Genomic DNA, 144,179 nt, shown 5'->3' with positions numbered 1-144,179 from the left:
GCTCCCACCTTTGGAAATTAACTATGTCAACCCAATGTCAGGGCATTTCCCAGAATGACACAGGGCTTTCAAAGTGAGTTATCTATTTTCTGAACTACATATCTGGCATCTCAAAGGATTTCTGACCTTTGCTCTGCTTGGCTGGTCAGACTGTATACAATACGCCTCAGAGATGTTAACTGTCTAGTCTGGTTACTTTCAAAAGACTCTTGACAATTGCATAGGTCTAACGTACATTATTTTACAAGGTTACATACAAATTACACACGGGCATACATGATATTTTAAGGGGAAAGTAATAATCAATGATTAGGTGCAATGCATAATCGCCACAGTTTACATATATAAAAAATATTTTGTTTTATTTTTCAGACCTCATTTATCTTCAAACCAAATCTTCTGAATAAACCCAACAAGCAGAACACATAAATAGTTAATTATCTCCAATAGTAAACAGAAAAAAAAATAATTAAGAACAACACAAGGAGTCAAGGGGGGGCGTGGTTTAGCAACCATTCCGAGTGGTCGCACACTTAAGAGGCTCTCCCGCTACCGCCATATTAACCCGATTTTTTCGGGATTACCTGGCCCTCAAAAAAGGGCAGCCACTGAGGGGAAAGATTGGTGCACCTACCACCTACATATTGAGGCTTCGCCGCCATTGATGTGACCGGCGGGACCGCTGCAAGTGAGCCCTCTGTGCCTGTGTGGTGCCGCTGTATTAGCGGAGTTCCGCGGGACCCCTGGAGTCCTATTTATAATAAAAAGGCTCCCCGGGCTAGGCTGGGCTCTGTCAAGCAACCCCCATCTTGTGCACGGCTGCGGGCAGCGATGTGAGGGACGTGGCTGGACCCGTGATTTCGGTGAAGAGGAACAATCCCCCAATCTACAACTGCCTCTGCCTACCTGTGTGGATCCTCTGAATACCAGGAGCACTTTGTCAGAGCAGGGTCTCGTGGCCCGGCGACACCGAAAGTCGCAGACGCTATTACTGCTTTCTTTTCCGGTCTGTCAGCTAGATATCCTCCTGCTGGCTCCAGTAAGCGGCGCTGTCATCTACCCCCTGTGTCGGCAAGCAGCAGTTCTGCCCGGAAATCACTTGAACTCTTCCTTACAGCGAACTGTGAGTACCCTTTCTTTCAAGTGTATCATCTCCACCTGTGTGATTGAACAGGCCAGACGGAACACAAATCCCCAGTGTGAGAACCTGCTGCCACCTAGTGGCCATTCACGCAAATTACACTGCCCTTATATCACATTCTCAACTGTATCATCTGTGATATGCTGGTGTTCTGAGCAATACTTCAATATCCCAGCAGAGAGAAACCCGCTGTAAACCCGCAATGGGTCTCTGAGCCTGAGGGGTCATGACGATTTAAGCAGAATGCTTTAACCATTTGTACGCATATGACCAGAGCCCCTTGCCCCTACCCCTCCAACCCCCTTGTCTCATCGCCCTGATTGGAGAGATCTGAGAGGAACAAGGTATACACAAGAGACAAACAGCAGACTCTAAATTCTGGAAAAAATCTCACATTCAAAATGACCTCTAAAAATAGGAAGCACGCTGGAGAAAACACAGCTTCTATATTCACATCCGCTTCCAAGAAGGTAACGACCTCCTCACCGCCACCTGATCAATCTCGCTCTTCAAGTCCTACCTCTCAACTGGACAGGGGCATGGATCCCGCAGTTCAGGCGGCCATCACTAACCTTGCGCATGACATTAAACTTACTTTCCAGCAAGAACTCAAGAAAGCGATCGTCGAGTTCAAATCAGAAATTGCAGCTCTCGGCACTAGAACTGACACTCTTGAATCAAAAACGGACGATATCTGACGGGCTCAAACGTCCTATGAGCGAGAGCTAGCACTGCTTCGCTCTGAGATGGATGCTGTGAAAGAGAAACAAGAAGACCAAGAGAACAGATCTCTGTGAAATAATCTGAGGATCCGTCATGTACCAGAGTCGGTTGCTAACTCTACCATATCAGACTTCCTCTCCAGCCTCTTCAAACATCTACTCCCAGATATACTAGACAGAGAAACTCGGATGGATCGGGCGCATCGAGCTCTTAGAGCTAAACCAACAGCAGATCAAAGACCGCGAGACATCATTGTTTGCCTGCACTACTATCAAACGAAAAAAAAAATTCTTAATGCAGTTAGGTCCAAAGATACGATCGACTTTCAAGACATGCAACTTCAGATATTTCAAGATCTGGCTCCTTCCACTATCCAAAAACACAGAGATCTACAGCCAGTGACGCGAATACTCCGTCAACACAACTACAGATATAGATGGGGATTTCCATTTCAGCTACAAGTGTTTGCAGGGAACTCTATCCTATATGCCAAATTCTTACCTCAAGAGCAAGAAATCCTTGCTAAACTCAATATTTTTCCAGATCCCACCCCTTCTGCAAAACATAGTAATCCTTCAAGATCTGATTCAGCTCCTCCTCCTGACTGGACAATGGTGGAACGACGGCCTGCAAGATCTCCTGCGGCTCCAGACTGACCGCAAACTTCTGGAGTCTTCTAATAGGATCCATCCTACTCCTTCATTTTGGACTCAGGTTCTCACACCCTGATTACCTAGTTTCCTCCTATATTACAAGAACACTGTTGTCTTTTTTTGTTTAGCCACTGGGCAACCAACAAGGGCACCTAATAACTGATTTACCTTTTGTTACTGGCACCAAGTTATTTACAGTTTACAGATTGTATCCCCTTATGGGACTTAGAACTCAGGGGCATAACAGTATTGTTGGTACCCTGTTTGGCATCATCGGTTAGTAATGTTGTTATTGTTCACAGATTTGAGGTTGTAACATGGGTTGTGCTGTTTGTTTCAACCCCCTCCCCTCTTTTTTGTCGTTTATGTTTTCGTTTCTGTTTCTCCACTTCCCACCCCCTCACCCCCTATACTTTCCAACCCCCCCTCCATTCCCCATTTTAATTTTAATACCATCCCCCCCCTCTGGTCAATTACCCATTCCAATAATGTACTAGCTATGCCAGCCATTTGAGCTGGACAGTCTCTAACGGCCCCTCGTACGGACAACCAACACCGCACTAACTCCAACAACCCCCACAAGCACCCTTACTAGTTTTGCAATGTATTTTTCTTTTTGTGTTATTTATTTGATAGCCCTATTAGGGGCTCTCCTCTCTGAGGGTTATGGCCCATTTAGGCCTCCTGCTCACCTTTCCTCTCCTCTCCCTCTTACCTGTGGCTTCCTTCCCTGCTCCCCCCCCTCTACCGAAATACCAAGTGGATGGATGCCTTTTTCTGCTCTCAAATTATTCATGTAAATTGCTTTTTCTTGCTGATATCATGTAGGATTCACACTATCTACAACACCCATGGCTCTCAAGGTGCTCTCGATTAATGTCAATGGCCTGAATTCACCTACTAAGCGTTCAGTGGTCTTGGGAGCATGCAGGAGAGAGAGAGCCGATATAGTCTTCCTTCAGGAGACCCATCTCACGGGACAGCACACTCGTCTCCAAAGCAAGCTATACACTCAAACGTTTTTCGCCTCTGCGGATTGCAAAAAACGTGGGGTAGCTATTCTAATACACAACAGAGTTCCCTTCCTCCTAACCAAGTCACACTCTGACCCAGAGGGCCGCTACTTGATTCTGATAGGCACACTCAGTTCTGAGCAAGTTACACTTATCTCTCTTTATGCACCGAATCAGGGTCAAAGCTTCTTTTTTCTCAGATGTGCTTAATCGTATTGGGCACCTTGCACAGGGTCATATAATTCTGGCTGGAGATTTTAATACTATTTTAAATCCAACATTAGATAGGTCCTCTGGATCTTCTAGCCAAAAATTCCCCTCCTCTTCTTTGAAAGACTCTCAATCCTTATCAGCTGGCATACGCAACTTAGCACTACATGACACCTGGCGCTTGAAAAACGCTGATGCAAAAGACTTTACACATTACTCTGCCCCACACGGTAGTTACTCCCATATAGACATGATCTTTGTCTCTCATTCCCTCACTCAAACAATATTAGATGCAGGAATCTCCACGCTTACTTGGACAGACCATACATCACTCTTGATTTAATAAAGTTAGCCCCGCGTTCGCGGCGTCTGGACGACTCTCTTTTGTTGGTACAATCAGCCCAACAAGAAATTAAAGACGCAATCAAAGAATATTTTGATCTAAACACTTCAGAGGATATTACCCCGGGCATTTTATGGGAAGTCCATAAGGCTAACATTCGAGGTAGACTGATTAGCAAATCCTCCACAGCCAGAAAATTAGCATTCCAAGAAATAATTTCTCTTGAGACCAAGTTAACCTCCCTCCTTGCCCAGCACAAAGCTCATCCTTTCTCGACATTACAAAAACAAATTTCTGCAGTAAGAGGCCAGCTAAATGCAATTCTTTCTCGTAGAGCAGCTAACACTCTCAAAAAGTTAAATCAGCAATATTACGAAAAGGCTGACAAAGCTGATTCAATGCTCATCAACAAACTTCGGCAGAAAAAATCTCGAGGACAGATTACAAAACTTAAAAAGTCTCCAAACTCGCAGCCTATGTATGACCCAGTGCAAATTGCTCAAGAATTTCACGATTATTACAAAGCACTATATAATCTTCCCGAGACTTCATCCTATGTTGAATCTCTTGACTCAGAAAATACATCTTTTCTATCATCACTCACTCTACCACATCTTTCGGACGCTGATGCCACTTTCTTGAATGCGGGCATCACCCAAATAGAAACGATCTCAGCGATAAAAGCAATGAAATCGTCATCGGCTCCTGGCCCGGACAGATTCACAGCGCAATATTCTAAAAAATTTGCTAGAGACCTTGCCCCACATATGACAGATTTTTTTAACAACATCTTAAAAGGTTCACCTTTTAACGAGGCGACGACCTTGACCACTATCGTTGTTATACCAAAACCAGATAAAGATCCTACCTCCTGTTCCAGTTATAGACCTTATCTTTATTAAACGTGGACCTTAAAATCTATGCCAAAATTTTAGCTACCCGCTTGGACACCCTTCTTCCCTCCCTGATCCACCCAGACCAGGTTGGATTTATACCAGGCCGACAAGCTATAGATAACATCATCATCATCATCATCACTATTTATTTATATAGCGCCACTGATTCCACAGCGCTGTACAGAGAACTCATTCACATCAGTCCCTGCCCCATTGGAGCTTACAGTCTAAATTCCTTAACATACACAGACAGAGAGAGGGAGAGAGAGACTAGGGTCAATTTTTGATAGCTGCCAATTAACCTACTAGTATGTTTTTGGAGTGTGGGAGGAAACCGGAGCACTCGGAGGAAACCCACGCAAACACAGGGAGAACATACAAACTCCACACAGATAAGGCCATGGTCGGGAATTGAACTAATGACCCCAGCGCTGTGAGGCAGAAATGCTAACCACTTCGCCACTGTGCTGTTGACCTCATACATTCTTTCATTCTGGTAAATCACCATCACTAATAATGGCACTTGATGCAGAAAAAGCGTTTGATTGCATCTCTTGGACCTTTATGTCTAGGTTTCTGAGGTTGATGGGTTTTTCTGGTCAGTTTTTAGACGGCCTATTAGCTTTGTATCAGTCCCCTAGAGCAACGGTAGTGGCCAACGGAGTCGCTTCCCCCCATTTTTAATTTCTAATGGGACGCAGCAGGGATGCCCACTCTCGTCTTTAATCTTTGCCCTGTTAATTGAACCATTAGCGGCAAAGATCCGATTTAACAGGGCGATACATGGAGTTAAAACAGGGAAATTCGAACATAAAATATCATTATACGCCGACGAAGTGCTTTTGACTCTCTCGGATCCCACTATTTCTCTCCCCCCCCCTTCTCGCACAGTTATATTTCGGGATACAAAATCAATCCACAAAAAACAGAAACTCTTGATTTCTTTCTCACAGATAGTATGAGATCTTCTCTTACTCAAAAATTCCCCTTTAAATGGCACCAAAAAAAGATAAAATACTTGGGTATTTATATAACTAAACAATATAATCAGCTTTTCCAAGCTAATTACCCAAAACTATTATCCCAAATTAAATCTGACTTAGAAACCTGGAGTAGGAATCTCATTTCCTGGATTGGACGCATCAATTCAGTCAAAATGAACATTTTACCCAGGTTACTATATCTTTTTAAAGCCCTTCCCATACGCATCCCCCCGTATGTATTCAAATTACAACACTACACTTCACAATTTATTTGGGGTAGGAAGGGACCAAGAGTACGGCTTCTTGTTCTACAAATATCGACACGGGGCCGTGGCTTGGGGGTCCACAACTTTAGGAACTATTTTTTGGCAGTGCAACTTGCCCAATGTATTTTGTGGAATTCCTCAGACTTCTCCAGAGTCTGGGTCTCGATTGAAGCTGAGAGCCTGGGTATTTCTTCCGCCTCCTCTCTCCTGTGGCTCCCTCGGACTAAGCGTCCTCGGTCCGCTATTTATCACCCAATTGTTTCGCATTCGCTTTCAATCTGGGACCGAGCAAACACAAAGTTTAATCTCGCCCCAGCTCCTAGTCCAATCATCCCTTTCTTTGACAACCCAGATTTTCCACCAGGTCGTATAGCTTCATCCTTTGAATTTTGGAAAAGGAATGATGTTTATTATCTTAATGATATCACTAAAGACGCTTCTTTTCCCTCATTCGCAGACATAAAAACCAAATTTAATATTCCCAACATCTTTTTTTTTCAATACCTACAACTTAGAAATTTTCACTCCACCACTAAATTAACTTTAAGAATCAGGCCGTTACCTCATTCGAATCACTTTTTCTCCGGCGATCCTCTACAAATGGCCTTATATCTCGATTATATTGGGAACTGAGAGTCCCTAACTTAGACATCCAAGACTCCCATGAGCGAGCCTGGGAGGAGGATTTGGAAGGCCCCTTGGATAGAGAGGATTGGGATGAAATAAAGTCTAACACAGCCTCTAGCTCAATCTGTGTGAAGCTGAAAGAAAACGCCTATAAGCATCCGCTACTACACATCAAACAAAAATGTTCCGCCATATAGTTTCTGCAGCGCTGTGTCAAATTGCCACTAATTGGAAATAGTCCACCGTGCCTACTCTGCAGGCAATTATCAATAGAGTCTGGCACTCATACAAAATGGAGTTTATGACATGCATACTGCGTAATACTTCTAAATCATTTAACAAAATTTGGGCACCGTGGATGTCATTTTTTCAAGTTCAAACTCCTTTTGCCATATGACTCCCCTGCAACACTCCACTTGATATCCTTCCTCGATTCTTTACCGCCACCCCTCCCTTGCCTTCCACTTCTTTCTTTCTTCTTCCTTTCTCCTGCTTTGCCCCTCTTTTTCTTCTATTGGCGGTTTTGCCACACCGCCCCCCTAGTCTATCTGGTTTATCTCTCTCTGACCAACTTCTCTTTTCTCTATTTCCTCTCTCTTCTCTCCCTACAGTTAAAATTTGGTCAATATCATGTCTCTGTTCTGTATGATATACACTGAATGTATAAGTCCTTGAACTTGTTTGGCTTGATTGTTACGGATACTGTATTGGACTGATGCTTGTTTTTGACCTTTTGAAAAATAAAACTTTAAAAAAAACAAAAAAAAACAAGGAGTCAAAGAAGAAAGGAGACACAAACCCCCAAAAAATAAAATTAAGAAACAAGTCCATTTTTATTTACGGCTTAAAGACCACCACATTATACTACCGAAGGGCCTTTAATTTGCACCACACAATACAGTAAACATATTTAACGTCTATGTTGACTTACATTTATATGTAAGATAATTGAGACTAAATACATTTTATCTAAATGAAAGCTAACAGGAAAATTCACACAAGAGATTCTGAATTATATTGACACAAGCACTGGTATAAAATGGAAATCAAAATTTTTACTGAGACATATAAAATTAAATTACGTAGTGCATTCAAAAAATGACCTAAATGCAGTACTCGACAAAGAGATTATTAAATGTAACCTTATGTAACAAAAACAAAATTACAAGACCAGTGGAATAACACTGATATAGTCAGTGTATAATAAAACAGAAATGAAAGTTGCTCAATACAATTCATAGGCAAACTGCAGGTGCTTGAAAGGGTGGGGTTATCTTGAAAGGAACAAATACAGAAACATATCCCTCAGCACACAGCTGTTAACCAGTAACAAAGCTGTTATTTCTATTTGTACATAAAGATACAGAATTCTTTGTTACACACATTTGCAAATGTATGCTAAGCCACCCGTCCCTTCACGGCGCTTCTGCTAATAGGGTGATCTTAACACTAATCAATGAGAGTCCCTATTTTTGGGTCATACATATATGTGTTTTTAAATTGAGAGTTAACTTACCAAGAGGTACTCCAAAAACCTTCAAATGGCAGTATAGCACCAGTCAGTGTATAATGTATACAGGTGGCGGGTTCACCCATTGCAGCCTTAAAACCGTCAATCTGACTCTGGCCATTGTAAGTGACGAGATTCTCACTTGCTGCGTTTTCTCCAGTCGCAATTTATAGCAGAAGTTATGTTTATCTGAATTACTGTAAGTCTCTATTTCATTCAATGTCGCCCTTACAGTAATCAACCTTTTTAAGTCTGTGTAACTATTGTTGGCATTAATGTATTCGGAAAAGTAACTACCACCTGGGATAAGAGGGTTGATTGAGTATAGAAAGGACACTGGAAAGTCTAATGTGAACTGTGTAGAGGATGGTAAGAGGTTACTCTAGGGAAGTTAAGATGATAGTTGTGGATTTTGATAAGTTAGTGAGATGGTGATGGTGAGTGCATGAATTAAAGTTTTTGCGCTGTCTTGAGTGAGAGATGTGAAGTGGGTAATGAACTATAGATTAAGCTGTGATCAAATTGTTAAAAACCTATGTCAGTGCAGTCTCTTTGAAGTGCTGGGAAGGAGAGCCTGGTTGAAATGGGTCCAATAGTTTGTGTGAGGAAAGAAAGAGTGTGAGGCGAGTGCAGGAAATTCTCTCAATAAACTTGGAAGGGCATGGGAGCTGAGAGATGGAACGGTAATTTGAGGAAGAGTCTGGTTCCAAATTTTGTTTTTTCAGCATAGGAGAGATCTCTGCGTACTTGAATAATGGCTGAAAGACAACAATAGAGAGAGAGAGAAAGATTACAGAGTTTAGTTAAGGTTATGATGGGCACAGGAGACAGGGAACTACAGATTTGTGAGGGTATAGGATCAAGAGGACAGGTACTGATGAAGGAAGATAAGAACAGAAGGATACTTTGTTTTGCATGCCTTAATGAATCAGGCCCAAATGTATTGTGCGTTGTTTTAAAACGCACAGAAATCGGGCATACGCACATCCATATTCAACAAGGAGCGGATGTAAAGATACATCTGTTGATGACTATGGTTCTTGGTCCGGTCTGATCTAACAGACATTACACTATAGGATATATCCAATACATAAGTGGAAAATAAAATCAGATAAAAGAACATTATACACTATATGGAAAAAAGTATTTGGGCACACCTGTTAATTATTGAATTGAGGTGTTTCAATCAGACCCGCTGCCAGAGGTGTATAAAATAAAGCACCTAGCAATGCAGTCTCCATTAGCAAACATTTATGATACAAAATGGATTGTTCTGAAAAGCTCAGTGACTTCAAGTGTGGTACTGTGAAGGTATGCCACCTTTGCAATATGACGACTCGTGAAATTTCATCCCTGCTGGATGTTCAACAGTCAACTGTAAGTGATATTATTAGAAATTGGAAGCGTTAAGGAACAACAGCAATTCAGCCATGAAGCAGAAGACCACGTAAAATCACAGAGCAGGAACAACAACTGCTAAGGCTCATGGTGCTTAAAGGTCACCAACGCACTGCTGATTCCATAGCTGAAGAGTTACAAACTTCACTGGCATTAATGTAAGCACAAAAACTGTGTGGTGGGAACTTAATAGAATCGGTTTCCATGGCCAAGCAGCTGCATGCAAGCCTCACATTACCAAGACCAATGCTAACAAGCGTCAGATGGAGTAATATAAAGCACACCAACACTAGACTGTGGAGCAGTGGAAACATGTTCTGTGGAGTGACGAATCACGCTTATCTCTTTGGCAGTCAGATGGGCGTGTCTGGGTATGCCAGGTGCCAGGATAACGTTACCTGCCTGACTGTATTATGTCGACTGTGAAGTTTGGTGGAGGAGGGATAATGGCTATTTTTTCAGGGTTTGGGCTAGGCCCTTTATCTCCAGTGAATGGTAATATTAAGGCTTCAGCATATCAAGTCATTTTGGACAATGCTATGCTTCCAACTTTGTGGTAACAGTTTGGGGAATGCCCTTTTCTATTCCATCATGACTGTGCCCCAGTGCACAAAGCAAGGACTACAAAGACATGGTTTGATAAGTTTGATGTAGAAGAACTTGACTGGCCCACACAGAGCCCTGACTTTCACCCCAACGAATATCTTTGGGATGAACTGGAATGGAGATTGCGAGCCAGGCTTTCTCATACAAAATCAGTGTCTGACCTCATAAATGCTCTAAAGAATGAATGGACACAAATTCCCACATAAACACTCCAACATCTTGTGGAAAGCCTTCCAAGAAGAGTGTAAGCTCTTATCGCTGCAAAAGGGGGACCAACTCCATATTAAAGTATATGTATTTGAATACAATGTCTTTACAGTCCCTATTGGCGTAATGGTCAAGTGTCCGAATACTTTAGCCCAAATAGTGTATGTAGATACAAATAAATATTGTTATGAGACCACAAGTAGTTCATTCACTTAAACGCGGTTTAAAGGCAGACAGGGCTATTATTCTCAATAAGACAGCCTCTATGGCAGAAGCAAACAAGCTATTGTGGAATATAAATTCACACAAAAGAACGCACATAATAACAAAACATTAAAAAGTAAAAAAAAAGTTTTCTTCTACCACAAAATAAAGTTATTTGGATGTTTTGAATATCTACTGTACATAAAATGCATTTTTACAGTTGCTCTTGATTGCATTTACGCTTTACACCTGACCTGGTGCAAGTAATATGACTCTGTTTCTAGGGTTTGGTTACGTTACTGCCAGATCAGGAGAGGAGAATGTAGAAATTGGGGTGAGAAAGTGTTGCAGAGAGGTGGAAAAATTAAGTGAGTTAAGATTTCTGCAGGTATGAGGAGGCTTGGTAGAGTTTGACAGTAGAGTTGTTAAAGTAATGCTAGAGATAGCTTATAGCTGATAAGGTGATGATCCGAGAGAAGAAATGGAGTGTTAAGGAAATCAGAAACTCAGCATAGTCTAGAGAAAACAAGGTTAAGGCACTGGCCATCCTGATGAGTAGAGAAGTCAGTTCACTGGTAGAGGCAGAGGCAGCAATTTAAATAGAGTAGTTTGATGACACATGTCAAATGTGGATTATAAATGAGGATTTATGAAATCACACGGAATGATAGTGGTAATGTCAGAATGAGGGAGACAGGCAGAGATATGTTCAAGAAATTATTTGTGTGCTCCAGGGTGATGACAGATCACAGCAACACAAATATAAAATGACTTGTACATTTGAATAAAATGTGCATAGCTGTGAAATGTGGGGAAAGAAGTATTCCAACTTTACCTCCTTGTCTGTTTCCAAATCTGAAGGTGTGAGTGAAATGAAGGCTGCAGGTGAGCAGTGACTGATTGTGTAAGCCATGTTTCTGTTAAAATGCATAGTGTTGATTACCCTTCTTATGTAACCACCCCTATCTGGTTAACATTCCCCCACACTTACAAACCATCAAAATAAAGACACGGACACCGACTTAAGTTTGGAATAAAAAGGTCACTTTTATTTTTATTATTATTTTTAAATTATTTTATTAATTTTTTTTTTTTTTTATTTTATTTTATTTATTTTATTTCTATCAAAATCTATCAAAAGTTTTTATCAAAAATGTGGACCTATTTTTTATATAGGTGGCGAAGAGCAGGGCAGCCAGCTAAAAACCAACATAAACAATAAGGTGGAAGATCGTCTCCTTTCCACCGACCCAGGTTAAAACCTTATCTATTGGCTGGTACTATAAACTATAAATTAACTCAATACCCTCTGGACTCAAACTAGTTAAGCCCTTTCTAGGCAAAACCTGATACTCCTTACTAGAGCATCAACGAGGCTGATAACGTCGAGGGAACCAAGGCTCATCGCCAACACTTAAGTACCGTATGATTAACAACCATCTGACTGCCATGCTCTCCTACCACAGCCGTGTGCCCTACAGGCCATGCGGCCCGCCACCTAAAGAAAAAACTAACTCCCTCAGCTCCGCAAAAATCCTCTCTACAAACAAAACCGTTTCTTCTGCCGACAGATGAACCCCATCCGCTCTGAAAAGATGTCTCTTGTCTACCGTTAACAAACTTTAATTGCGGGCCATCGGGCATGTATTTGCGCAAGATCCTCTCGAATATTAATGATTAGATCCAGGGATTTACCTCTACCCATGTCATTCCCCCCCAAATGAATCACCACTATATCGGGGGTACCGTGATCTTCTATTTCCTTACCTAATGTGGGAATCAGCGCCGCCCATACCATGCCCCTTTGACCCACCCACCTAATGTCAACTGGGTGCGTGAAACTGGACCACCTATCCGCTATTCTGTGTCTCGCTGCCCAAAAGATAAACAAATGACTCACGACCCATATTCGCGTCCTCTTCACCGCAGAACCTAGAACAAAATATATAGTCTCATCAAATTATACCCATGTTTGATAACAGTAATACTACCAACAAAACAACCGTACTGTAAGCTGTTACTAACTTCCAAAAAAGCCCCTCCATACCAAAGGGGGCCACCCAGTTTACGCGGAGTACCCCGCAACGGAAACAATTTCCTCAGTAGTTTCACATTTATCTCCCTCCATGAGGGCCTTATTCTTCATCATTTAAACTATTTTATTTTAATCTATTTTTATTTTATTTTTCAAATTAATTCTTAAAAACCTGGAAATAGGAAAATTGGTAACCCAAATGAAGGTAAAACCCTCTTAGAACCCTGGAGGCACACACACTAATCAGGCCAAGGAAAAAAAAAGGAGAAAATCCCTTCACGGCCCCGTTCAACACAGCGAGCAGCGTTGCCCTGGGTCACCAAGTGATAGAGAAGAAAAAACAATATGGAAGCGATAGAAAGTACTAAATAACGTGAGGAGATGCAAGTCTGTGTATAAGGGAACCTCTAAAGGCTCATTTGTCCGGCCGGATGTATTTCTTATACGTCTGCGACTTCCATCTCCCTAGCGCTTGAATCTCAGTGACGGATGCACCCCTAACTGCGGCGGCAGTGGCAGCCACTATCCTAAAAGAATGTGTACCATAGTCTCCTGGGTTCAGCCTTATTTCCCCTAGGGCCCGTTTTAACAAGGCGCTAAACTGAAATTTAGTTAATGGGGTATTATCAATATGAATTAACCACAAACCCTCCCCTGGGGGCCCGAAGACTAGCAAATTTATAAGCCAGCATGACCGGGCATATAGATGTTCCCTGTTGCTCCGTGATTGCTAACCAATGCCCTCTGTCTAATTGATCCGTTTTAGACTTAACTATTTTACAGCGTATCACCTTGTAAAATAACATTTTTAAACAGCAAAGCTCCACCTATGTCATTCTTAGACCTGGCCACAAGCTTGCTAACCCTAAGAGCGCCGTGATACGCTACAGAGAAAGCCAAACCAAACAGCAAAGCCTCGTAACCATCCATAGCTAAACTATGCAAGACTTCAATCAACCTGGCTAAAATTTGCGTGTCAATAGGCCGGCGAGTGTCATTCCTTGTTGGCTGAATTCTGGACCAACCCTTCAAAGCCTTAGCTATAAGAAATGACTTTGTGGGATCCTGTGTACCATTTAATCTAGCCATAAATGAAATACCGGCTAACAGGGACCCCATCCTAGCTTTAGAAACCCCCTCGTTATAAAGGTTCCACATAAAGCCCGTAATAGAGGGAATCTGACCTGAATTGTTGCTGTTGACAGCCGCCTGGTAACACAACCAACGCTCCCATGGCCCTTGATAACACTTTCTAGTTGCAGGAGCCAGGGACGCCTCAGCTAGCCACCTTATCCCTATTGGATCATCTGCCAAACACAAGGGGGACACTGTAAGCCGGTTAAACGGGCATGTGGGGCCAGAAATCTAAAACGTTGCCAGTCAAAACGAGAAAGAGCGTCCGCTATCTGGTTATCCACGCCAGGGATGTGGCGTGCGCGAAAACTAATGTCAAACTCTAGACATCTCAAAACCAAGACTCGCAACAAGTTGATCGACGTGCGTGATAAGGCGCTCTGCTTGTTGATAGTCTGGACCACACCTAGGTTGTCACACCAGAACACCACGCTCCTACCGCGCAACCTGCCAGACCACAACTCCAAAGCCACTATTATGGGGAACAACTCTAACATTAACAAGTTCCGAACCAAACCCTCAGACTTTCATAACTGCGGCCATGGCGCGGCACACCACTCCCCTTGAAAAAACGCACCAAAACCTTTTGAGCCTGATGCGTCCAAAGATGTACTAGATACTGAGGGTGCTGGCCATACTCGAATACCGTTTAAAACTGTTAGAAACTGTCTCCATATACACAAATCCTCCCTTATTTCTTCAGACAGCCGTACTTGGGAATGGGGACTACGAAAACCTGACGTCGCTAGTTGTGATTTTCTACAAAATACCCCACCCATAGGTATAACTCGGCAAGCAAAATTGAACTATCCTAACAGAGATTGAACTTTCCGCAAAGAACAAGACGGTGCCGCCATAACTTCTTCTATCACGGACTGTAACTTAACAATTTTATCAGAGGGTAAACGACAACAACCTTCTATTGTGTCAATTTCTATACCTAAAAACGCCAAGCATGTGGCCGGGCCTTCCGTTTTATCTGCAGCTACTGGCACACCCATCACCCGAAATAACGCTTGCGCTGCATACAATGTGTCCTTACAACAAGGGGAATTGGCTGGACCTATAAACAGGAAGTCATCCAGATAATGCGCTATGCAGCGGTGTTCCATCCCTGCCCCGACACACCAGTGGAGGAAGGAACTGAAAACCTCAAAATATGCGCATGAAACTGAACAACCCATTGGCAGGCATCGATCTACATTGTACTCGTTCTGTATTTTAAACCCCATATATTTAAAGGACTCGGGGTGTAACGGGAGGAGGCGGAATGCAGATTCTATGACTAATTTAGCCACCAGCGCTCCCTTGCCGAATACTCTCACTAAGCTCAATGCATCATCAACGGACTGGTACACCACTAAGCTAATTTTAGGGTCGATCGCATCATTAACTGACTTGCCCGCTGGATGAGATAAATGCTGAATCAATCTAAATTTTCCTGGGGTCTTTTTAGGCACTATTCCAACCGGGGAAATGACTAAATCTGGAATAGGTGGGGAAGAAAAGGGGCCCACCATGCGCCCCAGACCTATCTCCTTTCCAACGTTCTCCGCCAGAATGTCAGGGTGTACATACGCGGAACGAAGGTTCCTGGCGGCGGTCCCCGTCACCCACTTTCAATGGGGAGGCGAAAACCTTCCCTAAGGAAAGAGGCCTGGGCCGCATCAGGGTAAAGAGCCAGCCATCTACAAAAGATTGGGAATATAATGGGAGAAACCGCCTTAGACAGCACCCCCCCGCCCCTCCCCGTCCCCTACCGACGCCAGCGGCGCCCATAGGGCAATCTTTGAGGGGATGGCTTCCTCTACAATTGGAGCACGCGTGCCTGTATCGACCCTCTACCGCATGAGGAATTATTAAAGGCAAAGCATCGGTTTTTTGAAGACTGGGGAGCACCTCGTCTCCCCCCGTACGGAAACCTAGTTAACTGCGGAGGGCTGTACCCCATGTGCACCCCTCCCATTTGGGCTCTATTCAACCTCATCCAAATTTCTACATCCTTATAGGCCAGGGGCATATAACGTTGGCCATGCACTTTTTCACAATTTTTTTTTATCATACATCCGCCAGGTCCCTGGACGTTCACGACTATGCATTTCGTTAATCAAATGGAGATATTTCCAGACGTCTATAATTGCTTCTTGTCTCGTTTCCAAACACGACAAGCCGAAAAAAAGCAATACCCGGTTAGCCAGTTAGAAAAGTTTCTGTACGTGTCCTCACCAACTCCCCCTCTTGTGCGTGCAGCTGCCAACTATCTTTCTGTATCTGCTGTTAGCTCAAAGATATCCACATAGTAACCCCGCTTTATCTTATCCCTTACGCTGCGCTTAATTGCTATCATCAACGCTGTGTTCTCACATTTAACTAGCGGGCCTCCTGATTGTGTGGGGGAAGTGGTTTCCAACCGATCCCTATGTTTCCTCTTACTTTCTCCAAAATGATTGTTAAGTATTTTTATTAGCTTGCGCTGACCCTGTCTAGGGGAAGACAAAACTGATTCATCAAAGGTAGTTGAAATGGTTGAACTAGACATGGGTATATTGCATATCGTGGAACACTCATACTCACCGGCTGCTCCCTCCGCCTCCTGACGAACTGCTCCTGCTCCTCCCTCATCCTCCGAACCAATCTGCTGGGCTCCCTGTTGCGTTGCTGCATGCTCTGAAGAAGCGCTGGCCCGCCGTCGTCCGTCGGCCATGCCTTTGAAGACAACTGCTTCTGTGGAGCTGGATGAGAAGACACGTTAGCATGCGGGGGAGAGAGATTGTGCAAAGTTTGAGGCGGGACCCCTGCTGGGGCAACTAAGGAGGGTGCGCCTATGAGATGACCCAAGAAACCAGCGGGTGGAGGGACACCATGACCCCTATCACATTGCCGTTCTGACAGAGGGGGCTGTGGATCCATACCAGAAACACCAGCCGTATTATAAAAGGAGGGTCTAGGATAGGATTGAAGGTACTGACCGGATGGAGAAGGGTAGGGGGCCAACCAATTACTACCTCCCTCTAACATGGGTCTATAACCCCTTGGGGGGTATGGCAGCGACCCAGAGGTGGCCATACTGTCTACTACGGGCCGATTGAGCAACGCCATGGAAAAGGCCAGCTGCCAGCTATGTCTGAGATGCCCTGAGCCCGGCTAACCGGTGTACATGTGGTAGGGGCCTGCTGCTGAGACATTTCCCTATTCCTAGGGGAAAAAATAACCGGGGCTGGACCCAGCAACCCCCTGGCCTGATTGGATGAGAAACCCGTCCCAGCTTGAATAACAGATTCCAATGAGAAAATCAGAGGGGAGGCTCCGGAGGATGGGGTATCCCTGGACTGAGGCAACGGAAGGGAGGGAAGGGAATTAGCCGCCAGTACTCCATGAAGAGCTGGCAAAAGGGGTAACATACCCTGTTGTGTCATGTTTTGTGCCTGTTGTTGGGAGAGATCCAAAGGCTGAAGACTAGATGGAAAGGGGGTAGAACTGCTACCCGCCCCCCCAAAAAAAATTTGTTCAGCCAGCGGGGTCAGAGGGTCCAAAATGACCGGCCCCAACCCCCTGTAACGGGACCCCCGCCCCTGTGCCCTGTCCGAAATGGTAATGTCCCCAGCTAGCCCCGCTTTGGTGACTGGAACCTCCTGCCAACTATGAATGGGAACCACCGGGCATGAAAGGGTTAAACCCGGGGGCCGAGGGTGTCCCACAGCCACAGGAACATGGGAAGGAGATCCCCTGCCCTGGGCTCGCGCTGCCTGCCGGCACCGCCTGACGGCTCCACACACGAGCAGCCTTGCCGCCCGCTTCGGAGCCCTTGCTCTCCTCACGTGACTCGGTTCCACCCCGCGAGGTCCTCTCGCGGCGGCCGAGTCACGTGACTTGCGCCTGACATCGCCATCCCCGCCTAGTGCGCTCGCACCGGATGGACCCGGTGCCTCAGCCTGGACTCGGGAGGGGAAGGGGGGAATAACGGGGGGAGCAGGGTATGGGGAAGGAGCGGCCTCCGCTGCGAGAGGAGGGGGGAACCAGCCAGCCTGGCAGGTATAGACCTGGACTGCCTGGGACGGGGTGAAGCCATGGGAAAAGAAGATAAAGCTGAAAAAGGATAGGGGAAGGTATAACAAACTACTGTGGAAAGGAGGAAAGAGGGCAGAAAACAATCAGAAAAACAAAATATACAAGAAATAAGGGAGTAGAGATACTACGCCTGATGCTGCTAGGTATCCAGATCCAGGAAACAGGAAGATCTCTCCTTCTCCAACTGCTTGATATATCTTTCCACGACACTCCCACCTCCTCACCATTGGCTGATTTCATCACAGACTTAACCCACAATGGTAAGTAACATTATCAGCTCACAACACATGCTTTTAAACTCCCTCGGCTTAATGGCCTCTCTCATACTTTTGCCAGAAGGTAGAGGTTGTTTGTGAGGAATAAGTTGTGTATGGAGTTAAGTCTGTTACATGCAATGTCTGTGCATTTCATAGGACACTTTTAAAGGACTTTGAAAGAGATGGTAGCCAGGTGACATGATTAAAGTTAGCTGAAGTTCTGTAGTGTTCTGAATAAGTTATACGTGTATGAGGGACATGGGGGAAACATAGATTCCCCACCTAACAGAATCAGAAAGAGAGAAAGATAGGAAAGATGATTGTAAGATATATAATTTTTTATGTTCTAGTGGCAGGATGAGGATGTTACATTTAGTGATTCCAAATATGAAAAAAGTTCACAGGTGTTAAATGGGGGGAGGGGGGATATTGTGGAATAGTGAGGGGGCAATAGTGAAGGGGTGTGTGTTGCACGGTGGTTGAAGGTTAATATAGTTATAAAGATAATGCCTTGAAGAATACTAATAAATGCAATTGCAAAGGTATTGGGATTTAAGAATAAAGAGCAAGAAACTGCGGCAAATAAACTTAAGAAATAAGAACGGAATGCTGAATTTAACAAAAAGTATAATAAAATCTGTAGGCTGTGTCTCTAGGCATTAGTTAGTACTCTGGGGTCAAAAGTTAAACTGGTTGAGTACGCCCATCTGATGTAAGTGGGGAGGGGAGATAGTTATAAATAGGATGGGCGGAGAAAAAAATCACTCTCTAGAGTTCCTGGTTTTGGCTGAGTATCCTTGCTCTCCCTTCCTGTATCTTGTGTGTAACTTTTGTGCCTTATATCCTTTCTTTCATTGTCTCTATTTATCCTGTACATTTTGTTCTTCCTTTTCCCTATACTTTCTTTTAAGTTTTCTTTTTTTTTTCTCATAAATGTTTAATAAATGAAAGAAAGATATATCCCTGTGCCCCCTTCCAGCCTCGGACTGGCCCAGCAGGCTACCGGTCAAACCACCGGTAGGCCCGGCCACACCCCCTTTCACAAGTGGGCGGAGCTTACCTGGAGGCCCCTCACGTCGTCTCCGCTGCTCAATTGCGATCGCAGCTGTGATCGCAATTGAAAGATGACTGGCTGTCACTGACAGCCAGTCATCTTTCACATGCGATCGCAGCTGCGATCATGTGACCCGCCCCCTCCCCCTGTCAGCTGATGTTCCCGCGCCGCTGAAGGGAGAAGAGCAGAGAGGCTGCAGAGATCAACTTTTGGGTAAGTAAGTATATTTTAACCAGTTGTTTATATTGTTGCATATTTGTTGGCAGGCTGAACTTTCCAAACATCTTCACTAAGATAGAAGTATAGTATAACATTAGCTTCGCTAGTTGAAAAGGTCCTCGGTGTGTGTGTGTGTAACCAGGAAGGGCTTCTCTTACAGCCTAGGGCTAACTTACGATCCTTAGAAGTAATGTGAAAAATTATAATATATTGCCTGTAGGAGTTGTGTTTGAAGAATATTTAGAAGAGAGTTGATCATTCTACGTTGTGTTAGATGTTTACATCGCCAGATCACTTGGCTGAATGCATTATGGGAGCCCCAGAATCATATTGTCTGTACTTGGATTATATGAGAGAAGTCTGTTCTGTTCACCCTGTAGCATCCCGATTGTTTAATATAGTTTCTGTCCTGTTAGAGTTTTAAACATTGGTGTTCAGAAATGCCTGGAATTCAGTTATTACACCGTTATTGGCAGGACCCATAGTGGATGTTGAATGGGTATGTCATTTTTTGCTAATAGAACTTGAGGTGTCTTTGATTTTCATTGCAGAGTAGATTGTTATGCACCAATTGTCTTAAACTAGCTATGTGACTTTTATAGGGGTTGCATAACTAATGAAATGCAAGAAATAAACTGTGACATTGTTGTGGCAAAATCATAATACTGTTAAGTCCGTGATTGAGTGTGAAATGTCACTGTGTAGGTATTCTAAAACATACGGGCAAATCTAACTGTGATTCTGCGAGGATGAGCGTTTCTGTCGTGGTGACTAGTTACTTTGAAATCACAAGGAGTCTTTTGTTTATAAACTGCACTAAGGTGCTATCTGTCCTTCGTGGACTGACCACTCCCCCTCTTGTGTCTGGTCCTGCCTCTATGATGGCTGACCACACCTCCTTTGGTGGGTCCCTAGTGTTGCATTCCCCGGTGGGCCCTTCATGCCCCAGTCCGACACTGCCCCCTTCATATCTTTCCTTGCCATTTGTATAACACCCCACCCCTACTTTTGCCCGCTCATTTCCCTCATCAGCCCCTCTTGTTTCCTTACCTTATTATCAGCTCACGTGCTTACACTTGTATCCCCTACCCCAGCTTCCACCCACCCTAGTTCCTACCAGTGGAGTCCTCCATTCACCATCCAGGAGGGTGAGTAGCTGGCACTCCCTCCCACCTGTGTGGCCCGACCAAAGGGTTATCCATCCGCCCGGGTCTTGCGTCATTTGATCGGAAGTGATGGCCATCACTTCCGGTCCCTAACTTCTGATGTCAGCAAGTCCCGAGTATAACACAGACTCGGGGTGCACCGGCTGGACACAGGTGCAGACACGTCAAAAGGAGGTCAGGTACGGTGGTTAGGGGGATGGCTCCCCCCTGCCGCAACTCAGGACAATACGTCCTGTGGCACATTTAATACTGGGGGAGTAGCAGTGCCCCCCAGCGAGGTCATGAGACGGACGGGGTGGCTCCCCCTTCTAGGATGGAGTCTAGGCAGAGGCATCACAAGGTAGCTGCGACAAGTGTTTATATCCCACAGCAGCTGAAGATGGGCAAGTCACGGATAAGGGTCCTTTTGGATCAGTCGGCTGTTATGGCTAGGGGGGAGGTGGCAAGGTCATCAGACAGGGAATCGAAGGCCAATCCCTTGGCTGGGGAAAGAGACTTTACCCCCACAGCACAGTCAGGAATCCGCAGGTAGATCCAAAAGCAGGTGACTTTGCAGACGTGGATGATCGATATGCAGGGTCAGTGAGCCGCAGTAGCCGGTCTTCTGCAGGGTTGGTAGTGTAAGGTCGGTTTGTCTATTCCGAGGGTGGTTCTGTTTGTTCAGGTGATATTGATATGTTTGATTTACCAGATGATCGTCCTATTTTGTCTGAATGCTATATTCTAGTATGAAATCTTCTGGATCTGATGCGTGCCTCTGGAAGTGGTGTATGCCAGGCGATTTGTCGCGTGTGAGGACAGCAAAGCACCAAGGCGGGCTGAGTGCTACAGGGGATCCCGACTCACTGGGGATGAAATGGTGTGCTGCGCTAACACAGCAGTATTTCAAGGTGTTCGGGTCTCGATGCGGAATAGGATATACAAAGGCAGTTATATTGACATATTCACTGTGACCAATAAAGCCAAGAAGACTATGACAGGGGTGATGGACCAAGGAGGGTAGCAGTGAGTCAAGTTATAAGACTTACAAAAACTGACTTACAGCAGCATAACTGTGGGTGCTACCTTGAGTTGTGTTCTCGAGAATGGATGGACATGTTGAATTACTTACACATAATCCATGGAATGTACACGTCATCCCGCCCAGGGTGTGGCTAGTCTTTGATGGGGTATTTCGGGAGAAATATGATAGCCATCCCAGTTTAATGCTTGACTAGCGGGATGTGGAGACATGGTTAAAGGTGCCCCTGGATTTCTGGAGTGATGCTTTCCCGGCTGCGATGGGGCACCAGCCGCCTATACGGAGCAGGACTGGCGCAGCCTTTCTCAGTAAGGGCCGTTGTTTTCCTTTAATAGAACCAGTTGCTTACGCTGGCCGGCGTGTAGGTACGCCCACACCTGCTTGCATTACGGGAATGGACTTCCCTCCAAGTCTTGTTACAAGCTCATCAGAGGGGGTGGAGCGGGTAACATGCATGCCCCCAATGCTGCAGAAGGCAGAATCCCATAGAGATCGATACAGTCTTGGGCTTTTGTGGGCTCCCCTTGGACAAGGTTAAGAAGTTACACACATTGATAGCTGAGGTACGGATATCCTCAAGAGTGACGTTGAAGCAGGCCCAATTTATGCTTGCGCTTTTCAACTTCTCTTGCCATGTTATCCCCATGGGACAGGTTTTTTGTAGGAAGCTGGAGCAGTCAACATCAGGATAATCAGGATGCATGCGTCCTCACTGTAGGATCACTCTGTCTGCGGAGATATTAGTTGATTTGGCTGTTTGGAATAGGTTTTTTTGCAAGACTTTAATGGAGTGTGTTTGTGGCCCGTGCCTCAGTGTCCAGTAGGGAGTTGGGGCTATATATGGACACAGTAGGGGCTTATTTAGCTGGGGATTGGTATGCTGCACAGCGGCCCGGTGAGTGGGTGCGGTTCGGCTGGACTGCTAACCTTGTACTGTTGTAGCAGTTTAATTGTTGGTTTCCAGGTTTGCCGGGAAATAAATTGTTTTCTGGTGAAATCACCTGGGAGTGGTGTATGCCATTAATCGGCAGAGTGCGATATCTCCACCAGTGATTACTTTGTTGCAGAGGCTGAAATTGCAGTGCTTGCTATGTGATATTTGCTTTCGGGCATGGCATTTTCCTGGCGTTAATAATGCGCTGGCGGACGCTTTATCCCGGGGCAGTGGGATAGGTTTAGGTTTTTTGTGCCCTGGGCTTTCCTAACGGGTTCCCCGTGTCCCGCTTATGTCTGGCAGATAGTCCAGCCGGCATAGAAGGTCGTGGCTGGTGCATGGTGATGGTTTTCTCCTTATCAGGTATTAGTTTTCTATATTTAAACGAACATTGGTTGCGCTCGGCCTAGATGCCTCTCATTTTGACATTCAGAATACGGGTGGCAACGTCTGCAGCAATTGCAGGTGCTTCTGGACAGGCTATTAATGAGCTGTGCAGATGAAAGCCGATGTTTATAAACGTTATATACGGCATTCTCTACTTTCTTGAGATTTCTTTCTTTGCTTCTTCCTGCTGTGGTGACACAGGGTTTCGGCTGCTTGGTGCCTTTGGAAGCAGGGCGCGAAGGGATTTGTCCAATTTTTTCTCTAAAAAGTGGGCCTGATTGACACTTAGCGCTACAAGATTGTATGGTTTTATCTTCGATTGTGTCTCCTGCTTCCCCTTCTTCTTTCGCCTTGTGAGTATGTACTTTTCTGGAGGATGTTTTGCTGTTGCTGGCTGAATGCAAGGTTCTTCTCTTGCCTTGCTATCTCTTTCTCAATTTCACTTTCTTTTTCTTTTCGTGGGTCTCTGACCAGAGTCCCTTTTTTCTCCCACCGATTGAGTTACTGCTGTTTATGTAGGCTGATCTATGTTGATTTTCTTCCTGCCTTACAGACCATTGGACCCTGCTGAAGATGTGGGTGTTGGTGCACTCTTATGTACATTGGGCTGCTTTGCATAAGGCAGCTAGAGAAACTTCTGCTTTCCCGTGCCTGTAGTGATATCATGGATAGGCCATAGGGGTCTATGATGGCCTGGGTTTAGGGGCTCTTACAGGAGGAGATAGCTCAGGGTTCGTAAAAAGATTAATTCAGTCACTGCACATTTGACCCGCTCTTTAGGTGGTCTGCAGATTGAGAACCTGCACATTAGATTTCAGAACCCCTTTTCTCTATAGGCAGGATGGAGTGCATTTGAGCAATACAGGCATCGCTTTGTTTATAATAGAAGTTTTAATAGAAGAGTTTAGAATAGATTTGATAGGTGTAGGTATGGTGGCGGGCCATGGCTCTTGAGGATCCAGGCGTGGCCGGAAAAAGCAGTAGTCGTGCGCACAGTACGGTAGTGGGCACACTGAACCATCCTCTCTTAGAGCAGTCGATTATAGTCTCGGTCCAAGTACTGCCTTGGTGGGTAGACTTGTGGATGCATTCCTTTAACCCAGAAGGCTTGCGATTTCAGTAGTGCCCAGGACAAATGTCCCGGAACAAGGTATGTGTGTCTGGGGTAAGAGTCCAGAATTTTTGGTGGTTGTCCCTTGGTTGATGCTGGGACTTCCTGGTTGCCTTGCAGAAGTCGTACTCACTGCTCCTTCTCCACCACTATACTTGAACAAAGTTATTCAATTTGCCACACTCAGTTGTTTAAAATATTCTAAGTAGTTAAAGGCTTAGAATAGGTGAAGTAAGAGATATCAGCCATTAAGCATTTTATGCACAGAGAAAAATAAAATAAACAAAAACTACCTAGTTGCAATGTCCAGTGCAGTTAGAGAAGAAGTGCAGAGTCAGGTTGGAGTAGATTATTTCTGGATGTCTTCAGCTGTTGCTCAAATCTTGTTCTGTTGTGTTGTTTAACTGTGTATTTCCTAATACTTTGTGAGAAAATCCACTTAGTATAGAAAACTCCAACACTTCACACCCCCAAAATTTTCCCCTTAGTGGTTCTCGACCAATTGCGTTTTAAGATCTAGGGCTAAATGTATTAAAGTGCGAGTTTGCCAGCGTGTTTAAATCGCGGCAAATCGCGATTTTGACACTCATGTTCAAAATCGCTGGTCATCTCTGGTGATTTTGAGCGATATAAACACTCCCGAGTTTAGCTAACTCTCCTGTGTTTGGCAAACTCTCCTGTGTTGTAACAGTGAGTTGTAAACACATCACTGTTACACTGCCCTGTCATACAGCTGCCAGAGCTCCGGCAGCTGTTAAAATGTTAAAGAACAGATAAAAGTTGAAAAAAAAAAAAGCGTGAGGTCCCCCCGCTATTTATGCTTAACCCTAGTGCTGCCTGACTAGTGCTGGTCCCGTGAAAATCGGGGAAAAATTTTGCGTGGGGTTCCCCCGATTTTCACTTTACCAGCACTAGGCAAACCAGCCAGGGTTGGCGGCACTATAGCAGGGAGACGCAGCAGGGGTCCCCCTGCCATAATGACTAACCAACCCTAGACTGTTCAGCGCTGGGCTGGATTCCCTAGGGAGTGGGGTCTGCTGAAAAAAACGAGCGGGCCCCCACCCCCTAGAATGAACCAGCCCAGTGCTGATAGCACTAGGGCTCTTCCTACCACCCCTGGGCTGTGGGTAGTAGGGTAATACGGCGTAAAGTAGTAAAAAAAACAAACTGACACCAATTTTGTTTGTGGAACTACAAGTCCCAGCCAGCCAGGTTGCCAAAAACAGTGTGGCCATGCTGGTGCTTGTATAACTACAAGCACCAGCATACCCACGGCAGCCAGGGCATGTTGGCACTTGGAGAACCACAAGTGCCAACATGCCCTGACATCCCTGGCTTGCTGGGCCCTGTAGTTCCACAAAGAAAAAAGTTTACAAAGCCACAACACCCTCTTATAAACCACATACATTTATTAAAAATAATAAAACCCACAATAAAGACACTAACCACCCTCTTTTAAACCACAATTATTTATTAAAATAATAAAACCCAAATACTTACCAATGATGCCTTCTTTCTTGCTTCAATGTCACTTATTATTTGTAAATCCATCTTGCCGGCTTGCCCCAGTCCCAGCCATTTGTACCTCCATAAGGGAATCTTTGCCAACAGGAACTCTTCGCCCAGAAGGGGCACATATTTGTACATCCCGACTCTTTAGTGTTGCTTGAAGATAAAAAATAAAAAAAAAACAGGAGCCGCCGCAAACACCTCCTACCTAGTAGGAGGTCCGTTTCGCAATGCTCTTACGCTGTTTGCGTAAGAGCTAACTATTTTCCCACGCTAGTGGGGAAATCACATAATACTGTATCTAGCACTTTCGCAATTAACGTAGCGCATTGCGCATGCGCTACGCTACTTGCGTAACCTGTATTTACTGTATTACAGGTTACGCAAGTAGCGTAGGGCATGCGCAATGCGATTTTGACAGAAGCACAACTCTGGCGATTTTGCATGAAATCTCAGCTTCATACATCGGCGAGTTTCAACTCTCCTGAGAAAATCGCTGGAGTTGCAAACTCGCAGCTTGATACATTTACCCCCTAGTGCTTTCCTCTAAACTAGTCAGGATGTGAAGGTAGAATTTTTAACAAGTCTTTGCCCTTTAGTGGAATCATCCACAATTTACAGATTTTTTTTTTGATCTTTTTAGCAGTTTATTATAAGGAAAATATTCCCTTTTCTCAGTTTCAGAGTTTTATGTTTAATTTGTAAGTATACAATACTAGTCGAGGATCATTTATTACCATCCATTTTTTTATGTTGGTTTTTCTTAGTAATGTTATTGTAATGGATATAAATGCACTATAGATTCTTTTATAATTTATTTATGCTTTGTGACAACTAAAAACGTAATTCTAGGTATTGTTGAGAAAGAGACCAAAAGGCTTGCAGATTGATGATATTGTAATACTATAAGCAGATTTGACTTTGCAACCAAGTAAGTAGACAAACAAAATAGGGAGTATTCCGGAGAAGAAGTATTCCGTATTCTCACTACTCCTAACTTTTTGTATAAGGGGCTTTTTACCCATCTGTAAAGTAAACATATTCACAAGTGGACATTACTCTTTGTTCAGGTTGAGGAAATAACGCTCTATGTAGTTTCACCAAGTATTACAATACCGTTACCAATTGGAAATTGGAGCCTACTACATTAAATTGTTTTTTTGTGTTTGTTACATAAACACCTGATATTTACCTCCAGGGGAAACAGTATACCTTTACTTATGAAGATTTTAACAACAACAGTGTCATGATGAGAGCATAAATCTGATATGCTGAAATAGAATATTGGATGTCAGGACCCAAAATAACTCTTGGCATGAATACCTGATCGTCAATTCAGATAAAGGTGTGACCAAACGAGCCCAGGAGCAGGTAATTGAGTTAAGCAAACCCTGTGTGAAGAGACCAGCTTTAGATATGCAGATCACAGACATCCATTGTATTTGATCATGTATTTCCCTAGCTAATTTACTTCCTTTCAATAGGTAGTGTAAACACAAACTAACTCCTGGGTGTAAATTGGAGAACCATATGCCTAGAGGAGATCCTGGTAGACAGCATGTGAAAGCCTATACAGGTATATAGAAATGTGAACTTGAAAATAAATTAATTCATTTTTCATATTTTGGGAAATCTGGATGCCACTCTGTACTGAGGGGCAAAAAACACACAAGGGTCTTGAAAGATAGATACCCACTACACAGGGAACAGCCATAGGCACATGTATTTCAGGATGAGATTGGATATTGTTGTAATTCCCTTATGTTTGGTATTTAAACGTGCAGGAGATTATGACCGGTTTATTGAGGGGGGTGTTATTTTTCTGAGGTATATCTGTGAAGAATTACCAACAGGTCAAAACTTAGGAATAGTTTGACCAAACCTGAGGTAACACCCAGGGGACATTTCCGCCCTCCCACATTAGCATTCACGCTGCCCCTGTGAATGCCTTCCCATTTGAGTTTGCTTAAAACCCTGTGTCTGGAGGAACAAAGGGTCAGACTTCTGGGGAAATCAAGATACCTTGATAAGCTGTCCAACTTCTCAGCCAAATTCCTCTTGGCCAGATGCAATTAATGTAAGTGCAAATCTGAATGTAATCCTTTTTATTTTAAACTGTTTTTGCTTGTTATGTCAAACTTATTATTTGTTTATTCATTATTTTTCTTTATATCTGAATGCCCTGTACCTTTTGTATATTAAATCTAAAATTTAATAAGTTGCCTCCTTGATACTCTAAAGAATCCATAGCCTGTTTAGCAGAGAGATTGCTAGTCCATGTTACCCTGTGTGTGATTTGTTGATACATTTGATTAACAAGCTGTGTGTGCTTGTATTTACATTTGTGTAACAGTCTGGAGAGGTGAAGAGTTAACCCTGTGTGTGCTGGTGTGAGTCTTGCTAGTTTGTGGAACTAGAAGTCTGTGTGCCAGTGTGAGATAGAATATTGGGGTCCTATTGCCCGTACCCAATAGGTGGTGGCAGAACCTGAAGTGTCCGGGGGTGTGAGAGCGCTGTGTTTGGGGGCGATTCCGTAGGTCTAGAACCCGTGTGAAAGGTGAGAGAGACTGCGGGCTGAAATCGTGTGTGACCTCATACAGCAAACACCCCAACGTCACGGCAGCTGGGAGCGTCGTCGTGACATATTTGACTTTATTCTGGACATTTTTAAAGACTTTAAACTGCATATTGTTGATACCTCTTTCCACTGCCCAGTAAACCTTTCTAACATGTTTAAACTTAATACAGTAATTCATTAAAAAGCAACTTGGACACAGATGTAAGTTTGGCAAGAGCTAGTTCAGTTTAATTATAATAAATTAGTGGTCTAGAAAGCAAAATGTGAGAGAGCTAAAACAATTAAATACTGAACCAAACAAGTGGATGGCTAAATTGCCTTGAATCCACTAAACCAAGGAGCACCTCCCCTACTGCATGACTGGTGATAAATCTGGTGCCAGAGTGACCACACCCCTTCTGGACTCACAATGAGGTGCCTACACAAAGCAGGTCAAGGGGTCCCCCATACAAAATGACCAAGAGCCACCTTTACCTCGAAGGTGGCAGTCACCTGCAGCCAATCAGCGACAGCGCCGTATATATTGTTATGTTCGTATTGTTGCTACCAATAAATATTGCCGATGCAATTAATGTGGTTCCAACGCACAAAGATATTTAAAAGCAAAAGATAGCAGCATTACAGCAAACCATGATGCTGTGTAAGAAAAATAATAACATAATACAGGAAAGCATAACCGAATACATTACGCACGCGCACCCTGAGCCCGGGTCCAGATTCAGTCTTGTAGTCTGCAGTCAAAAAGAGAGCTTAAATACTGTCCCAGGGGCTTGCTCATATACAGTTTGAGTTAACAAAAAACAGTTACAATGTCACAATGTACACAAACATAAACTATGGTCTTTCTTCATTGGTCCAGGGGTCAAGTCAGTCCAGCACAATGCAGATCATAGGTCAGTTCAAATAATTCCTCTCCAAAGGAGGGGACAGCTCACTCCAACAGCTGAGCACATGTTGTGCCTGAGGGAACTGACTTAATCCAGTTTAAACCAACCTATAAACATGTGCTGCCTACAGAATTATAGAGTATCAGTCTTATAATAATCATAACTATGGATCTTTAGGTGTGATCGCTACTTTGTTGACACCGGATTTCATCTGGTAAAATGAGGAATGATATAAGACCAAACACCATACATTTCTTAGGACCTGAACCATAAATACCTTTAATGTAAATTTATCTTTGTATACATAATGTTTAAGTCTTACTAATAAACTGATGTGAGTTTGAACTTTATTAAGTGCATTCTATTTGCAAATGTAAGTGTAAATGTAAGTGTGTTGTTTTCCTGTGCGTTTGCGTTATTAGATGTGACGTACTAATCTTCCACAGTATTAATTGCTGATTGCAATGCTTCCCTGCCAACTGTGCCTTCTCTGTATGAAGGGAGAGGAAAAAGTTAATACCATGAAATAGAATGCAGCAATAATCAAGGTATTAATGCAAGGACAGGAGAGGGGGATTTTGTTAATTCGAAGAGGCAGGTCAACAACCTAAGGAGAGTTTTATATGAAACCCCAGTGACCTCCCCCATGGGTCCCAGTTGCTTTAAGAGGCTTACAGAAAAAATGTAACCCTTAGTAGGTGTCTTGTGTATACATTGCACAACCTTCATGAGCGCTGTATGTATTAGACACTGATTGCAAACAGCCCACCACCAAAAGACCTATGAAAACCCCCTAACTTTCAGTAAATCTGTTCAATGAACAGTCACAAAAATCTTCTTCAGTGAGTTTAACCCCATCTTGCCTGAACAAGGGAGCCAATTAAGTAACATTTAATTATCAATGTCCGAGAGTCTCAATGACAGTGACCATCAGCCCTAATTATTTTAGTTAGATGTCTATTATTTTGGTGACTCCTCATACTGAGGGCATGAATATTATCCACTCATCTGAAAGGTGTACCCAATAATGCTTAAACTAATGACATGGTCCACAGCAATAAAGGGGTGTGCAATTACCATTTCCGCAAAACTTCTTTACAAAAATGCCAGTGGACCCGATCAGTTTGCAGAAATCACCCAGTGCTGGAGTCACTAACCATCCCATCCCATTCCATCCCATCAGAAGATCCTAGGGATATATCTAGGTGCAGATTGGCCACAGGCCTTACCGGGAACATTCCCAGTAGGCAGATGGCCCAACGAGGCCGACTAATGCATCACTGTGCTTTTTTTTGTTTATGTATTATTTTTTTATATATATTTTTTTAGTTATATCCGGCACAGAACGCATGTGGGTGGTGGCGACCAGCGTTTGGGTGATGAGTGGGGGTGGCACCTGAGCAGGGGGGCTGGATGGTGATCAAAGGATCACATCCTATTGCTGAGTCGGAGAGCGCTACGCATCCATCAGTGATGACATCACCACAAGTGCAGATCCTGTATGTCAGCGCAGGGGGGTGGCATGAAGGTTGGACGGCACCTCTGACTTCCTGACTTTTGACTTCCTTCACATGAAGAAAAAGGACATGACATAGAAGGTATGTTAGCTCTGTCTGCCTCTAGCTCCTATCTGAATATCCAGTGTCAGCATAATTAATCACTTGAAAAGTGGAGAAAAAAAAACAATATTGTCACTACACAAACTATTGCAGATACAGATTTACATGCTCTCTCTACCTGCAGACAATAATTGTTGATAGTCCTCTACTTCCTGTACTTCGCTATACAGACCAGTGTTGTCCAACAAGCAGAAACATGTTTTGGTCTCCCACCATCCAATTTCTATAGGCTCAGTGGTGGGCAACAGGTGGCCCTCTGAACCTTCACCTGTGGCCCTCAGGGGAGGTATTTTGCGATCAAAAGGATCCACTGTTGTGCAGTAAATGGAGAGATACAGGCAGCAAATTGTGAGGCTGCCTGTTACTGAGTACACACACTGGACACACTCATACAGGGACAGACAGACTGGGCGCACTCTTACAGGGACAGACAGACTGGACGCACTCATACAGGCACAGACAGACTGGACACACTCATACATAGACAGACACACTCATACAGGGACAGACACATGGGGCGCACATGTACAGGGACAGACATACACATACTGGGACAGACAGGCTGGACACACTCATACAGGCACAGACAGACTGGACACACTCATACATAGACAGACACACTCATACAGGGACAGACACATGGGGCGCACACCAACAGGGACAGAAACACTGAGCACACTTATTCAGGAACATACACTCTGGGAACACATATACAGTCTTTTGATGAAACTGAGGAAGGTAATGATGGGGTTAATGAATATGAATGAAATGAATTGATGATGTGGAGATTAATAATTAAACTGGACGAGGGAGTTAATGATTATAAAGAGGGTAATGATGAAGGTTTTTTTATGATAAGGCTGGACTTAATGATTTTGAGGATGGGTTAATTCATGATCATGATGTGCTCTTTGTATTATATGGGGTCATTAGGATGCTTGGGCTAAGGGTACTGTGAGGCCCTCCCTTGATATATATATATAATAGAGCATAATATAAAGCTGTGAGGCCCCCCACCATGAGGCCACCCCCCGATCGCTTACCTCCTATTCCTGATCCGTTCTTTCTTCACTGTCTGCAGGCTGCAGGCAGCAGGCGTTCTTCCATCACTCCCTGTAGTGCTTCTTGCTGAGGAGATCTCATGAGAGTAAGACTGTGACTCATAGTCTCATTCTCACGTGATATCCTCAGTAAGGAGATTACTACGCACCACAGAAGCACTACAGTGACAGCAAGCAGCTAACAGCATAACATTTGCTGTTAGCTGCCTGCCATTCTCCTTGACAAGCTGACAGTCGGAGTCGGGGGCAGGGAAGCCCCTGACCTGATGAATGCTGGCAGGCCCCCCAGATGTCCGAGGCCCCAGTTAGGCCTCGGGTTAATCCGGCCCTGAATGCTTTGTCTACCTGCATGTTAGCTGTGACAGATGGACTCTGCCTAACATTGCGTATTGCATTTGACTTGCCTAAAAACAGTTGTAACAAGGGCTAATGAAGTGCTAACTCCACCTACTACTTGCCCCATCTACCATTTACTTAGTCTGGTCTACATGAGGCCACCTTCAGAATTTTTTCCAGGGCCACTGATAAGCCCTATGCCCATCATTAGGGAGGAAAGAGCCCACCTAACCATGTCACCACCCTGCACCTTAAGCTGTGCGGCTCTGCACCTAGTTAGTTTAGCAATCAGATGAGTGTTCAATTCCTTAATCATATTTTGAGGACCCGGGCAGAATCTGAAGATCCGTCACCAGTATTAAACTAGGACGTGTTGTTTGCTGTGTATAGAAAATGCAGTGTGTGCATCATACTCACCTGAGACACACACTGTTGGTCCCATTACCAGAGGGTCCTCCTGCTGCCACATGTAGTGCTGAATGAAGTTGTTCTGCAGTCAATGCTCCACTCTTCTTCCCCCATGAGACTCTGAAGTACTAAAGTGGAAAACATGTTAGTACCTGTTAACACATGCTGTGTAAGGTGTTGGAGCCCAATAGCTGGGCAGATGAAGACAGGAAGACCAGGGGCTTGGTGAATGAGGAAACCTGAAAACTAGGTAAAGGGGAAGGGTGGGGGAACTGGCAAAAAGGGCCCCCTCCTCAATAACTGGGGTGGGGAAAGAGGCAGGATGGAAATAGCGGTGGGGGGTACATGATGTAGGGTGGTGGCTTGGTGGCTAGAAGTGAGGAGAGATGTGTTGAGAGAGCAGGGGAGGTGGCAGACAGCAACCTACATTGTGGCTAAATGGGGCATGCATGAAGTAGGGTGAGACCCCCAAAAAGAGCCCCAGGCATGAGGCCAAATGGGGGCATACTCAGATAAAGCTTTATTGGATAATACCCCCAGGTGGGCAGCAAATGGGGAATGCCCAGTAAGGGAGGCAGTGGAGAGATGAGATGTCTCCCTGCCTGAGCTCTTAAAGCAGGGGAGAATGGAGGAAGATAAAAAGGCTGAGAAGAGCGGAGAATGATAAGGAACTCAGGGAGGGGGACAACACCCCCATGTGAGCTGATTATAGGGGAACATGGATGGACATGTGATAGGGGTTAGGAAGGCCTACAGTTCGGAAGCAGAGGGGGGTGAGTAGGGAGAAGGGTGCCAAACCATTCGCACAGCATGCGGCTGTGAGAGAGACAGGCTTGCCAGGCTAGGGGTACTGTTGTGGCTGAAGCCCAAGTCCAGTGAGAGTGGGAACAGGTCATGAGGGAGTGGGGGGGCATACAGAAGGGGGCGGCGGTGCTCCTATCGAGGAGGGCAGATGTCAATACAGAGTGGGTTTAGGGGGACTTAAATGAGAAATGGGGTGGAAGTAGAGGATGAGGTACATAGGCATGGCACTTAGCAGGGAGAACAGAGACAGAAATTAAAAAAAGGGGGAGGGGGGATGTTATGGAAAGAAGGCAGAAAAGTTGAAGAAGGAGAGAGAGGAGAAAAGGCAAAGAACAGGAGAATGATGAAGCAACAGAAGAGGAGAGAGAAAGAGAAGAAACAAATTGATAATAGTTAAAACTAAAAGTGTAGAGACTGATAGTGTGCTTTTATTTCTATTACAGGTCCTCAGGATCTTGTGAGGATGAAGAGACAGAGCTACAACCTGAGGGGAGTTTTACATGAAAACCCAGGAACTTTCCCCATGGATCCTATTGGCTGCAAGGGGCTTATAGAGAAAACGTAACCCTTAGTATGTAAGAGTTTTGTCTTGTCATTATTAACATCAACTATAAACATTTGTTATAATCCATATTGAAAGAATTATTCATTGTGGTTGTTCTCGAGTGACCAAAAGCAAGCTTCTATAAATGCAGAACAACTATTAATTTTGATAACTATAGAATACCTATCTGCACACTCTGTTTACATATTTTACATATTACTTTTATAATGCACATTTCATAGTACTATGTCTGCTCAGATCACAGACTTGAAGGTAATAATGTACAAAGGAAACAAGTGATCATTTATAAAATATAATGTAAGGAAAATACATGCACAAAGAAAAGGATAGGGTGCCCAATAGTGTAGTATTTAGTAGTATATTTCAAAAATCCTTAAGGTGAAATACATATGCATATACGACTGCCAATAAATTCAAGCATATCATCATTCCAGAGTATTCATGGTCACCATAATAGGCTCCGTAATGTGCACACAGAAAAAGCAGAACAAAAACCAGACATAGTGTAATATCCTTTTAACAGGCAAAATAGTGCATACCGTTCCTAATCCAGTGTGTATATGCGTACCAGATAAAAAATAATCAAGAGCTTATCTGTATATGGTCCAATGGTCTGTAAGTAGTCCTATATTTCTTGTGACTGCCAGTGGCTGTATACCTCATACAGGGAAATCAGACCCATATGGCGCAGTGTTTTAAACACACCCCATTTTAATTCACACAAACAAGTGGTAATACACTCACATTATTCAAATAAAATAACAGCTTATCTGAAATGTTGATCTCCTGGATCTATTTTAACCCTGGATAGATTCCACTGGTATCTCCAGTAGCTCCACCACATGCAGCGATAGCATACATGAAATACAACAATATCTCAACTCGTTTAGTCTATTAATATACTAGATTTAATCAGGGGAAAAATATTAGTCCACATTCAATTGCAGCTTTTAATATACTGCGCATTGCCATTTTGTGCATGCACATTCCAGAAATCTCCGCCATTTTGCGCATGCGTCAACCTACAGTGTTGCACATGCGTATTAGGCAAATCTCCGATATAAACTCGAGCAGGCTAGAATCAAAAATGCCTATTGTTGGATGGTCCTTCACTAAGCAAAGTGCAAATGCCTATGTATATCAAAAAGTGCCAATGTAAGTATCAAATTACTCTGCAAGTCGCTTAAATAAACATTTCAAAGATGCCCCAAGTAAATATATTGCACATAATGAAAATCCAGAAACAACTAAGATCATAGCAAATAAATAATCCATATAAAATCTACATGTAATTTTTCTTTTCAATGTAAGGAATAGTGTATTTATTACGATTTGTATTTTAGTAAGAAATTAGGCATATAGTTCATTGTAAAATACAATCAATTTAGAATTTACACTAATTGCAACTGATAGAGTGTGCCATCGATAGACTTGAGTATAGGTACACAGGTAGTTGCTATAATTTAACAATTTGAAGTATTACATGTTTTGTGTAATCAATAAAAAATGTTATGTTCTATGCAATATAAAATGTAATATATATGTATATATATAAATATAAATGCCTAGTGGCGTGTGTGAAAAAAAAAAAAAAAAAGCTGCAGCGCCACCTGCTGGGCAGAGTTATACAATAACCTATATATTTCTTGAAGGAGAAGTGACAGTTGGGAGTGGTTGGTGGTTGCCGGGGGTGACAGTGGGGAGTTTTTAACACCTTAAGTAGCTTGATGAAGGATGTGGCGATGAAGATGAAGGATGAGATGATGGAGAAAAATGATGAGGTGGTGACATGTGGACAAAACCAAGTTAAAAAAGGGCGCTTGCGTCGGGAAGTAACGCTCTTCTCCTGAGGAGGCCTGGGCTAGGCCCAAATGCATGACAAGAACCATTTAAACACCTTAGGTAGCTTGATTTGACTAGAATGCATGAGTATCATGCACAGGTTAACTTGTGTATGTGTATGTGTATGTGTATGTGTATGTATATGTATATGTATATATATATATATATATATATATATATATACTGATCAGCCACAACATTAAAACCACCTGCTTGTGTAGGATCCCCTCATGCCTCCAAAACAGCTCTGACCTGTTGAGGCATGGACTACACAAGTCCTCTGAAGTAGTCTTGTGGTTCCTGGCACCAAAACGTTGGCAACGGTCCTTTAAGATCTGTAAGTTGCGAGGTTGACTCCATGGCTTGAACATGTTTTTCCTGCACATCTCACAGATGCTCGATCAGATTGAGATCTGGGGAAGGCCAAGTCAACACCTTGAAATCTTTGGGCCTGATTCCTTACTGATCTTATCTTGTGCGGAGGTTGTGATGAGTATTTAAAAAACAAACTGGGAGATAAGAAATTCGCAATTTAACAAGGAACGGAAAGATCAAAGACATGCATAACAGAATACACGCATACATAACAGAAACTAAGATGCAACAGATCTTAAGCAGTTAGTTCCACATCTTAAGATCCACTTCTTATTTAAAGATAAGAAGGTGTTATGTAACGACAAATGTTGGAGGTGCAAAGAGTTTATTTACAAATGTTAAAATTCAATCAATCAAGTGTATATTAATGTATAGAATTCTTGTCACCTTATTATTCACATTAACATTTATATAATTAGATTACATTGGACAAATGATTTTAAAGTGTTACTCAATTATATCAACACATCTTTTTAATCACTGACATGAAAAATCGTGTAATGTGTTTGAATTATTGAACTGAGCACATGCGGATACAAATGCATCTAATTCGCTAGCATAAATAAACATGCATATAAATATTATAATTAATATATGCTAAAAAATTGTGTTCTGACCGTTATAAAATGTGTAGCGTACTCTTCCATAATCGATACATAGGTGAATACATACAAACTCCACACAGAGGAAGGGCGAGTCAGGAATCAAACTTATAACTCCATTGTTGGAAGATGGATTGGCTAACCACTAAGGCAACGTTCATTTAGAAAAATAAATACATTCTATAGATTAGAGCAAGAAGCTCAATAATACAGCGTGTGTGCTACAGATGTAAGAGCTAGATAATAGTACTTCAAGAAAAAAAAAACCAACACAGCCACTCTTCCTTATTACCCAAAAATAAATGCCAGTTAAGATCAGCACGGCTACCTTAGTGGTTAGCACTTCTGTCTCACAACACAGGCATCATGAGTTTGAATACCAAACATGTCCTTAGCATCTGTGCGCAGCTTGTGGGCTTGAATCAACACAAGAGGAACTTTGGGCAAGCCAGCAAGTATTTAATTAGCAATGGGTAGAAATAGGATAGTATTTAGCACATAAGGAAAGTAATTTGTTTTTTTTATGTAACACACAAACACTTGATAGCTTTATTTTTACTCTGACCAAAGCTGATCTACAACACGCTCTACCCAAAATATAAATCTGTTCTCATATTTTAAATGTACCTCCCCCTCAGATGCAACTTTGTTCGGCCAAGGTACATTTTTTATTTATTACAATATTTTTCATGCAAAAATGATTCTGATCCACAGGACACATTCATTCACATTATCTGCTTGCTGCATATATATTATTATGAATGGCCTAAGACTTTGGAGGGGACAGGCTCCTTTGAGGCTAATGCAAGTATTGTCTGCGAATCCTTTTTCTCATCTACCGCTTTTATGTTATGTATGTCAGCTTCCCTAAAAATCAATGCAGCCAACACTTGACCACCACGGTGGCTTAGTGGCTAGCACATCTGCCTTACAGCACTGGGGTCATGAGTTCGATTTCCAACACAGGCCTTATCTGTCTGGACTTTGTGGCCTGAATAAGGGAAATAAACTTAACGAAAGAGGAACTTTAAACCTTGGCCAAACCATCTTGTGACCCATGCAAAATAAAGCGTAATGTATGTGGTATATGTGCTATTGTTATTTGCAAAAGTCACATGAAGCATATGTTTTCCAATTACATTAAAGAAAACACACACACAACCTTTTTTTTTTCATATTCAAAATTTAAATGCATCATTTTTAACAAATACAAAAAATATACATAGGAAAAACAAATTAAATGAGCCATAAAAGTGATTATAAATTAACATATATTTTTTTTCAATTTTTTTATTGTATTTCTACAGTTTTTTCATTAGTGAACCCACCAACGATGGGTTCCCTTTCTCATTCAAGGTGTTTTCTGGAGCTAGTAAAAACAAGGAAAAAAGAAACACAATTAGCATAGTTAGGTTACTTCTTAAACATAAATTAGTTCTTGAAGTATTATTTGACGGAATCAGCAGAGGTGTGAAGTGTGACGTAAGTTAAAACTGTCTGCAAAGGTTAATGGGATGGTAAACACATTAGTAGGCAGAATACAAATACTTATGGTTTCTCATATATATATATATATATATATATATAACCACACATAACCACACAAATACCAGCTGACAATGATTATTGGTAAACAATAAAATAACTTCAATAAACATAAGAATCATCTTAATAGATATTAGATTGAAAAGCTTCACAACACCCCCATCCCCATAGCGAAAAAAAAAAAATTGGTTAAAATTTATAAGACAAACAACACACTCATTAAAATACACATGACATATGAAAATGGAGATGCACTGTTATTATATCTTACAAACACAAACTTTTAAAGTGTCTATAAAAGAGTAAACTAAAATATAGCTCTCAATACAAATAAAAGACCACTATACAAAGCCACACCTGAAAAATGCACTACAGAGTCCTAACCAACTTCAAGTGTACATGTAGCACACCTTCTTCTCCTCTAAAATCGAGGCCATCCGGCTTGAAATCTCCTCCTCCACTCTCTCTTCCACCCCTCCCACTCTTCCGTCCTCCTCCCCCAACCACCTTCCCCTCCACTCCTTCCATCCCACCACCGGTGAGGAAGTCCACTCTCTCATTTCATCCTCCCCTCCCCCCACTACCTGTCCCCTGGATCCCATCTCCTCCCACCTTCTTTGCTCCCTTTCCCCCACCACCTTCTCACACCTCGCTCACCTCTTTAATCTCTCCCTCTCCACTGGCATCTTCCCCTCCTCTTTCAAACATGCTCTCGTATCCCCCATTCTTAAGAAACCTAATCTCGACCCCACTTCTCTCTCGAACTATCGCCCCATATCTCTTCTCCCCTTTGCCTCCAAAATTCTCGAGAGGCTCGTCTGCAGCCGTCTCACCTCCTACCTTTCTAAACACTGCTTCCTTGATCCTCTCCAGTCTGGTTTCCGCCCCCTCCACTCCACTGAAACTGCCCTGGCTAAAGTCACCAATGACCTCCTCTCTGCTAAAGCCAGGGGCCACTTCTCCCTTCTCATCCTCCTTGACCTCTCTGCAGCCTTTGACACCGTTGACCACCCCCTCCTCCTTCACACCCCAGTCTTTCGGCCTCTCTGGCCCAGTCCTGTACTGGTTCACCTCTTACCTTACTCACCGATCCTTCTCTGTCACCACCTCTGAGTTTCTCTCCCCCCCCCGTCCACCCTTCCAGTCGGGGTCCCTCAGGGCTCTGTTCTGGGCCCCTTACTCTTCTCTCTCTACACCTCCTCCCTGGGTGAACTCATCAGTTCCTTCGGCTTCAGCTACCACCTTTACGCTGACTACACTCAACTATACCTCTCCTCTCCTGATCTCTCTCCCTCCCTCCTCTCTAGGGTGTCCGCCTGCCTCTCTGCCATCTCCTCCTGGATGTCCTCTTGATTCCTCAAACTTAACTTTGCCAAAACTGAGCTCATAGTTTTTCCTCCCTCTCATACCTCATCCCCTTCTGACCTCTCCATCACTATCGACAACACCTCTATCTCCCCTGTCCCCCAACTTCGCTGCCTTGGTGTCATCCTTGACTCCTCTCTCTCCTTTGGTCCCCACATCCTCTCTCTTACTAAATCCTGCCGCTTCCAGCTGCGTAACCTCGCTCGCATCCAGCCTTTCCTCTCCCAAGATGCCACCAAATGCCTTATCCACTCTCTGATCATCTCCCGCCTGGACTACTGCAACCTTCTCCTCACTGGCCTCCCCCACTCTCATCTCGATCCCCTTCGATCTGTTCTTAATGCTGCCGCTAGGCTTATTTTCCTTTCTCGCCGCTCCTCTTCTGTCTCCCCCCTCTACCAAGCCCTTCACTGGCTCCCATTCCCCTTCAGAATCCTCTTTAAGCTCCTCACACTCACCTACAAGGCCCTCGCCAACTCCACTGCGCCCTACATCTCCACCCTCCTCTCTATTCATGCTCCATGCCGCCCTCTCCATTCTGCCTCTGACCATCGCCTTTCTTCCCCCTTTATAACCTCCTCCCATGCGCGTATCCAAGACTTCGCCCGCGCTGCTCCCCTCCACTGGAACAAGCTCCCTCCCTCCATCAGAACTTCCCCTAATCTGTCCAGTTTCAAACGGAGCCTAAAAACCCACCTTTTTCTTAAAGCATTTCTGTCTCCCACTTAACTTCCTACCTTATCTTCTGCATCCGTATCCCTACTCTCCCTCTCTCCCCTGCGTCTCTCTGTCTGTCCACCCCTCCCCTTAGATTGTACTGTCCTCTGAGCAGGGCCATCTCTCCTCCTGTTTCCACCACTTCTAACTCTGCTCTCCAGCTACTTAGCCCTCCTCCTCGAGGGTCCACCACCCCACGTCCACTCTCGCTCCCCCCTCCCCCCTGGGGGTCTCCCTGTCTTCCGCACCCTCCTTCTTGGGCCCCGTCATTTGCGGATCCTCCCTCCCCCTTCCCCGCCCTCTCTAGCTGTGCATTGAGCTTACTGAGTTGCTGTGCTTACTGTTTACTGTACTGTGCTGTCTCCCATTGTATTATAATTTGTTTGTCTTTGTACGGCGCTGCGGACGCCTTGTGGTGCCTTATAAATAAAAAATAATAATAATAATAATATTAGCAGTCTTTTATATTAGATTGTAATGAGACAAGTATATACAGGTGTATGGCCCACTGTGGTATCAGTTGACGAGATCTGATGCTGAGTCTATGCAACTCTGGTTATGGAAATCTGTTGTTTACTTTTCTACTGAATAAAAAATGTTTGCATTTATTTTTGATTGCAAATTATTCTGATATGCATTAGCATAGACTTTCATATTTTAATTTTTATAAAACAAAACTTTATGTCTGTTATGAAGAAGGCGTGTGAAATTATTCATTTAATTATGCTCATTAACACTTTAGGTTGCCACTAGTGCCTGTGTTGTGTTGTATGGTTGTTTCAATCGTAAGTATGCCTTACTGGCTATTCAAATGAGCTGACAACAGTTGGGTCATGAGTTTCAATCCAGAATCATTCCTGTATCTGTGTGGACTTTGCATATCCCCATGTTTCTGTGGGCTTACTCAATTGTGTCACTTATAGAAGAGTACGCTAGTATATGTTTTGGTGTTTGCTCTGTCTATAGCATTGCATCATGCATGTATATTTATGTTTGTGAATTATTAGCCGTTAAATTCGCATCCACAGTTATTTACAATTCAAAATTACACATGACACATTTTTCATGTCGTACAACAAGAGAATGTGTGTGTGTAATTTTTTATTGTTTAACCTTGAACCTTCATGTTGGTAGTAGTGCCTGTGTTGTGTTGTATGTTTTTTTGTAGCACTATAAGCTTAGTTGATGGTTTATGTGCTCACATTTATTTTTACCTAAGAGCACTTTCAAACATGGTGCTTCACATTAAAGTCTATTTAATGTATGTAATGCTCAATCAGCATGTTGCCTTAGTGGTTAGACAATCCACTTTTCAACACTGGGGTAATGAGTTTGATTTCTGACCCATTTTGTGAAATATGCCTGTATTGCATGCTGAAATTTGTGTAGAGCTTCAACAGTACCAAATAAAGTGGATCCAAACAAATAGAAAAAAAAACACAGATAAAGGAAAAAACCTAAGAGCAAAAAAAACCAGAAGGCATTTGCAGGTTGGCTTAGTGTTTAGACAATCCACCTTTCAACAGTGGGGATCTGAGTTTGAATCCTCACTCATGTCATTCTCTCTGTGGAGTTTAAATATCCTCACCATGTTTGTGTGTATTTCCTATGTGTCCCTTATACAAGAGTATGTTTGGTTTAAGTTAACACAATTTATACAAACAATTTTAAGCCTTTATGGCTTTCATATTTATTATTAGTGTATTATTATCCATTTTTTACGAATATCAAAAAAGGTAAATGCTAAGTATTAGACAGATCAACCACTTTACATTGCAATTTATTACAACTGTGCATCCAACATGGTTGTTTTTACAAAAGAGTGCATGTTGTTTAATGTTTGATATAAATATAAAATAAAATTTAAAAAAAAATTTGAGTGAAGTGTTTCAAGATGTATGTTGTGCATATTTAGTTGTGAGTTTTTTAAATGAAGAATGCTTTTGGACAGTTTAGTGGTGTTATTCAGAGCTGCTGTCATAGCTGCTTTGGACATAAACATGATCCAGAGCTTCCTTAAGTTTAAGCAAGAAGTTAAGAAAAACTCTGAGCATATCCGATGGATTCGGAGGTAAACGCCTACTCTTCTTAAGTCACTACGATCTCCGCCCATTCCCCTCCCTTTCCCAACCCTTTTCTCCTAAGTGTTGGGAGAACTTCTTAAGTGCAGTTAAGAAGGATTTTCAGCTTAACTTAAGAAATTCTTAACTTGCGCAACAGAATTTCCTTCTTAGATTCTTTTTCTGGGATTTTCGTAAGAGCTGCAAAAAAAGACAGATAAGATCAGTAATGAATCAGGCCCTTTGTCATGTTCCTCAAACCATTTCTGAACAATGTTTGCAGTTTGGAATGGAGCATTCTCCTGCTGAAAGAGGCCACTGCCATCAGGGAATGCCGTTGGTATGAAGGTGTGTACTTGGTCTGCCACAATGTTAAGGAAGCTAGTATGTGTCAAAGTAACATCCACATGAATGTCACGATCCAAGGTTTTCCAGCAGAGCATTGCCCAGAGCATCACACTGCCTCCACCAGCTTGCCTTCTTCCCATAGTGCATCCTGGTGCCATCTCTTTCCCAGGTAAACAACGCAGATGCACCATTTACATCCAAATGTTGTAAAAGAAAATGTGATTCTTCAGACCAGTCCACCTTCTTCCATTGCTCCATGGTAGGTGCATTCGGCAGTGGCAAATGGTCAACATGAACATTCTGGCTGGATTGCAGTAATGCAGCAAGCTGCAAATTGCTTTTTGTTCAGGACACCTTTCAATCATAGCAAGCATTAACTTTTCAAGCAATTTGTGCTACAGTAGCTCTTTTGTGGGTTTGCACCAGAAGTCATTGCTCCCCACGCTCATCAATGAGCTTTGGGTACCCATGACCCTATCTCTGTTTCACCGGTTGTCCTTCTTTGGACCACTTTTGGTAGGTACTAACCACTGCATAGCGGGAACACACCACAAAACCTTCTGTTTTGGAGAAGCTCTGACCCAGTAGTCTAACCATTCAATTTGGTCCTTGTCAAAGTCACTCAGATCCTTGCGCTTGCTCATTTTTCCAGCTTCCAATATATCAAATTCAAGAACTGACTGTTCACTTGATGCCTAATGTATTCCACTCTTTGACAGATGAAATGGAGATAATCAAGGTTATTTACTCCACTTGTCAGTTGTTTTTAATGTTGTGGCTGATTGGTGTATAATTCTGGATAACTGTGATGATGGGATGGTGATGATCCTGTTTTGAGCTGACAGATAACCACTTGATTGCCCATGCAGCACTAAAGTGATAGCTTTTTGTAGAATCAGGACAGGAGGGAGGTACAGTTGAGAAAAATGGTAGTCATAGTCAGCTGACTGTTTTGACCTTTCTATATTCCAAGTTCCACTGACTTACGATCCCTACCACCAGCTACAAATATTATTCTACTACCTTATCTATCAATTGTTCCCCACACCTTTTACATTGAAGCTCATTTTCTGTTGTTACTTTCTGTACTTTCATTATTCCATCATTACTAATAATATTAATAATTATTATGATGTCATTTAAATGGAATAACTGCATTATAATTATGAATATTGTAACATTTGTGTTGATGGTGAAGTGATCAGATATCAATTTTATTATTGTTATTATTCATTTATAAAACACCAACATATTATGCAGCACTGTAGATTTTAAGGACCATAATACAAACATTAAGTATAATGACATGAAAAGAAAGCAAAGATGGTGCTGCCTAAATCAATTTGTAATCTAGGTGGTGAGTGAAACAATTGATACTCAAGGTAGTAGAATAACAATTACAGTTGCTGGTTGGTAAAGTTTGTGTGATGACTGGTATTTTTGAGCAACTACTGGTGGCAACGTAGAGTTTGAATGAGAAGAGAGAGGGGAAGTTGTAACATGAAAGATGAAGTAGTTGTTGTAGGAAACAGTCAGCTACTGGTAACCGTGATTATCCTTCCTATTCTGATACTGGAAATGGGTTTCGTATTTGCTCTGCAGGACCACTTTATTGGTTATCTGAAAGCTCAGAGTAGCTCTGTGCTTAGTATATTTGTTTGTCAACAAGCTTGCTACAAGAGACAGAGCCAGAACACTGGATCCACATGTTCACAAAAATTGTGGTGGAAGTTATGTCACCAAAGCTAGCAGCAGAGTTGTGCATCTGTTTTCTTAGTGTGTGGCCATTTATGCAACTGTGGCCATTCAGATCTGTGACCTTTTGGTAGTAATGACTCCTTACCCCTGAAAAGGAGTGACAAGTGAGGAACGGATATTCATTCATATACATTAGTGGCGCTTTCAAGCAATTGTGTACGGATCCAGACTGGGAGGTAAAACTCAGAGAACAAATTCTCTTATATTCAGCGCATAGTATATTTGAATGTAGAAGTGTAAAACATAAAGAAAGGATCTTGCACACACACAAATATATAAAAAATCTTTGACAAATGTTTATACTCTTTTGTTGAGTATGTGGAGGTGAATTGTACTTAGCACGATATAGATGGAGGTGGGTCTTACCCTAATCTCTCCCGGTGCATAACTTCATATCCACGTCTCAGTAGCTCGCAGTGTCCCAAATACCGATAGACCTCTCCAGGAAAATATCTCCCTCAGTGTCAATCCGTCTTCCACTTCAACTTATACAGCTCTCCTCTGTGGCTGGCGGTGGATGGAACGCAGGTGGACTGCAGCGTTCTTTCTGATGACGGAAAGCCGGTGGTTCCAAAAAGACCTCTGAATTCAATATCCGGCGCGTTTTGTCCTCAGAAGACTTTATCAAGGATATAGATTATATTCCTTGTACCTCCTTTTGTAGTCATCTTTTCAACCAACTTTATTAGGTATAACAAAAGGGGACAAGATTCCACATTATTTTTTAAAAAAGATCAGGATTATTAAAAATTTTCTTAAGAACTTCACTGTTTAAAAAAAGGTGTCTGTGCACAGATCCTATAAAAATATGAAAAAAAAGAGACTTGTAAAATCTAGAAATGATTATGACAAGAATGGCCACAAATCAAATTCCAGGTTCAATCCTGCTGGTGCTAAGGTTTTCAATTTATAAATTAACTCAGTTTCTATCTTGGACATCACAGATATGTAGTTACCACCTCTCCAGTTATCCAGTACATGTTTGATGCCCAAAAATTCAATTCCTGCTGGATCCTTATTGTGCTTTAGTAAAAAGTGGTTAGATACACTGTGCGTTGTGATGCCCTTTTTGATATTGCGAATGTGCTCCATAATCCTTATTCTTAATTTCCTTTTCATTCTTCCTATATAGTGGAGGCCACAAGGGCACTCCAAAAGGTATGTGATCCCTTCTGAATTACAAGTCATTTTTCCTTTAATGTTATATCGTTCCTTAGAAATATTTGATGCATAGGTTAAAATAGGAGCAGTTGAAATCATCTTTGTATGTTTGCAACATGAACAATTTGTACAATAATAAAACCCCTGAGGACTATTGATCGATAGTGGATTTTGTAGAGGTAGATAACTGTGAGTTAGAATATTCTTTAAATTATCAGCTTTCCTAAATACCATTTTCGGTTTCATAGGAATACATTGTTTTAAATCTTCATCACATAGAAGAATGGGCCAATATTTTCCAATAATAGTTTTAATAATTTTATATTGACTGCTAAAATTAGTGATAAAAAAGTGTCAGAGCTCTTTACAGCTCCTTTCTGTTTATATATCATGAGTTCTTCTCTGTTTATCTCTCCAACTTTGTCAAATGCTTCTTTTCCAATATGACTCTTGTAGTTTCTCTCTAAAAACTGTCCCATAAATTTCTCCCCTTGTTGAGAATACTCCTCCAAGTTCGAACTGTTCCTTCTAATAGTCTATATTGGCCTGTAGGTATATTTTTAATCCAAAGGGGATGATGATTGCTGTTTGCCGTTAAGAAGTTATTACGATCTACATCTTTGACAAATGTACGCATCATGATGTTACCTTGTTCTATATAGACTTCTAAATCAAGAAAATGAACCTTCTGTGTACTGGTATTAGCTGTAAATTCCAGATTTACTTTATTCTTGTTTATTTCACTGAGGAAAAGATTCACTGTAGACTGATTCCCATTCCATATGAAGAATACATCATCTATATACCTATACCAACAGATAAGGTGTTTCTGATATACCTCATTAGGCCATATGTTGTCTTCTTCCCATTGTGACATGAAAAGGTTCGCTTAAATTGGTGCGAATCGGCTACCCATTGCGGTCCCTTTTTCATGACGGTAAAAAAGTCCTTCATGCCAGAAATAATTATCGGTGAGTATGAACTCAATGCTATCCATAATAAATTGTGCTTGTCGACTTTTCATATCTGAATGTTGGCATAACATCTGATATGTATGGCTACATCTACAGCCAGCGATATGATTGATGCACGTATATAGTGATTTCACATGTGCCTAAGATATAAGAATCTTTCCACTGTATCCCATGAAGGATTTGTAACATTTGTGTAGTGTCTCTTAAATAGCTTCTCTGTGTTGTTACAACTTTCTGCAGAAATGTATCTATATAGTGAGAGAGGTTAGTAGAGATGGACTGAATGCCTGATATTATCGGGTGTCCTGGAGGATTAGCTATATCCTTATGTATCTTTGGAAGTTGGTAGAAAACAGGTATTCTGGGATTCTTATTATATATAAAGTCAAGTTCCCCTTTTGCTAATATCCCAACATGGAGTCCTTCTTCTAGGTGCTCATATAATTGTTTATTATACTCTCTAGTGGGGTCAGCAGATAACATTTTGTATGTGGATGTATCATTTGGAAGGTTTCCTGCATCTTCTAAATATTTTGATTTATCTAAGATCACTATTTGTTATAGGATCCTGGGACCCGCCATAATAATGATACAATACCTTTGATCTTATTAATGACCAATCTCATTAATTATTGGGATATAATGCAATTTGCGTCTTTTTCGCTATTTTAGTCACGTCGAATAATACGCACCCGTGACATCTCAGATCTACTTTAGAGGCATTATTTCACTCAACCTTTTGAGGTTTCGCCTAATACCATGGCAACCCAAAAACAAGGTGTCCCAGTTGTTATGCTTGCGCATGACAACTAGAAATCCGTAGACTTACGCGATTCCTGTGTTTGACAAGGCTATATATAAATATATATATATATATATATATATATATATATACACACATCTCGCCTAAATATTACACAAGTATTTCACATTTATGTGTTAATCGCTAAATAAATACCAATCTATCATTTACCTCACTATAATGCATTATCTATATAAACATCCATTCATCCTATTGATTACAGTTATCTAAACATACAAAACAGGCATAAGGATACAAGTATTTTACTTTACAACATAAATGCATACATACAATTACAGATAATACATTATAGATTAAACAGACAATGCTACAACTTCAGAAGTAAGTACATACTATCCTATTCTGTTGTGTGTGTGTGTGTGTGTGTGTGTATATATGTGTATATTTACTAGTGTATATGCTGTAAGAGAAATGTATAGGAGTGAGTATTTCATCAGTATTGCTCATTCGTGTTGTGAGTGTGTATAGAGACAGAGAATGAATGTGTGTTAAGGATGCATTGTGTATGCCATGTGCTCTTGAAAGATGGGGGGTTGGATTAGAATATCCTATTCTGGTGTGTGTGTGTATTTACTAGTGTATATGCTGTAAGAGAAATGTATAGGAGTGAGTATTCATTGTTGTGAGTGTGTATAGAGACAGAGAATGAATGTGTGTTAAGGATGCATTGTGTATGCCATGTGCTCTTGTAAGATGGGGGGTTGTTAGAATTTGCAGGTAAAATAAACAGATATTTGTTTCAGTGGTAGATAAAGAAAGATTAAGAGAAAGAGTGAGAAAGATATAACATCAGAACATAGAGGGTGAACGAGATGAGGGGGATGGAAATTCATTGTAATGCAATTAGCAAACATTCCTGAAAGTATATGTGAAAAGGCTAAAGCTCCAGAGAGTTAAATGGAAAACTTTACATATAAGGTGAAGGATTCAAGCAAGGAGAGTTATAAAGACAGATATAAGAAGATGAAGGATTCATATAGTTAAGAGTTACAGATATAGCTTACTGGTATGTCTTCAGGTTTCCAGGTGTGGGAGAGGTTCCAAGTATGTGTGTGTGTGGAGTGATGGAATGAGAGTGATATGTTTGTCTCAATGGCTTATAAACCTTTACCCATAATGCATTGCTTCAGATGGGAGGGCTTGACCTCTACCACACCCCCGCAACTAGATACGGCCTGTATGACTCAAAGCCTTCTGTTTCCTATCTAGCACATGGTGCTAACAAAGAACTTACTGTGGAGCCATAACAGCAGTGAAATGCTAGTGTCCATTATGCGTGGCTCAAGCTCCGCCCACCGCGACTGCGGCATCAGTGGCGATATAGGAGCTCCTTCACATTCCCCCTGTTGTCGGTAACCCGACACTACAAGTTGGAAGGTTTACTCTATCTAAGTGTATTTTTTTTTTTTTACTATTATATACTCACTTCTGTATTAACAAAAAAGCATAACATAAGACAGTTTTTAAAGTAACATATAAAAACAAATCAACAATTTCAAAGGAAGTCCACAAGAACGGTTGGTAATCTTCAAAAGTCCATAATCAAAATCCTTGAGAAAGTCCATAAGTAGATATCATAGAAAAGAGTCCTTGAGTATTGTTTTTTTGTTTTTTTTAAAGTCCTGAAGCATTGGAATAAAATTTATTGTTAATAATTTCTCTATTCCAGAATTAGCAGAGTCCTTTTTCAAGTTATTACAAAGTCTTTTTAACAAGTTCTGTATATGAATTTTCAAGCGGAATGATGTTTGAAGGATAGTAAAGACTTTGAATGTTCTATTAGAGTCAAGTCCAGAAGGATAAGAATCCAGGAAGAGGGAGAGAGAGAGACCCCAATGATCACCAACTCTCACTTGTCCCCTTCCTACCGACTATGGAGGAGATAAAAAAACCTCTATGCAATTGACGACATCCCAGGAAAAACCCCCTAAGAGATCCATAGTGGAAAAAGTATCCCCTCTCCCAAGGGATATTCTATAAAAATAGTTAATCTTGCACTGTTAATGGTGAAGTCCATGAAAAAAATGAGAATCTTGTCATATCTGGTGGTGCATAACAAACATCTTCTATGTAGTTTGTTTAGTAACTAGTCCATAGATGAAATAGTCCATAACCCCCCTCCCTTAATAGTTCGACATTTGTTGTCTTCTAGTCCTTATACGTTCTTCTTCTTTGTATAGCTTTACAGTGTCTTTAAGTTCTTTAGTCATTGTTTTTATCTTTCTGTACACAACCAGTAGTGCAATATATAGGATTACTACCAGCAAAATGAGAACTATTATGAGGAGATTGAAAAATGATGTTGCTTTTGGACTGTAACCAAATAGGCTCTCCCACCACGATACTTTGGCGTCTTCCTCTAAGGCGTGCAGGACCTTTGTGATTTTGATGGCATCATGTTCCAGCTTGATGGTCGCTTGCTTCTCCGTCTCCTTGAGTTTTTCCAAGATGTCGTCCTCCTTCCCGAAGTCGAGCAGCCAGTTCTTGAGCTCTGTCCCGAAACCAAGTGGAATTTTCTGAAGCCTCACAGGAGTATCTGGGCGGATATCTAGTCGCTTCTCTGGGGTCACTGGTGTTCTTCCCATCTCGTCTGCTACATCGATACCTAGAGTGGGGATAAGAGTACAATATGCTCCTCGGAGAAGATTTCCTCTTTGGGTGCAGTTAGTAGCATAAACAGTATACGAGACATTTTGGAATTGATACCAGCACCAGTAACCTTGACCCAGATATTTTAAATTAGATGATGGCTTTGGACTAACATCCATCAAACATGATCCTTCAGTATCCCAGCACTGCTGCCTGAGTACTCTGTCATGATTCCCTTGACACAATATAGCGTCTTCTCGTCTCCAACATCCATCCGTGTCAAATAGATATGGATGTGACCCTTCATATGTTAACGTGTCAGATTGGAGACGTGGATGGAGTATTGTATCCCCTGGCATCGGAATACCCAAATTTACTGCAGCGTACCCCTTCCTTTCTCTACCAGAAACAGGAGCTAGAGAGGAGGCAGTACAGGTCAGATTCAGGCAACCATGCCACTGTGTGAGCCACCAGTTTGTATGATTCAACGCAAAGTCAGGGACAAATTGCTTTATCCTCTGTCTAAGGTTGAATGGATAGTGACCATTATGGAGAGATGACACTATGTGTTTTAGATTTTCTGAGAGTTCACTCTGAACCTGTGTGCATGCCAGAGCCAATTGAGCTCTATCTTGTTCTCCAATGAGACCCAACACCAACCCTCTAAACTTTTCCCGAAGGGCTACAGATAGAGAGGTAGTGGCATCTATATGAGCATGTTGTAAGTTCTCAAGGATGTGATTTACATCCAGTTGAGTCCTTATACCATCTCCCGTATGTTGTGCCAGGCTCCCAAGTTTATTCCTCAGAACCTCTAAATCCATAGTATTCAGTGTACCTATTCCCATTGCACCTCCTCCAAGAGCGGTCGCAATGGCATCTCGCTTCCCCCTATCTTTTTTAAGTCTCCAGTCATCTTTTCTTGTTTCTTGCCCGGATTCTACCCATCCTTTCAGCATATCTAGTTGATTCCTCACTAGTTCCTCACATCTGTGATCCCAACGATCTACTCTGAAATCCTCCACTGAAATTCTCCAAGTGTATAGCATAAATTTGACGTTGGTTATTATTGTCCATGGAGATGATAATTGGGGCGCTATCACATCTGCTATTTTATGGATAGGGATGTTACAGTCATCAAAATGTGGCCTGACTGGTTCTAAGACTTCTGTTTCATAGGGTATTCTGACTACAGTTACACATACTTGTCCTCTCCCTTTAAACGGATACCACTGGTCACTATCCCCTGGTTGTAAGGAGAGATATTTAACAGGTTTTGTTTTAGAGAGATAAGTCCACTGAGAGAATGTCCAACACCCTTCATCTGCTACCTCGCAGAATGGCCATTTAAAAGGTCCGTCAATGTTGATATCAAAGTTAATATCTCTGCCACTAGGGTCCTTCCAGTCAACAGACACATATCTGTTCCTGTACTCCTCAGTCATAGGGGTACCATCCATCCATACATCAATTATCGGAGTATCTATGCCATTACATACTATATCCCACCTCCAGGGGTTTAGATCTAACATAACCATTTGCTTATCTGGTTCCCAATGGGCATATGTAATAAAATAATATCCAGCAACTTCTGGTACACATTTATCTCTCATAATTGTTATCATAAAAGACCGTATAGATGGTGATCCCTCTACCCGGATGTACTTCTGATTTTTTGCATCTGTTTTAATTTTCAAAATAGCAGCTCTGTACAAGCCTTCCATGTCTACTGGCCCATGGTTGTTATTCCACATAGCTTGGCCTGTGTTACTACAGTTCAAGTTCATTATCATAACACTAGTTTGTAAATAATCTGTGGGAACGTGACCTTGGGCATATTTGGATTCTCTTGTGATTAGCAATTGGGAATCTCACAACATGCAGTATCCCTTTATAGTACCTATAATTGGAATGGGGCTATCAAAATATGTTCGAACACGCAGACTATCCTGAGCATTAGATCCTATGAAGGTGGCTTTTAGAATATACCATCCATCATATTCTCCCCCTGTAGTATCCTCTGGGTCCAGTACTCCCTGCTTTGTACAAAGTACCTCTGTTATATTATATGGTGTTCTCTTAAAGCGTGGTAAATGAGGATTCTTTGATACCCACCTGACAGATTTAGTTGGCACTAAATCAATATCTTTATAATGGTTATATTCTTTAAGGCAGAGTGTATGTAAATCATGTTGATTGGCAGACACATTTTCTTTGGGGGTATAGTGTCGGACCTTATCCCCTGCATAACCATATCTCCAAAACCCATATAAATACCATTGACCAGCCACAAAGCTGTAATTAGAGTAGGGCTCTAGGATTTTCCCTTCCTTACATTCTACTACCAAAAGCTCTAGCTGGTTAGTAGAATTAGATGTTTGGGAATTTCTTATTTGTGTTGCATTTGACCAACCCCTGTCCTCCTCGTTATTCTGAGGAGTAGCAAAACCCACTAGTACCACACCTACCAGTATTACCAGTGTCTGTAATACTAGTTTGCTCAGATGGCAGTATACTGAGCACCTTTGAGCTCCCACGGAGGAATAAGATTTGTAATGGTGTCCTCTGGGTGCTGGTGTCACAGATCTTTCCTTGGGCTCCATGATCTGCTAAGAAAAAAGGCATGAGTCTAGTTCTTTTCAATAAGGACAGGTTTTAATTTTCCTTACTAGAACCTTTTAGAAAGATGGTTTTCTTGTTCCACACTCCCCTGTAGTTCCCAACTTAATGAGCACACAAATGCTCTACTGGGTTGAGGAGACTCGAGTGATTTTTGCCTGGTCAATATGGACCCACAATACCTTGCGTCTCCTCTGAGAGTCTTTCTTGGTAGTCACTGGCCTCTGTACCTTCAGCATGGTATCACCCATTGTCTCGAGAACCTGAAATGGTCCCTCCCAGTTTGCATCCCAAGGACCTGCCTTACGGAAAACTTTGACCATTACTAAATCTCCGACAAGGGGCATTGGGGTCTCCCCCTGTAGATAGGGTTTGTGCAGCCGTACTGCTGCATATGGCAGCAGTCCCTTCAGGTTATCTTGTACCTGTTGTAGGAACACATCTCTGGCAATTGCATCCTTAATGGGATTTGACAGCTGAGGCTCATTGGGGAAGCAAAGTGGCATTTTGCGACCTGTCATGAGCTCGAATGGAGTGATCCCTGTTGTGGATGCTTCCGTTGCCCTAATACCCATAAGTATTGCCGGTAAAGCTGTTACCCAAGAAGATCCCTTCTGTAACAATGCCTTGGCTAACCGGGTCTTGATGGTCCGGTTCATGCGCTCTACTATCCCTGCTGACTGGGGATGATAAGGAACATGAAATCGTTGCTTTATGTCCAGTAGTTCACAAAGTGCTTTCATGACCTTGCCAGTAAAATGGGTTCCACGATCAGATTCTATGATCCTGGGGATTCCCCAACGTGACAAAATTTGCTCCCATAGGACCCGTGCTGTAGTGGTAGCTGAGTCATTCACTGTTGGAATGGCTTCTACCCACTTCGAGAACACATCAACAACTACCAAGGCATAGCGACATTTGCGACTGCCTGCTGGTAGTGGTCCTATGAAATCAATTTGTAAGGCTGCCCATGGCCCCTCTGCTGGAGGCACACGCTGTAATGCTGGCTTGAGAGCTGGTGCTCTAGGGTTGATTTGGGCACATACAAGACATTGTTGAGTAACACACTCTACTGTTTTGGACATTCCTGGCCAGTATAATTTACTCTTTAGTAGAGACAACAGTTTATCCCGACCAGGGTGCCCCAGGAGCTGGTGATTGAGCTGTGTCAGCTCCTCTTGGAGATGTGAAGGGACTACTGGGAGTGGATTTAAATTTTCTCCTGATACATGGCACAAGATACCCTGTCTGATAGACCAGGGATCCTGTGGTGAATTTCTGAGTGTCATAAGAAGAGGGTCTTTCGCCTGTTCCTTTTCAAATGACACCGGTCCTTCTTTGAGGACTTTCCTGCGTACAGCCACCTGGAATGAGGGCAAAAATGCAGCATCTGGATCACAAAAGATACCAGATACTGCAGCCATTTTTGCTGCTTCATCCGCTGCATTGTTTCCTAGGATTAAGGGGTTGTTCCCTTTCTGGTGTGCAGGCACCTTGATGATTGCAGCCTCATCAGGATGTGACTTTCCCCATTCCCAAAGTTCTTTTAAAACTGAAACGTGCGCCAGAGGTTTATTCTGGCTGTCCACGAATCCACGTTTTTGCCAGGTCTCTAAGTGTGATGTTAGAGATCGCACTACATATGAACTGTCACTGTATATAGTGCACCGCCCTGGGGGCTGAAGAAAAAGTGCTTCTTTCACAGCCTCTAACTCAGCGCGCTGTGCGGACAGGTGACCTGGAAGTTTAACCAGGCTCTGGGTCCCAGTGGTCTCATCCAAGACCGCATAACCTGTCGCATATGTCCCATCCACTAGAGAGCGTGACCCGTCAACAAAGATGATTCTGTCATCAGGGTGCGCTATCTGCCTGAAGAAAGGTGTTGTAAGGGAATGTGTCAATAGACCGCAATCATGCTCTGTTCCAGTTGTGTTTAACAATTGAGACAGAACATACTTAGCCTTGTGACAGATTTTGATGTTCCGTCCACTAAGGTCCATTATCCATCTCCCAAACCTCTGCTGAGAGACTCCAGGAAGTGTATCCCGGAGTAGAAGAGTTAATGGAGAGTGAGGTGTCTGCACAGTAAGTGGTCTAAACCCTACAATATGCTCTGTCACTTTGACAGCATAATGTATGGCTGCCAGCTGTTTTGCACACTCATCAAAACCCCTTTCAACTGGTGAAAGAAGTCTTGAGAAGTATCCTAGTGGTCTAGTTGTTATACCCACCTCTTGCAGGAGAGCCGCTGATATGGACTCTGATCCAGCATGCGCTTGGATGGCTAGATTGCCATCTGGGTGGGGGGTGGCTAGTACCGGGGCAGAGGAGAGGTCTCTTTTTAGTGTTGTAAAGGCCTTCTCCTGTGTTTCCGCCCAACCTTTCAGTGAGGGTTTTTCACCTCTGAGTAATTCATAGAGAGCTTTTGCCTTGGTAGCAAAGTCCTCTATGAATTCCCTCATGAAATTTGCAACCCCCAGGAACTTACGTAAGTCCTGCAGGGTGACAGGCCTGGGTAATTTAACCATTGCTTCCACGCGGGCGGCCATGATACCCTTTGTTCCGTGAGCAATCTTAACCCCTAGAAATATCACCTCTGACCTAGGCAGGTTTGCCTTGTGAGGACTCAGCTTCAGTCCTGCACGTGACAGGAGGCCTAACAATTCCTGTAAGAGGGCTAAGTGCTCCTCCATGGTCTCTGTATGGAGGAGTAGGTCGTCAACATACTGTAACAGGCATTCTGGGCGCGAGAAAACACTCAGCACTTTTGCCAATGCCTGATGAAAGTAAGTTGGGCTACTGTGAAAGCCCTGGGGCAAAACGCAGAACATGTATTGCGTGTCACGTACAGTGAACGCAAACTTGTACTGGCAACTTTCTGTTAAGGGTATAGAGAAAAATCCGTTTGCCACATCAATGGTTGAGAATACCTGGCTTTTACCATTTACCCTTGCCATTATGTCTGGGGTTTCTGCAACTACCTGCGCTGACATGGGGGTGTATTTGTTCAGAACCCTGAGATCGATTGTGAGTCTCCAGGTGTTCGTCTCCTTCTTCCTAACAGGCCATAAGGGATTGTTGCACTTTGAATTTCCCTTTATGACCACCCCCCTTGACTGTAGGTCAGTTACAGCTTCCACTACAGAGTCCATGGCTTCAGGAGGGAAGCGATATTGACGCTGAGGTGGTGGGTCCGGCCCTTGTATGTCCACCTCAACATCAACCATCCTTCCACAGTCATTTTTTCCTTGTGCCCATAATTCCGGATACCTGTACACAATAGGTTCAAGGTCTGTGTTGTGTGAGACCTCTGGCCATTTATGCACAAGTCCATTGTCATTCCTGTCATTTGCATGTATGAGTGGACCCAGATCATGTCGCTGTATCACACAGATCCTTGATTTTCTGGGACCTTTCCATACCATACAATTTGCTAGATCCAATATCCAGCCCTGTTTTGTCATTACATCAGTTCCGATAATGTTATCGGATCCTGAGTAGTACCACATTGGGATTTTTAAAGAGAAATCATTGATTTCTACAATCACTTTATCAATCCTGTGGGCTGTCACCCCCCCTTGTTGGTGATCAAATCCGATCACAACACACTGAGGGCTATCTGGATTCAAATCATGCTCCACATTGGTGATGGAGATTTCAGCTCCAGTGTCAAGCATGATTTTTACCCAAATATTTTTTATTTTAGCCATGATGTGGGGTCTCCCAGAAGGATCCAATACCAGGCTACATATCGGAATTAGTTCCTTTGGGACCCCTGACCTTCAGTCTGTCTGCACCAGATTTGCTACTGGAACCTCTACTGCACAGACTGAAACCTCTTTATTTTGTGATGTTACCTGTGAAGCAGACGGTTTATCTGCTTGCACATTTACAGCTGCTACACACTTCAGTGGTTGTGCAACTGATGGACCTTTTGTCCTTGTACAATTATTATATTTCTTTTGGAAACCGTTTGTGTTTCCAGCTGTGTAACGAGATTGTTTAGGACAGTTTCTTCTACTATGTCCTTTCTGTCTGCACTTGTAGCAGACTAGATCTTCATCCTCTGCTGGTGGAGCAGAAGGCTGAACATCTTTAGGGCGATGTTCAGGATAAGTCTGGCGGCGATCACGCGTTACACCACCAGATATACCCTGTTCCCTAATTTGTACAGATTTCTTGGATCTCAAAGTTTCCTGTCTGAATTCCTCAATAATTCTAGCTGCACCTGCAAGTGTAGTTTCCCTTTGAGCATTTGTTCGCAGATTGACATTTGTGTATGGAAATTTTTCCACAAATGCTCGAATCATGCCCGGTGGAATATGGGGTCTATGGTCGTTAGTTACAGTCCTATACATAGCTTCAAACCGACCACATAAAGCTAAAGGTTCATGGTGTATTGTAGGTTTGAAACTATCTAAGATATTGGGAGTTACCTCCCTATGCCCTGTTGTCAGTAACATAAGGGCAGCTATTCTTTCCTTTTTGTCATGGTAGCGACCATTCCCGGGGGCTGAGTCCCCAGTGGTCTCATACCTTTGACTAAGGTAAGTGGGTAGCCACAACTTGAAGAGATCCATGCGATCTTCTGGGGCCACACTTAGTTGAGTGCAATGGCCCTCAAAAATATCGCATGAGGTAAAAGGGTCTAAACTGCTATCATATTGAGGAAATTCTCTTTTGAGTTCCAAGAGGATTTTTGTTCTCTTTATATCATTACCTGTAAAAGGTTGATTGAAAGAGATCAAATCCTTTCTACCATTGTTGCTTGGCCCTAAGACAGGAGTGGAATCTATAACATCCCATCCACTCTTCTGGTCTTGTGCCCGTGCACCAACAGTATTTCCCACCGGTGTTGGGGTGTACTCCAGTGTGCGTAACACTGGGTAAATGCCAGGGGATCTTACATCCTGCGTATCAAGTAGTGGTGCAGTGAGATCCAAGCCAGATAAGTCTGCTTGATACCCAGCTGAACTACCACTTTCCCTATTAAAAACACAAATTTGTTTTGTGGGTATTAACTCTGTAGAGTCCACCCGAGGGTTACTTTTAGATAGCTCTTTTATCGAATTTGAAAGATCAGTTATCAAACCCTGCATATTCATGATCATTTGGGCTCTACTTTCTAAGTCCTGCTGTAATTGTGCCCTATGGTCTTCAGTAGAAGCCATCCGATCATCTGCAGTATTAAGGTCAACGCATAGCTCAGCGATTTCCTTATCTTTATCAGTACAATTTTTACAGCTATCTTCCTGATTAATTACATTTACTTTCTTAGTCAACATACCTCTAGCTATCATTTCTGCATGCTCCGGTCTCCAAATTGTGTCCTCAAAAACCTGGACTAATTTAACCAACATTTGGAACCTTTTATGGGTTTTCCTAAACACACTTTGTTTATTAATAGACAATTTGTCATGACTGTACACCTGCTCTAGCAGTTGTGCCCATAAATTTTCTGCAGATGTATAACTAGCTGGTATGACAGGATTAAACATACTACCTTCTGCAAGTTTAGTGATATTAATGAAATCCATAGCTACCTGTTTGATGATCTTAACGACTGATTTAACGACCTGTGTAAATACTTCCTTGTTTGTTGCGTGGGAATGAAGTCAATTGGTTCGTCTTGTAGACCTGAATTCACCCAGCCAAAAGAGCGACTAATGGCTGTACGGGGTGACCAGTGCGCGCCGTCTACTCAGAATTCCAAAGCGTCGCCGAAGCACGTACCCGCTAGACAACTTTCAAAGACGAGTTTCTGATGGAAATATGAGGTTGAGGTGCCTTTAATGGTTCTGTGCTATTCAGGGTCAGTGTGATGTTACCCTGAAATAGAGAACAAAATAACCGAGTATCGTATTCTACATAAGATAAACACAGCCATTTAAGAAAAAATATTGCATTTACCCAAAAATTCTCAAGTTAGTTCACAATCAAACCTACTTTTGTACAACACTAAATCGCTAGTCCACCTAGAGAAAAAAAAAAATGTTAACATTAAATAGGCAGATTGGCCCTATTTTCCCTTGAGGAGATAATTCAGTCATTAAAGATCATTTGTTTCATCATTATGAAAAATGTAAAAAAAAATAAAATACAGAAATAAGAATAGGTTTGCTGCAATAAATTATGGGTCTTCTTGGCCATTGAAGATCATAATTAATACAGTTTGAGCTGGCTCGCCATTGTTATAGGATCCTGGGACCCGCCATAATAATGATACAATACCTTTGATCTTATTAATGACCAATCTCATTAATTATTGGGATATAATGCAATTTGCGTCTTTTTCGCTATTTTAGTCACGTCGAATAATACGCACCCGTGACATCTCAGATCTACTTTAGAGGCATTATTTCACTCAACCTTTTGAGGTTTCGCCTAATACCATGGCAACCCAAAAACAAGGTGTCCCAGTTGTTATGCTTGCGCATGACAACTAGAAATCCGTAGACTTACGCGATTCCTGTGTTTGACAAGGCTATATATAAATATATACATATATATATATATATATATATATATATATATATATATATATATATATACACACATCTCGCCTAATAATTACACAAGTATTTCACATTTATGTGTTAATCGCTAAATAAATACCAATCTATCATTTACCTCACTATAATGCATTATCTATATAAACATCCATTCATCCTATTGATTACAGTTATCTAAACATACAAAACAGGCATAAGGATACAAGTCTTTTACTTTACAACATAAATGCATACATACAATTACAGATAATACATTATAGTTTAAACAGACAATGCTACAACTTCAGAAGTAAGTACATACTATCCTATTCTGTTGTGTGTGTGTGTGTGTGTGTGTGTGTGTGTGTGTGTGTGTGTGTATATTTACTAGTGTATATGCTGTAAGAGAAATGTATAGGAGTGAGTATTTCATCAGTATTGCTCATTCGTGTTGTGAGTGTGTATAGAGACAGAGAATGAATGTGTGTTAAGAATGCATTGTGTATGCCATGTGCTCTTGTAAGATGGGGGGTTGTTAGAATTTGCAGGTAAAATAAACAGATATTTGTTTCAGTGGTAGATAAAGAAAGATTAAGAGAAAGAGTGAGAAAGATATAACATCAGAACATAGAGGGTGAACGAGATGAGGGGGATGGAAATTCATTGTAATGCAATTAGCAAACATTCCTGAAAGTATATGTGAAAAGGCTAAAGCTCCAGAGAGTTAAATGGAAAACTTTACATATAAGGTGAAGGATTCAAGCAAGGAGAGTTATAAAGACAGATATAAGAAGATGAAGGATTCATATAGTTAAGAGTTACAGATATAGCTTACTGGTATGTCTTCAGGTTTCCAGGTGTGGGAGAGGTTCCAAGTATGTGTGTGTGTGGAGTGATGGAATGAGAGTGATATGTTTGTCTCAATGGCTTATAAACCTTTACCCATAATGCATTGCTTCAGATGGGAGGGCTTGACCTCTACCACACCCCCGCAACTAGATACGGCCTGTATGACTCAAAGCCTTCTGTTTCCTATCTAGCACATGGTGCTAACAAAGAACTTACTGTGGAACCATAACAGCAGTGAAATGCTAGTGTCCATTATGCGTGGCTCAAGCTCCGCCCACCGCGACTGAGGCATCAGTGGCGATATAGGAGCTCATTCACACTATTCCACCACCTTTATCGGCAGATTTTATCACTATTTCCGTGTTGTTCTTCAGTTCTTTAATAGCTGTTATCTCTCCTTTTTGACAGATTATATTTCGTTACTTTGTTGGGTATATTTTCTATTTCCCCTTCTACTAGTTTTTGAAATGTTTCTATATATGCTCCTTTCATAAAGGTGGGATTGAAACTCAAATTAGGTTTTGAATCGGTATGCACATACTTTTTAATGTTGATTGAAGCGTCTTTAATTGGATTCTTTAAAAAATACTTCTTCAAACAAAGTTTCCTAGTGTATCTATGGTGATCAATATAAGTTTCAAACTTGTTGAATTTACAATGCGGTGAGAATTTAAAACCCCTATTGAGTACTTAAATCTGATTGTCTGTAAGTGCAACTCCACTTAAGTTGAAGATAGCATCTGTTTTTATTGGAAGCTTCTTCTTTTTTCTCTGCTTCGCCCCTCTAACTCCTCTCTTGGTGGGGATTTGTTTTCTTTTTTTTTCCACTTACTTCTTCCTCCATATGCAGATTCTGATCTGGGAATAGGATCTGTTCTAAAAAATCTTCCCCTTTATTTTCCATATTGTGCGTTGGAGCCTGTATAAAGCTTAAATCTTTATTTTTCTTTTGATCAATATCTAGAATTAGTTTTCTCATTCTCTGTTGCTCCTCTTCTTTTGATCTCATAAAACCTCTATTGAAAGCATTCTTGTGATTCTCTTTTCTATTTCTAAGCATATTTTTCTCTTTTGGACAGACAAAATTCTTTTTATTGTAGGATTTATATTCTCTTTGTGCCCTATATGGAGTTTCTTTTATAAGTGGAGCTTTTTGTTTTAACTTGGCTGCTCCTGATACTACATAGAGAATTGACCCTTTTTTTTCTGAGATGGATATCATTGTTGTTATTCTCAGTCATAGAAGTCTTACTATCTTGCATCAATTTATGGTTTGTGTCTCTCTTCCAATTCCTGTAATCCAAACTATAATCGTTGACATCCCTATTGTACTTAGCTTTCTTTATTTTTACAATCTCCTCTTCTAATGTATCTAGTTTATGTTTGGTAATATGCTGCAGTTGCTCATATTCCTTCATGCGCTGAAGAGGGGTAAAATTATCTTCCAATTGTTTGATCGAATTCCTTACAGTGTCTAGGGAATTCTCCCGATCTTTAATAATGAGTTTCATAAGATCCAAGGATGTTTTATCAAGAATCCTATGCCATTCCTTCATAAAGATTTTATTGTCCAAATTGAACGTAGGGTTCTTATACAACCTCAAACCTCTGGGGATTAGTTCAAATATTTCCTTAAGGTGGCCATTTCCAATACTGTTTAATCTCTATAATGAGTAATTTTTCTAATCTTAGGAATTGATCTTGAAAATTTTCTTCACATATTTCTATAGATTCTGAATTGTCAGGGAGTCTAAATATATCCTCTAATTTATGTTCTCTAATTTTGTGTTGAGTAAAGAAAGTCATTATGGAGAGCAGCCAATATATAGAGTGAAAACAAAATCATAAAAAGAAATATGACGCTTCACCTTTAAGTGTCAACCTGCTGCTAAATATCACAAAAGATACAAATGTAAAACTCAGAGAACAAATTCTCTTATATTCAGCGCATAGTATATTTGAATGTTGAAGTGTAAAACATAAAGAAAGGATCTTGCACACACACAGATATCTAAAAAATCTTTGACAAATGTTTATAATCTTTTGGGATGTTGTCGCACATATGGCTGAAAAGGAGATTTTATTTGCGTTTGACCAGGGGTAGGTGTAAGTAGTGGATGATGATGATGATGACGAACACCCCAACTAGTGAACTGCCTATAATCTGAGGTTTGCAAGTGATTCGCTTACTGAATCTTGAAGTAGCTCGGCCATAGATTATGATTTCCGAGCATGCTGTAGAAATAATAGGGGGGGTTCATTTTGCATGTCGGGAAGTTGTTGCTGCTGTATTAGCTAATTTATTCAAGATTAAATTATGCTTCATAGCAATTGCATTTGTAACAAAAATATAAGGATTTTGTACATGTTTGCAAGTTGAAATGTAAGTGTCTGAGGGGTGAGTCTGTTGTTAAGCAGACGCATCTACTCATTCAGACCTGGACGCATCTTAAACTCAAAAAACTGTGTACATACACATACACTTGGATTGGCAGGTTGAATAATATCTTCGGGGCTATTGATTATATGAAGTCATATTTTTTACGTTTGATCTATTATAATTATTATTGGTCCCACATTGGGATCTCTGATTTATGTCGAGCAATATACTATTTCTCTATATTATATGATTATTCACTGGTTTGTTATTTACAGTTTTTGATGTGTTTTTAGGTATTTGTGATGGAAAAAACTGTTTGCATTTAACCACTCTTTTGTTATAGAACTTTTCTGTCTCTTGCATCATCACAACTGAGTTTTTATTTATTTATTGAACATATTATTTAACACATTATTGTCAGTGCTCTATTGCTATCAGTTATCCCTTGTTATTTGTTAAGGACTTGGCAAGGTCTTTTTAATACAGTTGTGATTATTTGAGATATTATCTATTCTATATTCACTAGTACCCAGCTCCAGTTTCTCTATTCTTCCTTATACTTGCATGCAAATTGTTCATTCACAAGCTACGTGTATGCTTGCATTCCACTCTCAATCAGGCCCAGTGTTCAACAGCTTAACTGTGATTGTTTTCCAACAGATCTTCAAAATAACCTTGTCCTTGGTGTGATAACAGTTCTCAGCACTGCTACATTTTTAACTGTTTTCTATTTGTGAGAACATTAATATGTGAGAGGTAGGGCACAAAGCTGATCTGACTATCATCCGCATTCCAAAAATAACTGTGATTTTTAAATAACTGTGCATATATGATGCTGATTATTGGGGTGTTTGCAATATCTTTGACATAATTTGCTTTAAAATACCTGTGTTTATGTAATGATGTCCATGGGGATAATTGTAATATTTTAAAAAAATAGGAAATTATTATAAGTAGACAGAAACAAACTCACAAATATATTGTGTGACTATACTACACTGGGTGACTGTTTCCATCAACAAAGTATGTAAAGTGAGGAATTTTGTTGGCATAAGCAGCAAATTCCTCAAATAACAGAACATTATCTATAAATACACTGTAATTTAGTATAAATTAAAACCAAATTCTAACAAAAACATGTTGATGGTTTTGAAGATAAAACCAAAAGCAAAACATGGGGTGACTCACTCATCTCTAATAGAGATAGTCTTACATTAAGGGTTTTTACTTACATTTCTTAAATGTGATAATCTGCACAAAATCCATAGCAGCTGGTTAGACATTAACTTTCAATAAAGCTCATTTATGAATGTGAAGACCTTCAGTGCAGATGCAGTTTTGTGATTTCATTTTAAACAGAATAAAAAGAAATGTGGTCACTCTCAATAAATAAATAAACAATACACATGTAAAAAAATAATGAACACAGCAGCTAATTAGTGGGAGTTTTGCCAACTCTCCTTAAAAATAATAAGCATGAAAGAGCAACAAAGAAAACAGCACTGGCCTTCAGGCCTGAGACAATCCTGAACTGGACAAGCTTCCTGAAAAGTCTGCCCAGTCTAAGGTTCCCGAGTAGTCCGTCCAATCTGAGATATCACAGATAACTAGTAGGTGCACAGTGCCTGAGATGACTGGCTACTGGACATTGTCTGACATGACTGTCCATGGTGTCTGAAATAATTGGCTGGTCCAAAGTGCCTGCGATGACTGGTCGGTCTAATGTGCCTGCGATGACTGGTCAGTTTAAAGTGCCTGAGATGACTGGCTGCTAAACATTGCCTGAAATGACTGCCTGAGACGATCCCAAACTGCCGGATTTTACTGCTTTTAATACATCTCCTGATATTTGAATATGCATCTCCATCCAGATCTGACTCATTTGCATTTATGAGACGATGTCCTTACTGTACTAGGGCTATGCATGTATGCTCCTTTCCTCCCCCCTATTCCGCTTCTTTAAGCATAGAGGCAGAGGTGTAAACTGTGACCAAATCTGTATACTGACGTAAGCATTCATAACTTTTATGTTCATTTATGGTAACAAAGTCCATATTTAATATATTAAAGGATAGGCATATGTCCAACTCTACATGGACCTCATAGTGACTGTGTTTGATGGTTCCAAAATAAACATATTAATTTTGTTATATTTTTATAATATATTTTTTAGAGTAAAAAGATCATTCTTACCACTTTCAAACTTGACTATTGGTGTTTGTTTCACCACATTATCTACTTGATCAATAAAACAAATTGTGAAATTGTATACCAATAGTTAAAATTTTAAATACTCCAAACTGTAAAATATTGCAGGAATGAACTGAATAATATAACAGTAAATGAACAGTATACTAGTATTTATAAATAAGCACCCACTGTAGTTGTACCAGCTACAATCACACACGTTGTGCTCTACATTGAAATAATTGACAATCACTCATTGCATAGATGGCAAACTACTCTTCCATCAGTCAACTTGGATCAATGGAATGGTTTGTTGTATCAGATCTCTAGAAAGTGTTATAGAATCAACACTACCCACAACAGGTTAAAATGTCATACAATATAGACCAATATTGGTCCAATAAATAAATAATTAATTTGTTCAAAAAGAGAACCCCAGTTCTAGCTACACTGTCCTGTTGGTTATGATGCAGAATCAAAGAAGAAGAATAGGTGATAGGTGAAACATCAAAAACACTGACAATAGATCACATGCATTCTAGGTTTACTTAATCAGTTGATAAATGTATGCACTTCCAGTTGTGATAGTTCGTAGCAGATTTCGGGCCCTTAGACAGTCCCCTCACCTATATCCTGTCCTGGGTGTAAAACAGATGTACAAAAAAATCACCCAGCCAGTAATAGATCAATTAGGAATAGTTTATTTCTAAATTAAAATATATTTCTTGTGGACATACAATTTTTCGTAAAAGAGACAGATTATTGGGATTTAGTGTAGCCACAATCCAGCTAGCAGACAGGTAACCTACAGTCATAAATCTATTGTACCTATCTATCCAACCTATAGAAAAGTATTTTAGCAACTTTTAGGAAGTCAGTGATCATCTGTAGGAAGAATTAGGTCCAAAGTACAAAGCAGGAGAAGAAGCTAGGGAATTAGCATGAAGTTATACGAAAAGTTGTTTTTTTCAAGCCATCGACTGCTGTGAAAATCCGCTGAAAATGTAAAAATACCAACAGTGCAAGAAATACAACGGGTACATTATATGTAGATGAGCTGGAGCACAGAATGAAAGACTGTGGTATTTTAAACAATAACTTGTTCCTGTGGTAGAACTGTATTCTTTACAGGAGCTGCAGCACACACATGTCATCTGTGGTAGTTCTGCCATTAGTTGCACGCATTGTCGTCTAAGAGCCTGTGCAGTGAAGCCAAAATGGAACATAGCTGCATGCCCCTGCATATGCTCAGAGGAGCAGACGGGGTGATGGGTGGACCGACAGCTTTGCCAGGCCCTCCTTTCAAACTTTGCTATAGGATGATGTAGAGGTGTCATTGGGGCTGAACGTGCATTATTTATTTGTTTGAAGTTGGAAGGCTTTCATTTAAAACATGAGAATGTCTTGAGTCCTTTTTAAGAGCCCCTGAACTAGACCATATTCCCTACAACCACAGGCTTATAACAGGTCACCTTATATGTTAACAAGGTTGATAAAAGTCAGTCAAATTCAACTTTTACTAAAATCTAGATGTATTGATCCAGAGAAAGGAAATTAAAACTAACTTGCATAGGTAAAGTGCATCACCATTTTAAACCATAGTAAATTAGTCAATAACGCAAAAGAAAACATTAATACATAATATCTGATATATTTAATTTATTTATTGATAAATAAACATTTATTTTTTGTTAACATCAAAGTGTATGTACTCATCAAGGCAAAACAAACAATTAAACCAGGAAAAGACAATATTTTTATAAAGCTGCTCATTGGTAGCTGTTAAAATATGCTGATGTTCAACTGGCTTATGTACTGTGTGTAATATAGTGCTTCTAGTTTAAAGGTCTACGTAAACATCAAGCTGGCCATAACAGTACTGGGAAAAACTGTCTGATATCCCAAGTACATCAGTGGGTACTTTTATTTTATAAAGTGTCTGGTAGCTGGTGTAACCCATAACCTACCGATTATAAATTTGTAAGCATGGCACTCTTATCCCTGTGTTTGTTGATAGCCAGTCTTGTGTTATTATTGTGTTATTATTGTGTTTGTTTCCAATTGTAAAGTGCTGTGGATCTTGGCACTATATAAATAAATGTTAATAGTTATATAAAGTAATTGATTCTAAAGTGATTCACTCTCAGTTGTACAGCTAAATATTTATGAATGACACATAACAGAGTTTGTGCTCTCCCAGTACAATGTACACAAAGGTTGTATGAGTGCTTTATTGTTACTGTGCTGCTCAGCTCCATACAATGGCTGCATATAAACCCCATTGAATATGCAGCTATTGTTTGGGATTAATGATCTCAATGTTCCCCGTATGAAAATCCCAAGGTTTATTTTCAATGATGCTTGCAAGTTTAACAGAAATGCAGCATGTTGCAAGCATTACAGCTTTCTTACAAAGACCGAATATATTTTCAATGTTGTGTCCATATGGTCACTGACATGTAGTAAAACACCATGTATCCGTGTGAACATATCCTAAATTCGAATTTGTGATGGATAGTCTTGAATTGTCTGACAGCGTGCATTCATTAACCCCCACCCCCCAAAGAAAAACATCCCCCATACCAGTCAATGACTTTTATTAATAAATAAACAAATTTTCTAGTTAGCAGAAATATATGGTGCTCTAGTTGTTTTTATAATTTCTTTTACCTGTTATCACGCTGTTTAAGAAATAGATAATAAGATGAAATATATTACATTATGGTACAATTCTCTATGCTCTTCGCACTCATAGTATAGTGCCAGCACTTTGAAAAAAATAACCATGGCAAGGAAACATGCAATTGTACAGTACATCTGTTAAAAGATAGTTTAAAATAATAAGTTATCACTTTCACATGTATGAAAAGAAGGCATTTAAATTTGTTTAAAAAAAAGTAGTTACATTTTTTCTATTTAATAATTGAGAGAAAGTTTTAATATATTTTCTATCTGTGATTTTATGTCAGATACAAAACCTGCAGCAGCTCCAGTTGCAGCTTATTGTGGTGGATCCACCACTAGCATATGATAAGAGCCTCTTCACGTACATAGTTCATTGAATTCTTGCCTCGTTAAAGTTGAGGCCTGCTCAGATTAGGAATTAGGCATATTACACTCAGTGAAAAAGGCACTACAGGGTATTGGTACAAAACTGTTGCATGACTACTACATGGACAAAACTACTTAAGGTGAGAGGATATCTAACTGTAAGTAATCCATTAAAAGTTATTACAAACCATTTGCCATAATATAACATTTATTTGTGTCTAATATACATGCAAGAATTTCTGACTTTCAGCTCTGTAGTTCCTGGCAACCAGATCATGTTCTCATTGCTGACACACTCTCCTCTTAGTTCTTGTGTTGAGAATGGTTCTTCTAGTTGTAGCAAGGGACATATGAGCCAGAGGTCTTAGCTTTCCATTGAGGTATAGGTATGAGCTTCAGAGCTGGCTCTCATGGACTATATTTATATTGTGTATATGTTTATGAACAAATTAGGTCCAGACCTTTGAATTGTCTAACGCTACAATTGGACACTGATTGGTTCTAGCAAGATTCACTTCAATGCTCCTTACCTATGGATGTTACTGAGAAAAAAAAAGCTACTGCACAGGCCCCAATGGCAGACCTACTGCCATTGCAAGGGGGGCAGCAGCCAGGGCACCCGATGGTGAGTGGGGTCCTGTAGCTTACGGACGCTCTGCATTGGTGGTAGGTCCGACACTGCCTACACTGGTGGTAGGTCTGACGCTGCCTGCACCAACTATTATCTCAGAGCATGCTTCACTGTGCAAGCTCAGAAGAGCACAGTGGGGTCAGCAGGATGAGGGACAGCATCAACAGCCCTCCAAAATAGTTTTTATATGGGGTCGGGCAATGTAGTATTCTGCCCACAATAGACTCTTATTTGCATGTGGCTACTGGCCACATGCAAATATACAGTGGTCGAAATGGAAATTTAAAAGTGGCGGTATGGAAATTTAGAAGTTGTGGTTTTACAGTTTTACAATGAAGGCAGTAGGAGAACTGGCAGTATGGAATACCCCTGTATGCACCCCCACTATAACCACTGCTCATATATGCATTTACCAAACAGGCCAAAGACAGCATTTTTCAATGCTGATAATAGCCTTACATTATACTTCATTTTTTGGTTTGTCTGTGCCTGCTTATATAGACAATCAATGTAGGATTAGTGTTGGACATCATACTGTAACCGTGCAAGTAGCAGTGTAATTAGTAATTATTAATTTTTATTTTTAAGCCATCTTCCATTCAATATTTAAAAAAACAAAATGTTCTTTCAAGAGTAGTCTTTTGAGGTGCAAAATTCAGCATTGTTAATTCATTTGGAAAACAATATTCTTCTAAAGGTACCCAGGCACTTTATGTTCTTGTTTATGTTAAACCTAGGAATTCACCACATTCATAAAGTGCTGGGATTTGTGGAAAGACCACATAATGCAGGGTTGACACGGCCCACTATGCACATCATTGCTTTGATATATATATTTTTTTAAAATGTATATTTTTTAATTCAATATTGAAGACATTGGTGTTATTTATTTGTAATAAATGGGAAGCAAGTAGGGTTGCTACAGCAGTGGAGTACTAAATACATGGGAACTCATACAACAATTGATCTAAGGAGGCAACTAATTTAAATTCAGACCAGAAACCCAAGTCTGAGTGTAACTTCAGACTCCCTAATACTATAACATTTATGTGAGCAAAACACTAATGTGGTACCTTAAGGAGCTGATCCCATGGTTAATAAAAACCTAGGATCAGTTTTTAATTTCCTTTCTTTAACTTTTCATGTAATATAGGAACTGAAATGTAATATATGAATGAAACCATTATTATATGCCCAGCAGAGACTTTTTAAAACTTGTATTGCCTGTACAACCTGATCTTGATTGTCTTTAAAAAAAATATATGTAGGTTTTGGTTTGGCATCAATTTAGATATTATGTCTTCGCATCATTCTATTTCCCAGAATGGAGCATGCTCCATGTTTTATCTTTAGGGGCATCATTCTTTATATTTGACTCTTCAAAGTACTGGCTTGAAACAAGTGTGTTGCATCTTAAGCTGTGTAAAAAAATTACAGCAATTTCAGTGCATGTAAAAAAAATATAAACCTTCCCTTAGATAATAAGAGTCATCTATTCATAATTTGTTCTTAATTACTATTCCATTTACCATTTGAGTTGTTGATTTGATTGGAGACATTGATTTGGATGGATAAAACAATTATAAATTATAAATATAGTTTTTCTTTTGAGTCCTCTCATAATTTGAAAGCTCCAAACACAATGTTGTCGGCCAATTGTTCCTCATTTAGCCAGTTAGCATGGTTTGTTTGGATGGACACATTGTCGGAAACATTAAGATCTATCTGAAGACTAAAATGTTGATCTCTGAATATCTTGCAACTTGTGTTGCTTTTCCTTAACGTATGCAGCATTTCATGCACTGGTCTTCCATTCAAGATCAAGCTGGTCCGCAAGTCTTCGTCATTTATTAAACAATCTTTAATAACAAAGTGAAGGTGGCAATTGACGAAATATAGACCCTCAGTTAAAATAGTAAGATTTCCATCTTGGTATTTTATTCCATGTAAAAGGCTGTCATTTCTCCACAGAAGAGTGGTAGAAGAGTGTTTTTCCTCGCTGCACCCTAGAGAACAAGAAAATGTTGTTAAATAAAACATAAACAAGTAACAGACTTTAAATAAAATATACAACACAATGGATCACATAGTTAATAAAACTTATTTTATGAAGTTTACCATATGCCAATCAAAATAGCACATGGTTTGCTTCCATCTTAGTTCATTCCAGTTGAGTAAATGTTGAGCACTTTTTCTGATATTAGAAATAAGCCTTTGAAACTTGTAATATAAGACAGATAATGTAAAAAAAAAGTGTTCCCCTTTTCCTATATCTTACTCTACATTTAATTATTATTACTCACAATGTGCTGGAAAACAGAAACAGGGTAAATAGAGAATCCGTCAACTGACATATATATTTATACTGTATAAACATATACAATCACATTCAAAAGGTAGTCACACACTATTATCATCATCATCATCATCATCATCATCATTTATTTATATAGCGCCAGCAAATTCCGTAGTGCTTTACAATTGGGAACAAACATTAATAAAACAATACAGGATAATACATACAGATGGCTTACAAGCTTACAATCTATGGGACAATGGGAGTTTGAAACACAAGGGTATGTTCTACATCATATTGCCCATTGAACCAACTAGAATGCAAAGGTAAAAAGTATTGAGTGGGCTGTGTGATCAGTCACACAGCAATGTTGGTCAAAGGGTTGTTGTCTTGTGTTAGCTGTGCAGAAGGTGGTAATAGGGTAACCTAGTGAGATTAAATTGCTGGTTGAGGAAAATTATAAGATCGTCTGAAGAGGTGGGTTTTCAGAGAACGCTTGAAGGTTTGAAGACTAGAGGAAAGTCTTATTGTGCGAGGGAGGGAATTCCACAAAGTGGGTGCAGCCCAAAAAAAGTCCTGTAACCGGGAATGGGAGGATGTGATGAGAGTGGAAGAGAGACACATATCTTGTGCAGAACGGAGGTGTCGAGTTGGGAGATATTTTGAGACAAGTGAGGAGATGTATGTTGGTGCAATTTTGTTGACGGCCTTGTATGTTAGTAGAATAATTTTATGTTGGGTTTGTTGAAAAACAGACAACTAATGTAGAGACTGACAGAGTGGCTCAGCAGAGGAAGAACGATTTGCTAGGAAAATCAATCTAGCCGCTGCGTGCAAAATAGATTGTAGGGGTTCAAATGATGATTTTGGGAAGACCAGTAAAGAGGGAATTGCAATAGTCGATGCGGGAGATGATGAGTGGATGAATTAAGGTTTTTGCAGTGTTCTGTGTGAGATATATACGTATTCTGGAAATGTTCTTTAGGTGTATTTAACATGATTTAGATATAAAGTTGATGTGGGGAATAAATGATAGTTGTGAGTCAAGGATTACACCTAGGCAACGAGCTTGCGGGGTGGGATTTATGGTCATGTTATCAACAGAAATAGAAATGTCAGGCAGGAAGCTTCTGTTTTTGGCTGGGAATATTATTAATTCGGTTTTTGAAAGATTGAGTTTGAGTTGGCGAGAAGACAATAAAGATGAAATGGCAGAAAAACAGTCAGTAATGCGAGACAACACAGATGGTAAGAGATCAGGAGAGGATAGATAGATTTGTGCATCATCTGCATAGAGATGATACTGAAATCCAAAGTAGCTTATTAGTTTTCCTAAAGAAGTGGTGTAGATAGAGAATAGCAGAGGACCTAGGACTGAGCCTTGTGGTACTCCAACTGATAAAGGAAGTGGAGCGGAGGTGGATCCAGACAAATTAACACTGAAAGAGCGATTAGATAGGTATGATGAGAACCAGGATAGGACAGTGCCTTTAGAATAATGGCCTTCGGTATTTGCTGTGATCAAATCATTGATAACCTTGGTCAGCACAGTCTCTGTGGAGTATTGAAAGCGAAAGCCTGACTGAAGAGGATCCAGTAGGTTGTTTGCTGTAAGGAAGTGTGTAAGGCGAGGGGCATGGGAGCTGAGGGATGGGGCGGTAATATGAGAGAGAATTTGGGTCAGATTTTTGCTTTTTCAAAATCGGAGTAAACACTGCATGCTTGAATAGTGATGGGAAAATATCAGTAGAGAGAGAGAACACAGATATTAGTTAGAGGTGGAATGAGCACAGGAGACAGGGACCTACCAATTTGTGAGGGTGTGGGATCAGGAGGACAGGATGTAGAGTAGGAAGATGAGAAGAGAGTAGAAAATTCCTCTTCATTTGTGGGATGAAATGAAGAGAAAGTGTAAGAGGCTGCTAAAAAGGAATTGAGCTTATTGCTTGTCGAGGGAGATGATACCATTTCAAGTATTATTAATATTAGTGTCTTTTTATAGGCTACCACAAAGTTCCACAGTGTTGTAAATGGCGGTAATACAAACAAGGTAGACATAAGCAAACAAAAGATCGTAAAAATATACATAGTGCAAGTAGAACTGAAAAGTGCAGATGACAAATACAAGCACTAATATAACAAAGGTAACATAAATCTAGTCATATTCAAAAGGGCAATTCCCAGTCAGTTACAAGTATGGCATGAGTAGCTGAAGGTGACAAGAGAGAGGTAGAAAGAGAGTGGGGAAAGGAGGCTACAAGAGGAAGTAAGGCCCTGCTTATGAGAGGAGTTTACAATCTACAGGGGAGGGGTTGGAGTGGAATAACGAGAGGTGACAAGTAGAAAGGAATAAGGAGGAAGAAAGTATTGAGAGGTTAGGTAGAGTTCTGGTAGGCTTTGGTGAACAGGTGAGTTTTGAGGCAATGTTTGAAGCTTTGGTTGAGACTGACAGAGCAAGGGAGTGTGTTCCAGAGATGTGGAGCAGAGCAGGAAAAGTCTTGGAGGTGGAAGGGGGAAGTGGTAATAGAAGGTGGAATAAAGGCGGCAATTATTGGCTAAGTGGAGGGGACAGGAGGGAGTGTGGAAGAAGATGAAGTTGGAAATGTAGGGGGGGACAGGAGTGAGCAAGAGTTTTGTAGTTGGATATCAATACAGTTAACCATTTTGGGAATGTTTAACCACGGTTGGCTTGACATTGTAATATGGATAGATCCCATACGGCCAATAAGGATTTCCTTGCCAGATCAAAATCTGGTCCAATGTTATATAGAAGAGGAACATCCTTCAGTTTGCAACAGAGTAATCAGATATATACAGAATGCTGTATAATATACTGACCATGGGTGCAATGTACCTTGTGACGAGATACAATCTTTCATTCTCCAAGCTTCTATGAGGCCTATGGTATACTTCTTATCTTTTTTTATGTTTTAACCCATTTTATTGCATTCTATTTAGTAAACCTGTACTTACTGTATGTTATTCTAAATATTTTTGTATAAGCGCTGTAACTATATTATCTTAGATTAAATATAGGATTTAATCAATTCTGTATTTGCGCTCTCAATTAGGACCTATACTAGTGAATAGTCTTTGCAAATATGTATGTAAAATATTTTTCTGTTGAGACCTATTGAATTTATTTTAGTAAATATGTGGTTTATATAAGTAGTTCAGTATCAGACTGATGGTGACCTACGCTCCATATATAATAAAATGTTGGTTAAAATGAGTTAGATGTGAGGTATACTTACCATATATATAAAGGATTTATGTTCAATGAAGAGAAATTACTGGCATATAAAGTGTCTAAGTGGAGTTAACACTTTCAAAACTATGTATGTTATGGATGAGCTTGGTAGTGGAAAACCGTGTCAATGGGGCTATTGGATATATTGATGATTACTTTTCCAGATTTGACATATCTTTAATTAACTGCTACCAGTCATGAATTCATTATTATGGAAATGCAGGCACTGTCAGGAGTGAATTTCCCCTGAACTAGGAGCAGCTCTGACATGGAAACCCAAGGGTTTTGTTAGCTGGGTGGAGGCGAAAAAAACACTAAGTGCTTTTTTAACAATTTGAGCAATTACAGAAAATTCTACTAATGAAGTGGGCCAAATTAATATTTCAGCTGTCCAATGAAAACTCTGGTTAACCAGTGCATGGTATTTCTCCATATAACCCATACACATTTTAAGATCTAACTGTTGTGCCTTTATCATTGAGGCGTAAGCAATATATAAACAAAAGTGCCCATTACAACTAACATTATCTGTAGCATGATAACTAACAGACTAAAGCATACACTTCGTGATAAAATATTTTATCACGATTGCTGCTCCAGTTTACCTGCACTCATTTAATACAGACTCCAATAAATCTCCCTCCTGGCATGATAGTTGTTCACAGTAATACTATTTAAGTAAAGGCATGCTGTGAAAATGACGAGAACAAAAGCAAGAAGGAAAATTCTTTACATATTTTGTTTTTGATCTATGAGAAAGTGTAGCCAATTTAAATATAAACTCTTCTCTCTAATATGGTTTAAACCTACCCTTTGTATTACTGTGCAGGATGCAATATAGCGGTGTGTACGAACAGCCTCAATGGTGCTCATTTCATAGTGGGATAGCTGATACCAGGCAGCAACTAAACTCCACTAGATGACTTCAGGCTTCTACATGAACAGTTAACTGTGTAAGGGAGAAAACTTTTTGGATGGTAGGGTAGTCTTTGCTGTAGAAAGTCATTCACTCTCTTTTGTAGGAGAGTGCAATGCATGATATATTTTGCAATACAGACTTAAGTTGACCTGCTATCCTTACGTGGAACCAGATAGGTATCTTTTAAAACTTAAAATAGGGATATTAGTAAAAACCATAAATAAACTTAATAACATTGTAAAACAATGACTAACATATTTAGTTAGTTTGTAATTAATATATTGTGATCTAAAGAATTCTAATATAGTATTGTGCTTTCATACTCTATGGCTCGCCCACCTTGTCCTCACCATGTACCCTACTCTGCGATGTAACCACCCTTCTGATTCAGCCTCTTCCCTCCCCATAAGCTTGTAAATTCTCAGTATCAGGACCTTTCTTAGTCCTTGGTTCTTGTCCGTTTCCATCACATCTTGAAATTTGTCTGGTATTTCTGTTATTTAGTTAGTTCAGTATTTTGCCAACTGTCCAACTATGGTTTATGTATAATGCATAATTATCTAGTGTATAGAGTAGAATACTGTGGCCTGCCAGGGAGTCGGACTATCCACCGGTAGGCCCCGACACCTGATAGCCCCACCCACTTCCTTGGTGGGGCAGAGCAAAGTAAAGATGGTCCTAATCAATTTTCATTAAAACAGAGAGTTCAGACTGACTACTATGATAGCTGTCCACCGCTGCTGTCTGCTCCCCCGCCTCCCAGCTGCTGCTGTGAGCCTTTCAGTAACAGGCAGCAGCTATCAAATGAGATCGGAGGTGAACTGCAGGGGAATGACTCGTGATCATGTGATCGTGACTCTGCTTCCTAGTTCATCAACATCCTACTGCTGTTGTAAAAAGAAGGAGGCTCTACTATTAAGAGATGATGTGTAAGTATTTCTATTTCTCTCATCTTCCAATTATTTGTCCTACTTTATGGAAGTGGAAGTAGAGGATATCTTATGAAAATACTGGCACCTGAATATTATTCAGTGTATAGCTCAGTGCTTCCCAAACCGTGTGCCGTGGCTCCCTGGGGTGCCTTGGCAATCTCACAGGGGTGCCTCGACCAGGGCTAGTGGTAAGCAAGGCGGGGGACTACTTGGTAATTATTTTGGCTTAAGGGTGCCTTGAAAAAATTATGGAGGCCCTAAGGGTGCCTTGAACTGAAAAAGTTTGGAATCCACTGATATAGCTAGCTATCTCTATACCACTGTATAGCAGAACACTTAAATTATATATAATTTAAATTGAATTGTTTCTTATTTTATAATGCTAATATCATGTTAATATTAAAAATAATGGGACCAACAAATAAACGTTCATGTTATTTCACACAATAGTGCCCCCAGTTCATATTATGCCACACAGTTGTGTCCCAGATCATATTATATCTCAAAACTGTGCCCCCCAGTTTTATCCATCATAGTTGTGCCCCCAACTCGCATTAACCCTCATAGCTGTGTCCCCATTTGATATTAGACCTCATAGTTGTAGCCCCAGTTCATGTTACATCTCTTAGTTGTGAACTCAGTTCATGTTATGCCTCATAGTTGTGCCCCCATTTATGTTTGCATTTGAAGATTTTACTTGATTGTCAGCAAGAAGATAGTTTTGCAAGAAAGAACAGATAAAATAATATAGCAAATGCTTTCAGGTATGTGTGAGCAACTACTCATTTTGTCCTTTGTTCTGATGCAGCTTAAACTCCTTTACTTGATATTATCGGTGCTTTGATAGACTTGTTTTTAACTAAACAGAACTCGTTCGGCGGCAGCGCTCAGCCTCTCATTGTAACAGGGAGAGGAGAGGGTAGGAGGGTTAGTTTCTGACAATAAAAAAGCACTACTTGTAAACATAAAATTATACTGTTAATGGGGAGGCTGTTAAACTAAATTAAAAAATGTCCATAACTGTATGTTGCAACCATTATGATGGTTAATTTATATGCTTTCATTTAAAAGCTGCTGTTTAATTTTCTATTTCTAATGTATATTTTTGTATTTAACCATACATGTGTTTATCGGTACAAATAAAGGTTATTTATTGATTGATACACATTTCATCTCTATTTTCTTTACATGATACATGTGAAATTGACCTTATTTGCAAGGTCCACTTTTAGACTACACTTGGTGCTATACACTGTCCTCCGTGGGCAGACCACACCCCCTTAATGTCTGGCCACACCCCCTCTTGCAGTTGGCCACACCCCAATGTAGTGGGCCCCTATCATCGCATTCCCCCGGTGGGCCCTTTATGTCCCAGTCTGACACTGGTTGCACCCTATAAATAAATGATAATAATGCTACTGAGCATGGGGCTGTAGTATTTTCTGGACATGCCAGCATTAGAGTTTGCTATATATGGTGGTGGGAGAAGTGGGGAATATGGTCTTATCTCAGATTTTACACTAGAGCCCTTTAGCTACACCAGTGATTAACATTATATCATAACGATACTTTTACTTTAATGTCATTTTATCCAAAACCAATGAAATATATAATTTATAAAAACAAACCTTAAAACATTAAATAAATTAAATGTAAGGAAAAATCATTAATATGAAACATGCTGAATCAGAAGAAATTATTGCTGAAGTCAAATGTGCTAGTTCAGCTATAAAGAGAAACATTTTCATTTTCCTAACCTTTCTGTTATTGGGATGGTTCAGATTTTTTTGCACATTTACAGTACTAACATTTTAGTCACATCTTGATCAGGCTTTTATACTTACACTTGAGTTGTGCATGCACTTTTTTGCTAGCTGTGCAGAACAAAGATTGTGCATCTGAAACAAAACAATTTATGAGTTGAATTGAAATGGTCACATACGGTGGGAATGAAACTCTAAAGAAGCCATTAAAATAATGATGATCTTGGCAATAAAAAAGAAAAAGGTTCAAATTTGCAGAATAGCATACTAAAATGTGTTACATTGTTGGAGAAAATAGTTGGAGAAACCTACTGCTTTTCTTTCCATTTAAATTACAACTATTTTTTTTGTCTAAAAACTTTACTTTCTTAACCATGAGCTTTGATAACTTCTCAAAGATCCAGGGCCTTGATCCCAACCAAGATCCTCTCAATAAACCCTACTACATAGACAAGGTAAGTGGCAGATGACAAGATAAAGCATTGCATTCACCAAAATATCCTCCATTTGTACTATATAGCATACTTTAATACAAGGATAGCATAGAAAATGTGATTTAAATGCTCTCTGATAAAAAAAAGTAATTGTCCAAATATGTCCATTGTAGATTTTTGTGTATTTATTATTCTATTTTCAACTGTACAATAGTCTGCAGTCCAGCTTTGAAACTAATAAAAGAAGAAATGTCTGTTTATTGTATTTTTTTCAATGTTAACCTGGGAAAGTGTAAGTATGTCAATTTAGTTGCTATGTATTCATTTGAAAAACTTTTATTGAGAATGTAGACCTGGGACTTTGGTGCTAGGTCTAACATCTCTCTTGCTCTAAACTTGTACACCAAAGTTAAACATTATATACTATAACATGAAATTAGATCATACTTACCAGGGGAGGTGAAGTACAAATGAGGAGGGGGTGGGACACAGCGAATTGGAACATTTTGGCCCACACCCGCAACTCATTGCTGTGATTGCGAGGTGAACTTGGCCAAACTGACACGATTTGTCACAAATCGCATCAGGGAGGCAAGTATAAATTAGATAAACAATGCACACATAGGTAGGTTGGTTAAATCTACAACAAATTATTTCAGGAAGTGGGCTTCCACTTATTAATGATATCTGAGTTGACCTTGAATTTTGGTGTGGGAAAGCAGGGTCTGGTAGCTGCATGGACCATATATTTGTGCTGATCTGTGTGGTCACACCCTTTGAGCCTGCACACACAGTGGGCCTGATTCATTAAGGAACAGAAAGCATAAAAAGGAGTAACTTTGCACCTTGACAAAACCATGTGGCTTTGAAGGGGGATGTAAATTTAAAATGTGATAGCAGATTTATATTTGGGGTAGGGAATGCTCTAAATCAACTTTAAATTTCAGTGTACAATTAAAAGTATCAAGTATTTGTGTGCTACATGAAAAAAAACAGCCAGTATTTAACTTATGTTTAAAATAAACTAATTTGCACCCTTTGCAATGTAACATGGTATGTCCAGGAGAAAACGTACACATTTTTTTGCCTTACTTTCCCTAATGAATCAGACCCTTTATGTTGTTTTTCACACCAGTTTCCAAATTTTCACGTGACAGTGCTGATGGTAACAGAGCATTATAGAAATATTGTAAGATGTTTCAGAATAGATTTTCTAACTATATTTTTAATTGATTAATTATAAAAATGTAAGTACGTCTGTGGAGTACAGTAGATTCAGAGTATGTAAGAAGCAGAATCGCTATTTGTAATTTGTGTGAGAAAATAAAATAAATAAAGTCAGCTAGAATAGTTATTACACGCCACGTGATATTCCTATTTTTGCAGATTTAGGCTTGACCATGATCATTTCAACGTTATTTTATTGTACCATTGTGCCACCTGTTTCCTTAATTCTGCTGCTACCGTAGTTAAAGCTTTGCTGAATTTGCCTATGAAGTGCAATTAGAAAATAACAAGTAATAAACATCTCCCTCTGCTGGATTCACATGAGAAACAAAAGCATTTATATTTTCAGTAATCTGAATTGTTTATACTTTTGTGAAAATTTGTGAAAAGAACTGAGCAGTGAAGCTAGAAGCTATTAGTGCTTAGAAATCTCACACAAAAGAATAAATATGTAATTTGGGGATGCAGCTGAGCTAAGAAAATGTGTCATCGCATGTGCAATCTTTTTTAAAGTTTGATTTTCAGAATAAATTTATACCAATATCATTTCTGACATTAATTTTGTTCATAATTATTTGCACTCAATTGATGCTTTGTGCTTCAGCTGATAATGTACTATTTTCAACACATGGAGATATAACAGTTACAATGAGATTTGAAGTGATACAATAGTTTAATAATATTTTTTTTTAAAGTAATTTAATATTTAACATGGTCCATCTTTTAATTGATTTTAAGGGGGGAATTCAATTCCCCAAGATGTGCCGCGGAGTGCCGCTGGAACACACTCAGCACTGATGTAGCATTACTGTTTTTTCCTTGTACCCCATAGAGGAGGTGTGCAGAAAAATCCATGATTTTCGGATACCATAATAGCCGTAAATGAACCAACTGGACATCACCATGATTTCCGGCGGCTCATCACTTGAAATGAATTTCCCCCTGAGACTTACAGGTTTCAAAAACCATTTTAATTTAGATTAATAATGTCTATTGTATCTGATAAATCTTTGCCTTGATGCATTGCCTTCATTTATTCTGTATGTTGCTGTATTTATTATGGTCATATGACATGTTACTATATAGAAGTAAGAATTTGTTTCGGGAATGCATGTAGTTGCAGAATACATTTGACACAACTGACAACAACCTGCAATGATTTTAAAAATAAATTTTTGGAAAGGTTGGTATGTATTTTACATTTAACAGCAGGCTCTTAACCATGTGAAAATGCATGTGAACCAAAATGCTATCAGAGACAGGTAGATCAATGGATTCCAGTTACCAATAGGAAGAGTCATAACTTAAAATTCTAGTTCATGGGGCGAGAAGGACAATTTCCACCCCCCTAGCACTCAATTTTAACCAAATGAACCTAAAACATTCAGAAACTGCTCCCCCCGTTAGCATTGCGCCCTGCGTGGTCACCCTTCTCGCACAGCCCTAGTTACAGTGAATAGGGTATTAAAACCTCTATGGGCCTGATTCATTAAAGAAAGTAAAGCAAAAAATGAGTAACTTTATACCTTGTCAAAACCATGTTGCATTGGAGGGGGATGTAAATTTAAAATATGATGGCAGATTTATAGTTGGTGTAGGACATGTCCTAGATCAACTTTAAATGTCGGTGTACAAATAATGCTATCAGGTATTTGTGTGCCACATGAAAAAACAGCCAGTATTTAACTTATGTGCAAAATAGTAAACTAATTTTGTAGCCTGCATTGTGACATGGTTTTGTGCAGTAGAAAGCTTACTCCTTACTTTGCCTAACTTTCCTTAATAAATCAGGCCCAATATGTTTATATATTTATTACTAGACTAAGACAATTTTCATTACAACTTTCATTAAAATACTTACATTGTTTTTTATTATTTATTATTTTTGTTGCTACTTAACATGTAGCCTTTTCTTTGACTACAACCTACTGTAATTAGGTAGTATGATTACAATTTTAATTTACAATCCTCAAAGAGATCCAACTAACTTTGCATGGACTGTGAAACTCATAGCATCCATGGAGCAAAATTGATAGGCAACAAACGGGCCACCAGCAGCTCAGTAAGCTTTCAACTGATGCGCCCAGCTCCTTCCAGGGTTATACCCCTGTTCTGACTGCTATTCAATAAATCAGAGCTAGAGCGTAAAAACATTGTGATCAGAAGAGCTACATTCACAGGGAGAGGAAGAGTGAATTCAGAAATGAGGAGAAGGTAGATCATGTGGTGATCTCACTCCTTTCTTTGTAGGAAACACTGTATTTCCTAACTTCTGCCTGGCTGCCTGACAAGGTAAGTGCAGTTTTTGGGCCGAGTGGCAGGGCCATCTTTTCCACTGGGCATGATGGGCAGGTGCCTGGGGGTTCCACGGACAAGGGGGCCTTATAATCAGGGCTCTTAAATAGAATAAATAATCCTGCAGAAAAAAAAAATCCTGCAAAATAAACCAAACTTACCTTTTGTGGTCACGCGGTTAGGTCAGGTGGTGATCTGGCTCCCTCCCTGTTCCCCTTCTCCGTACTGCGCTCCCACTGAATTTACATTGAGGAGCGCAGAATGGAGGAGCCACAATGGCTCAAAGAAGAATTCAAAGAAGCAGAAGACACAGAATAAGAGAAAAGAAGAGAAGAAAGGGGTGCAAGGTAGGGGCCCCGGTGCACTGCTTTGCCCGGGGACCGATAAGGTTGTTAAGATGGCCCTGCCACTGGCATCTATTGCTGGCCATTGGTTGTTAATTAGTACAAAATTAGTTGATGAATGTTTGTTAGTAGTCACTAGTATTCCCAATGTGGGTTGTCTGGTGGTAGATGGGGTACTTTGTGTAGCATATGGGGGTTTGGCATACATATGGGATCTGACTGCAGTGGAGACAGTGGAATGTCTTAGTGGCTCATGTTGGCATGAAGGGCAGGTGAATTGTGGGGATCTGGAGGTAAGTTTTGTATTTTAGAAAAAATCTTTTTGTTATTGGGGGTGTCGAGGGTAGAAGGAGAAATAATCTAGTAGAATAAGGAGGTGTAAGTGTGCGTGTGTGTGTGTGTGTTAAACTGTGCTTATTACTGAGATTAAGGGTAATAAACTACCACTTTGAAGGTTAAAGGGCCACACAAGCACACAAGCGTATCAAGTTTCCCATCACTGTTCTGCTATATAAAATTATTTTGTTTATGATCTGGCCTATATGGTATATAGTTAGAACATATATGTAGCTTTCCCTGTAAAAATTTTTGATAACACAGACCTAGAGGAAGTTAAATCTTAGACTTAATATCTATAAAGTACTATAGTAGTAATATACTGTGATTTTGTGTTGTATTTAGTTTAATTTAGAATATATATTTCACAACAGATATAGCTTGAGCAGGAGTCAGGGCCTGGGCCCTAGCGCTGACGATTTTTTTTTTTATATATATTTTTTTTTGAAAACTAAATTTTTTTCTTCTTTTTTTTGTGGCGGGGGGGGCTCGGTCATTGGTGGGGGGAGCAGGGTAGTTAAAATACAAACAAACCATACTCACGCAAATGCGGCACTGGCGTCCCTCCTCTCTGCTCCTCTGTGCTCCACTTCTCCAGACTGACTGAATGCCGGGTGTTACGTCATCATGTCAAACCCAGAATTCAGTTAGTCTGGACCAATGGAGCACAGAGGAGCAGAGAAGACCAAGAAACAAGAGAGAAGAAAAGGTAAGTGAAGGGAGGAAAACGGAGGGGGGGCACAGAGGGGTTAAAGAGGGGTTGAAGAAAAGAGGGACAAGCAGCATGGCACAGGGGGTTAAAGAAAAGAGGGACTAGCAGCATGGCACAGGGGGTTAAAGAAAGGAGGGAAAAGCAGCATGACACAGGGGGATGATGAAAGGAGGGGGCAAAGGCAGCATGGCACAGGGGGATGAAGAAAGGGGCAAAGGCAGCATGGAGGGTCGCAGTGTGATCATAAGGGGGCATAGCGTGGAGATGATAAAGGGGCACAGTGTGATGGCACAGGGAGCTTTTGGCAATGTAGTTTGTGTGAGGTAGATGGTGGCTAATTAATGGCTGCGATTTTGTTTGTGGGGTAATGGGAATACTATTTTAATGTTGGGGCTGGAGGAAGGCCTAATTATTAATCATGGATGCTATTGATTTAACAGTGGGGCTGGCTGTAATTTTCTAAATGTAGCCATTTTTTTTTCCAAATAGGTCCTCCAACATTCCAGGATCCGGACAAGACACAACTAAAGAAACCAGCAGCCACAGGTGGAGAAAGTGAGAAGAACAGGTAGGACAGAGCAGCATAGTGTGTGAAATGTTGTGATTCTAGTAGGGACAATGCCAATGTTTGGTGAGTGTTTGGTGAGCCCAGTGGGCGCAGGCCAAGGCTGAACTCTTTCTGTACACACTGCATTCTTCCTATACTACACAGGGGTGCTAGATGTCCTGAAAGTCAGGAGTGCTTGGACAAATGTCACGCTCCGGGGAATTCAGGACCTAGTGATTTTGTTGTGCTAGCCATGCCCCAATGGAGCATTGCCACGCCCCCAATTGTGTGACCACACCCCTGCAAAATTAGGCGGCGCAAATTTTTTTTGCTTACTCAACTATAAGGGGGGGCCCCATCAATTTGTTGTACCGGGGCTCTGAATTCCTCTTGGTAGCCCTCTGTGTGAGTGACGCGGCTGCAATCACCACAGTAGTGATGGGCCAGGGAGTCATATTGACACCCAGTCCCCTGCCTCTGTTCCTCCCGAAGGGGTGGGGGGCGATTGGTAGGATCCAATGTGCCCTGTTTCTTCCTCAGTGACTGTCAGGCATGACATCATCATCACATCCCGACATTGTCATTGAGGAGCTGGGCTGAGAGGAGCGGCTGTAGTAGAGAAGAACACAGTAGGTTAGAAAATAATTGTGTTTATGCAGGGGAACAGTTTGATGAAGGGCACAGTAATGAAGGGATCATTTTATTGATGGGCACATTATAATGTGGGTGACAGTATAATGAGGGGGACAGTGTAATGAGGGGGACAGTGTAATGAGGAACACAGTATAATGAGGGGCATAGTGTAATGAAGAGCACAGTGTGATAAAGGACACAGTGTGATGATGGGCATAGTGTGACGAGTGTGATGTGGGGAGCATTGTGATGTGGGGCACAGTAATGAGGGGGACAGCGTGACAAGGGAACAAGGGAGACAGTGTGACAAGTATGACAGTGTGACAGGGGGGGACAGTCAGATGAAGAGGCACAGTGTGATGAAGGGGTAAGCAGTGCAATGAAGGGGAAGCAGTGTGATTATGGGACAGACATATCCATTTTTTGCTGCTCGTATTATATATATATATATATATAACACCTGTCGAAAGGTTTTGGTTCGGATTTAAGGTTTTGGATTCGGATTTATTTTGAAAAAAGCATAAAAAATTCCAAAATCAAGTTTTTGGGCTTATATTCACTCCTACGCTATTATTAACCTCAATAACATTCAATAACAATCATTTCCACTGATTTCCAGTCTATTCTGAATACCCTCACACCTCACAATATTGCTTTTAGTCCAAAACGTTTCACCGAGGTAGCTTTCTGGACTGCATAGTGGAGTGGTCCCGGTACCCAATTTGGTACTGGGGCCACAATATATCACCCTCAACTGGTCTCAATTCACACCAAAAAAGTATCTGGACTGCGTAGTGGAGTGGTCCCTACAATATAAAAAAAATATGATTTTAAGTTTCTCTTTTTGCTACTTTTACTGAACTTGGGCTTTTTGGATTTTACATGCCTTGTACTAGAAGATTGGGCATCGGGCTTGCCAGACGACGTTGATGGCATTTCATCGTCTATGTCATGACTAGTGGCAGCAGCTTCAGCATTAGGAGGAAGTGCAGTGTCGGACTGGGGCATGAAGGGCCCACCGGGGGACTGCAACGCTAGGGGCCCACCAGAGGGGGTGTGGCCAGCCATCATAGAGGCGAGATCAGACACTAAAGGGAGAGTGGTCAGCCCACGAAGGACAGCTAGCACCATAGTGTAGTATATAAAGAATGTAGTGTGCTCATCCTTCTGTTTTAAAATGACAGGCTGACTGCGCACTTAGTTACTAACCTGCTCATGCTCCTCTGGGCGGTTGGATATCCGGAACTCCTACTCTCATCTGCCCTGCTCAAAGTGAAAAACACACTACCGCGCAGGTTCAGAGAGCCCAGACGCGACTCTCTACACCTGTGTGGTAGTGTGTTTAACGGGAGTGTTTGGCAAAAACGGGGAGGGGGGGGGAGGAGTTGCGCTCTACCCCTACTGTTGCAAGAGCAGCATTAACACAGGTTATCCCTCTCTATAAACTAATAATATACTGAAAGTTAAGCGCTCATTGACTTATGTATTATTCCAAGTGTAATGCTAATAATAAAATTTGTATTCTTTTATCTTGAATACAATTCGTATTTTTCTATATCTTGTATTAGGCTGTGAGCAAGAGGCTCGGTTCAATTAGTGGGATAACATTTAATGTTAGTTTTATCACAATTTATTGAATCCTGGTTAAAATACATAAAAATACATTAATATAGACAAATAAAATACTCCGATTAAACCACAGTATTTATATTATGAGGCATTGATTTCTATATACATACATATGGTATGGCATCAATTGAACATACATAAAAAATCAGACAAACCTAGGTATATAGACCTGGACTAGTCTAGCTACTGGGAGGCAAATGGCAGTGGGTATAAATGCTGCATTGATCCAGATATAACACAGTAACTGATATCTCAATAAAATAATGTTCATAGCATACAAGTTCAGTAGATGGGAATTGGTATTTCTTTAAGTCTCTGCTAGTGCAATATAAATATTCAGATCACTGTCCACATATATCACATGGTTATTGCTGCGATGCTTTCAAATTTAACTTTGTTTACTTGCAGTTTCCATGTATATAGAGATGGTGGTCGGGTACCCAGTGTGCTGAAATCAGAGGATGTTTCTCGTGGTCCGTGCTTGTTACTGTTGGAGAGGAAGGTGCCTGTGTTCCACTGTGGAACGCATCTGTCCCTTCCTGTTCTCGCGTATGTCCAAAAGATGAATTGTACGCAAGTCGGGAGTCAGCTGTTTTCTTAGCTCCTCCCTAACAATGGAGGGGGCGTGGCTATAATGTGGCGGGGCCTACCGGTGGATAGTCCTGCTGCCCTGCAGGCCAGTCCGAGCCTGAGGAAGTGGGTCTTGATCTTTCCCTACTTTATCCTCCAAATTTTTGTTCTGCATTATATGTAGCACAAGAGAGTGTACCCCGAAGCCACACACACTCGGCAAAGCCTTTAAAAATTATATGCGGCACAGGAGAGTACCACTGGACTGGAGTTATACAGCAGTACCACTGGCAGGCGCGGGCTGGGAGAGGCGTGGCCGGAGGGCACACAGGCGGCCGCATCACATGAAAAGGGATGTCATGTGATGCGGCCGCCTGTGCGCTGACACGGCCGCATCTGATGTCATCAGATGCGGCCGCGGGGAAAAGCATAGTATTTTGCAGCCGGGGGGGCCCCTGCCCCCCGGGTCAGCCCGCCCCTGACCACTGGACTTATACTGCAGAATCAGTGAAATTTGTAATATGGCAGTAACAACAATGGACTTATACTGCATAATGAGTGAACTTTGTAATATTGCAGTACCAATGGACTTATACTGCAGAATGAGTGAACTTTGTAATATAGCAGTACCAATGGACTTATACTGCAAAATCAGTGAACTTTGTAATATTGCAGTACCACTAAACTTATACTGCTGAATCAGTGAACTTTGTAATATAGCAGTACCAATGGACTTATACTGCAGGATTGTTTTGGGATTTTTTTTTATTTTTTTTTGTATAATTACTTTTTTTGTAAATTTTTTATAATTTGGGAATAATGGGGAAATAACAATGCCCTTAGAAGGACAGAGCACAGGACACAGCACCACTGGACTGAACAGGACACAGCACAGGACCCAGCAGCACCACTGAACTCAGAAGGACAGAGCACAGGACACAGCACCACTGGACTGAACAGGACACAGCACAAGACCCAGCAGCAGCACTGAACTCAGAAGGACAGAGCACAGGACACAGCACCACTGGACTGAGCAGAACACAGAGCACAGCACAGCACAGAACTGAACAGCACGAGATATAGCAGGACAGAGGACCACCTAACACACCCTCCCTCTACCCTGATCAATGCCCGAGTGAAGATGGCGGCGACTAGCGGGGAATTTATAGGATCCGAATATCGCGAGATCCGACAGCGGGATTATGACTCAGAGCCTCGGTTTCAGTTTTGCAATTGGCGGGAATACCCGGATCTGTCTCGGATCCGGCTCGGATCGGCAACGTTTGGGTGGGCTCGGATTTCAGAAATCCGAGTGCGCTCATCTCTAATATATATATGTGTGTGTGTGTGTGTATGTATATATATATATATATGTTGTATATATGCCCCAATATAATCAACCAGGTATGTAAACAAAAAATGGGTGCTGTTGGGAGAAGATATAAAATAATAAAATGGAATATAAAGTGAGGTGTTTTGCTTTTTGCATAATATATTTTCATTATTTAAGATTTATGATTTCTAATGATAAAGTGCCGCTGGGTTAAGCAACATTAAATAGCCTCATTTATAGATTGATAAATCTATATTGTAATGTAAACAGCTACTTATGGGCCAGTGCTGTGTGCTTGCCCCCCCCCCCCCCCCCCCGCCCCATGCCAGCCAGCCCCTGATTCTTAAAGTACCTGTTTACTTTTTGATGTGCATACATTCATGGATTATTTTAGTAGGAATTACACGTGTCTTAGGTTAATAATAATATGTGTTTAAACCCATCCTTCCCCCTCTCCTCCCCACACACAGACTCTGTTCAGCCAAGAGGTTGACTTGGCTGGATGCCAATTATTGTGTTACCCTGGAATCTTTCCGTAGCTAATGTAATATATCATTTTTCACATAAAAATTATATTATATGCAGTATCATATATAATGACAGTGTTTTACAGCACTTGTGACACACATTAACCAGACTCCACATAGTGTTAGTCAAGTTTAACCACATCCTGAGCTGACTTTCTGCAACACTTCTCTACGTATTATAATTAACTTGAGGTCTCTGGCCTCGCATTGTTTGCAAACTTTATCTTTCCATGAAATACATATGCTTTTGTTTTATACCTTCAACTAACAGAACATATGTTTCCAACAATGATTATCTATCCTGTAACTCTGTTAAGCAATCCATTAGAATATCAGTTGTGCAACTGCTAAAATTAGTATAAAATGAGGAAATAAAAGGGTGACAGCTAATGTTTTTGTTTCATTAACTTATTGCTTTTATTAAGATTGCTGGTTCTGTAATTCTGTTACACACAACATAAGTCATTGCAAGGCGCATGAATCCAAAGGAAATGAGGAGCGATAGGTTGAAATAATGGTCTAGCTTGAAATTAAAGACAACATATATCGTGCTTATTACTTTGACTTTCCACTATATTTTGTAAGCTAAATCCAGGATGGCGAGAGCAGAATAAAATCATAGAAAAATGCAATATTCTTTGAATAAAGCTTTTTATCAAGTTTAGTTTTGTAAAAAAAAATCTGTTTATTTTTTTCATCAATCGACTGAGCGACTAAGCCTGGGCCTTCAGGTTCACTGCAAATGTGCATGTGCATAACAGTAGGGACTGACAGTAGGTTAACAAGGTCAGTAGGTCAACATTCTGACAACACTGCGTTGCGCTCAGATTTTATTGACAAGTTGCGATGATAAGTGATCTTTTTTTCCACTGTAAAAAGCTATGATTAAAAAAGAAACATGCCTATCATTGCATTTTGTTAAATATGCCCCTATATCTCTTTCTGGGAATTAAAAAGCTTATGAAAGGAAATTGGATGGTTAATGTAAATTAATGTAATATTGCTTACAACTGCATTAATGGTAGCGATACAGGATACAGTCAAATTGAAAACAATTGTCGACACCATACTGTCAACAATCACAATGTTGACACAGTTAAAATGGCAACAATCAGAATGGCGGAATGTTCATTATGTCAACACACTTAAAATGGTTGTAATTTTGACAGTCGCAATATTGACAGAAGGCATTTAATTTAACGCGGCAATGCTGGCACTTCCTAATAATAAAACAATGAATAATCAATCCCCCCTCCTCTGCTGCCACTACAGCCGCAGTACATAAAAAAAATTATATTTGTGATGTTAGTAATTAAATGTAAAAAAAACAGTGTGCATCCCCCCAACAGCTTAATCCTAGTGCCGCCAGCCAAGGCTGGTACTTGCAAAATTGGGGGGGGGGGGGGGGGCAAAAAACATGGGGTAAATGGCCTAATGGATGGAACATGCCCTCTCTCCACCCATAAACCTCAGGACCCTTTTCCATCTTCTCAGCAAAACTATAGCCCTTCAGCAGCTCACAGATACTACAGACGAACGTTCTCCTGGGTTATTTAAAAAGAATAGGTTAAGAACCCAGCGTTAAGAACCCAAATATATCTGTTTTCAAACACCAATCCAGTGACTTTGTAACAATATATTGTGACAAAGGGAGTGGTTTCTAAAATAGGAGTTAGGTATTTAGCTGTCAATCTGCAGGGAAAGGCTACAGAGTAACCCATTTGTACAGTAGTGCACCTAAGGTAAAGAGATACAGGTGGAGGATATATGTGTGACAAAAAAATAGTTGAAAGTCTGATTTAACTTACATATTTTGAAGTGGTTTAAAAACATCTCTTTCCACAGGTAGCAGCCAGCTAACAGGGTGTGTCTGCAAACAAACAGAACACCTGCAGAGGACACCTTTTTAAAAGCAAGGTGGGAGTGTCATCTGTCCATCAAGTTAGGGCTGTAAGAGGATGGTAAGCTATTTAAACCTGTCTTTTTCTTTTGTATAGCGTGACTGATGCCAGACAGTGGCGTCTAGGGAGTTGGTCTCTGTTACTTTAGCATTAGGTTCACAAGAAAAGTGTGTGCAACTTTATGTTATAAATTACTTTCCCATCCTGACTATAAAGAGCGAAGTAAAAGCACAAATTTGCTCGTGTATGCACCACCTGAAGTGGTGCATATATAGATTTATTTCTGAATACTAGCAATTTCTGTGTTCATCTACCCCCACCCCATTACTCTTTATATAAATATTGGGAGACATAGTTGGTGCCAGATGTTAATTGTTCATGTTGGGGTCTGTCTTTGAACACAATAGGCAGCTAATATGTAATCTTGAAAATTTTCTATGTAAAAGCTAATCATTCATAAACATGGCAATCAGAAACATAACAAAGACACAAAGAAGGCAAAATCAACAATTTCAAATGTCTTACAAAGGAAAAAAAAAGAATAATGCAAATGTACTTCTACTAGATTTCACCAACAACCTATACATGGTAAGTGTGAGTATTTCACAATTCTCTGTTTGCAGAAGGTTTACACATAGCTCAAAATGCAACCTCTCATCAGTATCAAAATAGAAAGGTGAGATTACAATTTGGAAAAAAAATAAATATATAAATTAGTAATATATATATCAATGTAATGGCAACGTGAAAGTATGGAGGAATGAATGAAACTTAGATGATTCATATTATACCACTTTATCTGTGACATCTAGCTTCATGGCAACATCTGGGACTGGTTAACTTATTTTTATTGATGTCATAACCAATAGCTATACCTGGTGAGTAACTTCAGAAGTGTGCATAAATAGATGCTTATTTGCAAGAAAATGTTCCCAGGATCATAATCTTGCAAAAGGTAATGATCCAAAAAACACAGTTTACAGAACAAGAAAAACAGTGAATCATCTTTGAAAGGCCAGGTCAGTTTCCTACCATAATTCCTAACATAATGAAATTTGAAAAAATACACCGGTCCATCAAGTTGAACCTTTCATAAATTCTAATTGTGTAAATCCTAATGAAAGCAAAACAAATGAGCATTTATTTCATTACTGAAAAGGATACTTAAGTGAGAAGGTAAAAGTGACCTTAGCCAAAATAGCTTAGAATGTAAGAAGTATGATAACAACTAATAAGGAGGTGGAGTAACAATTGTAGCTGGTGGTGAGGGAAGTGTGTGTGAGTGTAACTTCTGTTAAGTTACCAGTGGTGCATTGCAATTGGAATGAGGAGAGGCAGCAGAGTATTTAGACCATATAATGGACAGTTTCTGTAAAAAAATATATTCAATACATTCAGTCTTCCTGGCTTCAATTTCAGTGTGTGATCATGGTGAGATATTACCAGTGACCTACAAAGTGGCAATATGACCTCATTCTTCCTGATAATAATATCTCTTCCTAAACAACCAACTATTCTAATGACTTTTCCCACTGCTTCACTGCACTGTTTGCTTATCTTAGTGTCATCAGATACTAAGGTATATTTCCTCTGCTGTTAACATTACATTCCCATTCACTTTGCATTTTACTTTCAAATATTTGTTTCCAACGATTTTACATTTTGATTGGTATTAAATTTAAGATTCTATAGTTTGTCAGATTGGCTTCTTTCCTGTTTTTGAGCCTGTAGTTAGAAACCTACAGTCAGGTCCATAAATATTGGGACATCGACACAATTTTCATATTTTGGGCTCTATATACCAGCACAATGGATTTGAAATGAAACAAACAAGATGTGCTTTAACTGCAGACTTTCAGCTTTAATTTGAGGGTATTTACATCCAAATCAGGTGAACAGTGTAGGAATTACAATGATTTTTATATGTGCCTCCCACTTTTTAAGGGACCAAAAGTAATGGGACAAACTAAACAATCCTACATCAAACTTTCACTTTTTAATACTTTGTTGCAAATCATTTGCAGTCAATTACAGCCTGAAGTGTGGAACACATAGACATCACCAGACGCTGGGTTTCATCCCTGGTGATGCTCTGCCAGGCCTCTACTGCAAATGTCTTCAGTTCCTGCTTGTTCTTGGGGCATTTTCCCTTCAGTTTTGTCTTCATCAAGTGAAATGCATGCTTAATCGGATTAAGGTCAGGTGATTGACTTGGCCATTGCATAATATTCCACTTGTTAGCCTTAAAAAAATCTTTGGTTGCTTTTGCAGTATGCTTCGGGTCATTGTCCATCTGCACTGTGAAGTGCCGTCCAATGAGTTCTGAAGCATTTGACTGAATATGAGCAGATTATATTGCCTGAAATACTTCAGAATTCATCCTGCAGCTTTTGTCAGCAGTCACATCATCAATAAATACAAGGGAACCAGTTCCAATGCCAGCCATACATGCCCGCGCCATGATACTACCACCACCATGCTTCACTGATGAGGTGGTATGTTTTGGATCATGAGCAGTTCCTTTCCTTCTCCATACTCTTCTCTTCCCATCACTCTGGTATAAGTTGATATTTGTCTCATCTGTCCATAGGATGTTGTTCCAGAAATGTAATGGCTTTTTTAGATGTTTGCCAAACTCTAATCTGGTCTTCCTGTTTTTGTGGCTCACAAATGGTTTACATCATGTGGTGAACCCTCTATATTCACTCTAGTGAAGTCTTCTCTTGATTGTTGACTTTGACACATATACACCTACCTCCTGGAGAGTGTTCTTGATTTGCCCAACTGTTCTGAAGGGGTTTTTATTCACCATGGAAAAAATTCTCCTGTCATCCACCATACTGGTTTCCTGTGGTCTTCCAGGTCTTTTGGTGTTGCTGAGCTCTCCGGTGCGTTCTTTCTTTTTAAGAATGTTCCAAACAGTAGATTTGGCCACACCTAATGTTTTTGCTATCTCTCTGATGGGTTTGTTTTGATTTTTCAGCCTAATGATGGCTTGCTTCACTGATAGTGACAGCTCTTTGGATCTCATATTAAGAGTCGACAGCAACAGATTCCAAATGCAAATGTCACGCCTAGAATCAACTCCAGACCTTTTACCTGCTTAATTGATGATGAAATAACGAGGGAATAGCCCACACATGTCCATGAAATATCTTTGGAGTCGATTGACCCATTACTTTTGGTCCCTTAAAAAGTGGGAGGCACATATAGAAACCGTTGTAATTCCTACACCGTTCACCTGATTTGGATGTAAATACCCTCAAATTAAAGCTGAAATTCTGCAGTTAAAGAACATCTTGTTAGTTTCATTTCAAATCCATTGTGGTGGTGTATAGAGCCCAAAATATGAGAATTGTGTCGATGCCCCAATATTTATGGACCTGACTGTATAAACAGATGAAAGAAGGGGGGAACAGCAACTAATAACATATATGAAAGGCTAACTTCCTACAGACCTATTTTGTAAGCATAATACCATTAGGGGTGAAAGGAGGATAGTATACCACTGTATTAAAAAGAAGCATATTATATACACTGAGGGTGTGAGATTAAAGCAATCACGTGGTAAGAGAACACCTAATTACATGATTATGTAATATTGCAAGTTTGTGACCAGCTTCACTATTTGTGCTATTTTTCATTGTTTTCTAAGTGGTAATTGACATCTTGATTGTCAAAATGTTGAAGAAAATTAGAAGAAAAGAATATTATGTCATTGAATATTGAATAATATTTGTAAAATATTGTACAATGAACATTATTCTTTATGAATATCTTTATGAAATATATGACAGGTTGTAGCGCCTAGTTTTCAACCATTTTTGGTTAATACTCTAGGCTTGCCTGACCCCAAACAGCACCCATGTTTAATTATTAACACCCCCCCCCCCTTTCAAACGGCCCTGGCATTAAATGAATAGTGGTGAGACCCTTGAATTTCTATTTTTGTTTTGGTCAAACATAAAATCCTATTAGTACAAATATCATAAACATAGGTTGCAGATGTGGAGATATTTATCTCTGCTTCTTAGCACCACAGTTTATTTGCTTATCTGAAAAGTAATTAACATTTTGGAACTATATTTAACATTGGAACCATACTACTGAACTTTATGTGGTATCTGCTTCTGATCACATTAACTTTATCCACTGAGGAGTTTTTTCTACTTCTCTTGCATGGACTTTCAGTTCCTAGTAGAAGTTGATTTTACAGTCAAGGGAATCCTTCATGTACCGTGTATGCATGTCTCTTAAATGTTCCGTTATTATTCATCCATATGTTTGGCATGTTTCATATTGTGTATTTACAAGGTTGCAACCTGTGTTTATGATATTTGCACACATAGGATTTTATGTTTGACCCAAGCAAAAATAAAAATACAAGGTTCTCACCATTTGTATAGATTTATATTGCTCTATGCGCCAAGGGGACCCCCATTTTTTCTAGATCTTTATTATCTAAGGGTTGGGACTTCCCTTTGCATCCTCGGTTCCCCAGGCACCCCCTCTTAATATACATACCTGCAAGGGAGCGCACTTTTTCCATTAAATGAATAGTATTTACATTTTATAAATAGAACTATTTTCCCCAACCACCCCCAAGTTTAAATAAATAGTTTTGTCATTTACCAAACATACATACTGTATTTCCCCCAACCAGGCCCAATAATAAATTATTTTTTTTCAAGTTTAATAAATAGACCTATTTTCCTCCAACTAGCCCCGATAATAAATTGATAAATAGACCTATTTCCCCATTCAGCTCTAATACTATTAAATTAATAGTATTCACATTTACTCAATAAACCTACCCCCCAAACAGCCCCGACAATAAATTATCAGTAATCACATGTTATAGATAGCTCGCTTCTCTTCATTCAATTAATAGCTCAAAAACCACCCCAGCATTAAATTGATAATTCCATCACCCGCCTTAAGTAAACAGGTGCCAACATGATGCCACAATAAAATAAAGAGAATATATACCTCACAGGTGGAATGACACACATGGCTGTGGCGTGTGACCCACATGTGACAATTTTAGCGGGGGAGAGAAGGAGAAGAATAGACAGGAACAGATCAATAGTATCTGCGGCTGCATAAAGTAAGGTGGCTGGTTCCTAGGGAGGGGCCAGTTACCATGAAACATTCAGAGCTCCGGCAAGAAATGTGGTGGTCAAGGGAAGTTTCCAGGCAAATGGAAATTGCCCTTGGTGCACAATTTGTGAGGGCAAATTATGAACATAACAAAGGACTAAAGGCAAGAATATATAAAGCTTTAGTACTCCTCCTACTTCTACTACTTCTGCTGCTACTCCTACTACTGCTAGTACTATTACAACCATTACCACTATTTAATGGATTTTCATAGTACCAAAGTCACCCTCAGGATCTGGTTAACAGTACGTATAGTACCCAATTCAATTGGCCACGTTATTTGGGAGAATAACGCAACCTGCGCACTATTACCATTGCTACAGTAATAGTGCACAGTATTACTGTGAGCTGCTAGCAAAAATCTGTGTTAAAGTAACGGTAATACTGTGCGGGCCGTGTTATTCCTAGACTAACAAGGCACAATTGAATTCCCCCCATAGGGTATTATATAATATTATCAATTAAGAATTTATAAACAATAGGAAATTACTATCTAAGAGAAATGTGTATCTATGGGTTTGTACACAGCTGTCAATGGGGATTGTTCATAGCAAAGCAGTTTGTAGTGGTGAGAAAATACTAATAGGTCAGGTGAGTAAAGCTATTGTAGTTGTTACATGTTCTCATTATATGTCAGGTTAAAGGCATGCGTTTCAACCAGGCTTAGGAACTTTGTAAGTGTCTGGTGGCAGGAGAAAGAGAGTTCCATTGGCTAGTCAAACACTATCCAACCCTACTACTTAACCTGTAAGTCCAGTGACACACACGTAAGTTGCCAAATGAGATCACATCTGGCTATTCATTTATCAGTTTGAGCAACTAGATCACTCCAGGTTCAATTGCAGTCTAGTGGAAGAAATCTGCACATGCAGGCCAATAACTATCCCATTGCATTTTACACTGTGTGTTATGTAAATAGTGTTGGGACTGGCAGCAGCCTTTCTACCATGAGGGGAGGAGGTTACATTACATTGCCTCCTATATAGGGTTGTAGAGTTACATTATGCATTAATTATCCTCACAGGGCATAGATGATGTATGTGGGGTGAGAGGCATCTTTCCCCCCCTCCACAGCCACATCCTCCCAGTTCCCTGACTACCCCAAAATACTCTAACAGCAGCCAGGAGGCACACAGGGATTGCTCCTGGAAGGGGGTATTCCCCTTTGGACTAGCTGAGACACTTGACACTTTATGTACAAAAAAATGTATATGTGAGCCCACAACAATTATTCTAGGCTGTAGCCATTCTTTTATATTAAAGACCACAGAGGAGTATATTATAGTTGGTTGAGTCATGCACAGGATGTTGGGTATGATGATAGGAACTTCAATAATTATTTTAGTTGTCTAATGGGTGAGTAACTGTATGAATGAGAGAGTTGAACAAGGCAGTATTATGGCAGTTTTTGTGAGTGCTTTAATATGAGGAGTAAACATAATTACAGATTTTAAATAACCTCTAAGCGGTAAACTTGGGGAGTCAGAGAAATTTGTACAATATCTAGTAACTGTTATATCAGACAGAGGAAATAATTCATTTTTAAGCAGCAATAGGACATGAAAGAGAGGGCGGCTTTAAGATAAGTACCATCTGCCAGGAAAGATGAAAGGTCAAGAGTGGAGAGAAAGATATCAGTAAATAATGATACAGAGACAAGGGAATGATGGGCACATGAATGATTCAGAAACAAGAAAGTAACAATAGATAAAACCCATAATAAAAAGTAGAGCAAAGCATAACTGTTGTTATAATAAACTGCCTTCCATTTATTCATTTATTACGCAATCTAGTTTTTCTTATGTAGCCTATTAATGGGTTTTACTATCACTAGCAGATGTTTCCATTTCACAATGCCTTGCATTTATCACAGTTGGTACTGTGTAAACTTGCTGGGAGATAATGTCATAAAGCATCCGACCAGCCTACATGTTTTGTGTCGGTCCTTTAGAGGGTCAGTGGATTATGAATGAAAAGAGGAAACAAAATACAGTTCTTTCCTGTAGCTATTAACATCCACACTGATCATTTAGTTATATGGTAAAGCATAACTACTACATAGTGAATATTAAGGTGCTTCTCAGAGACATGACTTTGGAGATCCTATCACATACATTGTGTATGTATACATTTAGAAACGTGTATGCATAAACCAAGTAACACTGCCATCTGAATAGCAGCAGGATTTCGTAAAATCTGCCCTTTCTTCTTACATACACTTTCACTTTTCTCTATTTTCTACAGACACTATACCTGCTATTTCGTCATTAAACAAACTCCTCTCTGTGAATATTCTTTCTTGACTTGCTTCAGATCTCAGTCAATGTTGCCTTTGCACACACAGTATTTCCTCCAAACACAACTACTTCACACCCACATTTTGCAGAGAGTGTACCATGAAATTTGTTCCTTTACATAAATTAAACTGCAAAGATATTTTTGTGGTATTTGTATTGAAAGAGTATGCAACACTTTCAGTGTTGTGAGAAGAGCTGAGTCTGCTAATATGATAATTACTCTGTATCTCCTACTCCCTCAAGTAATACTCTATATTTGAAGTTGTAATGTTGTAACACTAGAATGACAGAAAAAAAGAGAAGAGTTTAGAGTAAGGGTGTGCACCGGCCACTTTTAGTGTTTTGGGTTTTGGGTTCTGATTTGTTTTGCCAAAACACCTGACAAAAGGTTTTGGTTCTGATTTAGGGTTTTGGGTTCTGATTTATTTTTAAAAAAGCATAAAAAGGGTTAAAATCAAGTTTTTTGTTTATTTTTCAATCCTACGCTATTATTAACCTCAATAACATTCAATAACAATCATTTCCACTAATTTCCAGTCTATTCGGAACACCTCACACCTCACAATATTGATTTTAGGTTCAATATTTGATTTTTTTGGTACAGCAGCAACAGTGAATGTATTTTGAAATAGCAGTACCTATTTTTGGGTACAGCAGCAACAGTGAATGTAGTTTAATATCTGATACGCATCTATGTGGACTGCGTAGTGGAGTGGCCCCGGTACCCAGTTTGGTACCGGGCCCACAATATATCACCCTCAACTGGTCTGAATTCCACTGCACATATGGCTGCTCCTACATCTTCTGCAGCATATAGAGGGTGTAGTTTGAGCGCGTCACTAACTCTTGTTTTTGACGACCATGGTACAGAGCATTCATCATTGAGATCCCATCAAGTATGTGAAAGACAGACAGCGTCGAAGTGTTATTTGTTGACTTTGTGAACAAAAAAACTGTCCCTGTTGCAAATCTTTGTGCAATGACGAGTGACTTTTTCATTTAAAGGCTCAAGCTTTCAAGTGTAGTGTTTATAACATCATTACACCAACAGGTAAAAATCCTTTTAATTGGGATAATAGAGCCACAAAGGAAATTGCACATATGTAATGCCCGCACAATGTTACTGGCGTTGTCTGACACCACAAATCCCCAGGAGAGTCTAAGTGGGTTAAGCCACTGAGAGATTATTTCCCTCAGTTTCTGGACTGATGCACCACTGGACTCAGCAAGGACAGAGCACTGGACTGATGCACCACTGGACTCAGCAAGGAGAGAGCACTGGACTGATGCACCACTGGACTCAGCAAGGACAGAGCACTGGACTGATGCACCACTGGACTCAGCAAGGACAGAGCACTGGACAGATGCACCACTGGACTCAGCAATGACTTTTTTTATTTTTTATTTTTTTTATATTTTTTAAAAAGGCTTTTTGTAGAATTTTTCTTTTTTTTTTCTTTTTATGGAAGAATTTTTAATACTTTTAAAATAAATATGCACTTAGCAGAACAAAGCACAGGACAAGAGCACTGCTGGACTCAGCAAGGACAGAACACTGGACTGATGCACCACTGGACTCAGCAAGGACAGAGCACTGGACTGATGCACCACTGGACTCAGCAAGGACAGAGCACTGGACTGATGTACCACTGGACTCAGCAAGGACACAGCACTGGACTGATGCACCACTGGACTCAGCAAGGACTTTTTTGATTTTTTTTTTTTATATTAATTTAAAAGGATTTTGGTAGAATTTTTCTTCTTTTTTCTTTTTATGGAAGAATTTTTAATACTTTTGAAAGAAATATGCACTTTGCAGAACAAAGCACAGGACAAAATGCACCGCTGGACTCAGCAAGGACAGAGCACTGGACTGATGCACCACTGGACTCAGCAGGACAGAGCACTGCCAAAAGCACCACTGGACTCAGCAGGACAGAGCACAGCACAGCACAGCACAGCACGAGAAATAGCAGGACAGTGGACCACCTAACACACCCTCCCTCTTCCCTGATCAATGCCCGAGTGAAGATGGCGGCGGCAAGCAGGGAATTTAAAGGTTCCGAGTATCGCGAGATCCGACAGCGGGATTATGACTCAGAGCCTCGTTTTAAGTTTCGGAATCAGCGGGAATACCCGGACAGTGCTCGGATCTGACTCGGATCCGCAATGTTCGGGGGGGCTCGGATTCCAGGAATCCGAGTGCGCTCATCCTTAGTTTAGAGTGATTAATAATGACAGTGTAACAACTCACATGGTTTTCTTTGTCACTTTCGACCTTGCTGTTCTGTTAATCACATGTGTACCACCTTTATTTTTCATTCATACAAAACGTCAAAACAATCTATGCAAAGAAAAGATTTACTCTCACCTCTCCAATCAGGCGCCATTCTATTACAGGCACTTTAACATGGCTGGGCCTATGCATTTTAAAATTTCACAGCTAAAATCAGTTTTGCTATCATTATTATTATTATTAATAATAATAATAACAATAATAACAGTAATAATATGCTGGCATTTTGTGGTATTTGGCTGAGGGATCTTTATCATTTTAAGGTACATTAGGGTCAGACAAGATTTGAGCTTTTCATTTTCATCTCCTGTGCATACATTTTATCCAGAGCTTTGAAGATGATGTAGCCAATCATATCATCAGAATGTTCATAGTAGCACAGAACATTTAAGAAGATTTTTGTAGAGTTTAGATGAGGCATAAAGATGGCCATTGTGTAACTGATTGTGAGGACAAGCCTGCAAACGACAGAAGCATTATCATGATGTGAGACTGAGAGTTTAACAGTGGGTGGAACGGGGCCCCAAGAGCAGGGAGTACTGTCATAACATCGTATTGTGGTTACCATGTTCTGGGGTAGATGGCTGCACTTCAGACAGACCAGCCAAGGATATCATACCAGTCAATTGTTTTGGTTTGACTAGCCCCAGCTAGTTTTTATACACCATATTCAAAACAAACAAAACATAAACGAAAGGCCTTACTTGTCCAGAAATAAACACACAGGAACACCCTCTCTACTGTGAAGGACCTTGTGTACCACACACATTGTCTCTCAGGAGCCATCCAACCACCTCCCCCGCTCTGAGAGACAGGGAAAACTGCCTTGCGGCTTTTTGTCAGCACCTTGAAAGTGCAACTTCTGAATGCCAGCACTTGCTAGCTGGTTGAAAAACATGAAATGAACCTTATAATTGAAGACCACCCTTCTCTCTCCATTTATACCCCAGGGACCTCTATACTTGCTCTTCCTATAACCAAACACATTCTTTGGGAAGTTTTTTCCCACACACAGACAATCTCCCTGGGGTCTAAAACCATATTAGACAGACAGCATGGGACATAAACCTCTCTCATTCACCACTTGCCCATGTGTATGATGTTACTAGTTGAATATGTTCAAAAACTGCAATTAACATTCATTTTATTATTATTTCTGTCATTTTCAAGTACTCACCTGAGTCTGCATGACGTTTGTATGACAGGGCTAATAAAAAACAACCTTGTATGTTTAAAAATGATTAAAACTCTTCCTATCTATCTTATCAATCGTGCTACCACCAAGGTTTGGTTCAAGACCTAACAATCTTAGGAAGTCTACAGTTCTCCCTGCTTTATCTAAACTTATCACTCACACCTTAATTTAATAAGAGTTATCATAAACCAAATGATCTCCTCTGTTTCAACTATGTAGCGTTCTAATACCAAGCTAAGTCTGCCACGTGAATTCACAAACACATGAGCTTATTAAGTATGGTTTAATATGGAAAATGGATCTACAATGCTTCAAATACAAAATTAGCAAAACTGACATACAAAGGAGTAAACCACAGAAAAGTGTATACTCAAGAATGAACAGATTTCTGCCTGCTAGGAAAGCAGGAATTCGCTGGAACACATCTCAACATGAAATTGATTGGGCAGCACAGTGGCTAGTGGTTAGCACTTCTGCCTCACAGCACTGGGGTCATGAGTTCAATTCCCGACCATGGCCTTATCTGTCCGCAGTTTGTATGTTCTCACTGTATTTGTGTGGGTTTCCTCCGGGTGCTCCAGTTTCCCCCCACACTGAAAAATCATACTAGTAGGTTAATTGGCTGCTATCAAATTGACCTTAGTCTCTCTCTCTCTATGTTTGGCTGTGTGTGTGCTCCAATGGAGCAGGGACTGATGTGAATGAGTTCTCTCTACAGCGCTGCAGAATTAGTGGTGCTATATAAATAAATGGTGATGATGATAACTCCCAAAAGTGAAGAAATCTTTTAGCTTTACAGAACATTTTAAACATACTTTAGGTGCCTAAAGCCCCCATTCCTCTGTGATGTCAGAACCCAGACAGCCTGTGTAAATGGAAATCAGCTTTTATGACTTTCTATTCAAAACACATTTTAAGTTATGGATTCTTTATACTGTCCTAACTTCTTAATAGAATATCCTACAAAGATGATATTATCTTCCCATAACGGGTCATAAGTTTCCCTTCATTTACACATCAGACACCTGTAAGTATATATGAGAAAATATTACATTTTCCTGTGTCCTTATTTACCTTCATTCCTACTTAGCCCAGCTGCTTGGCCACCTGTCACCTGTCTGGACAGTTGAAATGTCCTGAGATATCACAGAACCATCAAAAAGATGAGCAGAATTTCGTTAGACATTATTGATGGGCATTGGTATAATCTTAAAGAGAGATTCCAAGAAGTTTTAGCTTTTACAACCTGTGCCATAAATTAGTAATGAACACAGCCATCTGCAGCTAACACAAAGCTGGTTCTCTCTGTACATAAATACATTGTGGGTAAAGCACAAAAATGTAGAGACAATTAAGAGATAACAACTTAATTGCCTCTTCCATCTCAGGATTTAATCCATTGGTTGGCCACAAAGTTCCTGTAAGCCACACAAAGCTAATACTGTGAATTAAATCACAAACACCTAATTGCAGTTTTATATGACTGGAAAGTAGCTTTCATATGACAATTTCCAATAATTATTTAATTATAATTTATTATAATGGTATACAGACCAATGAGAAATAAATTATCTTATTGGAAGCTTAGTGAGTATCACTTTATATTTAATATTCAATGGAATATTTGAATTCAGGGTACTCTGGATACACTCTACTGCCCTCTAGTAGATTATTAAACCTAACATTTCCTTCTTTATTTCACTTGGTGTGTTTAAATTCTTAATTTGTTTTATAGTTTCAGTTTGAAAAATATTAAGCTCTAACTGTTAAGTTGTTTGTGAATTATGAAATCTACAACATCTACCAAAGAGATTGTTAATATTTTCACCTACTTCTGAACAGAACAGGAGATTTAAAAATAGCAATTTGTGTATATATATATATATATATGTGTGTGTGTGTGTGTGTGTGTGTGTGTGTGTGTGTATGTGTGTGTATATATATATATATACCGGTATATAGAGAGAGAGAGAGAGAGAGGGCACTCACCATTTAAACCAGATAGATTATTCTTTATTTTCAATCCAGTTCCTTTATATTATTGTCGACGTTTCGGTCTTACATCCAGACCTTTTTTAAGACTGGTTTTCATTGAACAGCTGTTCAATGAAAACCTGTCTTGAAAAAAATCTTCATCAGCACATCCTTAATCTCCATCGTCTTACTATTCTAAAACCTCTCGGTACACAACGTTTCTGCTAAACACCTTATCGCTGTGCTCAATCAGTCTTCCTTGAAGGGCAGTATTCATAACCTGCACTTTCACATCACTGCTTCTCCGTACTCGTGAAAATGCGACATACAATTGTCCATGACCAAACACAGGCTCTGGTAAATAAATACCCACACGGTCAAGAGTTTGAGCCCTCAACTCGTAAATTTAGCCTTTACTACCCTTTCCACGGGGGTAAGGGGGGATGATGGGAGTTAACTGAGTTCACTATTATAATTTTTTTGTCAAATAATGTCAGTATACCAAATTTCAGGTCAATTGGATGAGCCCTTTCTGAGAAAATAGTTTTTTCCACACACACACACTAACACACGCCGCTAGGCTTATATATATTAGATAAACATATATACACACATATATATATATATATAGATATAGATATAGATATATATATATATATATATATATATATATATAAAACAAAATAAGCGGGAGGGGGCGCCACATAGTATAATACTGTATGTAACAATACAGGCTAATGTACCAAGTAGTAGAAATAAAGATCACCATGTGGGTACAGACACACAGGTTGAAGTGAATCAAAAATAAAATAGGTGCACTCAAGAGTACCAGCACCATGCAAATATATTATGCGTACCAGATATAAAATCTTTAAGGCTTATCTGTTAGTATCCTGTATCATCAGGAGTTCAGGTTTTTCTCCCAAGTCAGTGTTGTCTCACACAGCGATAGGGGTACAGAGCTGGCACTTCATATGTCCACAGTAGTAACCAATTTGTAAAATAGAGGAGACTCACATAGTGTGATACTGTATATCCACACATTTATTTTGCAAAACAATACAGATGTAAACTTACATAAAACACTTCAAAAAGATCTTATCTGGGTATCTTTGTAAAGAGCCAAAACATTAGGAACATCAATGAAGGCTCACCAACATACTGCTGGATTCTGGCTCACCAACATGCTGCTGGACTCAGTAATCTCATCAGAAACAGTCCTCAACGCGTTTCGTCTCATGTAATAAAGACTTCATCAGGAGGAAATACAAATATGTGACTCTCTAATGTCACAGATATAAATAGTATGCGCCGCGCCATCTTGCGCATGCGCACAAGCGGCGTCTTCCGGCGTTTAGCATGGGGACGTCAAAGACGTCAAAACTGGTCAGTTTTTTCATCAATCAACCAACTTTATAAACAACATATAAATATGACAAGCAAGACACACTATGGTTGCTAAGCAGCGATAGCGCTATGAAATAGATTACATATGTATAAAATACTAGTTAGTATAGTAGTAATAAAAAATTATAAATATAAAAATAAAATAACATCAAGTAAGCAGTCTTGGTGATATAGATACATAATAACAATAACAAACCCCAATAAACGAAGCATCTATTCAAACAGATTGGAAAAGCTGTATGATATATTTAACAGTTATATAACATGAATGTAGCTGTGTAATAATAAAAAAGGACATATTAGCCCTAGTATGGACACCTGCAGTATGTACTAAATAAACACACATAGAAATATATATAAAATCCTAGAAATATACAAAAATATAAAAATATATAAAAATATATATATATCTCTCTCAAGCCTCGTGTATACATATGTATGCATACATAAACGGAATACTAAAATATAGCATCAAGAGTATAAGAACACACATATTCATGACGTAATGGCCTAAGTTATCTATAATTAAGTATTGAAACACCCTCATATGAATAATAGGCTAGTATTCAGATAAAACTACAAGAAGGGAGCTATTTCATAATTATCATTAAACCCTGATGGCGTGAGGGTGCCCAATGAATAAATCCAGAACATCTCCCTCTGAGATAAAATTTTATGTAAGTCTCCCCCTCTATCACCTAATTTTACATTCTCTATGGCCATAAATTTTAAATATTTAGGATCCGATTGATGGAACTCCTTAAAGTGTTGAGAAACTAAGTGACTGGTTACTTGGTTTTTAATGTTTCTCACATGTTCCTGTATTCGGATTTTTAGCTGTCTTTTAGTTTTACCCACATATTTATAGCCACATGGGCATTCTAGAAAATATATGACTGATGTGGTTAGACAATTCATTAGTTGTTTGACAATAAATTTCTTCTTTTTGTCATGACTAAAAAACTCTTTGTTGATGGGAGCTGTATATTTGCAAATATTACATTGGTTACATCTAATGCTCCCTTTGATGTCTAAAAAAGTAGAGGGGTTCTTAGTAGAGGTAATGCATTTCAAATGACTGGGGGCTAGCATATCTTTCAAACTGAGACTCTTTTTAAAAATAATCTTTGGAGAATCGGGAAGAATGTCGTGTAGGATAGGGTCTTTTTTTAAAACATTCCAATGTTTAGATAACACTGATTTAAATTTGTTATCATCACTACAAAAGGTGGTAACAAATGAGACATCCTCATTTTTACTATCAATCTTTTTTGAGTAAGAAATAATTTCTTGTCTGTTAAGTTGTTCTGTTTTCTCCATCGCGTTATCAAGTAGTTTTTGAGGATAACGTCTCTTTGAAAATCTTTCCGAATAAATATTGAGTTGTTCTTTGCAATGAATATCAATACTGCAGTTCCTTTTAATGCGATAAAATTGAGAATAAGGGATGTTGGTCTTCCACTTCTTAGCGTGGCAACTCTTGAAATGTAAATAACTGTTAGTATCGACAGGTTTAATAAAGTTCTTAGTAATAACCCCATCGTCCTGTCCTATCTTTTATATAAGATTTTAATTTCAAAACGTATTTGTTAAGAAATATGTCTACATACTTTGAAATTTTGGACGTCAGAGACTCGATTCCTGCTATAATCGGTCTCCCGGGTGGATCAACTAGACTTTTGTGAATTTTAGGCATATGATAAAAAATGGGTATAGTGGGATCAAATACGTTTTGAAATTAAAATCTTATATAAAAGATACTGCACATGTGCTATAAACATTTGAAAACTTCAAGTGGTGCAGCGATTATTTGTGGGTAACGATCGACGTTCAGTCATTATATACGTCCATTGAGCACAAAAAAGGCATTGAAACAGCAAAACACTTTTTGGATTTGGATGTTTCCCTATCCAATCCACATAAGGCATTTATATGCCATTTAATTAAATTTATTTTAACTCATAATTATTTTAAATTTCTTGAGAACTTCTATCTACAATTGTGCGGAACCGCAATGGGCACAACGTTTGCGCCTAGTTTCGCGAATTTACTAATGGGCGTTTAGGAAGAGCAGTATATATATAGGGCCAACACTTATTCTGATAATATCATTGTATTTAAAAGATATATAGACGATATTTTAATAGTTTGGCAAGGAGATACCCAATCCCTGAATGAATTTTTTCAATATATTGGGGATAACAACTATAATTTGAAATTTACAATGAAATATGATCCTATTAGCATCGAATACCTTGACCTGATATTCATTGCACAGGACGATGGGGTTATTACTAAGAACTTTATGAAACCTGTCGATACTAACAGTTATTTACATTTCAAGAGTTGCCACGCTAAGAAGTGGAAGACCAACATCCCTTATTCTCAATTTTATCGCATTAAAAGGAACTGCAGTATTGATATTCATTGCAAAGAACAACTCAATATTTATTCGGAAAGATTTTCAAAGAGAGGTTATCCTCAAAAACTACTTGATAACGCGATGGAGAAAACAGAACAACTTAACAGACAAGAAATTATTTCTTACTCAAAAAAGATTGATAGTAAAAATGAGGATGTCTCATTTGTTACCACCTTTTGTAGTGATGATAACAAATTTAAATCAGTGTTATCTAAACATTGGAATGTTTTAAAAAAAGACCCTATCCTACACGACATTCTTCCCGATTCTCCAAAGATTATTTTTAAAAAGAGTCTCAGTTTGAAAGATATGCTGGCCCCCAGTCATTTGAAATGCATTACCTCTACTAAGAACCCCTCTACTTTTTTAGACATCAAAGGGAGCATTAGATGTAACCAATGTAATATTTGCAAATATACAGCTCCCATCAACAAAGAGTTTTTTAGTCATGACAAAAAGAAGAAATTTATTGTCAAACAACTAATGAATTGTCTAACCACATCAGTCATATATTTTCTAGAATGCCCATGTGGCTATAAATATGTGGGTAAAACTAAAAGACAGCTAAAAATCCGAATACAGGAACATGTGAGAAACATTAAAAACCAAGTAACCAGTCACTTAGTTTCTCAACACTTTAAGGAGTTCCATCAATCGGATCCTAAATATTTAAAATTTATGGCCATAGAGAATGTAAAATTAGGTGATAGAGGGGGAGACTTACATAAAATTTTATCTCAGAGGGAGCTGTTCTGGATTTATTCATTGGGCACCCTCACGCCATCAGGGTTTAATGATAATTATGAAATAGCTCCCTTCTTGTAGTTTTATCTGAATACTAGCCTATTATTCATATGAGGGTGTTTCAATACTTAATTATAGATAACTTAGGCCATTATGTCATGAATATGTGTGTTCTTATACTCTTGATGCTATATTTTAGTATTCCGTTTATGTATGCATACATATGTATACACGAGGCTTGAGAGAGATATATATATATTTTTATATATTTTTATATTTTTGTATATTTCTAGGATTTTATATATATTTCTATGTGTGTTTATTTAGTACATACTGCAGGTGTCCATACTAGGGCTAATATGTCCTTTTTTATTATTACACAGCTACATTCATGTTATATAACTGTTAAATATATCATACAGCTTTTCCAATCTGTTTGAATAGATGCTTCGTTTATTGGGGTTTGTTATTGTTATTATGTATCTATATCACCAAGACTGCTTACTTGATGTTATTTTATTTTTATATTTATAATTTTTTATTACTACTATACTAACTAGTATTTTATACATATGTAATCTATTTCATAGCGCTATCGCTGCTTAGCAACCATAGTGTGTCTTGCTTGTCATATTTATATGTTGTTTATAAAGTTGGTTGATTGATGAAAAAACTGACCAGTTTTGACGTCTTTGACGTCCCCACGCTAAACGCCGGGAGACGCCGCTTGTGCGCATGCTCAAGATGGCGCGGCGCATACTATTTATATCTGTGACATTAGAGAGTCACATATTTGTATTTCCTCCTGATGAAGTCTTTATTACATGAGACGAAACGCGTTGAGGACTGTTTCTGATGAGATTACTGAGTCCAGCAGCATGTTGGTGAGCCAGAATCCAGCAGTATGTTGGTGAGCCTTCATTGATGTTCCTAATGTTTTGGCTCTTTAGAAAGATACCCAGATAAGATCTTTTTGAAGTGTTTTATGTAAGTTTACATCTGTATTGTTTTGCAAAATAAATGTGTGGATATACAGTATCACACTATGTGAGTCTCCTCTATTTTACAAATTGGTTACTACTGTGGACATATGAAGTGCCAGCTCTGTACCCCTATCGCTGTGTGAGACAACACTGACTTGGGAGAAAAACCTGAACTCCTGATGATACAGGATACTAACAGATAAGCCTTAAAGATTTTATATCTGGTACGCATAATATATTTGCATGGTGCTGGTACTCTTGAGTGCACCTATTTTATTTTTGATTCACTTCAACCTGTGTGTCTGTACCCACGTGGTGATCTTTATTTCTACTACTTGGTACATTAGCCTGTATTGTTACATACAGTATTATACTATGTGGCGCCCCCTCCCGCTTATTTTGTTTTAGATTTTATCCAGTACACCATCTGGCCTTGTGGGGATTTGGCAGCCGCCTGAACATAGGACTATCGTTTATCGAAAGAGACTTTTAATCTATACTTATTGTCTGCCCAGAGTTACGCGCTGTACTATCTATTGTATTTTGTTATATATATATATATATATATATATATATATATATTTGATTTCGCTTTATTCTAATTCATCTTATTTTACTATTGCGATTCTAAAATTGTTATTCTAATAAATTGGCAAAAATTTCCATTTCCTATCTGGATCTTTTTCATTTTCTCACGTCTCCTATCTATTGATTTTTGTTCAACACTTCACATTATTTATTTCTTGTACGCTGATTTGCAAATACAATTTCATCTTTACTTTTATTGTAATTTATATTATTGCATTCTATAGTACTCATTTACATTTCTTAGTTTAATACCTGTGTAGTACTCTATTTTTTATTTATCTCCCTACCATTAATATTATTTATCATATCTATACCCTCATATATATCCAATATCTCTAATATATACTCTTTTTCACTTGTTCCATTGTTTAATTACTTTGTATGCACAGATCCTCTCTTTATTCGGTACAACACACTATTATCAAGGAATTGGGAGGATTTCCTGCATCCAACCCTACTTTGTATATCCTAATCCACTATCTTTCCCTCTCCTCTTAATTCCTTAGTTTTGCCACCCTAACTATTCAGTTTACTCTATCCACATCTCATATTTTACCAATCCACTCAACCATATACACGGTTACATTTATAATGCTTTAACACCACACTGAGTGAAGTCATTAACCACTTATAAAGGTTTTGTTTTTTTTAAAATCAGCATAATGGTATAGTATATCCCATATGATTATAACAGGGGTGCACCCACACATTAGATACAGTTTGTACTAAAAGGAAGAAAAAAGAGAAGTGTGTGTATCATGGGCATTCAATGACTTCCAAGCATATCTCAATGATTTAATACATTAAAATCAAGTTTGTTACCTCATGAATCATTAATAATAAATATTTGACCTCTTTGCAATTTAGCCTAGTACCGAATACTGTAGGGTGATATCGATGATAGGAATTGGTGCCTGATTGTACTAGACATATACACTAGTGTTCAAAAGCTGCACTTATCATTAAGACTCATCCCATTAATGTATATGGGAACACAGCTTATAAGCAATCGTCTAGTCCTGCACCATAGAGAATAATTGGAAGGAATGAAGGTGGAAGGAATGGGGAATAATACTGTGATATTACAGTTGAAGAACTAATAGATAACCTTTTACCTATAAAGAATCATCATCATCATCATCATCACCACTTATTTACATAGCGCCACTAATTCCGCAGCGCTGTACAGAGAACTCATTCACATCAGTCCCTGCCCCATTGGAGCTTACAGTCTAAATTTCCTAATATGCACACAGACTGAGAGAGAGACTAGGGTGAATTTAATAGCAGCCAATTAACCTACTAGTATGTTTTTGGCGTGTGGGAGTACCCGGAGGAAACCCACGCAAACACGGGGAGAACATACAAACTCCGCACAGATAAGTCCATGGTCGGGGGTTGAAGTCATGACCCCAGTGCTGAATCACAGGAGAAAATCTAAAAACCAAGAAATTGATGTAATATAAGTGGTAAATAATCAATAATCCTTTATTAGATGATCAAAACTGGATGAAAGATATAATATGGTTGACGTATATTAAAACGTAGCCACATTCACGTGAGACATATTTTGTCCTTATATACCACGTTCAAAGGAGAGAGTTCATCTAAAGGCTAAAAATCAAAACTGGTTCAATTAAATTGATAATCAAGGTGAATAGGCTAACAGTGTGAAATGACTTTATACAGATTATAGAGAGAAGTGACGTGGCTTGATAGCAATAGTCTGTCATTTTAACAATGAATGAATTAATAAAGGTGATTATATTCTAACAATTTCTTTTTTTAATATTTCGCTCGAAAATAAGTGTAGTGGCATATATACATGAACATTCCACTTTTTAATGTATACCAATAAAGTAAAAATGGAAATTGTAATGTATTAAATCATTGGGATATGCTTCAAAGCCATTGAGTGCCCATGGTACACACACTTCACTTTTTTCATCCTTTTAGTACGAACTGTTACATCTATGTCATATTAATCTGTATAATTGAATTGCATATAATTTAATGCATCAAAATTTGCAAAACATGCATTTTAGGGTCCCAATTATTGAATGAAGTACAGACAGTGAAAAGAGGCTGGAGATTAAATGGTGTAGAAAAATCCATAGGCAGAATTATCTTTCATTGGGAGTAGTCTGAGACCATTTATAAAATAATAAAGGAATCCACTCTTGAGATAAATGATATATGGCAACCATTCAATATTGTACAGCAGTTGCTATAAAATATTGGCATATAAAACCAACATGCACCTGTTTGGATTTGTTTGATATTTGCTGGTTCAGAGTCGAATAACTATTTCCATGTAGGAAACTAGATTTGAAGGGCCAAATGGGAATGCAGTCAAAATGTCACAGGTTTGAAACAGTGTTCCCTCTAAGCTGAGCAATCTGGAAATGATAGAGTTAAACCTTTATCTTTCTAGGAAACATCCTGCAGATTGTGAATGCAAACCTTTCGGATGGAGCCCTCCTTAGAGTGACCTTTTAACTCTTTCCTTTCCAGATTGCTCAGCTTAGAGGGAACACTGGTTTGAAAGCATCAATTAATTGCTCCTCCAGTCAGTACTGTTTGATTTTACAGAAAAATCCATCTTTGAAATTAGTTAATATGTACAAATATTTTGAAGATCCATACGAATATTCATCTGTTAATCATTTTATAACCTGTATTGTGCATACAAGTAGCAGAGCCGTAACGAGGGCGGTGCGGGCGGTGCGACCACCCAGGGCGCAAGGACTACTTTGCCCATTGAAGACAGCCTAACGCGAGTGTGCCGGCTTCCTGCTCTTGCAGCGTCCTGACTTACAAATAATGACGTCAGGACGCTGTCAAAACACAGGAGACGAGGAGCCGGCACAGGAGTTAGAAGAGGACAGAAGAAGACACGCTGCGGTGAGTAAAAGGAGGGTGCAGGAGCAGAGGCTGGAGAGGACCGGAGCAAGCGCTGGACAGGAGCAGGGGCTGGAGAGGGCAGGAGCGAGCGCTGGACAGGAGCAGGGGCTGGAGAGGACAGGAGTGAACGCTGGATAGGAGCAGGGGCTGGAGAGGGCAGGAGCGAGCGCTGGACAGGAGCAGGGGCTGGAGAGGACAGGAGCGGGCACTGAACAGGAGCGAATGCTGGACAGGAGCAGGGGCTGGAGAGGGCAGGAGCGAACGTTGGACAGGAGTAGGGGCTGGAGAGGGCATGAGCGAGGTCTTGAGAGGGCAGGAGCGAGCGCTGGAGAGGACAGGTGCAGGGGCTGGAGAGGACAAGAGCAGGGGCTGGAGAGGACAAGAGCAGGGGCTGGAAAAAACAGGAGCATGGGATGGAGAGGACAGGAGCAGGGGATGGAGAGGACAGGAGCAGGCGATGAAGAGGACAGGAGCAGGGGCTGAAGAGGACAAGAGCAGGGGCTGGAGAGGATAGGAGCAGTGGCTGGAGAGGACAGGAGCAGGGGCTGGAGAGGACAGGAGCAGGGGCTGGAGAGGACAGTGGCTGGAGAGGACAGGAGCAGGGGCTGGAGAGGACAGGATCAGGGGCTGGAGAGGACAGGAGCAGGGGCTGGAAAGGACATGGGCTGGAGAGGACAAAATCAGGGGCTTAAGAGGACAGAAGTGAGGGCTGGAGAGGACAGGAGCAGGGGCTGGAGAGGACAGGAGCGAGGACTGGAGAGGACAGGAGCAGGGGCTGGAGAGGACAGGTTCGAGGGCTGGAGAGGAAGGTGTGTGGAGTGAATGGTGGGTGGGTCTGGTGAGAAGAGAAAAACATTAATTATATAATAATAATTACTATTCAATATGAAGCGATAATTTGTGGGGCTGATGGGGGAAACAGGATTTGTGTTAAATGTTAGGATTGTGTTGATAATTTTAAGTCAGGGATGGTGAGAGTCTGTTTGTTACATATGTAGGCTTTTAATTTAATGTTGGGTATGGTGAGGAATAATTTGGCTTAAATCAATAGCATCCCCATTAAATGGGAATGCTATTAATTTAATGGTGGGAGCTGGTGAGGGTTAAATACTAACTGTTTTTTCATGTAGCACACAAATACTTGATAGCCTATTTGTACACTGAAATTTAAAGTTGATATTTGTGTGCTACATGAAAAAACAGTCAGTATTTAACTTATGTGCAAAACAGAATGCTAATTTGCACCCCTTGCATTGTAACATGGTGTTGTCCAGGAGACTGAAATAAGAAGTTTCTCAAGTTAACATCCTTATTGAATCAGGCCCTATATTATTAAACTTTAAAAGAAACGAGGGCACTTATTTTCTTGTCTGTACTAAACACCAACCAGCCACAATGTAATAAAAACAACTTTATTAAATTACTATAAAGCGTGATAAACCATCATTATAATATCATATAACAATCCACCTTGTATAGCAAAACAGCACTATTTCTATTAGAAATCTCATTCCAATTTTATAGTGATCCGGGGAGGTGCACACCCTGGATTAAATCCTTATTGGTTTACCAAAGGATCCGGCAATATCCAGTTGAAATAACTCTGAAGAATATACTTCAGTATAAATACCACAACTGACTGATTGCAGACTGTATGATTAGTGTCCTTCAAACACTGTTCCCAAAAAATGTTCTAATCCTCTTAATATGTGTCCAGCTGACAGACTGAATTAAGGCAATATAGCAGTTTAAACAAGAGACTGATTCTGTAGTGTAGATTCTATTTTTCTGTCTATTTTGCCCTGTCATTGCTTCCATTACCCTTATTGCATATAATAAAAGTTTTGGTATTCACCCATTGGCCTATAGAAAAATTGTAATAGATCATTTATAATATCCACTTTTTATGATTATTAATATTTACATCACCCGTTAAAGCACCCAATAATTCCCCTAGCTACAGGTCTATGGGTGTTCCCTTACTCCTTTTTTGACTATATTATTAACAGGTGGTAATCGTTGAATACTTTTATTTTTTTTCTGTGCGTTCTTTTGGAACTTTATATTCCACATATGTATTGGACGTTTCCCGCTCCTAGTTGAACATGGACGTGCATATGCCTGAATTACGTTTGTTTTTAAAAATATATAATTTGCATTCATTTTGTGTGACTTAATGAATCAGGTCCAGGATGTATAATCTGACTTAAAATTGTTATATATCACATGAATATTAAAATATAGGATATAAAAAGACTAATACATTTCCAAGTGTTTCTGTACTTTTGTTTTGCGTTTATGGAAAATCATTAATAACCTGGTACAGTGGATTATTTCTATTATTTTAACATTTTACTCTTTAGGCTAATATTTATTTAAATTAGATGATTTTTAAAGTGGAAAGGAAAGACAGATGAAAGACCATGGTCAATTTCGCTCAACCTACGTCTTTGTGTAGATGGTTGGCTGATAGCATTTAAGCAGCAACCTCCTGCATTCTAAAGAGGAAAAACACATTGATATTCAAAAGTGCATATGTTCCTCAATCAGATTAAGCAATACATTATTTTCAGACTTGTATTTACCAGACTTGTATTTTAAACAGGAGCCTAATGAAAAATATTCCTGCATGAAACTAATGCACTTAATTTCATCCTGTACTATGCTAGAAAATAAAAAATGTATAATTTGTATCATTGTTCAGTTTAAGTGGAATGATATAGAAATAGAAGTTAAAATCTTAATGTGAACTACACCCAATAATATTGCATTGGGAATATACTATGTAGTGCAATGCTTTACTAAGGCTTTTCTCATAGCAAGCACAGATTTTAAAACTATAATTTACAGATTTTGCAGTTTAGATGAAATGTTTATTGACATTATTGTTGGAAATGGCAGGCTGGGCCAGAAGGCAGGGGAGCATTATGTACCCTGGCTGGGCCGCCTTAATAGGCTCTGCCCTAGGCTTACTTGGTTTTGATGTCCAATGGAGGGTGGGGCACAGTTTCATTCCCTTCACATTAAAGTAACTGAAGGGTGACAAAGGGGTGGGGTGTGGTGGCATAACACATGGCAAGAAGTAGGTTTCAGGGTCATAGTGTGTGGTAAAGAGCTGGTTTGGTGGCATAATGCGTGGCAAGGGGTGGGTTGGAGACATATCACAAGGGGCAGGTAGGGGCAAGAGGTGGCTTGAGGGGCATAACACATGGCAAGGTAGAGTTTGGGGGAGACAGGTTGATGAGGCATATTATATGGCACAGGGCAGGTTGGGGCAATGGGTGGGTTGGGGACATAACATTTAGCAAGGGGCAAGGCAGGGCATAATATGTGGCAAGGGGCATGTCGAACAATATATGGCAAGGAGAAGGTTGAGGCAAAGGATGGTTCTAGGAGTCATTACTCCTAGAATATCATGGGTTTGGGGCAAGGGCTGGATTGTGGGAACATATCTTGTGACAAGGAGTGAGTTGAGGCAAAGAACAGGTTGGAGGAGCATAACATGTGGCAAGGGGTGGGTCAGGGAGAAAAACATGTAACAGGGGGCATGTTGGGGGCATAATAGGTGGCAAAGGGTAGTGTCTCAAAAGAGCAAGAGACAGGTTGGCAAGGTATATTATATGGCACAGGACAGGCTTGGGTGATGGGTGGGTAGGGGACATAACACTTGACAGGGGGAAAGGCAGAACATAATATGTGGCAAGGCCCATGTTGGAGGCCCATCATATGGCAAATGGTAGTTTGAGTCAAAGGGTGGTTTGGGGGTCATAACACATGGAAAGGAGTGCGTTTTGGGAGCATAACATGTGGCAAAGGGTGGTTTGGTAGGCAGAAAATGTAACAGGGGAACATTGGAGACATAATAATTGGCAAGGGGCAGTGTCTCAAAAGAGGAAGATCGTGATACCACTAGGCTGGACTCCCTGTGCAACCACTGCATTCCTGTAGAGTCCAGACTGGAGAACAAGACTTGTCAAAGTAGGTTGCCATGTTAATGTGAGTAACTGTTTGTCTATTAGCTAGATTTTATTATATACGTGAATAACTTTATATACAAATATCCACCTTAACCACTTCAAAATTCATTCTTATGCTTAGATTGGACAAAAAGTGTCGACATTTGTATACACACTCACAAATTTGCAAGAAGACAATTAGCAGGAGAATTTATTTTATTTATTTGTATTTCATTTAAATATTTACATATTTTTTGGATAGGACTGTCATTTTGTTTTATTAATAAGCTTTTTGCATGAAATACTTTGATTTTGTTGATTATTGGCGAAGGATTGGATGCACTTCTACTCTGGGCAGCATTGCAATATGCTTTAGTTTTTGTTGGTGGCCTAAAAGGCTCTCCTTATAGTCACTTGTTTATTAAAAACCTCGCTATACTATAGCAGTCACTATAAAATTATCTGGATTGTATAAAATGCATTAAAATGCTCTGTATATTGTATAGAGATCACAAAAAAAGTCTCTGTGTTGCATAGACATCACTAGAATAATCTATGTTGTGTATATATATATATATATTTATATATATATATATATATATACATATATATAACTAAAATGCTCTCTGAATTTGAGATAAAACATTAGAATGCTATATATGCTGTATTTAGGTCACTAGAATGTTCTTTGTGTTGTATATTGTTCACAATGCTTACTTGTGTTTGCCCCCCAGGCCAAAAGTGTCAGCTCCTACAGGGGCACAACAGGGCATCACCAGGTCTCCCGTGGGGCATTGGAGAGGGGTGGCATTAGCATTGCCTCTAAAAGACCTCTGGCTCCCTTAAAGCCCATGGCCCCTAAACCCACAGTAGCACTGAGCTGTTGTGGGGAAGTGACATGTTTCTGCTAATAAGATTAGCACAGAGCACTGGTTATACCCGTGTCAATTACAAAAAAACCTTTTCTTTAAATATAGCTTTGAATCTGCTTCTGAAACAACAAGACCATTGCTTGACTGAGTGACTAATTTAGCTGTAATATATTCTTTAACAGAGCTAATTCTGAAGGGCCATCAAATTATTCAGGAGGCATATAAGTGTTTATAAGAATTTATATCTTCTTTACTTTTTTGTCCAGTTTTATAGTATTATATGCCATGTAAAGAAAGAATTGCAGCCGCTAGGTCTTTTTATAACCTGGGGCTTTCCCACGCTATCAGCGCTGAGGACATAGGGAAAACCTTATCTTATAAATAGATCTAGCTGGTGTAATTCTTTCATTACACAATGGGATCTCTTGCTGTCAAAAGCTAGTATGCAATGTTTTAAAGTTTTTTTTTTATTTTTCTAAGCACTGTTCCTATGGATTATTAGTCTGTTTTTTTAAACACGCTGCAAGACCCGGAATATATACTGTATATATTTATTTATGGACCTGGCTTGATTTTTAAGTGTCAGCTGCTAGAGTGAGAGATATAATTTTATGGGCATGACTTTATTTTTAGGTGTAAGCTGCTAGATCAGGGGATATCATTTTATGGACATGGATTACAGTTGAAAAACGTGAATGTTGGTGAGTGCTACAGGGGTGGATGTTTTTTATTTATTTCAATTAAAATTATTTTTAAAATGAGGTGTGTGGTTTATTTACATTTTGTTTTGGTGCACTACAGATCCCAGGGTATGCTGCTACTTATAGTACTACAAGCACTACTGTGTCCAACTTGTCTGCCTGGGAGCTGTAGTTCACCAAACCAAAATGGTGTGTTCACTATAAAATATATTTTATTACCCCACACCCATGTGGGAAAAGCCCTAGTGCTTTCAGCACAGGTCTAGGTACCCCCTAGGGATTCCAGCCGTGTGCTGAAAAGCCTGGGGTTGTTAGTCATTATGGCCGGGGGAACCCACAGCGTGGGGTCCCTGCTATAGTGCCACCAGTCCCGGCTAGCAAAGCCTAGTGCTGGTACTTGTAAAATCAGAGGGACTCTACGTGTGATACCCAATCAGGACTAGTAACTCTCTACAAAAGGACTATATATATATCCATTGCCGTGGTGACAGCGAGCTGACTGCCAGAGGGAGAGTATGCTGAGGAGAGACCAGAGGAGCAAGATATAACTGTTCTACAGGGCTGGGTGTACAGCCTGAAGCAGTCAGACAGAAGTAAATATCAGGAGTCATAAGGATACAGTGAGAGAAGACAACCATTAATAGTTTGTCTGTACCTGTGACAGAAATGACAGGTTAGTTATGCTATCATAGACAGCTTCTGCACTGTTAAAGTTTGGCAGAGTTAAACGTAAGTAGACTAAATTATCCTACCCAGAAAGAACTTTGTCAGAGGACAGTGACAGCTTTCTACATGAGAACACTGCATAATACTCTTAAAAGAGAATACTAGCTGAAACCCAGCGGAGTTAGAGACAGTCCAGCATTAGTGACCTCTGGAGTCAGCCATTTTGTTCGGTCATCCAGCGTAATAATTTAAGATACCTACAACTACACAAGAGTCAGTCAGTTGTGTATTACCAAGTCCAGCTAACAATCAGCAGGTACGCCTAACAGGAATGCCCGCTTTAGCTGCCTCTGCAATGCATCAGTAAAAGTGTGTCCCCTCTCTAACAGGGTTTTAATTTTGACAAGCGGAAGTAGTGCTCAGGACTGGCAGTTTATACAGTGTTTCCAGTTCATGAACTAAAAAGATTGCAAGCAGTTTTAATCTACATTTATGTGCATCATCAAAGCCTGGTCAGGGAAGAAACAATTATAATATATATAATATATTTGTGAAGCAATGCTAGTTTGGATTGCCTATTAAAGTTGTAGTTCCCTATAGTAGTCGCGGACAGTTCCATGCCAAATAATCTAGGCTTAATTCATAGATAATTGGCGCTGTCTTTATTTCACTGGAGATAACTACTGTTAAATTGAAGACTAAATATTGCATGTATTCATTTTGCTATTTAATGTGATACTGTGTTTGCTACAATTATCTTGCTAGTTGTGTGAGGTGACATTAACCTTTCACATGAAGGAAGCTAGACTGCATGTAAGGGTTTTCGTAAAATAAATAAACGGTTATTTTATTTTATTTCTGTCATCATTGTGTATTAGGGGTTTGGGACCACCAGGCTCTCTGCTGTGGCGTGGGAAAAGAAGAAGATGCAGGAAATGTCTATCAAGGTGAAGAAAACCCACGCAAGGTAAACAACACACACACATTTACATACCCCCTAAGGCAGTGTTGGCTAACCTGTGACACTCCAGGTGTTGTGAAACTACAAGTCCCAGCATGCTTTGTCAATATATAGCAGCATATTAGTATGCTGGGACTTGTAGTTTCACAACACCTGGAGTGTCACAGGTTAGCCAACACTGCCCTAAGGGGTGCTACACATGCTTTTTGTCCACTCGATTTTGCTAGTGCAGCCTATGCCGGCAGCACTAGGGTTAGTCTGTTTGGAAAGAGGGGGTACACTGTTTATTTCTTTTATCTTTATGTACTTGTGTATTGTTTACTGCAATGTTTCAGCAAGTCCGCTGGCAGCACTAGTTTAAATGTGTTTAGGGGGAGGGGGCATACTGTCTTTTATTTTTTTATTATTTTGTGGTCACAGGTCCATTTGAATGTCGAAATTGTGACTGTCAACATTGCTACCTGTAGACAGTCACAAGGTCGCCATATTAACAATGTCAATACACTGAATTTGTTGCCATTTTCGTGATGACAGTCTGTCAACAGATTCAGCGTCACCAGATCATACCCAAACCATATTATGCATTATAGATGTTACATCCAAATCTGGATTTGGAAAAGCCCATCAAGATCATTACGAAAGACTGTACAGACTGTAGCTAGATTTGCAAACACATTGAAGGAACAATAATTAAATCTGTACAATTAATTCCTCCAGACATGTTAGTTTTTATCTATTAATTACACTTTCTTTTAGAAATAATGCAATGTTATTGAGAAGTATTATTAGGGAAGTTGGTCAATGTTTCAGTACGACACCATTCTAGAGCAAGGGAAGTGAAATTGGCGCAATGCCTAAAAAGATTGGTCACATAAAAGCTTGTCAAGTTTTCAGTTATTATTGATATGGGGGCCTCCCAATGAACAACGGTTGTTATAGTTTAAAATAAATACAAACAATACAATTCCTCTTACCTTGTGGTTGTATCATTTGTCCTATTATAGGTTCTTCTGAAGGGGACCCCTGAAATTAACCATAGAAATAAAACATTTATCAATGAGACATAAGAGCAACAAGTAATTTGTAGGAGAGGTGTGTGTACATTAGGGACATTAACATTTTATTGTAAGCATGCACTTTACGTGCAGTAGAAAAGTCCTACAACATGTGCTTTTACAACAAAATACACTTTCTCCTAATATGAGTAAATATTATTTTTTTGGTGTTTAGAATTTTTTTGTCATTTTTAAAAGAACTGGGGGCATCTGGGTGATGTCACAGTTTCAGTGGTTAGGGTCATAATACAGTCAGCTTCTGCAGTGTATGCAGTTTTGTGGTTTCCTTTGTTTTCCACTGTTTGAAGAATATAAGGGTGTGAAGCAACAGGTTTATGTCAGAACAAGTTTGTATACATGTCTGTACATGTACTGTAGTTAGACTTATAGTTTGTGTGAAATGCTAATTCATTTAATTTTAAACAACTTGTTAATTGAGTGACACCAAGCATCAGGATTGTCTTAAAGCATTGGTGGACCCTGCTTAAGTTTACATTAAATGATCACATGACGCTTTGTAGCAGAATCTCAAGCAAGGGGTATATTTCCTAAACTGCGGGTTTGAAAAAGTGGAGATGTTGCCTATAGCAACCAATCAGGTACTAACTATCATTTGTTTAGAAGTAGATTCTACAAGATGATAGCTACAATTTGATTGGTTGCTGTAGGCAACATCTCCACTTTTTCAAACTAGCAGTTTAGAAAATATACCCCCAAGAGTTTAAAATAATTTTACAACTTTTTTAATAGTACAAATAAAACTGTTTGAGGGATTTTTTTTTGCATTTTAGAACTTTGAGGACATACATGATGAAAGATCTTTTGCAGCTAGGGGTAGGATTCAAGCTTGGGTTAGGTTTAAGATCAGGGCTTGCTCTTGAGCTTGGTATAGTCATTTTAGATAATAAAATTGTGGTGAAAACATGTGTGAATTGAGTTTTGAGGTGTCTCAGATCGCTTCACAAATGTGTGTGGTTCCAGCAATACAATCTTGGAGTTACATTTTTGCTTAGCCATAGTGCAGATTGCTATGTGTTACTTAGAATGTATTGAAATACCTGGGGCATCAATGGACCGATTGTGGTAGAATACAAATTCTGTTGTAGTGAGGAGACTCTCATGAAATGCTCTGAGGTGGTATTTCTTAGACATGAAGGGCCTGAGTCATTAAGCAGAGCAAGGCAAAAAAGGAGTACATTTTCTCCTTGACAAAACCATGTTACAGTCCAAGAGGTGCAAATTAGTTTATTATTTTGCACATAAGTTAAATATTGGCTGTTTTTTCACCTAGCACACATAGCTTTATTTTTACACTGGAATTTAAAGTTGTTCTAGGACAGTGTTGGCTAACCTGTGACACTCCAGGTGTTGTGAAACCACAAGCCCCAGCATGCTTTGCCAATATATAGCAGCCTATTGCTGGAAGGGTATGCTGGGACTTGTAGTTTCACCACACCTGGAGTGTCACAGGTTAGCCAACACTGTTCTAGGACATGCCCTACCCCAACTATAAATCTGTCCCCACATTTTAAAATGACCTCCCCCCTCCAATGCAACATGGTTTTTCCAGGTGCAAAGTTACTCCTTTTCTAAGCTTTACTCTCCTTAATGACTCAAGCCCGAAGTTCCTATGGACTTTGTTTCCAAGTAATCTATCTTCCTTCAAAATAGTCTTCTCTTTCAATCATGATATTTGTAAGTGCTTAGGAACAAACATTTCACAAAAACAAAGAATACCTTAATACATATTCTTGCTAATATCATATTTGTTTCATTATAACTGACATTTACATGCTTAGAAGATAAATTGTGTGTTTTGTTTTATTGTTACACCTATTTTTATTGTAATTATATATTTGTATGTTGTTGTGCTCATCCTTTCCGGTAAAATATAGTGCATCGTATATGAACAGGTTCAACATTGGAACCCATTGTTTCCAAAGTCAGCATACCCACTCACGTTCTTCGGTGCATGGCTACATTGCATTCCTTTCGGTGGTTTTTACTGTTCCATTCAATGCATTTAATGAAAGTTAAACGGAATGAGGTCAATACAAATAAAAAAGCTAGTCAACAACTGCACGTCGAAAGTTTTTTCTTTCACTTTTTCTGGTATTTGGACTTGTGTGTTTAAATGCAAGTCAATTGCCACTGGGTATAATGCCTAACAGAAAATAGATCAAACATTAGCTTTAAATCTATTTTAGTGCAAGCACTAACCCTGAATCTTAAACATAAACCTGAAACAGAGCACTGCTTTGTATTATTATGTTTTTGTTCATGATAGTTGGTATGCTCTCTTTTTGGGATACAATTTAAAGTTACATTTTACATTTTGTAAATGGGTGTGAGGGTATGGTGCCCACTAAATCAATCTTTGCCCTGGAATCATTAATGCCATAAAGTGGGCATAGTTTTATACACTGCAGAGCGTCTGATTTAGAGTTGGATGCAAAAAGCCACTTTGCCCCACTGTATAATGAGTCCAGATTTAGTTTTACACAACTTGTCCTTGTCGCTTTCATACTGGAGAGGCAGATCAGGGGCATGTAAGTGCAAGTTGAGTACAGTAGGGGCATGCAAATGTAAGTGTACCACGCCCCCTGGAGATGCAAATAAATTAGGCTTGCCTACATCAGCAGATGCGCATAGGAGGAGTATCTATTGTTGGCACTAAAGCCTGGTGTAAAGATACAGACTCCTGGGGGTAAATGTATGAATCTCCGGATTCTTCATCTCCGGCGTGTTCAGCCTCTTCAGCGCTTAAATTTAAAGCGGCGCTGCATTGTAAAGGGAAACTTCCCTTTACAATGACAACAGTCATTATCATCATCACTATCATCATCATTATCATCATCATCAGCATCATCATCAATACAGTCTGAGTATCTATCAATCTATCTATCTACATATATATATACATCTATATATCTGTGTATATATATCTACATATATATATATATACACACATATACACATACACACACACACTGTCTATATCTGAGTATATCTTGACATGGCCATGGGTATTAACTGTATTTTGAGACGCATTTATCAGAACCAGATACACACAAAGATTGATGTCTACATTTGGGCATAAAAAGTGCGGCCTACTTTAAATTAGACCCATAGGGCCTCATTCATCAAGGAATGTAAATGGCAATTTTGTGCGTATAATTCACAATTTTAAATTGTGCATGACCAGAACAGGACCATATTCAACTAAGAGAAGCAACATTCAATTAATCCTTGCGCACAAAGGACATTTACTACAGCATCCCATTTCTGGTAGGGAATGGTGCGGGGAAGGGGTGTTTGCCCATAGTCAATGTACAGTAAGGGCTTGTCAAACTCAAGCGCACACAGCCACGTCTGATTCAAGTTTTGGGCATCTCAGAGTTACTTGTTTTCTGCCGTATCTCTTGATCAATCTACAGGGATAGTCTAAGTCCTGAGTCCTAGTGACGACAGCTATAACATGTGTTTGCAATAATCAACAACTGTAAAAATATATTTTATGTTCTGTGGACATTACGAGTATAGTAATAAATATACTGAACATAAATAAAAAATATCTAAATTCACCTGCGTACTCTCACATGCAGTGATTTCCACTATAAGGTTTCATCCAACTAAAACCTGTATCAAAGTACACATAACACATACAATAGTACAAATTGCACTTGTAAAAAGCAAACCATACATTAAACCACCTTCTATATAAATTAATCTAACCTTATAGTTTTTGTATTGTCCAATATAGTTATGATATTACATTGTTACATTGGGACTTTATATGATTACATTATTGGACATTACAAAAAGTATATGGTTAGACTCATTTTATATAAAAGGTTGTTTAATGTGTAGTTTGCTTTTCACAAGCACTATTGTATGTTTTATGTTTCCTAATCAATATAGTTCATGGGAAAAATACTTAAAAAAAGCAAACACTTTTTGTAACTGTTTTTCCATTAATGCATATATTGTTAACATGTGATATTAATTAAACAGTTTTTTTTCTGTGTGTTCTTTTGCAAATTTATATTCCACATAGGTACTGGACGTATCCTGCAGTGTCTTGTGTATTAGAGCTGAACAGACCCACACCCAGATTCATCAGCATACATATCTTCAAATCCACTGCTTGTTTAATTTGGGCATTCAGTATGGGTGCCTTGATGAATCAGCCCCATAATGTTTAAATAGTGTAACTTCCAGAAATATAATAGCTTAGACTTAATTAATGTGGTAATGACTTTGCATTTATATGCAGTGATAAAATAATTAGATAAAAAAAACTATTAAAACTAGAATGTATCATGTTTATCCTCATTACATTTTATAGTAACTTCTAGGGTTGCATAAAAGTCACATTGGGAAGATTGATTGAAAATCATTAGTCTGTTCTGTCCTTCTAAAGTGACAATAAAATAAAAAAAGCATAATGCCAAATAAAAACAATATCAACTGGATAAAAATATAAACCCCAGTTGGGTTTGCTTAAAAAATAAAATCAAATAAAAAGCTATTCTTGGTGTAATTAACATATTGCCAAAAATATGAAAATTGCACATGCCTTCAAGGTGTAAAACAATATAAAAATGATTAATATTTCAAACAAACTAAACACAATAAATGCAAAGACTATACATATACGAAAGCATTCCAATATATAAAAAAAACATTTCTCTGATTCATAAGTGGTCTGGAAAACATGTTATTCTCTAATCACTTTTGTGAAGATGCCAGATGCTAAGAAACTGAGCTGTTTCTCTGTATTCCTAAAGGTTTCCAAAAACATACTGTTAGGTTAATTGGCTGCTGACACCATTCTCCTTAGGGTGTATATGTGTGTGTGTGTGTGTGTGTGTGTGTCTGTCTGTGTGTGTGTTAGGGAATTTAGACTGCAAGCACCAGTGAATCAGGGACTGATGTGAATGACATATATACTCAGTACACGGCTGCGAAAATTGTGGCACTATATAAATAAATGGTTTTAATGATGAATGATGTTACCAAAAATCTTTACTTTGCATATCCGCGGCACTTTGTATGCATCCATGTTATGTTCAGGTTGAACTGTTGAATGCAGTATACACATAAATTGTGTGGTGCAATCAGCAGCTCTACCAGAATGTAATAAGAATACATATATGATACCTGTGGTAAAGTACATGTAATTAATACAACAGTGAATGTGGAAAGGACCTTGACCGTTACATGAGTCATTTCTTGTGGTGATGGTCCGTCTAGCATTCAATAAGCTGAGCAAATGTCCTCTTTCCTACGCACATTGTTGCAACTTTTAAGTTGTTTCTATATTCTATCAGCCGTAAGACCACAAAGCTTTTACTCTGCCAGTTATATTGCTACAGTGTTATTAAATGGGCTGCATAGATTTGTTGTTGAGATACACTCCCACTTTCCACACCAACCGCTTCAGAGCTAATTTGCATGTGCAAAAGGGAAGTCTCAACCTTATGTACACAGCACATAACTCAATTGTTACATGAAACAAAAATGCACATCAACTAAAAAAACTAAAGTGATTGTAAAAATTGCATTGTCTTCACAATTGATGCCCAACTCTTTCAATACTCTTTGGAAACCCAACACTAGCTTAAATACTAAAAGAGATCACATACTGCTAACTTGAACACCTCCTGAATACAGTTTGTGAACATATCAAAGGGCAATTTGGCTCTATAAATAACTTAAATAGTCAAACTTTTAGACCAAATACTTTGCAAATGCCATAAATAAACTTAATATTATGGCAGAAAACTTTTTTTTTTAAAATATTGTTATTGATAAATCTAGTTTAAATATATTTAACTTAATCCTCCAAAAACAGCTTTTCTACTCACCTTGTCAACTTTAGGTCGTTGCTTTGCATTTTGTTAAGGTAGTCTCACATTTTACCATATAGCAAATATCTGTTTTTAGGTTATTAGATCCTGAGAATCTCACAAAGCATGCTATTTAGGAAGGTATCTTTTCAGTTTTTACACTATATATTAAAATATATTTTGTCCTATAAGGCACATCTTATTTTAGCTTACACTTTATCTATGAAAGTCATCTTAACATAATCAAAGTAAACTTCAAATAATGCAACATGTATGAATGTAAAACTATATTTATGAAAATTCTATATAAATTCAATAAAATATGTTTTCCAAAAAGTCAAAAATATAAATAAATATCCTTTTAAATCCACAGGTGGTGGGTGCACTATCAAATTGTATAAAACAATGTTATGATAGCAATATATACTTTTACATAGTCAAAAATAATATCACTTCATATTTACTGTAAGTAAACTGTTTATTTTTATAATGCTGTACAATGCAGAGGCTATTTTAATTATACAAACTGAAATTCAGTATTCTTACCATTCGGTGGCTTAGGAAAAGCACAAGTGTAGCAGCTGTACAGACTAGACAGAGCGCACAGACAGTGCTGCTGATATAGCAAAATCTTCTTTTGATTGCACGCAGCTCACGGTCAACAAGATCTTGTGGTTCCATCGTTTTCTGTGTCTGAAGGTTTTCTGTGTTGCAGGAACTGTTTTGCAATACATACAGCTATTGTAGTCTCATCCTTTAAACTCCCACACTGTATGTTATCTACATAGATCATTTCTCTTCTAGGAAGAATCAGAGCACCTTTTCCTTACTTGCTTTCTCCCCACTCTTTCTCAAAAGTTCAACATGTGCAGTATAAAAAAAAGAAGTTTTAGATCTACATCAAAATCTTCTGCTGGGTCACCGTGAGTAAACTTATCGCAAAGGAGAAAGAGAACCAATGATGACTGGAAAATAAACACATACTATAAAAAATGTTTTGTTTCACACATTTATTAACCATATTGTTTTAATCTTGTTGTCTAAAACTGTTTTGTTTGTGTGTATGGTTTTTAAGTGTCATTTTATGTTTTACTTAGGTTTTCAAAATGTTTCACCTAATAGATCATTTTTACATCCATGCATTTATTATTGTACATTTCACTTGGCTGACTTTATTATTTGTGACAGATGTCATACACCATTTTATTGCCATTGTTTAAATAAATACATATTTATAAATACATATGTGCCAGATTCATTAAGGAACATATCTGTCGATTTTGTGTGTATCATGAACACAATTACTCTGAGCATGCCCAGAACTGGACTTCTGGAAAATAATGGGATGGTGAAAGGATGGATGCATGTAGGCAATGTACAAATAAGGTGTTCTTCTGCAGGTATGGCCTATTCAAACTCCGGCACACACAGAAGAACGCTGTTTTTCAGACATAAGTCTGGCACCTGCCCGGGATCTAGCCTAACTAATCGATTATAGCTTTCACAACTGAGTCATCTACTGGGAGATTAAACTATTCTCCTGCATACAGCTGCATCCACCTGCACACCTGCTCACACATACCTCTTTATACACCACTATATAAGACCACGGAGGGAGATTGACTTGGTGAAGCCAAAATGCATTACTACAGCCTTAGTCTCCTAAAGAAGTGTGTGTTTTTTCCCCAAGCACTGCATACTAATGCAAATGATTTATGTCATTAAAATGTAATGTTTATTAAATTTCATGTCATGTTTTTTATATTTTCAGAAATATCATAATGAGCCTTTACAGATGTGTAAGTCTGTTTATGTTTAATGTGCAAGGAGACTACAAAGGCTGCAAGGCTTGAGGTAATATTTTATTTGCTTTCTTCACACATCTTTCTCATATATAATCAGGCATGGACATGGTGCATGTCCAGATTCAGGAGGGCAACTGGCGTCATCGACTGCTCCAAAACCAGCAACTGGTCCACTGTCGCTGGCCCAGGAGTGTCTTCAGGCCTCATGTCAGCCTCGTTGGGATGTCTGTTGCAGAGGTGGTTCGTCGCTATTGGCTTCCACCGCATGTCATCATGGACACCCTGCACATTGTGCACAGTGACTTAGAGGCAATGCACAACATCCCGACAGCAATAAGGCCGATTTTCAAACTCTTGGCAGTATTGCACTTCTGTGCATCTGGGTCATTCCAGACCACAGTGGGTATCTCGGCAGGAATTTCCCAAGCCTCCTTCTGACGCGTGTTGTAGGTTGTGTTGAGGGCCTTCCTGTCATGCATCCGCTAAATTATCTATCTGCCACTTGAAGAGGAGTACCGTGCGCCCATAAAGTGACAGTTTGCCACCATCGCCGACTTTCCGCATGTTATATTGTTATATATTGTTTTATTTTTTTTAAGCAACGTTTTTATCAGAAATGTACAAAATGGAGACAAGGTGCAAATACATGAGAAAGTTTTCAGATCAGAGAAATAAACATGTGCTTGTAATGTTTCACAGCTGCAAAGATTAGACATGACACTATGAAGTCACTGAATTCTAAGTTAGACAGTCAGATCTATCAATTAAGAGTATTGTTAGCATGGCAGGATGGCTAAGAGACTCATTTTATGGAACACCATTTCCATTACAAAGAAAGAACAGAGAGAAAAAGTAAAAAAACATTAGTTTCCAGCTATACATATAGCTATAGAGACTGAAGGAGCGAGGAGACCAGAGGGGAGGAAGGCACACACATTCCCACTAGAGGAAATACTCTGGTTTCACACAAAATCTTCTGACACCACTCTCAAAGCCATTCCCTCACGGGAACAGACAATTTATTAATATAACTTTTCCATGTCTCAAAAAATTTACATGTTAACCTAGTGGTTCCCAAACTTTTGCAGTTCGCGGCACCCTTAGAGTTTCCATAATTTTTTCAAGGTACCCCTCCAAAATAATTACTGAGCAGTCCTGTTTTAAAAGTAGTTGGGTCAAAAAATTGTAAGTATTTAGGTCAGGACAGAAATACTTATTTAGTTGTTTGCAAAAATGTCCCCTCTGCATCCAGACACTCTGCCCCCTCTACATCCAGACACTGCCCCCAGGCACTATGCCCCCTCTGCATCCAGACATGCTGCCCCCTCTGCATCCAGACACACTGCCCTCTCCTCACGCTGTCCCCTCTGCCCTCTCATGCTGCCCCCTCTGCCTTCTCACGCTGTCCCCCTTCTCTGCCCTGTCTCACACTGTCCCCCTCCTCTCTCACGCTGTCCCCCTCCTCTGTCACGCTGTCCCTCTCCTCTGCCACGCTGTCCCCCTCCTCTGCCACGCTGTCCCCCTCCTCTCTCACACTGTCCCCCTCCTCTGCCCTCTCTCACGCTGTTCCCCTCCTCTGCCACGCTGTCCCCCTCCTCTGTCACGCTGCCCCCCTCCTCATTCACGCTGTCCCCCTCCTCTGCCATGCTGTCCCCCTCCTCTGCCCTCTCTCATACTGTCCCCCTACTCTGCCCTCTCTCACGCTGTCCCCCTCCTCTGCCCTCTCTCACGCTGTCCCTCTCCTCTGCCACGCTGCCCCCCTCCTCTGTCACACTGTCCCCCTCCTCTCTCACGCTGTCCCCCTCCTCTGCCCTCTCTCATGCTCCCTCTCACTCTGCAGTGGCGCACACAGGGGGCGTTTCTGAGTCTCTAGAAACCCCCCCCTGTGCTAACTAAGTGGCCACTGTCCTATACAGCAGCCGCGGCACTGTCAAAGAAGCGTCCGCGGCGGTGCTGTAGTGTATACAGCACCGCTGCGGACGCTTCTTAGACAGCGCCGCGGCTGCTGTATAGGACAGAGCTGATGGAACAAAGCTGCTGCGCATGTGGGCTCTCTCTCGGGTTGTTTTTTTTTTGGGGTCGGGGGGGAAACCCCCCCCCCGACAATCCTCCGTGCGCCCCTGCTCTGTCCCCTTTGCCGCGCGCCAGCCATAGAAAAACAAACAACACAAAAACTTACCAATCTGTGCGGCGCCGGGACCCAGCATCCTCTCTCACGCAGCTTGTCAGTATTCAGTGATATGATGCAGGGCAGCACGGTAGCGTAGTGGATAGCACTTCTGCCTCACAGCACTGGGGTCATGAGTTCAAATCCCGACCATGGCCTTATCTGTGTGGAGTTTGTATGCTCTCCCACTGTTTGCCTGGGTTTCCTCCGGGTGCTCCGGTTTCCTCCCACACTCCAAAAACATACTGGTAGGTTAATTGGCTGCTAACAAATTGACCCTAGTCTGTGTGTCTGTCTGTGTGTGTGTGTGTTAGGGAATTTAGACTGTAAGCTCCAATGGGGCAGGGACTGATGTGAGTGAGTTCTCTGTACAGCGCTGCGGAATTTGTAGCGCTATATAAATAAATGGTGATGATGATGATGTTTTTTCCTATGGCTGGCCCGCGGCACCCCAGTGACAGCGCCGCAGCAACCCTGGGAGTCGCGGCGCACACTTTGGGAACCGCCGTGTTAACCTCTCCTTCTGGAGGGATGTATCCAACCAGTTATCCGCAGGATAAAGAACAGTTTTTCCTTAAATAAGTTCAGTGTGTGTGTGTGGGGGGGAGGACTTTGGATCCATGTGTGGAAAACGCATTTTCTTGCTGCTGCTGAAATTGCCATCAACAATTTTCTACGCCCTATGGAGGCCCTCATTTTTGCACATATTAGTCCCCATATTTTCACTATTCATTTTATTTATTTTATTTTATTTATTTGACCAATAAAAGTTAAGTTTTAGACCTTGAGTTTTATATAAGTTCTGAATATATCCTATAACTCCGGAAAGTTGAAGTGCATCTTTCGAAACACAAAACCTTTTTTCTTCTTTAATATACAGCTATGTGATACTCCGCAGGAAAGGTAGGTCACATAGTAGAATTGGATATTAAATCTGGGAACATGCAAATTGTGGTCATAAACAGTGTCCCAGACCACAACCCCCTGAAGGTGGGGACATGTGTGGAATTGTCTTTAAAAAAGCTGAGACTAGTTACAAGAAATTGCCAGTCTTTAGGGAAATCAATCATCATTGATAAGCTGTCCTCCTTCAAGCCAATTGCTCTTGGCGCAGAATATACCATATGTCTGTAAGTTATACTCTGAATTTAATCCCTTTATTATAAATCTGTCTTGCTTATGTATGTCAATGGTTCTTAATTGTTTTTTTTTTATAACCTATAAGCATTGTACTTTTTGTATATTAAATCTAAAATGTAATTAGTGATATCCTTATTGCTCTAAACGAATTCATTGCCTGTTTAGAAGAGAGAGATTGTTGTGTCAACTCTTTAGATACCAGTGTGTGAAGTATTAACTGTTTAGCTACCAGAGCACATAGTGTATGCAACTGGGGTAATTAAGTCATAGGTTTGCTATGGGCCTTATATGTACAGTAGCTGGTGGAAGTTGCGGAGAAGTGTGAAACATGTGTCTGTGTTGGGAAGGAGACCAGCTAAATCTGTAGCCTGAAAGAGAAGTGAGTGGGAGGCTTAGGCTGGAATCCTGTGTGTTCCCTTACAGTAAGCTCCAAGTCACAAAGTCACAAGTGCGCATAGTGTGGTTTGTGACTGGTAAATGTAGTTAGGAGAGGTTTCCTGACAAAATATAGGTGATATATTGTTTAACTGTGTGAATATATTATAAGATATTAAATCAGGGATTAGCTAGAGGTGGCTATTCCTGACAGCCTGCGTTTGGCTAATCCAATATTATACATGGTACCAGCTGTGTGGAAATATAAATGCCCTATATTTATATGTGAAGATACTGGGTTTTCTGGCCCAATTCTATCCATTTCACGTTGGGTGACCACCCATGGGTGCCTTTCTTTGCCAGGGAAGCCTACCCTGTACTTTCTAGGGTTTGTATAGTCACTCAGGCAAATGCAGTTAGAAAAGTACAACAGTACATTTATTGTAATAAAAACAACACTAGAATATAATATACACACAGTAAATAAATACCAGGCAGGTTTACCACATCAACTGTCCCTTACCCCACTAGCTTAAGGAGTTAGTCACCTGGCTGTCCTGACTTGACGACCCATGGATCTACCAATTTATTCCACTGGTAGAGAACGGCAACTCAAAAACCAGCCACCCTGTAGCTTCCAGCCATCAATTCTCAGAATCAATAACGCTCCTCCCCTCGAGTGGTTCTATATATCCTGGGTCAAATTTTCACCGTGCTTTACCCTCCCTGGGCAAACCCCTGGTTCTCTCCCTCTTATAACATTGGTGGGTGATGGATCAGGGGAGGATGGAGATGAGCTGTGCTTCCACAGAAGCCAACTGCTGGGTTGCAGACAAAATTTCTGGACTTGTCCTATAGAGAACAATGGATACTAATTGGCCTCCCCACCTCCAAAGATGGGGTAGCAGTCAGCCCCTCCTAAAATTAACACCTTACACTACTTTATGATGTCACAGGGTCCCCAATTGTTCCTTGCTTTCTGTAGAGAAGGGGGGAGAATAAATGTAGCTACAGCCCATTCACCTGTATTTTGGAATCTCATTCTTTCCCATAACCCACCTGGCTTCACATTAAGATCAATGAATAACATCTTTACTGCAAAATCAATATTATACAATAAACAAAATACAATTTACAATGAGCTACAATGTCCCCTTATCACATGTAATTAGACACTGCAGTTGTACTCTGGTGAGCTGGGGAACAAAACCAGGGCTATAAAAAGAACATGTCATAATCCACATTTTGTGAGAGACGAGGGACAGGCTGGTTAAGGTGTTAGCAAACTTGTTTCATCACAGTATACAAAACAAAAAAACACTTATTGTCACCATCTGTCCTTAACACTGCATATCTGAATGTGTCTAGCAAAATGAAAACATAAGATATTAGTTTAAATTTTGATCAAAACAGTTAACCCTGCATCTCAGCATCAAGGGTTCCTCATTATATGCAGGTCCTACCCAGGACCTATATGCTTCAAACACTGCATATAGGCCAGTGAAGCATAGAGTATATTGTAGGACCTGCATACAATGGAATGCTAATGGTTCCTACTAGGCTCACAATTTCTGGAACAACCTATTAGTCACTTAAATCTGTTACATGACTTCTGCCTTTCGGCTATATAAATATGTTTGTAATTGTAATGCTTAATGTCTTTTGTATATATTAGATCAAAACGATAAATGCATTAAAGACATGCTTGAAAATGAGAAATGGCTCTCAATGTATTTTTCCTTGGTAAAATACTCTATAAATATATAATTAACATTGAAAAGACAATGGGAAATTATTGTACTATCTACAATAACAATGCTAGACATTGCTGCCACAGTACGAATGCTGTTCAGAATAATTGCAGCTTCAGCTCATTAGGACTGGAATGCTGTAAACCATGTCATAAGATATCTTAAAGGGATTTTTAATACAAAATTGACACGATTTTGATGATGATGATGATGATCACACCTAGAAATGTCACACCTAGAATCAACTCCAGACCTTTTACCTGCTTAATTGATGATGAAATAACGAGGGAATATCTGACACATGTCCATGAAATAGGTTTTGAGTCGATTGTCCCATTACTTTTGGTCCCTTAAAAAGTGTAAGGCACATATAGAAACCGTTGTAATTCCTACACTGTTCAACCGATTTGGATGTAAATACCCTCAAATTAAAGCTGAAAGTCTGCAGTTAAAGCACATCTTGTTAGTTTCATTGCAAATCCATTGTGGTGGTGTATAGAGCCCAAAATATGAGAATTGCATCAATGTCCCAATATTTATGGACTTGACTGTATGTTGTTGCAGATCAAGTTTGTCAAGAAACAATTTGGTTGCAACAAATCCTGAAGAACTTGAGGGTGGATATGTATAAACCATCCCCTATTCTGGAAGAAAATCAAGGATGTATACAATTGTTATAAACAGAGATCATGAACCCATATACTAAACACACTGACACACAGTAATACACTTTGAGGAACTTACAAAAAAGCATTCTTAAATTGCAATATTGTTCAACTGGGTTTATAATAATGATTGCATTGACCAAACCACTTATGATTTGTGAATCTTGTGGATTAATCCTCATACTGTTTTGAGTGGATGTTAGAGTTAGAAAATCAGTGACAATCAGAAGTCATTCCATAGCACCTAAAGTGGTAATAGGTACATATAAGTGATTACTTGAGGGAAGGAAATGGATGGTGTAATGTAAGTTTAATATGACTCTGGGTTTTCTCTTTAATGTTCCTAGATTGCTTCCTTGTTGTTCCTCTGTGATGATGTGTTGCAGATAAGTCAGGTTTTTATATTTATCCTCGTATGCAAAGAACCTATATTTACAGGTCAGCAAAGACAGAAAAGGTTGCAGCACATTTTCAGTCTAAGATGCATGGCTGGTCTCATACAGATTTTTCATATTATATAAGGAGCATGTACTTGTGGATATGTATAATATCTAGGGATGTTCACTGACCCCCATGTTTTGGTTTTGGATCTGTATTTACTTCGTGCTTTGGATTTGGTTTTAGTAAAACCGCCCTCATGTGTTTTGGTTTGGGTTTTGGTTTTGGATCCCTATTTTTTTCTAAAATCCCTAAACTTTTCTAAATATTGTTTTTATGCTAAAATCACATAATGTGGCTCTTTGATTGTTCCTACATTATTATTAACCTCAATAACATAAATTTCCAGTCATTTCCAGTCAATTTTTGTCAAGTGACAAGAACACTGCTACCCCTCCTCTTTCTGTATGAGTAATGGCACTGAGCAATGTCACTGGAGAAGGGAGAGTGACAAGAACACTGCTACTCCTGTTTCTGTGTGAGCATTGGCACTGAGCAATGTCACTGGTGACTGGAGAGTGACAAGAACACTGCTACCCCTGTTTCTGTGTGAGCATTGGCACTGAGCAATGTCACTGGTGACTGGAGAGTGACAAGAACACTGCTACCCCTGTTTCTGTGTGAGTAATGGCACTGAGCAATGGCACTGGAGAGTGACAAGAACACTGCTACCCCTGTTTCTGTGTGAGTAATGGCGCTGGATCTTCTGGGGAGGGAGATACTTATGGAATCCAAAACCTGCGAGATCCGACAATGCAACAATGACATTTTGCCTCAATTCAGATCAGAGGGAACGTAAAAGTATTGATCCAGCTCGGCTTTGTTCTCGGATTGGCGCGGTTCGGGGGCTTTGGTTTTCATAAAACCGAGGCTGAGCAACTCTAAAAATATTCGCACTACCTTAACTGTTGGTGTGTGTAAAATCTCTTTAAAGGGCCAATTCTGAGTAAATTGCCATCACTACAGTAAAACCCCTGCACGTTGGTGTGCTGTTGAGCAAGTTAGTGAGTGGCTTGTTTGGCAAACCGGCAAGGACAGGTTACAGATGGTAAGTGAAATGGCAAACAGTCTATAAACCCTGTCATAGTTGAAAACTGACCACATACTTCCATACCACCATTTCTTATATTTATGGACTCTGTCATAACTTCAGACCAGAAGATTAGCAAAAAGCAAATGTGGTACCAAATAAATAAAATTGAAACAAGGAAATTATAGACCTGTGAATGTAAATTATTTTAATGAATTCTGATGTGATTCTGAAAAATATTGAACAAAATTATCATCATCATCATCAACATTTATTTATATAGCGCCAGCAAATTCCGTAGCGCTTTACAATTGGGATAATAATTTGACAACACAATGCCAGCACGGATTCATGATAAGCTGGTCATACCTAACAAATATTATGTGTTATAAGAATTGATCTTGGTAGTGAAATTGATTGGATATATTTAAATTGTAAGAAAGTGTTCGATACAGCTCCACATAACAGTCTGCAACATAAGATGAATTTACGAGGTCTGGGGGGAAAAGTATGCATGATTAGAGACCTGGTTGAAGAATAGAAGGCAAAGGGTAATGGTAAATTAAAACTATTCAGACTTGGCTAATGTCATTAGTGGCATTCCACAGGGATTAGTACTTTTTAATTTTGTAGATGGCCTGGAACATAAATTGCCCATATTATCTCATTACATAAATCTATGTAGAATTATTAACACAGACCAGGATAGTAACTTGCTATGCAATTATTTTGCAAAATAGCAAACTGGGCTGTGACATGTCAGATTAAGTTTAAGGAAGAAAAAATTGAGAGCTATGCATTACATTAAGGTCCCCTTGTAGAGTTGGATGCAAGTTCAGTCTAAAGTGCAAATGGAAATTGTATCAAGAGAAAAAATACATTTACACAGGTATGTTGAGCCAGAGCTGTCTAAGATCATTATTGCTATCAGTTCGTAATTTACACTAGTTATCAAACTCCAGCAAATTTCTTGTCTCCTGACAGTTAAATATGTGTCTGAGTCTAAGGGCTAGATTTACTAAATTGCGGGTTTGAAAAAGCCTATAGCAACCAATCAGATTCTAGCTGTCATCTTGTAGAATGTACTAAATAAATCATCATCATCGTCATCAGCTATTTATATAGTGCCACTAATTCCGCAGCGCTGTACAGAGAACTCATTCACATCAGTCCCTGCCCCATTGGAGCTTACAATCTAAATTCCCTAACATACACATACTCACACACACACACAGAGACAAGGGACAATTTTGATAACAGCCAATTAACCTACCAGTATGTTTTTGGAGTGTTGGAGGAAACCTGAGCACCCGGAGGAAACCCACGCAAACACAGGGAGAACATACAAACTCCACACAGATAAGGCCATGGTCGGAAATTAAACTCATGATCCCAGTGCTGTGAGGCAGAAGTGCTAACCAATAGGCTGCTGTGCTGCCATGACAGCTAAAATCTGATTGGTTGCTATAGGCAACAGCTCCACTATTTCAAACATGCAGTTTAGTAAATCTAGCACTTAGTCTACATAAGTCTCATTTGCTCCAAAACACTCTTACACGCTCCTACATCTTTTGGCCACTTAGGTTTGAAGAGGCAGACTGGAGGAAGAACCCCATTCTGCCTCTTTAATCATCAGAGGCCATAGGATATGATTCAGTCTACATATGGCCACAAGCATAACTTGTGCTTTGTGATCATGTGCAGAAGTAAAATGGCATATTATGTACAGAAAACACTATTAGCGTTAGGGATGAGCGCACTCGGATTTATGAAATCCGAGCCCACCCGAACGTTGCCGATCCGAGTCGGATCCGAGACAGATCCGGGTATTGGCGCCAAATTCAAATCTGAAACTGAGGCTCTGACTCATAATCCCGTTGTCGGATCTCGCGATACTCGGATCCTATAAATTCCCCGCTAGTCGCCGCCATCTTCACTCGGGCATTGATCAGGGTAGAGGGAGGGTGTGTTAGGTGGTCCTCTGTCCTGGTAGATCTCGTGCTGTGCTGTTTAGTTCTGTGCTGTGCTGTTTAGTTCTGTGCTGTGCTGTGCTGTGCTGTGTTCTGCAGTATCAGTCCAGTGGTGCTGTGTGCTGTGCTCTGTCCTTCTGAGGTCAGTGGTGCTGCTGGGTCCTGTGCTGTGTCCTGTTCAGTCCAGTGGTGCTGTGTCCTGTGCTCTGTGCTTCTAAGGGCATAGTTATTTCCCCAATATTCCCCTGTGTTTAAAAAAGTAAAAAAAAGTTATTTTAAAAAATACCAAAAACTAATTTAATTTTTTTCAATTACCACAAAATTTGCACAACCAATCCTGCAGTATAAGCCCATTGGTACTGCAATATTACCAAGTTCACACATTCAGCAGTAAAAGTCCAGTGGTACTGCAATATATATTACAAAGTTCACACATTCTGCAGTATCAGTCCAGTGGTGCTGTGTCCTGTGCTCTGTCCTGCTGAGTTCCGTAGTGCTGCTGGGTCCTGTGCCGTGTCCTGTTCAGTCCAGTGGTGCTGTGTCCTGTGCTCTGTGCTTCTAAGGGCATAGTTATTTCCCCATTATTCCCAAGTTTTTAAAAAATAAAAAAAAAGTAAAAAAAAATAAAAAAATAAAAATTAAAAAAAATATATATAATTATAACCAAATTTGCAAAACCAATCCAGCAGTATAAGTCCATTGGTACTGCAATATTACCAAGTTCACACATTCTGCAGTATCTTGTGCTACATATAATGGAGACCAAAAATTTGGAGGATAAAGTAGGGAAAGATCAAGACCCACTTCCTCCTAATGCTGAAGCTGCTGCCACTAGTCATGACATAGACGATGAAATGCCATCAACGTCGTCTTCCAAGCCCGATGCCCAATCTCGTAGTACCGGGCATGTAAAATCCAAAAAGCCCAAGTTAAGAAAAAGTAGCAAAAAGAGAAACTTAAAATCATCTGAGGAGAAACGTAAAGTTGCCAATATGCCATTTACGACACGGAGTGGCAAGGAACGGCTTAGGCCCTGGCCCGTGTTCATGACTAGTGGTTCAGCTTCACCCACGGATCTTAGCCCTCCTCCTCCTCCCCCCCCCCTACAAAAAATTGAAGAGAGTTATGCTGTCAGCAACAAAACAGCAAACAACTCTGCCTTCTAAAGAGAAATTATCACAAATCCACAAGGCGAGTCCAAGGATGTTGGTGGTTGTCAAGCCTGACCTTCCCATCACTGTACGGGAAGAGGTGGCTCGGGAGGAGGCTATTGATGATGTAGCTGGCGCTGTGGAGGAACTTGATGATGAGGATGGTGATGTGGTTATTGTAAATGAGGCACCAGGGGGGGAAACAGCTGATGTCCATGGGATGAAAAAGCCCATCGTCATGCCTGGTCAGAAGACCAAAAAATGCACCTCTTCGGTCTGGAGTTATTTTTATCCAAATCCAGACAACCAATGTATGGCCATATGTAGCTTATGTAAAGCTCAAATAAGCAGGGGTAAGGATCCTGCCCACCTAGGAACATCCTCCCTTATACGTCACCTGAATAACCTTCATAGTTCAGTGGTTAGTTCAGGAACTGGGGCTAGGACCCTCATCGGTACAGGGACACCTAAATCCCGTGGTCCAGTTGGATACACACCAGCAACACCCTCCTCGTCAACTTCCTCCACAATCTCCATCAGATTCAGTCCTGCAGCCCAAGTCAGCAGCCAGACTGAGTCCTCCTCAATACGGGATTCATCCGAGGAATCCTGCAGCGGTACGCCTACTACTGCCACTGCTGCTGTTGCTGCTGTTAGTCGGTCATCTTCCCAGAGGGGAAGTCGTAAGACCGCTAAGTCTTTCACAAAACAATTGACCGTCCAACAGTCGTTTGCCATGACCACAAAATATGATAGTAGTCACCCTATTGCAAAGCGTATAACTGCGGCTGTAACTGCAATGTTGGTGTTAGACGTGCGCCCGGTGTCCGCCATCAGTGGAGTGGGATTTAGAGGGTTGATGGAGGTATTGTGGCCCCGGCACCAAATTTACTACCGGGGCCACTCCACTGTGCAGTCCATATTTAGGTGTATCAGATATTAAACAACGGTGACAGTTGATGCCCAATTTTTTAATTATATTGTGGCCTCGGTACCAAATTGTGTACCGGGGCCACCACACTACGCAGTCCATACCCTTTTTTGGTGGAATTCTGACACGTGGAGGGTTTTTTAATTATATTGTGGCCTCGGTACCAAATTGTGTACCGGGGCCACCACACTACGCAGTCCATACCCTTTTTTGGTGGAATTCTGACACGTGGAGGGTTTTTTAATTATATTGTGGCCTCGGTACCAAATTGTGTACCGGGGCCACCACACTACGCAGTCCATACCCTTTTTTGGTGGAATTCTGACACGTGGAGGGTTTTTTAATTATATTGTGGCCTCGGTACCAAATTGTGTACCGGGGCCACCACACTACGCAGTCAAGATAGATAGATGCGTATCATAGATAAAGTACATTCAGTGGTGTGGGGCAAATTGAAAAATATTCAAAATGCACTGACATTATCAAAAACAAGAGGTTGTCACACGCTAAAACTCCAACATGTATATGATGGAGAGGATGGAGGAGCAGCCGTATGTGTAGTGTAATGCCGACCTGTTGAAGGTTTTTTATATATTTTATTGTGATGCCCAGTGCCCACTCCTCTACGCAGTCCAGGTACATTTATTGGTGCGAATCATACAAGTTGATGGTTTTCTTATTATATATATTGTGGTGACCCACTCCTCTACGCAGTCCAGATACATTTATTGGTGCGAATCATACAAGTTCAGGGTTTTTAATATATATTGTGGTGACCCACTCCTCTACGCAGTCCAGGTACATTTATTGGTGCGAATCATACAAGTTGATGGTTTTCTTATTATATATATTGTGGTGACCCACTCCTCTACGCAGTCCAGATACATTTATTGGTGCGAATCATACAAGTTCAGGGTTTTTAATATATATTGTGGTGACCCACTCCTCTACGCAGTCCAGGTACATTTATTGGTGCGAATCATACAAGTTGATGGTTTTCTTATTATATATATTGTGGTGACCCACTCCTCTACGCAGTCCAGGTACATTTATTGGTGCGAATCATAAAAGTTCAGGGTTTTTAATATATATTGTGGTGACCCACTCCTCTACGCAGTCCAGAAAGATACCTCGTTGCAACGTTTTGGACTAATAACTATATTGTGAGGTGTTCAGAATACACTGTAAATTAGTGGAAATGCTTGTTATTGAATGTTATTGAGGTTACTAATAGCATAGGAGTGAAAATAAGCCCAAAAACTTGATTTTTAAACTTTTTATGTTTTTTCCAAAAAAAATCCGAATCCAAAACCTTAAATCCGAACCGAGACCTTTCATCAAGTGTTTTGCAAGACAAATCCGAACCCCAAAAATAATGAAAATCCGGATCCAAAACACAAAACATGAGACCTCAAAAGTCGCCGGTGCACATCCCTAATTAGCGTCCAACTCTACATGTTCCCCTAAATGTAATAAAACTGGACTTAGAAATACTAGTTGACAGAAAGCTTATTAACATCACAGAGTGCCGGACAATGGCTACAAAAAACAAATAAAAATAAAATATTGGGATGTATAAAAGGGGGGGAGGCAATGCAAACACATTATTACCTTTCTATAAGTCACTAGTTATACAATGTCTTAAATATGGGTTACATTCCGGGGTTGGCTGGGCTGGGGGGGCAGGGGGGCATCTGCCAGTCCCAAAGTAGGCTATCTTTGGCTGGATTCTTGGGCCACCTACATTTTTTCCCTTTAAAATAGGCTGCTTAGTCTTGCCCCCCCTGGCCTAAACTTTGCCAGCCCTCCCCTGGGTACATTTATAAGTACCACACTGTAAGAAGGACATAGGACAGCTAGAGTGTTTTTAAATCATGGTTAAATTATAGAGAAATTAGAAAAATGAGTTTTGTTCATTTTGGAAAAAAGGCGGTTTAAAGATGAAATTGTTAATATTATGTATACTTGCAGTAGGAAGATATGTCTAACAAACCTTTTGTACCAAGGAACATAGAAAGGAAGGGTTACTGAAAGAGTGGTTAAGCTGAAGAATTCATACTACTTGAGGTGCTGATGGCAAATTTACAAGCAAAATTTTAAAATGGATTGGACACTTTCTTTACAAGAAATGGCCTTTGTCCTATAATTAGTATCTGATTTTGGGGTCAGGAAGGTTTTTTCTACCCTTGTGAGTCTAAATTGACAACTTTCAATCACTTTTTAATGCATTTAAATTGACAACTTGTACACTAGGGGGTAAATGTATCAAGCTAAGAGTTTTCCGGCGGGTTTGAAAAGTGGAGATGTTGCCTATAGCAACCAATCAGATTCTAGCTTTCATTTTGTTGAATGTACTAAATAAATTATAGCTAGAATCTGATTGGTTTTTCACACCCGCCGGAAAAATCTCAGCTTGATACATTTACCCCATGGTGGTATATTTGAAAAAGTGGAGATGTTGCCTATAGCAACCAATCGGATACTAGCTTTCATTTATTTAGTGATTCTACAAAATGACAGCTAGAATCTGATTGGTTGCTATAGACAACATCTCCACTTTTGCAAACCTGCAGTTTAATAAATATACCCCCAGGAGTTTTATTTTGAATATCTCTGGATTAATACAATTATAATTTCATCACATTCTCTGTCTTATCACCTGTCTTAGTTAGTGTGATGACAGGTGCTATGATCAAACATCAGACCATACAAACTGGCCAACCTAATAAATCACTGGGTGACTTTTAGCCTAGCTGGTTGAGGACAACTCAAGACTTCAGATGCTTTCTCAGTGTCTATTTTAAATCCTATTGTGAATCCTATCCTACTGTGACTGGTTCAAATACATATATTTGTTAAATTTAGTGTATAATCCATTTTTTTCAAAGACATAGGAGCTAGTCAAATATGCTCTAATTGCAATGAAAATAAAGCTGCAGGGAGACGCCTAAAATCATTTGGAGTAGACAATTATTATTTTTTAGTTATAGAAGATTAATTAACTTTTAAAACTGTTAATGCATTGATAAAATGGAATGTGGAAGTACATGTAGTTGGCATTGCAGGTGTTTAAGGATGCATTCAACTTGTCACATATCCTGATGTGGCTGTACACCCCGGGCCAATCTAATTTAGTGAAAATTGTGACACCTTTATTGGTTCAAACATTTTGAGAATAATGATAAATGACAGTAATGTTTTATTGTCATTGTATTCAGTTCTTGGCAATCTACAGTATAAAAGAGTGGCCTTTTTACATAAGAAGAAAAATTCTACTGCACATATAGTCTCAAGTAAAATCTATATCTCGATTTTCTGTTTTATATATTCCACTATAGCTTAAGTTTCTAGCTGTGAAAGAGGATATCCTTTCTACAGAGTTACCTAGAATCAGATTAATTTAATAATTACTGGTCAAGAAAGGAGGAAATGCCTTAGCTCATAATTTTGCAGAAAACATCAGAAAATTGAGAATAGCGGCAAGGAATCAGAACAATCTAGCAATGCCAGATGAAGAGGAAACAATGGTGTGTTTGGAGAAATACGTGAAGAAAATACATCTGCTCCATGTTATATTGTACTGTTTGTTTATGCTTCTGAAACCATGGATAAGAAAAATGTTGATTGGATTTTCATCAAAGGGTTGAAAAAGAGTACATGAAGATCTCTATGTATTTGGTAAAGCCCCGGAAACAGGAAAGGCCAATACAATACTCTGAGCAGACCTAAGTTCTGGATTTCCTGAGCTTAGAGAGAAGTTTTATGCAATCTTTTTGAGCCAAAGTATGCAGCAAATATAACTTTTCCAAAAATCAAGCTAATTGTTTCTCATCTGAGTGGGAGACAATCAGGTTGCACTGAATTTTCAGTAATAATCTTAGAGTGGGGTTCTGAAAACAATAAGCCAGACATTGAGAAATAAAATTCATTATCATCATCAACATTTATTTATATAGCGCTAGCAAATTCCATAATACTTTACAATTGGGAACAAATACAGTAATAAAACAATACTGGATAATACATACAGACAGAGAGGTAAGAAGGTTCTGTTTGAAAGCTTGCAATTTATGGGACAATGGGAGTTTGATACATGAAGGTAAGCGCTACATATTGCTTATTGATTCAGCTAGAATAAAAAGGTAAAAATTACTTAGTGGGTTATATGATCCAGTCACACAGCGCTGCAGAATTAGTGGCGCTATATAAATAGATGATGATGATGATGATGAATGTTGGTCACAGGGTTGTTGTCATGTGTTAACTGTGTAGAGGGTGGTAATAACCTATGGGAATCAAGAGGGTGGTTGAAGAATATGATAAGCTTGACTGAAGAGGTGGGTTTTCAGAGAACGCTTGAATTTTTGAAGACTAGAGGAAAGACTTTTTGTGCATGGGAGGGAATTCCACAAAGTGGGTGTAGCCGAAAAAAATCCTGTACCTGGGAATAGAAGCATGCAATGAATGCAAAAGAGAGACACATATCTTGTGCAGAACGGAGGTGTCGAGTTGGGAGATATTTTGAGACAAGTGAGGAGATGTATGTTGGTGCAATATAGTTGATGGCTTTGTGTGTTAGTAAAGTAATTTTAAATGACAGAGTGGCTCAGCAGAGGAAGAACGATTTAAAAGGAAAATCAATCTAGCCGATGTGTGCAAAATAGGATTGTAGGAGTGAGAGTCTGATTTGGGGAAAACCAGTAAGGAGGAAATTCAAATAGTCGATGCGGGAGATGAGGAGTGCATGAATTAAAGTTTTTCCATCGTCTTGTGTG

General features: G+C 40.0%; 1 protein-coding gene across 1 annotated transcript; it reads right to left on the bottom strand.

The window, feature by feature from the left end:
* Positions 1-66,262: 66,262 nt before the first annotated feature.
* Positions 66,263-126,811, bottom strand: TNFSF8 (TNF superfamily member 8). Its single transcript, XM_075184709.1, has 4 exons — positions 126,528-126,811; positions 120,049-120,097; positions 77,542-77,595; positions 66,263-70,306 (listed from the first exon to the last, which is right to left on the bottom strand). Exons 1-4 carry the CDS (start codon positions 126,660-126,662, stop codon positions 69,918-69,920), a joined length of 627 nt encoding a protein of 208 aa, XP_075040810.1. The 5' UTR covers positions 126,663-126,811; the 3' UTR covers positions 66,263-69,917.
* Positions 126,812-144,179: the final 17,368 nt, after the last annotated feature.

Source organism: Mixophyes fleayi, chromosome 9 (genome assembly GCF_038048845.1).
Source record: "Mixophyes fleayi isolate aMixFle1 chromosome 9, aMixFle1.hap1, whole genome shotgun sequence".
NCBI lineage: Eukaryota > Metazoa > Chordata > Amphibia > Anura > Limnodynastidae > Mixophyes > Mixophyes fleayi.
This window is presented reverse-complemented; position numbering and strand designations above follow the sequence as displayed.

Coding starts and splice junctions, on each gene's coding strand:
- TNFSF8 (XM_075184709.1), bottom strand. CDS start 126,662: ATGGAACCACAAGATCTTGTTGACCGTGAGCTGCGTGCAATCAAAAGA. Junction 77,596..120,048: donor ACAAATGATACAACCACAAG/GTAAGAGGAATT, acceptor GTTTTGTTTCAG/ATGCACAATCTTTGTTCTGC. Junction 70,307..77,541: donor AGTGCATGCACAACTCAAGT/GTAAGTATAAAA, acceptor CTTGTTCTCTAG/GGTGCAGCGAGGAAAAACAC.